Raw genomic sequence first — 113,975 nt, forward strand, 5'->3', positions numbered from 1 at the left:
ATAGTCTGAGTTGGGTTTGACACGAGATTTAAAAATTATTGATATTATATTGATAGTGGATAAAAAGTACGGGTACAAGATTTTTTTGCCTTTGTGAGTGTATTAGTGTAAAAAGTAGTGGCAATTGTGTAATCATAATGAAAAAGCAATGGTAGTTTTACAGTGATATGATTTTTTATAGAAATGAGACTATTGTTTTGGAATGAATAAAAATGGTAAACATGACAATTGTATTAAGACGGAAGAAGTATATTTTAACATTTTATGTCTATTTCAAAACACATGCACAATTATAAATGTAGACACATTCGAGATGACATATGATTGCAATGGTAAAATAAACAATGACCATGAATTCAACTATATTAATATATGCACATGAAAGAATCATACAGTAATAAAATACATTTATATTTGAATCAATCTAGAATGCAACTTTAAGTTGTTCTTATAATATGTTGATCTCTTAACATATAAGTCATTACACAAACAATTTGGAGTTTGTTTATTTACATTGAAATCAACAATATTTATCATATACTACATCCGTTCAGCTATTAGGGTTTCATTTATTTTTTACGTGTTGATATTTAAATATTAATTATTATATCAAAACGTAGTACAAATTAAGAAAAAATTGCAAAAATACCTTCATTAGTGTCTTATAATACTAATAGAAGGACATTTGTAAAATATATATATATATATAAATATAAGGATATTTTTAATGTTAAGTACAATAACGCAAAAGATAAATGTGACTTAAAAACAGACGGAAGGAGTATCATTTTCAATAAAAGTATATAATTTTTTTCAATATATTAAATCAAGATACCATTTAAAAAAATATTCAAATCAACATTATTTTTTAAATCAATTTTAAACTACAACTAACAAATATTTATAATATATTTATATTGAATGAAATGCAAATATATAGTTTGATTTTGGCCGATCAAGTCAGCACATTCTATATCTATATAATATAAATAAAAGTTCAAAGCTTTGTTTAAAAAACAATTTTAAATATTTAGTATTAATTAATTTTTTTATTAAATATATATTTTTAAACAAAATTTTCATATAAATTTTTAATTTTTCGCAAAACTTCAAAAATCTCTATTCAATAGAAATTATGATTTTTCTTTGATAAAAGGTAATAATTCTTCAAAGATAATTATACAAATATGTATAAAGAAACACATTAAAATCCAAAATAAATGTTCATTTTCTTTTTTTAATTCTGGTTTGTTCACATAATTTCTCATTCTTTTTTTTCTTTTTTTTTTTTTTTTATAGAAATATGATTATGTATATTAATCTTATTTCAAATTTATTATTTAATTATTTTAATTTAAATTTTTAATTATTTGCTAATTACAATTTTATCTAATTTATCGTATATAAAGTAATATAAGCATATATTTCGGTTTTAAAAAAATGATAATATGTGGAGTCGTGTATAGCACGAAATGGATTAATGAATGAATAGTCAATAAAAACCAACGTTTACTTATTACAGCGACAAAAACAGGGTGCCTAATATTTGTACTAGTACGGGAAAATATATTCGTATGTAACTACAGAATCTTGAGTGTGACAATCAAATTATGAAATTAAAAGTATGCGAATGGAAAATGACATAAATATATAATTTAATTATTACAAGCAATAATGCAGGAATTAGGTAAATAAAAATATATATTGGAAATTTCATTAGTGTTGAAATAGGCCCAAATTCAAATATGGACATTATAGTAACTCAATTAATTTTTCAGATACGTTACACTTTCAACGGTAACCACTGACCAAATACATTTATTGAGAAATTATAGAAAATCAACCCACCATTATATAAATTTATTTGGAGAATCTTATTCTTCTATATATGTTGAGAAATAATATTGTAGTTAATTACTTGCTTAAATATTTATGCTAAGATTAAGCTAAACGGCGTCGTTTTGAGGTCTCATCGAAATCAAGATCAAGATTTGTCCGGAGGCCAAAACCACCACCGAGTCCACCGTCGGAGGTTCTGATTTTCCGATCGATTTCTCTCTTAGTCGCTATAATCCATGGGGAAAGGCGGCGGATGCGTTCCTAGCAAGCAGAAATCGCGGAAGTCGGCCACGTTAGATGCGGCGGAGGATGAGTCTGCCGTTCCAGAAGCATCGCAATCCGCCGTCGCCGCGGCGGCAAATGAGGCGGTGGGAACTGCAATTGCCTCCGAACCTGTCCGGAATATCAAGCTTCTGATAGTGTTCTACTCGATGTACGGCCACGTCGAAGGACTCGCGAAGCGGATGAAGCGTGGGGCTGACTGCGTCGACGGCGTTGACGCCGTAATCTACCGTGTTCCGGAGACGCTTGACGACGACGTGCTGACGAAAATGCGCGCGCCGCCGAAGGATGACTCCATCCCCGTTCTGGAATCGGTGGAGGAACTGGCCGGCGCGGACGGTTTTCTGTTCGGTTTCCCGACGAGGTACGGATGTATGGCTGCGCAGATGAAGGCGTTTTTTGATTCGACCGGACAGCTGTGGAGAGGCCAGAACCTCGCCGGTAAACCTGCCGGTTTTTTCGTCAGCACCGGAACTCAAGGCGGCGGCCAGGAGACTACTGCGTAAGCTCCTTCTTTCCCCTAATTATGCTACCTTCCATTGCTATATTTTTAATTGATTGAGCTGCTTGTTAATTGGATTGAATTTTTTTTTATCAATAATTGTATCATTGCTATGAATTTCTTTGAACTTAGGAGATTGCCATGTACCAGTTGACAGATGCAGCTTTGATCTCTGTATTATATGGTTTTGATTATGGTTTCATCATCTATCTGTGATACATTTCGAATAGCTGAAATTCCAATGCCTTTGTCTGCCATTGTCGTGCCATTTGTTATGTGTTTCGATCTTTATTTGTAGTTGTGCTCGTCTTTGGCGCGTCAAGTTTGTATCATTCTGAGAAATCGCTGTTCTAGTGACTATTTCTGCGTTGTTTTGTTAAATGTGTCTGTGATCATTGCAAATCTAACTTCAAAGAACACTGTGGATTGAGGCATTGTATTGCAAGTTGCTTCGATTTCCTATTTTCACTTCTTTTTCTCCCTACCCTTTTGATAAATGTGTCGATTGACTATCTTCGCGGGCTAAGATATTGCTTTGCGCCACAAAGAATACGTCGAATTGGGTGTCTAGACATCATTTGTTTGTGACATAAAGAAGTTATGCTATCATTTGAATCACTTTGTATCACATTAGATTGGACTTAAATTCTGTCGTACTTTTGAAACAATTGCATATGATATATTTTGAAATTTTCGAATGTATTCCAGGTGGACGGCGATCACTCAATTGGCGCATCACGGGATGCTGTTTGTTCCCATCGGGTACACCTTTGGAGCCGGCATGTTTAAAATGGATGCTGCCCGAGGGGGCACTCCTTATGGCGCCGGAGTCTTTGCCGGCGATGGCACCAGGGAGCCGAGCGAAACTGAGCTGGCGCTGGCAGAGCATCAGGGCAAGTACATGGCGGCCATTGTCAAGCGGCTTGCCCTCGGTTAAGATGGCCGGCCGCCACCGGAGATGGCATCTCCGGCGGAATTAAGTAATTTCCTGAACAGAAGCATCCTTGATTGATTGTTTGAACATTTGTATGCATTGTTTTCTTCCTTTTGTGTTCTCTTCTGAATGGCATCAAATTCCATGGTTGTTATTGTTGTTGAAATTGAACATTGGGTATAACTATTGTTGTTGATATTCAACATTGAAAATTATTGTTTAAGTTTTTAAGGCTGAATTTGTTGGATTTGTTTATATATTAAAAGATATATAGATTATATTTAAAAAATGACTTGTTTGAAGAGAAAGTATAATTAAGTTTTGATTATCCAAGAGTGTTTTTGTTTTCGAAATAAAATAATACGGACTATATTTTTATTATAAATTGTGTTTTTACTTAAATTTAAATTTAAATATAATATTTTATAAGATAAAAAGATTTTTTTTTTTTTTTTTTTAATTTTTTTTAATAAAGTGAACGGGATATTATAGAAATCGAAGTAAGATTTTAGATATATATAATCATTATATTTTATATTTAAAAATAAAATTTAAGAATAATATTTTAAAAAATGATAAAAACAAACACATTTTTTATATTTTATTTTATTTGTTACTCTAAATAAAAAAATATATTGAATGTTATCTTTAAAACAAAAAAGAGATTAAATAATACTAAAAATATATTGAATGTTATCTTTCAAATATTTTTGACATCTTGAATGAAAAACAAATGTTTTATGGTATATATATATATATATATATATTTTTAAAAAAATGATAAATTCAATAATAAAATAAAATAAACTGAAAAAAAGTCATAAAGCCATGATATTTTTTAATTTTAATTGTAAGTTGAATAAGAAATTCAACACTGAGTTTGTTCAATTTGATTTTTATGAAGTTTATATGTAATAATTATTTTATTTTTAAAATATTGAAGTAAAAACAAAAGCTAAAAACAATCACCTTCCTTCTTTATAGATAAAATACCTTATTTATTTATTTCTTTCTATTTCTGTTTATTGTTTACCAAAAACATGAAACCAACACGCATCTCAAACCTTTTGGACTCCTTTCAACTAAAAGCGCACTTCCAACATATCCGGGCGGATATAGCGTGTTTTTAAATACGAAGAAGTCGCAATTCAAAGTCAAGCAAGCGTAGATTAAATAGGCTGAGAAGTCGAGAGAGGAGCAAAGACGCTTGCGAAGATGGCGGAAGAAACATTGGCTGCTCTGAGGTCTCTGATGGCCTCTCACTCCCCACCACTGGATGCTCTGGTAGTTCCTTCCGAGGATTATCACCAGGTATATATGTTCGTCTCTCGCTGTGCACTTTTTTGAGTGACTTTAATTTTGTTGACTAGTGGACTTATGTGCAAATCAATTCACGATTCGCGTCTCCGAGTGCATTGGAGCGTCTGGATCTTAATTGCTTTGATACCGATGTTGGAATTGTCCGTTTTTGTACTATTTTTTTAATGTTTGAATGGACGTCTGTGCAGTAATGGATTTTAATCCCAATTTTGGTGTGTAAGTGATTTCTCTATTACTGGTGTGGCAGAGCGAGTATGTATCTGCGAGGGACAAACGGCGGGAGTTTGTATCTGGATTCAGCGGCAGTGCTGGTTTGTTTCTTTCCGTTATATTGCTTTCACGTGCTTGTTCGATTAAGATGGAGTTAGAATATTTATATCTGCTGTCCTATAGGAGAATGTTAATCGTTTCCGTTTGTACTCTAACCAGTTTGACATGAATGTGGTCCGTGATTGAAACTGGCTGTGGATGCCATCCCTGCTAACACATTTAATGTTGGATATTATATTTGGCTTGCCGAGTTAAATCATTAGAGGTTGGATATTGCAGGTTTGGCACTTATTACTTCGAATGAGGCGTTGCTTTGGACAGACGGGCGCTACTTTTTGCAGGCAGAACAGCAGCTTAGTAGCCAGTGGAAGCTCATGCGTATGGGAGAAGATCCAACAGTTGATATCTGGATGGCTGACGTGAGCTTTCTTCTTTATGTTACTATGTACAATAGTAATTCTAAGTATTCAATTAATTGATGCAGTGTGAGATATGTGATCATATATTTTATGTGCATTGGTAAATTATGATGTTCAATGTTAGAAGTTTGAAACTGGATCTTCCCACACGGCCACACCATAACCCCAACATACCAGAAGTGCTTCTTGTTATGGCATCTTCTAGAGCTTAATAATTTATTAGACAACCTCAAGATCAACCAAAAACAATGCACACTAGATTTTTCTGTGAAGCTCATACTCTGGAGGATCAATGCTCCAGGTATTATATGACGACAGTCATAACTGAAGTTTTTATGACCTAATGGAATCCAAATTAAGCTTTTCCCATGTTTTTCCCTACAATTAATTTATACCCTTATTTAATGCTATGGCGATTCAGAATGTAATCTCATCTGCTATTTCTTCTAAGGACTTTCTTAACATCTCTCTTCAATCCATTTTTCTGAACAGGTGACATTATTTGTTTATGGATAAAATGTTTCAACAACTTTACTGCGCTTATTATTTTAAAGTTTGGACTATGCTTCTTTCGCACAATAACTCTGTCTCGGTATGCTGTACTAGAATCTGTCGAGTGAGGCTGCAATCGGAGTTGATCCTTGGTGCATTTCAGTTGACACTGCGAATAAATGGGAGCAGGCTTTTGCTAAAAAACAACAAAAGTTGATACAAACGACTACAAACTTGGTAGATGAAGTTTGGACCAGTAGACCACCACCTGAAACAAATCCGGTTATTGTTCATCCGCTTGAATTTGCTGGTCGCTCTGTTGAAGATAAACTGAAAGATCTAAGGGAAAAGCTTAATCAAGAAAAAGCTCGTGCAATCATAGTTACTACCTTAGATGAGGCAAACACGTCATTTCATTTCATGTTAATAGTCAATATAGTTTGATTTTATGGTATTCACATATTTTTATTCATTTTAAATTTACAATTTCAGGTTGCATGGCTATATAACGTTCGTGGGTCAGATGTTTCTTATAACCCTGTTGTTCATGCATATGCTATAGTTACCTCAGATTCGGCTTTCTTTTACGTGGATAAGAAAAAGATGTCCTCCGAGGTCTGTGATCATTGTAATTACATTTTTACCTTAAAACTGTTGATTACTTCACCATAAAATTCCTGGATATATAGGCAAGCACCTACATGGAGAAAAATGGAATTGAAGTGCGAGACTACAGTGCAGTAAACTCGGATGCGGCATTACTGGCAACTGACCAGCTTGCTTCTACCTATTCGAAAACAGACAGCATTAGTACTGGTCCTGTTGGCGATAATCCTAGACAAGAAGATAGCACCAACAACCTCGTATGGATTGATCCTGCAACATGCTGCTTTGCTTTGTATACGAAACTGAATCTGGATAAAGTTCTGCAGCAGTCATCACCTTTGGCCCTAGCCAAAGCCTTAAAGGTACATGCTATTAGATATACCAGGGATGCCATTAATGGCTATCAGAACCACCTTGTAACTTTTGTGGCTATCACCAAATATAAAGAACTTATATCATTAATGGCATCTATGGTGTGTGTTATTGTATTGATATATTGTGTTCAATTATTTTAAATTGGCCCTCTATTATGCGTTGAACGGTTAGGTTGCCTTTTAGCTTTTCTGTGATCATTTTTATTTAATTTTATTGGTAACATTTTTTAGTGTTATATTAATTGGTAGTGAAGGTGTATTGGAACTAATGCGAAGGATGGTTCAGTCCGTTGTTCCTTAATGGGATAAGGCTGAGCATCTTGTGATGGTACGATGTTGGCACTTTATGTGAGTTAGGCTTGTGTGTATTTTTATTTTTATTTTTTTCTGGTTTAATGATAAATTGTAGAAACTTAATTAAAAACATAAATTAAAGTACTATGGCATTGATATGATGTTTATTGATCATTCCAAATTTTCTCCTGAGGTCTATAGTGTGACTGATGAAGTTGAATTGCTCGTGTTTACTTTAGGACCTTGCATCTATTCTGACTTGTTTACTCTTGAAGCTGGCAATTTTCTGATTTATTCACATGCTTCATTCGGTGAATACTTAAAGTGAGATGTCTACTTGGAGTTGATTTGCAAATATAGTGACCTCAATTTTTTCAGGATTATTTTTCTATTTCGTTCAATCACAATTCATTCAACTTGTATTACTTGAATTGGACTCCGTCCGATTAACTTTTTTAGTCAGACTGATGAATGCATGTTTAGAATGATTTGAGAATATCATTGAAGCCATGAAGTGTGGATTATAAACATCAAAATCTTCAACAAGTTTTATGATAAATGTTGACTAAACAGCCTGCAGTTTGTTTAAAAAAGGAGATGAATAATTCTATCTGATTATTAAAATTATTCCTTCGAATCGATTTAGTTTTCGACTTTACTAGTATAATTTCAGATCTTTTGAGCTACCTTTGGGTTTGTTTATTTGTGATTTTTTTGGTTTTGTGGGTTTTTATATTTTATTTTTTCATTTCTATGCAATAGTTATTGAATTTGATGTTTTTGGGGGGGAATTTGATAGGCTAAATAGTAAAAAATTAGTATAGAAATCACAAGTGAACAAACCTTTTGTTTCTTCATTCTAAACTATTTAGTAAGTGGCATTTCAGTATGGAACTGAAGTTATATCTAATTGTGCATGAAACTGTAGCAAAAATATTTCATGTTCCTCATGACGTTTTAAAGTTCATGTTTCTCGGGATTGTTGCGTGAACTAAAACATTTTCCTGTGATGTTTCTATGTTGGTTGTCCATGATGCTATCTTTAACTTTGTTATCGCCCATATCTCAGAATCCTATTGAGATGGAGGGGCTGAAGAATGCACACATTCGGGATGGAGCAGCTGTGGTTCAATATCTTGTTTGGCTGGACAAGCAGGTATAAGAATTATATTCTGTGTATTGCCTAGATGAGGATCTACCTCCCATGACTATGCCAAATGTTTCTTAGTGTGATTAGTCCTATTTTATATGCTTTTCTGATGTACTTGCATCCTAAATTGAAGTTTGAATGCAGATTATTTGCTCCATTATTGGATCCATTCTTCTACTAAAATTTAGCAGAAAACTTGTTGTGCCATTTAATCATATAAACTGTTCCATTGAAATTCGGAAGGGAAATTAGTAAGCCGTATCAGGATCAAAAGTAATATTCTATTCATGTTTCAGAAGATAATAATAATTACAACAATATTGACACATAAATAATGTAGTTCATTGTTTCCTCCTAGTCTTGTTCTGCAGTCTATGAATATACAGCCACCCCGTGGCCCATTACGTTCTTACGTGCTCGTTTTCAAATGTGCTCTGTCAAAGTGACCACTGTCAAGTATTGCTAATTTTCATCTTTTGTATTGCCTCCAAAATGAATTATTCTTTTTTGTTTTTCCTTCCCCAGATGCAAGAAATATATGGGGCTCCGGGTTACTTTGTGGATGGGGAGGTCAACAAGAAGGACCAACTGTGAGTTTGTTTGGTCAAATTATATTGAATGATCACCACCATCAATTTCCACTGGATATAGGTTTTACCTTGTCAAACATGGTGTTGGAATTGTTTTTCCTTGGTTATGAATCTGTTTCATGAAATGTTATGTTAATGCAGAATGATAAATAGTTTATATTTTGAGCACCCACTAATTTCTCAGATTTCTATTTGTGTTTGGCTAAGCATTACCCAGCTAAAACACGGTTTACAAGCATTTACTTGGATGTCCTTGTTCAGAAGCATATTAGTATATTACTCTTAATGTTTTCTTTGTTTTTCTCTTTTCTTTGTAAAAAAATTCAGAAGATCGACAAAACTTACTGAATTGTCTGTAAGCGATAAGCTTGAGGAGTTCCGTGCATCTAAAGAGGTATTTAGTGTATTCACTCATAATAGTCCCAAAGAACTATATGGATTTGTTTATATTTTGCTATTTACATAACGAAATGTTAATAGTGCTCTTGTTTGACAGGTAACATTACATTAGTTTTTAAGTTTGTATAAGTTCTCAGTAAAACTATCCTTTCTTCACTTCCCTCTAGCATTTTTACTGGTTTTAGTTTTGTAGGAAATGAATCAGGGATCTTGGGGATGTAATGCATATTTTGTTTTTATTGTAGTGTAGCATGAGGCCTGCTATTTTTTAAAGCTGTCCTCCAAACAAGTTATTTCGATTGTTAACTTCATTCATATTTGTTTAACAGCATTTTAGGGGGTTGAGTTTTCCTACCATCTCTTCAGTTGGTCCAAATGGTGCCATAATCCATTATTCTCCAGAGCCTGAAACATGTGCTGAACTTGATCCAAATAGTATGTACCTATTTGATTCAGGAGCCCAGGTTTGTTGACTATCCTTTTTTTTTTCTTTTCCTTTTTCGTTACTAATCCTCCATTATTTATTATTATTTTTCACTCTCGCTTGGTTTCCATGACTAATCTCATCATTATCTCTGAAGTATCTCGATGGAACGACTGACATTACCCGGACTGTACATTTCGGAAAGCCTTCTTCACACGAGAAAGAAAGTTATACTGCGGTATGGTTCTCTTTCGTTCTTCACGTATGTATGATCTTTTGGTCAGGGAAAGGATATGGTACAAATCTAGATTCATAAGGTAAGATGGAAGGGGCGCACGTTTAGCTTATTCTAGTACATTAAATTATTGTGTTGATTGTTTGGAATGAAACTGTAGAGTAAAACAAGTAAATGATTAGGTGCATCTTGCATTAATAATGAACTTGCTATCATTTTTCGTTTTCTGTAAATTTAGAATTAGGAATATGATATCATATTAGCGTGCTTTTAATTTTTAGTTGTTGTAGGTGCTCAAGGGACACATTGGCTTGGGAAATGCTCGATTTCCAAATGGAACTACTGGTACTTAATTAGATAATTATGAATGTTGAGGGTTTCATTACACTTTGGAGTGTTTGGCTAGGTTCCTTAGTTCAGTTTAATTTTTAATTATTCAGTTGAGAATATAAAGCGAATTCCTTGTAACTGTTACATCCCGTGTTCAGGTCATGTTCTTGATATTCTTGCACGATTACCTCTGTGGAAGGATGGTCTTGACTATAGGCATGGTACAGGCCATGGCATAGGGTCTTATCTAAACGTTCATGAAGGTGAGTCAAGATCATTGTAAGCATTTGCTTATTTGCTTATGCACCATGAGATTTCATGCAGCATTATAAGATTCTACCTGATGTCCTTGATTTCTATGCATTCTAATATCAAACCAATTAGCAAATGCTGTAGAATTCTCATTCAACATTAGCTATCTGTTTAGTTATATCAACACCATTTTGGTATAGAAAGCAAGTTCTTTCTTCTTTACATTCTGAGGATATGTGATTTTGATGGACAAATAGAAAAAAGCTTATGCTTTTATGAATTGTCTCTGTTGAGCTACTAGCAATATCCTTACATTAGATGTTTATAGGTCAAGAATTTGTCCATTCATTTACTGATTTACCACCTAAAGGTCATGCTTCCCTTTTGCCTTATCCACCTTTCAATCTTGTCAAAGCTGCAATCCAGCAGGAAATCTTGTCAGCATTCTAGTTCAATTTTTGGTATTAGAAAGAACTCATGTTTAGATGCAAAGTTGTTTCCTGCACATTTGATTGCAACATGATTATTTTGGGTGTTTCTTCCCTCCTAATATACTAATTTTTATTGATTTGATAGGGCCTCATCAAATCAGTTTCAGGCCAGCAGCTCGGAATGTTCCGTTACAACCATCAATGACTGTTACAGATGGTATTATTTATAAAAGTTTCATCTACTTATGAATACGTGCACTGCTGAATTATTTGCCTTCACTAGTTAATGGGGGCTATTAGAGTTGACAAGTCAGATAGCATGCAATTTGTGCGCTTGATATTTTTAAGGTTTATTGCCAATGATCTAATGGAATCCTTAAAATCACTGGAAATAAGCACCACTATCACAATTATAATTATTAAACTTGTGAAATATTCGGTTTCTTTCGAATTTTGAAAAATGATTGAGCTATTTAATACTTTATATGTGTATATATTTGAAATGTTTTTCTTCTACTCTGGTGATTTAAGCTACAACTCCATTTTGCAGAACCTGGATACTATGAGGATGGAAATTTTGGTATAAGATTGGAGAATGTGCTTATTGTAAAAGAAGCTGACACAAGGTTCAATTTTGGTGACCGGGGCTACTTATCCTTTGAGCATATAACATGGGTAAACTTCACCTCCATATTAACATGCATTTAATTTTTTGTCCCTTGTATCGTAACATGTTGATTTCTATTTAAATTTGTCAAAGTGAACAACTGAGTACTTTCACTAAACCATTACCATGATTAGTAGTACTTTTGTTGGGCTTCTGGCATATGTTTGTCAGTATACTAGATAAGTCATGAACATGGAAACATTGTTTTCTAGGTTTACTTAAGACCATGTTAGTAATTCTTGATTTTTTTCCTATTTGTTGGCGACATTAAATCTCCCCTACCATCCGCTATAAACTTTTTGGTTGAAGCTCTTTTTACCTTAGGATATTGGTTCATCTTCGATGTTCGGGGCATCAAAAATAGAAATTATATGTATTGCGCTTTTCTTGGAATGATTGGACCATCCCGGAGAATGTGGTCCTGTTGGTAATGATGCGTCTTTAGCATATGATGTATATTGCCTTAAATGTACATGGTTATATAAAGTTCATTACAGTTGGAATCTCCCTCCTTGTCTCTGCAATGGCAAATATATTCATATTAGAAAAAGAGAGGGATAGTGAAAGACTAATTTTGCTTTTCTGTTTGAGGATGACTACATTGTCTGTGGTCCATCCCACTAGTTGATATGTATGTATGTTGTCTCTAGCCGGCATATAAAATCCAAGCTAATGAATTTATGCTTTCCCAATTCAGGCACCATATCAGAGAAAATTGATAGATGTGAGCCTCCTAGTGCCCGAGGAGATCGACTGGTTGAACAACTACCACTCCAAATGCAGGGAAATTCTCGGTTCTTATCTGAACTCTTCAGAGAAGGAATGGCTGAAGAAGGCTACCGAACCCATTGGCACTTGAGTCAACCTTTACTATGGTCCCTGCACATCTATATTTCTAGCTTCAACATGGTACCCCCCTTGCTGCCCTTTCCCCATATTTATCTCAACATTTAAACCTCTAATAATCCAAAAATCTGTCTGATTCACTTTAACATTACACACTCTTATGAATAATTCTACAAATAAGTATAAATTATATATTTATTATCCCTCACTCGTACACGCCCTATTGGGCATGTGCGCAGTGATGCTTGTGACAATATTGCTTATGTTAATGCAGAACTCAACTATTTATTGATTCATCTTTTCTGCTTCCTTCTAAACAATTTTCTAGTGAATAATAGGGCTTTTAGGATCCATTTTTGCTGCATGGAATAAATAACTGGACAGCTTGTTTTTCATAATTTAGAGTGGCCCTATTGCTGTCTGAGCAAAAAAATAGTTTCATAGCAACTAGACTTGTTATCTTAACAGTAACTATAAATAGGTGTAGTTGGTGCAGCACTCAGGAGTTCTGATAAGTGAGAACTACTTGTCAAAGTGCCTACACATGTTTTTTTCCCTGACCACATGACACCATAGTTATACCTAAGTTGGGCCAGGTGCACGTGGAGCAATAGCTTCTAGTGATTAAAGTATTTGTAAAAAAAGACTCAGCCATTGATAGGATGGATTGGAGTCGCTATAAATTGGTTGTCACATGATTAATGGCAAGCGTGGGAAGGCTTTGGCAGTTTGGTACCAACCCCACCACCATATATTAGTTTAGCTGTCATCACTGGGTACCTTATCCAACATGCCACATGGGGAGGCCTGAGGGGGTCCCCCTTTACCAGCACCCTACCTTTGACTGCAGTGAGTTTTGGTATTGGATGGCACACACTAGGCCAAGAATTGGTGAGTGAGAAGTTGTCTAACCAATCTATGTTGAAGATGGGTTTACAGAAGATGAGATTTATTTAGCTTGAAAAAAGAACAGTGATATGAACTAGATGGATGGATGTTTTGTACACAACAACAACATTGCAGAAATTAGACATTTTCTCCACATTTTTAAGCCTGACGGTTACCGGAACAGGGATGCTGAAGACTTCGGGTAACAAAGGATTTGTTTCTGCGATCCATCGGAACTAAGTTGAAGTGTAAAGCTAATGGACATTGCAAAAACTAAGCACCGGGTTTTCCAGTTCCCAGTGTGAGCTCCAAATCTTCCATTCCAACTTCATGGATTCTTTCACCCTCCCATGCGTTAACTGCACCGTTCTCGAACTCAAACTCAGGCCCCCGGGGCCTCTTCGCTGCTGTTGCTTCCAATCCAAAGTTTGCACAATTGCCATTGCTTGTATTCTGGATAGAATCCTTCATTGCCATAGGTTTTACCAAATTGTAAGTAGGTGAAGCTGGCACGGTCTGGAAACTGACCCAACCAGCAGAGTTCACAGTAGGTACATCAAATTCATCACATTCTGGTATCGGCACTGGCATAAATCTTCGACGGCGAGTAGGACTAGCTGGAGCAGAGGCGGCGAAAATAGGGTGTAGGTAGGAGTTCAATGACCTCTCTGGAATAGGTTCCCATTGAGGTTTCGGCTTTGAATTTCTAGTCGGAGAGGACAGAGGGGGAGTTACTGGAGCACTATTGGATATGCGCAAGCGAGGCAACGAAGAAGGGATTGAAGTCAAGTTATGAAGGAAAGGAAGGATGTAGGATGTCGGATTCCCATCCCCGCGAGATGGACTTGGAAATGAGGAAGATGTGGGGCTGGCATGATATGAAGGCGCAGGACTGGGGAAAGCCGACGAATTCGGGCTCGGCTGTATCGACGAACACACACTCATGTTTCTCGATCCAGCCGGAGGAACCTCAACAGGAGGTGGCTTACATCCCTGTTTGGATACAATTCGCATTAGAAGTACTCAAGCAGGAATAGATTGAATCAAAAACACAAGAAGCAGGGACACTAAATCAGTTACTAAATTAGGGAAACCGAAGAGAAATTGAAGACCTAAATCAAATTGGGGATTTCAGCAGATGCTCAACATAGATCAGATCCAACAACACAGATCGATACATATATATACGAATACACGAGCACAAATCACCTACTATGAATCAATTGAAAAACAGCTCTTAGCAGCAACTAATCGAGAGGAATAAACCTACCTTACGATAAGTGGTACCGTCGGCTTCAACAATCCAACCAGCTTCTGCACATAGCGCCTTCAAAACCTCGTTGTTGTCGCAGTGTTTGGGGAGTTTGTAGTTTCCCTGAGCTCGAAGACCCGCGTAAATCTTAGCAGCGATGGCTCTCCTTCTCCTCTCCCGCCGCTTGTTGTTCTCCCTCTCCTTCCACGTCGGAAGTCGTCCCGTCGTCGAACCACCTCCCACAGTTGTCATTGCAAGATAACCACTTCACTCCTCAAGGCTCAGATCTCCTGGAGTTAAATAGCTGGACTGATAAATTGCAGCAACGTCGTTGGAAATGCTGCACAAAAGAAGAAGGAGAAGCGACAGTGGCGACCACTCCAATTGCCAATAGCCTCCCACGCTTTCTGTATATATATTATTTACTTATTAATATTTTTTTCAATTAAAAAATAACATATTTATAAAATTAATTAAAAAAAATAGATTAAGACGATTCATACATTCATCATTCATGCATTTATACATTTATTTATTTATTTATTTATGCGCACATGTGGTGTCGGATTGTGGTCCAATATGCATCATGCATTTGAGCTCTCCATACATATATATTTTTATATATATTATTTAAGGGATCAATTATTTAATCAGACATTTTTTTTAAATATTTTATTGAGGGAATTATTAGTTGATGCGTCATATTTAATCCAAGTCAATTAATAATAAATTGCAAGGATGCAATTTGTTTATATAATTAATAATCCGGTATTTAATACTTGTTCATTTAATAATATTTTAATAGTAATTTTTGTTATAATCGTTAATTAAATAAGCATTATTAATAATGATAATTTGATCAACCGATCTTATTTTAGACAAGAAACACATTGTTATTATTAATTAGAACTAGACGTTAGCGTGTTAGATGGACCAGGCATGATTTTACATCTATGCCTTTTCTTTTTTTCTGGATTTCCGTATTTGCCCTCCCTGTTTTTCCTTATGCATTTCTTGTGAGTAGTTATGTGAAATTTCAAATATACCCTCAATAATTCCATTTCACAATAAAATATTTCACACTATCAATGTCACATCTTTTACTATTATATATACTATTTTCTTTTTTATTTATTTGCTTTTTCACAAAATTTAAAAAAATAATATTTGTATAATATTTACCAAATAATTTTTTATCCAATATATTTTTAATATTTGAACCAAAGTATTAAATAAACAAACCCTTTTGTTCGATTGTATTCTCAATCTACTATTTCTACTATTAGTTTACAATACTTTTTTTTCATTTTTAAAAATATTTATTATATATATTTTTTTTAACAAAATAAAAAATACAACATACAATCACACAATGTCTATAATATAAATTATATACATATTCACGTTCAAAAATTTAAACACATCAAATATATTGGATTTGTTTGGTTGTACTTTGAAATTAATTTGAAGGAATTATATACATATTCACATTCAAAAATTTAAACACATCAAATATATTGGGTTTGTTTGGTTGTACTTTGAAATTGATTTAAAGGATATTAATTTAAATTTTTGTTTTAATAGTATCTTGATGTGATATTTTGTAAAATAAAATTGTATATTTTTATTAAAAATAAATCGAATGAATAATGTTAATTTTAATTTAAAATAGTAAAAAAAAAATCCATTATTTTCTATAATACTATCATAATTTTCATATATAAGGATAAAAACATCTAAAAACACATGCAGAATCAAAACTAAGAAATGTAATGGACAGGTTAAATATAATTTTGTCTTAAAACCATTCAAATATAAATACCATTATAAAATTTTAACTTAAATAAAGATTGTATTTACCTAAATAATTTTATATTATAAGTATAATTTTAAATCCTTCCCTTCGTCCCAATACAATAGTTCTGTTTATCGTTTTTGTTCGTCTAAAACAATAGTCTCATTTTCATAAATAATTATATCGCTATAAAACTATATTTACTTTTTCATTATTATTATACAATTGTCACTACTTTTTATACTAATATACTCACAAGGACAAAAAAGTCTTTTATCCATACTTTTTACCTACTATTAATGTAATATCAATATTCCTCAAATTCCGTGCCAAACACAACTCAAACTATAATTTTGAGACGGAAAAAGTATATAATACAATATATATATTTTATTTTTTAACAAAAAGTTGAAATACAAAAAATTTTCTATATTACTAATACAATTTAATATACATCACATAAAAAGTACCTCAAACTAAAATATTACTGTTAATTTAAATTTAAAATGAGAAATAAACAAACTTCAAAATAAAAATGAATATTATTGTTTTAAAGAAACATTATTATGATTTATATGTAATAAAATATACACTGCACGTGCGCTGCTACCTTCGTCAATAAATAAGCTGCGCCATTTATAGTTCAATTATTATTTTGTTTGCTTGGTTTTGGTGTGTGTTGATTATTCTGGGGGAAAAAATATATATATATATATTTAAATAATACTAATAAATACTTAATATTGTGGAATTGTTTGTTTTTATTTGAATGTGAAGTTTTGATTTAAGTATTAGTTTAAATCTTATTTTTCCTGTTTTCTAAAATTGTGCACATTTATTTTTTTTTTGTCTCTTAAAAATATTATTATTTTTTTATTTAGTAAAAAAATACACTATTTTTATTAGAAGAAGTATAAAATAAAAAAATATTAATTAAGATTCCATATATTAAATTTTATGTCTTAAATTTTTGAAGTACAAATTTGAGAGAACGATAAAATATTTTAAAATAATATTGTATTAGTAACATTAATACTTTTTTCTTTTTAATTTTGTATTCATTTTCTTTGCAAATTACAAATAAAACGGTCATAAAATTTAAGAGATGAAAGAGATTATTAATATAAATTTGAAAACCAAACTAAATACAATTACATTTAAAAGTTATTAATGAAAATAGCGTTTGTTTGTGGATTTGATTTTGAATGTGATTTTTTTAATAATAAAAGTTTAAATTAAATAGTTATTTAATATAATATTAATATAGGTTGATTTAATATTTTTAATATAAAATTAATTTTTAGTATAATATAAAAAAATAATTATTTAATTTAATATATTTAGAGAAAAATATAAAATAAATAATATAAATCTTATAAAGTTTTTTCAAAAGAATATAATTTAAATAATAATTAATTTATCCTTTTTTTTACCTCACAATTTATTATTATTATTTTTTTTTATCAATTACTTAATAAAATATCTATAATACTTTATTTTACTTTTTATCTGTATATTTTCATATTGAAATATCATTATTTTTTTAATATTTCTACCAAATATAATTTATATATTTTCTCCATTTCATAACAAACTATCCATTTATTAATTTTAGTATGTCTCGTAACAAAGTATCAATTTTATTTTTTTTAATATAGACTATTTTAGTTATTTTTACTTTATTCTTACTTACATTCCAATATAATATTAATATTTCTAAAACTCCGTGTACAAAATAATCGAATACGTAGTTAAGGGAGGAAGTGGGCATAATTTAGTTAGTTTGATGTAATAAAATAAATAAACATACCCAAATAAGTGGATCCCATTAATATTTATTAATAATTTAATACGAAGCGTTGACTGTTGACATCAGCCACGTGTGCATTTTCACACGTGTTTCCTACTTGACATTTTGTATTGAGATGTTTTTCCCTTCGATTTTTAAAACCAAAAGAAAAGGGTTTGCTTTTTGGGTTTCTATGAATGTTATTGCTATTGATCTTTATTATTCAATACAAATATATTTTTTATTTTAATAATATATTATATTAAATAATTATTTAAATTGAAATTGAAATACTAAGCATAAAAGTTTCCGAAAAAATAAACGCAAGCTCTAATGAATTCCAATATATTTTAGACTAACAATAATTACCTACTACACATTGAAAAACCTATAAAAATTCTCACCCAAACATGTTTATGGGCATTCTTTTACAATTTGATCTTATTTTTTAAATAATAATTTAAATGTAATATTTTATTAGGATTTTTGTTATAAAATGACAAATTTATCCTTAATCTTGTGTATCTAAAATGAAAGAGTAAATAAAGTAGGGATAAAAGAGTAAATTTTGTGTATAAAATTAAAAAAAGGATATAATTATTGGACATTCCAAATAGGAAAGTAAGACGTTAGTTTGTGGACGGAGAGAGTATTATTATATGTTTACCATAAATCATAACAATTGTATAATAAAAAAACATAAAATCAAATTAAAAAAACAATACACCATTCACATGCTTCAACAATAAAATTAGTAGGAATTATTGTTTTAAATTTGTAAATTATATATATATTATAATGGGAGAAGCCGCCGCCACTATTCCGCCACTATTCGATGAATATGTTCCGGATAAATATCCAACCGAATATAATAGCCTGTAAACTAGACTCGACAAGACAAGTCACACTTGAACCTATAACTTCACGGGCACGAGTCCACCACTTATGTGATGATCATTGCAATTGCAATCTTAATTAGTCCAATCGATCAATGATACTTGGCAGCGATTTTTGTAAGAGATTCGGAAAGCTGTTGGGGTGTGGACAACATGGCCATGTGGTCGGCCTCGTCAATTTCGACGACTTCATCGACTCCTCCATTGGCCTCGATCATCCAACGCTGGAACCACGCCACAATGACGATATCCTTTTCGCACAAAATGTACACTTTCTTCACTGCTCCATACCTTTCTTTTGAGAATGGCTCTTTTTGGGACACATCTTCCACGAACAACGACCCCGGCCTTATCAGAATTGTTCCCAATGCCACATCCTATGGACATACGTCTTAATTTTATTGATCATCACGGTAATTATTGAGATATTTTAAATATTCAATTTTATATTTAATAGATTTAAATTTTTAAATTTGTATCTATCGAGTGTGTTTTATATTGTCTTACCGTTATTTTCACTCATTCGAATTATATCACAAATTCAAAATTCTCTAGAGAAAAATTGTACCTCCGGAGAACATAAACTGTAGAGTTGGTCGGAGATGAATTTAGGACCAAAAGTCATCGAAGTTAAGGGACAATCCGGCGTGCCGAAAGTTGAGAATTTTGTGTCCTCCCAGTTCTCTGCTAGCGGAGTTTTCTCTACCAACTGTATATATTAGATATATGGTCTGTTTCTTTAGTTAAATTTTCTCAAGTTTAACTATTTGGACAAAAAAAATATATATTTTTTCTTTTCTTACAAAATATTTTATCAAACATTATTTTAATATCAAACACAAACCAATTTTTCTCAAACTCAAACTAAAAGAAACACACTCACATATTTTTGTAATAAAATGATTTTATTTTATTTTTTAATTTTAAATCGAAATTAAAATTTATTAAAAATTCCACCTGTTCGATGACGTAGGAAGGCTTATGTTCACAATCAGGCAAGAAAGCCGTCACGAAAACCGCCACGGAGATCCTGTCGGGGTACCTCTCCATCGCCGCCGCCAGGTTCATCCCGCCGAGGCTGTGCCCGACCAGGACCACCTTCTCCGGCGGCGGAATAGCCGCCAGAATCTCCAGCAACGGCTGGTTGTAGTCGTCGAAGGAGCAAAGGTCATGCAGACACCTCAGGTCGGTGCCGGCGGCCGCCAGGTCAAAGGCGGTGACGCGGTGGCCCGCCGCCTCCAGCAGCGGCTTCAGCTTGTACCAAGACCACGCGCCGTGGCCGGCGCCGTGGACCAGAACAATGTGCGGCGGCGGCGGCTGCTTTCCCGGCTCCATCGCGATTTAAAGCTTCTGGTCTGACTGCCTTTCCAGCTTAATTAATTGTTTATATAGAAAAGAAGGGTGTGTGTGGATGATGCTGAAGATCCTCCCAGAAAAGAAGATAATAAATGATGGGTCGAATATTTTTTAGCCAAAAAAATTAATTACATATTAAAAATTGAAATTAGTGGTCCAATATTTGGAGGTTTGTTCCTTTATAATATTATTACAATCCCCTCGAATTCTATATTCCAAAAATAAATTCTATCCTTTTGTCTAAAAAATAAATTTTATCCCCCTGTTCCTCTGTATATATATTATGTGGTGGGATAGGGACATAGAGTGTGTTAATGAGACAAAAAAAAAAAATATAAAAAAATTAATTTGAATTATAACATATAAATTAAAAATAAAGTACTTATTCTTATAGGCTGTGATTGTTTGAAGGATTTGAGGAAATTTATATTATTCATACAAATTTTTTTTTAAAAAAATATCATATCAAATATTTATTTTTTATTTTTTATATTATATTAAAAATTAATTTTACATTCAAAATATTATATCAATATTTATTTATATCACATCATACAACTATTCAAATTCAATCGCTTTACTATTCAAATATCAATTCAAAATAATCAACTATCATTCTATATCAAAATTACAATTAAAACTTAAGTTTTTTTTTTTAAAAAAAAATACGGTGATTATATATATATATATAAGTTTTATTTTATTTTATTTAGATAATTATGATTACACAGAAGAACGGATATTTGAAAATGAACCAAACAAGTGCAAAAGTGTGTTTAACTCAAAGCCAACTGCTGCTTTCTCTTTTCCCCCACAAAACATTTTATGAGAGTAAAATAATTGTATTATACCATATCTCTTTCATTATTCAAATATATGTCTTTTTTATAAAAATAAAAAATAAAAATTTTTCATCAATAAAATATTTTTATTTTCTTGTCAGAAAATTATATTATTTTTCGTATTTTTTTTTTCTATAAAAAATAAAAAATACAATGAAATAATTACTATCAATTTATAATAATATCATACCTTAAATATTTGAACATACATTGGAATAAAGAATGAAATTTTATTTTGTAAATCAAATAAAAAATTACATATTAACATATGAATTATATATATATATTTGTCCATATCTAATATATCAATTTGTTTTGTAGTATAAAAAAATAATAGTAGTATTTTATTAATTATTTGAAGTATATAAGAATATTTTAATATTCTTTTGGTATTCTGTAAATTAATTATATATAATAATATATTTATAATTTATATAAATATTATATATATTTTAATATTAATTTTTAATTATTACTATAATTATAATAGAAATTAATGTTAGAGACCGAGAAAAATCATAAAAATAACATATTAGATAGAGGTGGTAGAGTATATATCTACATATAATACACTATAAGGGTGTGTTTGTTTGGGGGTTTGAATTTTGGATTGGGATTTAAATAGTAAAATTTTTGAATTTGAATAGGTGTATGATGTGATATAAATAGGTGTTGATGTGATATTTTGAATATAAAATTAATTTTTAGTATAATATAAAAAATAAAAAATAGGTGTTTAATTTGATGTTTTTGAGGGGAAAAAATAGAATGAATAGTAGAAATCCAAACAAATCCCTCAAACAAACACACCCTAAATAACAATTCCTAAATTAAATAAATTTTCACGGAGTAATATATACAATATATTTTGTGTGGATATGTATATAAGAATATTCAATTATGTCCAAAAAAAAATTTGTGTAACACACTTATTATTAGATAAAAATTTAAATTAACATTCACATCAAAATTTTAATTATTTCAAAAAATTTCTACAACTTTCTTGTTTTTGATTTTTTTTAAAAAAATTACCATTCAAAATTATACTTCATCCGTCCTGCACAGATGACCCTATTTCCTTTTTGGTACGTCCACAAAAGATGACCCATTTATGATAAATTTATTCATTTTAAAAATATAAAACAATTTAATTAAATTAGACCCACTTAAAACCCTTTTATTTATATCTTTCTTGAATTAACAAATATTTTTATCTATATTTAAAATTCTTTAATTTTTTATAAAACTAATTTATAATAATAATAAATAAATATATATTTTTATTAATTTGTTTTATATAAAATTTTATTGTCTACAAAATGATATGTATATTACATATATTTTATTGAGATATAATTTTAAAAATATTTAAAATACAAAGAACACTACAAATCATTACATTTATATCAATCTTAAACAAATCATATTTTCAATAAAAATTTAAATGAAACTCAAATCAATCTTAAAAAAATTACAAGAGTGTGTTTGTTTTTTAAAATAATTTAAAAGATAATTTTTTTTTAATATGTAAAGTATGATAAATTATATATAAAATATAAAAAATAATAAATAAATATGATATATTAATATATTTTTTTAAAATGATTATATAATTTTGGTTAAAAAAACACACCACAGTCCAATTCTTCGCAAACTTCATATAAATAAAGCAATGGATTCAATGGTATAAATAATTTAAATTTTAGTTTAAATAATATTTTCTAAATTCCTTAAGAATTTATAATATATTGTCCAAATCATTATATTTATATCATATAATTATTTTATTTTATTTTTTATTTATATTATATTTCAATATAATAATAATATTTTTAAAATTTTATTCAAAAATCAAATTTATAAATAAATATAATAAAGAGATATGAGACATGAGACGGAGAAAACTTATTTTGATATAATTTTTGTAAAAAAGAAATAATAGTATGTACTATATTTCTTTAAAGTTGAATTAATAATATTCCATTTTAATTTAAAATCAATTCGGCCCTTGTTTTGAACCCATCAAATTTATTACCCTAACCTCTCTACCCCTTGAAATGGAAACAAGAACAAGGGCTTGCGATTCCGATTCCAATTCAGATTTGAATTATACAGTATATTATATTGTCGTCGTGTCCTTTTTACGACAAAAACCAAACAAATGCTCGCAATCGCAAAGCAACGATTCGCCAGAGAGGAGGAATGGTTTTATTACACGTTTATAAAAGAGCACGCCTCCATTTTTCTGGGTCGGAGGTTGTCCTCGCCGGGTTGGTCAATGCTCAATCCAATTAAATCCATCCCCAACTCCTAGGTCGTAGATCCGCCAATCCTACCATCCATCGTGTCGATTTATGGGACTCGGCCTCCGCCCGCAAAGATTCCGTGCGCCTGCTGCTTCTGCTTCCGACAATCTCTTCGAAACAACTTTCGCAACCATGAGGTCTGTTTCTTTCTTTTCTTTCTGGGGTTTTGGCAGTCGAGTTAATTTGTGATCGGATTTGTAGTGTTGACTTCTTTAGTCTTGTGATGTTCTTCCCCTTCTTTGCTTGAATATCTTGATTCGTTTTTGTGGGCTTTGTAGTTAGAGAATCTTGTTTAGGGATTTAGGATTTCTTTTTTGGATGTTGAGGGATTGTTTGTTAACAGAATATATTCATTACGACTAATCTTTGTTCTTTTCTGGTTATGTATTTATTCATATTATGAATGCCCTGTTTTACAGTGATCGAACCACGTTAAATTCTCGATGTGTTTCAGGACAAGAACGATTTTCGGGATCTCATTGTCCTTGATCATCATCAACATGGCGGCGATTATGGAGCGCGCCGACGAGAATCTCCTCCCGGCCGTCTACAAAGAAGTCAGCGAGGCATTCGGCGCGTGGCCGTCCGACCTCGGCTACCTAACGTTTATCCGAAATTTCGTGCAGGGGCTGGCGTCGCCGCTCGCCGGAGTATTAGCCATAAATTATGACCGGCCGCAGGTTCTTGCCGTCGGGATCCTCTGCTGGGCACTTTCGACTGCGGCCGTTGGAGCCAGCAAGTATTTCTTCCAAGTCGCGTTTTGGAGAGCGATAAACGGCTTCGGATTGGCCATCGTGATCCCGGCGCTTCAATCGTTCATCGCTGATAGCTACATGGACGGCGTGCGCGGGACTGGGTTCGGATTTCTGAATCTCGTCGGCACCGTCGGAGGCATCGGCGGCGGCGCCATTGCTACTGTCATGGCCGGCTATGATTTCGGCGGCCTCCCGGGATGGCGATGCGCCTTTGTGATGATGGGAGCTTTGAGTTGCCTTATCGGGTATTTGGTTTTCAGATTCGTCGTGGACCCGAAGAGGATTAGTGATACTGGCAAGATATCCGATAGGTATAATTTCTTCGAACATCCTCGTTTTTCGACGTTGTATGATCGCTACAACGGCTTCGTTTTTTCTTTTTTTTGTTTTAGGGAGAATTTGATCGATAACAAAACGACGGTGAAATCGGCGAACACGATATGGCTGGAATCTTGGATCGCGATGAAGACCGTAATGAAAGTCCCGACCTTTCAGTTCATCGTTTTGCAGGGGCTCGTCGGGTCTGTCCCGTGGACTGCCATCGTTTTCATCACGCTGCGCTACGACATCTCGAGATTGAGCTCACCCTCTTTGATTAAATTCACAGGATTCGATCATAACAGCGCTGCGACACTAGTTGGCCTCTTCGCCGCAGGCTGCGCTCTGGGCTCGTTCCTCGGAGGGATAATCGCCGACGCGCTGTCCCGGAAGTACCCCAACGCCGGGCGGGTCATGTGTGCGCAATTCAGCTCATTCATGGGCATCCCGTTCTCACTCTTCCTCGTCCGCGTCATCCCGCAGGAGGTCGGCAACTACTACACGTACGCGGCAACACTCTTCTTGATGGGTCTAACCATCAGCTGGTGCGCGACGGCGACGAACGGGCCGATGTTCGCGGAGGTGGTGCCCCCGAAACACCGAACGATGATCTATGCATTCGATCGCGCGTTCGAGGTGTCGTTCTCTTCGTTTGCTGCGCCGGTTGTCGGCATTCTGGCAGAGAGGATCTACGGGTACGACCCGAAGTCGGTGGATCCGGTGCTGGGGTCGGTGACGGCGGCGCAAGCGCTGTCGAAAGGGCTGTTGTCGATGATGGTGGTGCCGTTTGGGCTGTGCTCCATGTTCTACACTCCTCTGTATTGGACGTTCAAACATGACCGAGAGAATGCCCGAGTAACCAGTATTAAGGAAACTGAAATGTTGTAGCTAGTTGTATTTTTTTAGTGTTTTTTTTTTTTTTTAAGAAAACATCCCTTTTAACTTTTGAGGATTTTGATATGGATTTTTGTCTTTATGAAAATTTCAATATAGATTGTTGGTTTTGGTTGATAATGTTTAGTGATGATAACAAACATATGTGATTTCATTTGATTTAAGCTCAATTTTCAGAGGAGGTCAAATTGTAGGTGATCTATTATCTCTTGATTTGGTTTCTAAATGAAAGTGTGCACTATTTCTGGATCAACTTAATATCCCGCAAAATCGGCGGATAAGTCGTACTAAGCAAATCATGTCTGGATTTCTGACTCAACTTAATATCCAAGATTAGGTGGACTGATAAGTCATACTAACCAAATCATATCTGGTAGTGTGTAATGAGAAATATGTTTTAGTTTTTCGTCCTTGCCCCTGGATTTGTTGGAATTTCGAAATGACCCCAACATTTTAACAATTTGCACACATTGGCGACTTTTTGGGAAGTCTTGGCAGAGCTGCTGAAGTGACGGTGCTGCGTAGTCTTAAACCCTCGGAGAGCTTGACAATGGCGGAAGCTAGATTCTTCGCGGTTTTCCTCTTGACGTTGAGTTTGATCTCGGTTCGGCCGTTCTCGGTTGTTTCATTCTCCCAGGACCATCCGACAGATCGTCAAATTCTCGTTTTGCTCGACGATTTATCCCTCAAATCTTCGCATTCTCTTTTCTTTAATGCGCTCCGATCCCGTGGCTTCAGCCTTGATTTCAAGCTCGCTAACGATCCATCGGTGTCCGTCAAGCGCTACGGCCAGTACTTGTACGATGGCCTCATTCTCTTCGCACCTTCTACGGACCGTAAGTTTATGATTTTCTTGAGTTTGTCTGTGTGTAGCTGGGGCGAATTGCGGCGACTGTAGGTTTGAATTACTGTTTGGCTTTGTTTGAGGTTTGATGGCTGTACGATTTGTGTAGGATTTGGAGGGTCATTGGATTTGGAGGGGGTTTTGGATTTTGTTGACTCCGGGCATGATTTGATTTTGGCTGCTGATTCTAATGCATCCGATTTGATTCGAAATATTGCTTCTGAATCTGGTGTAGATTTTGACGAGGTTTGGAGCATTGTTCCTCTTTGTTATAATTACTTTCTAGTTTTCTGCGATGAAATGCTTTATCTGTGGAGTTTATCATGTTGAAACTCGTATGTACCGTATTAAAAATTTAAAATAGCCTAAGCCAACTGCTCAACTGATTTTTTGCCCCAATACGTGCATCAAATGCCAATCTATTCACTATTTTGATGATGTAGTTGAAAGTGATCTAGTTTTACAAAATGTGAATCAGTTGAAAACCTTTTATGTTCTGTCTAGTTGTCCCTTGACAGTGTTTAGTTGTACAGGACCCCTCTGCCGTGGTCATTGATCACACTGGTTATGCTGTCTCAAAAGTTGAGGGTGATCATACATTAATTGCTTCTGATTCTTATATTGAATCTGATGTTATCTTGGGAAGTAGAAAGATTGAGGTAAGTTTCTCGAAATTTGTACTAGGCATTTTCTTTTTGTGCATACATGAATGAAACTTTTTGTGTGTGATCATGTGTGCCCAAAATCCGTCTCCTATCTTTAATTAAAGTGCCTTACAGTTCTCCATCTTTAGTAACATACAGTGAGTTTTAGCTTCTTAACTTCTTGTATCTTCTAATGCATATCTGATTCTTTGGTTAGTGGTGCCATTAACAATCACATAATGATTCTCTTAAATTTTTTGTAACAGGCTCCTGTTCTGTTCAAAGGGATAGGGCACTCGCTGAATCCCAAAAATAGCTTGGTAATATATGGAAAAAAAAAAAAAGCGTTATTTTCTACTTCTGTTATTTCTTATGCAGGATTGGGTGGTGACAATTTCTCTCTTTGGGAGAGGCTTCCTCTTATAGCCTTATCCGTTTCACTGTTTATTGATATGTAGGTTTTGAAGGTTCTCTCTGCGTCTCCTTCAGCTTATTCTGCTAACCCAACCTCAAAGTTACTGAACCCCCCGCCACTTACTGGAACGACTATCTCCTTAGTGTCGGTTCTCCAGGTTTGTTGTTATTTCTGTTTCATGTTCATGTGTAACCTCATTAGCTTAGCTGTGACAGTATTAGTATTTTCAGCACACCTACTATTGTCAATGGGTTTTTAGATATTTTCATGTGTAATCCCTTTAATGCTTAAGTGTTCTGGTACAATAATTACACCCTGTCATCTGTTTCCAGGTGATTTATTGAGGGGGAAAAAATATATTGAATATGGAAAGCTATTTTATTTATACATTCTCTAAACTGAAAATCACAAGCCGTGGTGTCTCATTTGTTTGTTAAGTTAAATGATACCTTCTGCCTGCCATCTACGCATACAGGTTGTTCAATGCAATAATTACTTCTCTATTGCAACTTTGTTTGATGTCTTTATATCTGATCGTATATTTATACTTTTCATCATTTATCTGGATGGTTCTTCTTCATATGGCTACACACATGCAAGTAACTTAAAAAATCTAATGGCATGTTTTCTCCATGCTTTGTGACTATCTTACGTAATGCATTTTGGCGCTGTCGGGGATTTGCCATAGGAAACTATAGGAAGAAGTTCGAGAGATATGAAACTATTTTTTGATTTTGTGTTTGTTTGACTTGTTTCTTGGTTCATTCTCAGATATTACTTTATGTTATAATTTAGATGTGGCTTTTTATTTATTTTTTAAAAATCAATCTAGAATTATATGTACTGCATTTTTCTGTATTCCTCTTGATTATTTATCTTTTCTTCAATTGAATTACAGGCTAGAAATAATGCAAGAGTTATGATCACAGGATCATTGGCCATGTTCAGCAACAAGTAAGTAGTATCTCCTTAAATTTTGGTGATACTTTCTCTGGCTTATATTTAAGAAATTACTGTCAAATGAGATTTTCCCATATCATAGGAACTACTTTTTTGCTTCACCAGGTTGTTCAAATCAGGAGTTCAGAGGAGTGGAAGCTCAGATAAGTGAGTGGATCTCTCGTAAAATTTCCTTCATTAATTGGCTGTGTGCTACATTATGATATGACTTCTTGTGTAGGGATGGGATTTTATGATATTATCAGTTCCAAAGAGTTATTATCTTTAGCGAATTCAAGATTTTGGGAACATTCTGTAAATTTTGAGCCGTTTACTGCTAAAAACTTCACTCTAAACACATTCTGATCATTTGAAAAGGTGTGGTGAAAATAGCTTGTGCCTGAAGCCGAGTTCTTGTTATATGTACTACGATACGTTTGATCCGAGATTTATCTTTTTTTTTTTTTTTATTCTGAGTAGCTACTAACTGATAAGATTAAGTGGACAGGTATGAAAATTCTGGTAACGAACAATTTGTCACAGAGCTCTCCAAATGGGTTTTCCACGAGCGTGGTCATTTGAAGGTGATTGATTCCCAGCATAGTATTATTTCCTTAATATTTTGGTTTACTTTATATTTCTATTCTTACGTTTCTTGACTTAACAGCAGTTTATCTAAATATTTAGGCCATGAACCTTAAGCACAACAAAATCGGTGAAACAGAAGAACCTGCGGGTTACAGGATCAATGATGACCTGGTAATGATCATTTTCAGTAGCAGTGATGAAGGATAAAAAAACAAATGCCCTGCATTCCTCCTACCCACTTAGCTTACAATATTAGCCGAAATAGAGCAATGTTTTTCATCAAATATATACTATCCTGTAGGAGTTCTCTGTGGAACTTTTTGAGTGGTCTGGTTCCAGTTGGGTACCATATGTTGCAAATGATGTTCAAGTCCAGTTCTTCATGATGAGCCCCTATGTCTTAAAGAATTTGTCAACAAACAAGAAGGTATGGTCATTTCTTGATTACCCAATTTATTATTTTTAAGCACACTTGAGGAACTTAAGAGATTCACTTTTCCATTGTTTTTTTATCCGGCAGGGGCTATACCACACTTCCTTCAAGGTTCCAGATATTTATGGAGTTTTTCAGTTCAAGGTTGAATATAAGAGACTTGGATATACTACCTTATCTCTATCGAAGCAGGTGAAACTTCACATGTGTTTGCATTCGGATGTTGCTATACTTCTTCCTCAGCGATTTCTTATGTTTCTAAGCAATATTTTAGCTAAATCTACAATCCCTTTACAACGATATTGCAGATTCCTGTGCGACCTTTCAAACACAATGAATACGAGAGATTTATCACCACAGCTTACCCCTATTACGGAGCTTCATTTGCTACGGTAAATCCTCTATGTCCTCTTTGTTTCAGCAGTGTTAAACCAAGTATTTAGATTACATGTCCACCATGGCAAAGCTAATCACAATAATTTGGAATGGCAGATGGCTGGATTCTTCATCTTCAGCTTTGTCTTCCTCTACCACAAGTAAACACATACTGTCCTTTTAGTATTTACTTTCTTTCATCTTGTATACTCAAGAGGATGTTATCTTTATCTACACCGGCATGATCACTGCTTAAGTTCAGTTCTGAGTACGATCAATTGTAGCAGCAACCCTTTTTGGATATAGGAAGTAGAGAGAGATACACTAGATTCAAGTTTGGGACAAAATTTGTTTATCTTTGACCCTGGTGAGAATATTTGACGTTGAATGAAGAGGACAATGCATATACTTCTTGCTTCCCTGATTTGCCCGGGTTGTTTATTTTCTGTATTTAGCTTATGTTCATTTTAAAATTATCTTAAGTTTTTCATGTCCAATTAAACTTATATAATTCTCTTGGATGGAAGAATATATTCTTCCAATTCAATATATTCTTTTTATCATTATCCTCCAGTCCAATTTAATATATTCATTTTCTTTATAAATTTTTTATATAAATTTTATTAATTAATAAAATATTATTATTTTTAATTTAAAATAAATAGATATTATGAATCGGGTACTTTTTATAATGTGTATTGTTTGCCAATATACTCAATATATTTAATCAAAAAATTAATATATTACTCTTTTTATAATGCATATAACTCTTTTTATTTATTTATATATATAATCTTGATCTTTTCAATTAAAAAAAAAAAAATTAATGTATTACAAAAAATAATGACAATCTTTCAACGGTAAGGAAAGTGTATTTAAATTTCAACAAAAAATTCAAACCTCAAACACGGTAGTAAGAAAAAATAACTCTAAAAATACATATAAATGGCATAAACGAAAAAACAATAATCCTTGACTTATAGTCATTGACCTCACTCCTGAGTGTGAACTCCCCCAACTACCAAGACCACGTGTCTTAGGACAATTCACAAAATATAGTCCATCGAACCAAAGGAACCACTAGCGTTGCAGAAGGAATTCCCGTCAATGGCACCTTCATCAACTGCTGCCTTCCTCAGAGCCGGCCTCTCTGCTTTTTCTCCGGCCAAGAAACCGCCGACGGTCGCGGCCGGAAAGCTTCTTTCTTCGGGAATGTTCGACACCACTCTCCTCCCACAAACCTTTCAGCTTTTCAACAAAAAATCCTTCTCCTCGAGATCTGGTGAGCTCTCCCTACACTCACACCAATTAACGAGTCGTTGGTAGTCTCCTTGCGGTTTGCGCCATTAATCGGACATAAATTTGTGGAATTTCAGATAAAGTTCAAGAATTGCATTTGTACGAGATCAACGAGCGGGATCGCGGCAGCCCTGCTTACCTCCGGCTGAGCCAGAAGACTGTGAATTCCATCGGCGATCTCGTGCCTTTCACCAACAAGGTCTGCTGATATTGATAGCGACACAATTATTTCTTGAGGAATGAATGAATTAACGATTGATTGGTCCACCGCCGCAGGTTTACACCGGAGATCTGCAGAAGCGCGCCGGGATAACCGCCGGAATATGCATTCTGATAAAAAACGAACCGGAGAAGAAGGGCGACCGGTACGAGGCCATCTACAGTTTCCACTTGGGAGACTACGGACACATAGCGGTTCAGGGGCCGTACACCACGTACGAGGACACGCACCTCGCCGTCACCGGCGGCTCTGGCGTTTTCGAAGGAGTGTACGGACAAGTCCTCCTCCGCCAGATCATCTTCCCATTCAAGCTCTTCTACACATTCTACTTGAAGGGCATTCCCGACCTTCCCTCCGAGCTGCTCGGCGAGCCGGTGGCTCCCACTCCCGCGGCGGAGCCGGCGCCGGCGCCGGCGGCGAAGGCTTGCCGACCCGGCTCAACCCTTCCGAATTACTCCGATTAGGGTTCTGGAATTTGTAATACAGACTGAGCTTGACGCGAATTCAACTGATCCTATAAGTGGTGAAATTGCAGAATCGATTTAATCGAACAGTGTCGAGCACTGAGCTACATTTATTGCACCAATGTTGTCTTTTCTAGGATGAGTTTCTGTATGTGTGTCTGTCTGTCTGTCCAATGGCTTCGAAGCCCAGCCCAAAGGGATCGACCCAAACAGAAATCCCTAATTCCAAATTGGGAATCCCTAATGCGCCAAAGATCCGATGCTAAATATGGGAAATGTGATGAAGATTTCCCGTATCGCATTCGCATGTCTTTCGATCCTTTGGATTCTGAAACCTCCCAGATTAGGTAAAAAATCATCCTTCTTTTATCACCAAAAATCTCGAAAGCAACTCAAGCAGGCATACCCTTGAAGTTTATCTGTACCAGCTACAATATACTATATTGCTCCGGCACCATAGCTGCCTGTTGCAGCTGTAAACACTTCCTGCCATGGCTTCCAGAACTGCCGTCATAGCTTGGTCTGCTTTTTCACACACTCACTGTTCTTATCTGTTTCTGCAGTGTTCTTATCACTTTTTTGCTTCAGGGGTTCGGGGGAAGACGGACAGTTAGGAAGAGGGAACACCGATGAGAAAGAATGGGCTTGCAAAGTACCGACACTTAGCTCGCAAAACGTCTGTTCTGTTGTCGGTGGCAGCCGGAATTCACTTGCCATTTCTGAAGACGGCAAGGTTTAGTTAAAGCTCTTGTTTATGTATCTGTAGGCCTTTTTAAAAACTTTATATGTGTTTTCTGTGGCCAATCTTTCTTGCCATTCAGTAATTGTTGTCATAGCTATGAGAATTTTGATCTGTTGTTTTGGGAGGAGCTTATGTTGTTTTCGATTATGTTGTGTTGTGGAACTTAGTTGTTCACTTGGGGGTGGAATCAAAGAGCGACCCTTGGGCATCCGCCAGAAACCAAACCTGAGAATGTACCTAGTCAAGTGAAGGCTCTAGCCAATGTCAAGATTGTTCAGGTAGTTGGATTTTTTTGAATTCGAAGTGGAGTTTTCGACAGGAATACGACAAAAACAAGTATTTTGGTGACATACTTATTGATTTGTTTTTGATGTTAGGCTGCTATTGGTGGTTGGCATTGTTTGGCTGTTGACGATCAAGGCCGCGCGTATGCATGGGGTACGTGGCATTTTTTAACACGATTCATCAATTTCAAAGTAGAGGAAATTGATTGGAGAGTAATCTGCTGATTAAACTACTTTTCCGTAATCAGATTACTTCACGATTAGTTTTGATCTTGAACTTAATTATCCTAGTTCTGTTGAATTTAGTTCAAATATTTTGGCTCTATTTTGTTTTGTTTTGTTTTAAAAGTTTCATTAATGTGTAAACTCACTGTTCCTTATGAGAACATACATTTTTTCCATGCAAAACATCAATCCAACAACTATTTTATCCAAAAAATTAAAATACAAACAGAAAACAAATACAAAGTAAACAAATCCTTTATGTTGCTGATGGATAGAGTTGTGTGTTGGAGCAGGTGGTAATGAATATGGGCAGTGCGGAGAAGAGCCCGGGCGCAAAGATGATAGTGGCAGACTTGTCAGAAGGGATATTATTATTCCAAAGAGATGTGTGCCTAAACTTTCAGTTCGTCAGGTGATACAACTTACATAATTTCAGTTTCCTTAAATGATAAGGAGCTGTACATATCTTTAAGCTTTGTTCTGTTGGATTGGGTGGTTTCTTTACAGATTTGATCATTCAAAATCTGATATTCGATTTGCTGGTCAATCATACTAATGTTTAGTTTGAGCTTAGCTGCGATCACGGATGGTGCTCAATAGTTGATAAGAACCATTTTAACTCTTGGGATGCTTAACCGTCTTGATTTCCATGTTTTTCAGGCCTTAAGTAGTAGTTACATAAATTGGTTATATCAGTTTGATGATTTACATTATAGCCTGCCGGTTTCATCTTGTCTTGATATACATTGTTATGACCTGATAGCAAATGTTTTATGAAGCCTTTTTTTTTTTTTTTTTTTCTCACGAACAACAGGTAGCTGCTGGTGGCACACACTCCGTTGTTCTGACTCAAGAAGGACATGTATGGACATGGGGTCAGCCGTGGCCTCCTGGAGACATGTATGTTGTGTGGACTGAAGTCTGGCATTTGTTTGCGCTTCTATATTCTCCTTCCAGTATGTCATTTCCTTTGACTTCATAAATATTCATTTATCTCATTTGCAGAAAACAGATTTCAACTCCAGTTCGAGTTCAAGGTCTTGATTGTGTACGGGTGATTGCTGTCGGAGCTTTTCACAACTTGGCTCTTCTGAATGATGGAACTGTAATGGCGTGGGGCAATAATGAGTATGGACAGCTTGGTACTGGTGATACCCAGCCTAGATCACAGCCCATAGCAGTCCATGGACTTTCTGATCTTAATTTGGTTGGTTTTCCTCTCCTTGCTTCATTCGGAGCAACACCATCTGTCTGCTTCCAGTTTCAATTCTATCTGTTGGTCATTACTTTGCTATAGTTTTGGTAGTACATGCCTTGTCCAATTTATTGCAGCATCTATAGCATCTCGTGGAGCTACATACTACATATAAAGATACATTGTTTATAACCTGAAACTCAATAGAAGTAATTAAGAGATCCTGTAAACATGGTGGTTTTTATTTATTATTTCCAATACAGCTTAGTTAGTGGAAACCATCGGGATAAATACAAAAACAAAGGGAACATGTGGTTTTTTTCAACATTGGAAATAAGATTTTGCCTTATTTGCAGGTTGATATTGCCACAGGAGGATGGCATTCTACTGCATTGACTGATGATGGAGAGGTAGCAATTTTTTTCTCCATCTCTTATGTGTGTTCCTTGGATAATTTCTTCTGTGTGCTCGTACTAATAATAGTTGCCTTGAGACATGGTCCATGGAACACAATGGCGATTATGCTTCTATTGTGTAACCTATCAGACTGTTTATAAATGTTTATGTCAACTCCATCTTTCTTGATAACTTTCTTTTAGCCAAAACTGTCCATTCTTGTTAGAGAAGCTTTAAAATCTCTTACTAGTTGAATTTGGCTTTCCAAAATTTTCAAGTTATGGAGAATGGCTTTTCTCTTAACATATCTGTTACTGTCAACGAATTAATAGTCCCATTTCAACATAAGCTATTCTTTTCCATAGTATGTCCAATTGTAGGCCCTTTCACTTAAGTTTGGTACTATTCATTTTATTATATATTTATATTTTCCAAGTTATCTTTCATGGGATGCGGGTATGCATTGAGCTTATCTTCACTTGTAGGTGTATGGGTGGGGCAGAGGTGAGCATGGGAGACTGGGTTTTGGAGATGACAAGAGTAGCAAAATGGTTCCTCAAAGAGTTCAACTTCTAGCTGGAGAGAACATTGTTCAGGTCATCATTTTTATCATCTTCACAGAATTGAATTATCCATACATAGCCTTCTTTTATCTTATATGGTGTATTGTGATGAAAGTGGTAAGTTATATTATAGAAGATACATTCGATTATTCTCCTATTAGCTCAAGATCCTTTTGCCAAATCCAGAAAGAAAAAAAAAAAAAAAAATCAAAATTGTAGCTTTGTTATTTATCTTTAGTACGTGTGTATATATATATATATATATATATTAAAGTGTTGGTGTGATGACCAGGCCAACAAGCAAGAAACCTACTTTACTTCTTGGAACCTGTCTGTTTCCCCAATACATTGAAGCCTAACTGTCCCATCTTCCTCTCTTCTAATCAAATTTGAACACGATAGGTGTCGCTTTCTCTATCTTTTTCATTTCAACATATGCCTCCATGACCTCCATCTCTGACCCACTCTGGGGACATATAAATAGCCTAGTCCTAAATCCTGGTTTCTACCTTCTGTCCATGAGGTAAATGAACCCGTGAAGCATGGAATTGAATCGATTGACTGAGAAAACTAGTTGAATTGAATTAATTCAAGGTAGGTAGATATTCTGATCTTTACATTGTTTTCCCCTTTCCTCTAGGTAGTCATCCCAAGCCTTCTTTAGTTGCTCTCCTTTTGCATCAGCATACCAATTTTGCTTCTGGATTATGTTCTGTGCAGTATTGGAATCAAGATTGTAACCTTATATTCTATGCTTTCCTGTCGGTTTAGATATCCAATCATAATAGTTCTATTTTCATTGTTGAAAGGAACTTCACCGTTGCTTCTGAATTTAATCTGTGCATCACTCTCACTGTTATCCAGAATGTTCTCTTGGTTTATAGTTTAATTTTTTTATTTTTCCTCTATACAAATGTCTCACAAAAGGCAACAAGGACCAGTGTTGCTTTCTTTTGTTCTGTTGATGGTGGTGTGAGCTACAATTTTCAATAATATTATATGATTCCGTTACAATAGAAGCAAGTATAATCCCAGAGAAGGAGCGTCTACAACTTCAATGTCATGGGGTTTCATAACCTCATATATTGTCATGTCACATCGTGAAATTGGATTATGATTGTTTCGTTAATCATTATAAACTTCTGTGATAACATTTCTATCTGCTTCATTGAAAGGCATTGATGGTTTCTTATTCAGGTTTCCTGTGGCGGCACCCACTCGGTTGCGTTAACAAAGGATGGGCGCATGTTCTCTGTGAGTGCTTTGATGCTCTTCCGGTGGATCTTAAAAACAAACATGCTTTACGAACAAATTATTTATGCTTGTCTGGCCCCAATATAAATTGAAAAAATATTGGCAACTTGACAATCTATCTAAAGTTCTTGAGTCTGTCCATTGGGATTTTTTCGAACAAGCATCTGAGAATTTTCTTTTTTTGATATTTTATCAACCATTTACCCTGTGTCCCTAGCTTTGATTTTCCTTTCTAAAGCGGAAAGAAAACCATTCCAAACCCAAAATTTGCTTCTTCTGATTAATGCATTAAAAAGAGATATTCCTCCAGTTTGATGGGGATTAAACTACTGTTCGATAAATATTGAGCCATTTAAATTTGTTAAGTAATGAGCTTATCTGGTTTCTATCAAGCCCAAAGCTTAGACTCCTCAAATCATTAGCTACCCTCGTTTCTCAATTTATGTTTCTATTCTTGCATCCTAAGTTTTTTCATGGCTGTCTAAACATTTACATAAAACTGACATTTTCCTGGTGTTGGCAGTTTGGCCGAGGAGATCATGGACGTCTAGGATATGGAAAAAAGGTGACAACAGGCCATCCAGCGGAAGTGCCAATAAACATCCCACCTCCCAAGGATCTCAGTGGTGACAGTGATGAAGGCCGTTGGTGCGCTATACTCGTCGCTTGTGGGGGTCGCCATACGCTGGCTGTTGTGGAATGGCGCGATAATGAATCTTTATAGACACCTACCAAATTAAGAAACAAATGCACCTTGAAAGCCAAAGGTATCTGGCTATTCTCGCGTATATTATTATGTTGTTGAGTAGGCATTGGGTTGTATGCGCGTTTTGCGCTGTTAGTTACTGTGCTTGTAACATGATGAGTTGAATTCTATGAGTGATGATAATGAAAAAGATCAGATCAAAATTCGGCACTGAGGATTATAATTCATACTTAAATTCGTAGATCTCATTCTTACAAAGAAATCATATAGTTTCTAGCTATGGGGTATCTGAAGCTTACATACATGAGTTTCGAGTGTTTCTTGCACTCTTGATTATGGTGAAGAGCTTTTAGTCTATATTGGAGCAATTTGGTGTTGCTATGGAGTGCTTGTTGGAGTTGGAGTCGAACATTATATGTTTTTAGCATTTGTTTATACTGTCTGAACATAGGATTCTCCTGTGGTATTAGTGTATGCCGGGCCATATCTGGCGCTGAACATGCCGGCATGAAGCAGCAGCAGGTAGAGTAGCTGGCTAAGCCCCGATATGGCGATAAATGCTTCCAGCGTTTGCTGTCATATACATATATATATATTTATATTGTTTTGATCCATGCTATATATATATATATGTATGTGTGTGACTCACCAAGCGTTTGCCTCTGTGACCTCCCATTGTAATCTGCTTGCAGACAAGCCTGTTATATGTGTAAGATGAGTATGAGAATGGAAGAAAGGTAGATATATATATATATATATGTGTGTGTGTGTTTGTATGTACCCGAAGGCTAAGGCAGTGATGGCCCAAGAAATGATGGCGGAAGTGGAAGCAGGGGGGAGGGAGGCATTGTTCCAGAGATGGAGATGGAGGAAGCCGAGGAGGATGGAGGATGCGCCGATCACTCCTGCGATGAGGGCGTACACCAGAAGGAATATCGTCGAAGGGTTGCCACCCAGATCTGCGATGATCATCGAGGTCACTACTACTACTACTACTTGTGAATGTATGTGTGTATGTATAATGTATGTATATATTGATGGTAGAAGTAATGAAATGATGTAAATATGGAATAGGGAACGGACGGGGATGATCCTGGTGGCCATCGATGTACTTGTCGAGGGACCATGAAGCCAAGCCGACTGTTACGACATACACCACTGAGTTCACTGCTAGTAGAGGTACCATCAGCCTTCTTCCTTCCCTTCCCTCCATTTTTAACTTCTTCTACTGTTGCTTTCTTTCTCTCTCTCTACATGTTTGTTTGTTTGTTTGTTTGTGTGTTTATATGGAATGGAATGGAGGTTGGGGTGGGGTGGGGCGGGATTGGTAGTAATCACATTGATCATAATCTTATGATAATCATGGTTGTAATTGTTGGGGTCTGTCAATTTCATCAACTAACCAACACTAGAGAAGAAAGAAGAAGAAAGAAGAATGAAAAATTTAAAAAGAAATAAATAAAAAAGAAAAGGGGTTACGTGGAAGACACATTAATTGAACGGCAACGGATGTTGGTTGGGTTGTTGATGCATGCTCCCACCCCACCCTACCCCATCTCATCTCTTTTCTTTACTTTTCTTTTCTTTTCTCTCACCCCTCTTATCTTTACCATATATACCTGCTTTTTTAGTATCTATTACATCTCTCTCTCTCTAGAATAATGAGAATGATGAGAAGAGGGTTTGTTGGCTGGTTGGTGTCGTCTATCAAAAAATAACTATAGTTCCCATTATACATGTATTTTTGGAAATCTTGTCATTATTTATTAGTTTTATTTTTTTTTTCTTTTATATAAATATCAAATTAATTTATATGTTTTTCTTCTACAAAATATAAACTCATATATATATATATATATTTTACTATTTTTATTTTATTTTATTTTATTTATTTGAATGGAGCCCAAACTTGTTTAATTAAAGCTCTGAATTACCAATCACTGCTCTCCCTGGATATAATTTAGCAATTCTATTCTTAATATATTCCCAAAATGAGTTCGTTACAAAATTTGAAGATGATGGTCATTGTAGAATATGAAGAAGATGAGGAAGAGATGCATGTCTGCCATTTGGCATTCATTCAATCATTCTGACAACAAAATTATTAGTATCACATCACCACCACTACACTACTTGCTTTAATTTGATCTATTATTAGTATTTATTTTATTTTTCAGAGGGATGACATAATCTAATTTTAACAATTTTATTATTAAAAATAATTTAAATTTATTATACATTTTTAAACAATATTCAAAATTTATTACTCCCTCCGTCAGTATAATAACAATAATTATAAATTAAAATAATTAATTATTCTATTTAAAATTTAAAAATTTAAAATGAAAATGAAGTAAAAAAAAAAATAATAATAATAATAGAATAAGTAGAACAGACACGATCTTTTCTGGGCTTAAAAAATATTTGACATGCATATTGGGCCCATGGGCTGTCATTCAACATAAGCCCGGGGAAAATAATTAAATTTGACTGGAATTGTTTATTCCTTTTTAATCTAATGGATTAACTCATTATGCCATTTAAAATCATTTTGGTTTAATTTATTACTATTATCATTATTACTTTTGCCTTCTTCGATTTTATTATATACTGTTAGTTCTTTCTCAAAGTTTATAATAATTTTAGCTTTATTAAAAATAATAATGAAAATCAAATCTTAAGAAAATGATGCATTAGGTCTAAAGTGTTGGTTTGGTTCCCAAGAAAGATCCATAAGGACAGAGATATGACATTTGAAAGATTTTGATCCCACCATCATTTGTCTCATCATTTAAAATATCATTCATCTTACAATGCTCACAACTATAAAAATATGCCCCAGAAAGTGATTTGAAATTCTTGATTGATTGATGGCAATTTCAATTATTTATTTATTTATTATTATTATTATTATTTTTTGCATGGATTGTACGTATTTGAAAATTACTATTCTTGTTTTTGTGATATTTATTTAATTAAAATGAATTTCTATTAGTTTCTATAGTACATTAAAATATATATTAGGGTTTTGTTTCGACGTTTTATCGCTTGGTGCGGTGCAATGGTAAATAATGTGAATTAAAATAGATTTTAAATATCTAAAAATAAATAAACTCTTAAGAGTCAACAATGGATTGAACTATAATACTATGTTTTTTTTTTTAATATATATATATATATATATATTCAACTTTGACATTATTTATTATATCTTTCTCTAAAATATATCATATCAAATATTTATATTTTTACTAAAAACATTAACTATCAATAACTTGTTCTACGCGCAAAAAACACTACCTATTTATATCTGAATAAACTACTCATTTATAAAACTGATCCAAAGGTTATTCACAAGATACAATAACCTTTTCAATGAATCTAGAATTAATCATAGATTGCACATTGTGGGGTAGAGAAAAACAATAAGGGATTAATGAAATAATTAATACACATGTAATATAAATACTCGAGACATGGGAGAATCTTTCTATAGTGACAAGCTAGCAAGATTTTACCTTTTTTTTTTTTTTTTACCAAAAATATAAAAAAAAATAAATAGCAATTATTCTTTATAACAAGCATTGATATGGCAAAGAAAGTTTGGTGAGGAGGTAAGATTGGTGTTTCTTGGTTTATTGTGCCTATGCCTGTGAAGCAATCCCTTTAATGATAGGCATCCTCCATGGCTACTGCTGCCATCACACCTGCACACCCTCTGCTTTCTCATCACTTTCTTTCTCTCACCTCCTCCATTCATCTCTCTCTCTCCCTCCTGTTTCTCCCCTGTGACTTCTTCTTTCCTCTCCACCTGTTGTAGGCAACACCAAGCATTTCAATGTCAGCATCATCAGTTTGAAAACCCTCTTTGGGGGAGGGGAGGGGAGAATAGAGGGAATTAATTTGAAAAGATTTCTGGGCAATTAATGTGCAGACACTGGTCCAGGGAGGCATGCTAATTCATCCAGGACCATTTATTTTATCACACCTCACCACACCACAACTGGTTACACTGAGACCAAGAAATGGAAATATTGTACTGGATGGATATGTATCTTGATGACCCCACATTTGATCATAATTGGTATTAACAGCATTGTAAAATGGGATGAATTAAGGAAACATATATAATCTTTTTTACCTCTGTGGTTTCTGATCTGAATTTCCCACTGGAAGCAGATGAATCCCCACCCTCAGCCTTGGTGTGCTTTATTGATCTTTCTTCAATTGATGGAGTTTGAGCTGGACTTGGACTGCTCCCAGAACTTAGATCAGCTGGTGTGCTTTGAGTTCCCACATCCCTTGTTGAGCTCTTCCTTTTCTCTAGATTATGGACATGATGAATTAGGGATTGATTGATTCATTCATTCATAGGGCTTTGGTTTTTGAATCTGAGCAAATGAAGCAAAACTAATGAGGAAGATTGAAGTTGAGCTTGTTGAGACAACCTTGGATTGTGACAATGGCGGATTCGTTGTCCTGTTCAATGATTGGAGACTTGGCCTGAAGCTGTGGCTGCAATTGAGAAGGATAGATGAGTGGTGCAGACATGGTGATTCTGCTTGTTATGCTCCGGAATGATCTTCCGCTGAGAGTTTTCGTCGAGAGGCACTCCAGAGGGACTTCTCCTGATAGAGGATTGCATATGTATTTCTCTGCATCATTCCACTTTGGATTGAGAGTTACGCCGCCCCTGTCCGGAGAAATGTACTCCCATGTGTAAACAGTTTTTGCCTGTAATGCTGCAGTGATATTGAACTTAGAAATGATGATAAAAATGGCAAGAACCTGATTCGTTGGACAAGAAAGTTAGTTTGAGCTCAAAAATGTCACCTTTAAGAGCAGTGGTGAATGAATATGTTGAAGGGTCAATTTCCTCTGCACATATTGCAACATCAAATGAGAGATTATTAGGACAAATTACATACATGTGTTTGGTTTTGATCTTCGAGGGTGGGAGGGTGGATTACCTCTAACAGTGTAGCCAGGGGAGGAAGCAGTGCTGGAAATGCTTAAATTTGATCTGAAAGATCTTTCATCCTCTCTGAAACTCCTCAGATTCGACGCCGAGAACCTCCTCGAGCTTGTGTTTTCGCGGCTGATTCGAGCCTTGAGAGCCCATTCTTTCAAGTCGAATTCGGTCTCATCATGGCGACGTGAACCAACACAAGATTTCTCCATAGTGTTGGTCAAGAATACAATGCACTTTATATATGTATATATGTATATTACCACACCTTGAAGCTGCTTAAACTTTGAATCAGCCTTAGGCTATATCTTTATAGCAGTGAAAAAACACTTGATGAATCCCACTGGCTGCAGAATCAGCAAATTAAAAATGAGAAAGAAAGAAAGAAAGGAAGCCTGAGAGCTGCTTTTCAATGGAACTTTTAAACCAGGCCAAACAATTCAAACGTAATACATACTGTATATTCTTTCCTCATTAACTTTTTCTGCTAACATATTTTTAGGTGATGGGCCATAGTCCTCTTGGCATATACTGGTGAGGGAATCACAATTCACAGGGAAAATCTAAGCCTAAATACACTCTTTCTAGATTGCACGAAAATGGCGCCACTATTTGAAAAGAAAACCAGAGGATTTGGTGGAGTGATGATGCTTAAACAATGGGCCTTTCTGAGGAGACTTAAGTGTATCTGTAAGAAAATGGTCCTAGTTTCTCTTACAAAGTTTGTCATAATTACCTGTGGGGCATCAGAATTTTGTTGTTTTGAGTTCCCTTTCTGGTTTGGAAAAGATATTGGTGGCCATGGAGGATGAGCCCTGTGCCCTGCAAGTATTTGGTACACAAAAATGGTCCAAGAAGGATGAATAGTTTTATTGGATATACTACTTCAGATCATCTCATGTGTTTAACAGTATCTGTGTGAGAATTTTGGTTAAATTACAGAATGAGAAGTGAAAATTGTGTGTACTTTCTTCTATGGAGCTCAACACACTAAACCCTAGGATGAATTTCAGCACTCCCTTAATTATCCCTGAATGGCATATCAAAAGTGGTCCATGCAAAATTGCAATGATTTCATGTCAAGACATTATCCTGTGAAGGTTAAAAAGAAAAAGATAATTTAAAAAAAAAAAAAACCCATGAAAGGAAATGGGAGGGGGTTTGGAATACAGTTGGTGGTGACATAAGTACATCAGTGTGAGGTTATTTTCAAGCTTGGATTTTGACAGGTAAATAGAGTGGGGGAGAAACTAGCAGGCTAAGAGGGGGGGGCGGGGGGGGGGGGGGGGTGTGTGAAGAATGTCTACATGTATGTATCTATGTAAACATGCCTGCATGTGCATGTCATGCATGGTGGGGGTAGGGAGTGTCATGGTCACCATCATGACAGCCACCACCACCACCACTATCACCACCACCACCACCATCCATCCATCCTTTCAATTCAAAATAATCTTTGTATCTTTCAATTGTGTGTGTGCTAAGTAGGTTTCAAGGTGGCCCAGTTTATTTGGTGTCTCTTGGCTTCATTTAAATTTGCCATTCTCACTGCTATATCCACTTTTTCATTCTTGTCTTACTTTCCACCTTCTAATAATAATAATATCATTTCTCTGAACATGTGAGATTCAAAATTCGTTCAGGACTGACATATTATATACACATATATGTATGTATATATATATAGATATATTTCTTTAATGTGTGGATCTTGATATCTGTTAATTAAAATCCTGAACAAAATACAAACACGTGATGGAGTTTAGCCACAAAAGTGAAAACCAGTGATAAGATTTTGTTTGGCTCTGCAGATATGGCTCCTGTACTTTCAACCCTTGTGTAACTAATAAGTTCACCTTTGTGGGTTGATCCCATTTATGGTCCCAAGAATGAATTATATTGATGACACCAAGAATGTCGCTGAAATCAAGAAGGGTTCTTTAAATTGTTTCTAATCCAAACCATTATGACCTACCATGTACCTTAAACAGTGCAGGACAATCTGCCCAGCATTCCTACATCCCCACCTACATGCTTTGTACCTGTAGCAAAACTGTAGGAAAACATGCTCAGGTTGATCATGTAGAGAGATTCATTTAATGCCAAATATCCATCAACAAGACACTAACAACAACCCAACATTCTGCAGTTTTGCCATGAGTTAAATGGGAGGGAAAATGAAAAGTAGCTTTAGTGAATTGTGACCATTAGTTTCAATGAAATCAGAGACCAAACCAATTCATTGCAGGAGACAGAAATTAAAAAACAAGCTGTCCTAGAATCCATAAATGATTCACAGAGAGTCAGTAGCACTACAAACAGTGTTCCATTCCCAAGATTCTTATTGAAATGAATCAGCAGCAAGACTTCATCCATTTGGATGTGTCTTGATAATCAAACATTATTCATTTCTTCCTATTCAAAACAATGGCCTTCAGACAAAGAGAACTTGGTTGAAAGAAACTCAAATATTCATACAAGCTTCATTTATACAAAGAAGGAATTACTTTTATCAAGCTAATATTACACCACAGCTAGATTCAGCAGATACATCATGTGGAACAAGTGGCTGACCCTACATTTGAGAGGATATGGTTTCACCACAAACAGCCATGTGATCTCTAAGGCCTAACCTTCATAATTTTGCATACAACTTCTGGAGGAGAAGGAAAGAAGATCGGGCATTATTATAGGAAGTCAATGGTTCATCACTGATGTAGAAATTCTTATCACTCAAGACACAAAGAACCCACTCCATCTTTCAAGAGCACATTTGCCAATTGTCATCACTTGAGTTGTCTCACAATTTGTTTTATTATAGAAAGTTTTTCCACACAGAAATCATGGCATTACCAAAACCATAAACAACAAAAAATGGCTTCAATATAGACTATGGTGAAGTGTTTTCCATGGAGAATATAAATACATGCACAGATTGATTCCAGTTTAGAAATTTGGGCACAATGAAATCCAAACATCTCTCGATTGATTCTACAGAGGAATTATAAGAACAGAAGAGATTTCTGCTAACTGAGAAGAGACCATTCAATTCTACTACCAATGAAATATAAAACGATTAAGAAACTGCAAACATCTCCACAAAGCAAATGACAGAAGAACAATAGAACAAGAAAAAGGGTTATGCTTTTGCGTGATACAAAAAGGGCCAATGCTATCAAAAGCTACATCAGCTTCAAGCAGATGAAGTGATTAAGTCATTTCAAGAACGAAGATTCATCTATGTAGTTCATTTTTAGGCTTCCAGCGATTGCAACAAACCCCCTTTTCCGATCAAAAAAAAAAAAAAACCCCACTTTCATGCTGTGTAGACGCCAAAACTGCCGAATGCCGACTGAGAAGTAGCCGGAGAGGAGGTAGCAGCCGGCGAGGAAGTTCGCAGCAGAAACTATGGCGAATGGATGGGGACGCTGACTTGTCAATGCCCTTTTTCGTCATTTCATATAATGAATAAACCCTTTCCATTTTCTTGATTATAAAGAATTTTTTTTTTCTTTTAGCTCTTTAACTACTCGCAAGATTGCGAATCACAGTGGTGAAAGACGCCGGTGAGGAGGAGGAGGAATCGAGTTTTGCAAGAGAGGTAGGAAGATGGGATACCTAGACGAAGCTAGAGAAAATCACGTCAAGAAGAAAGTTGAAGAAGGTAATAATTTGTTCATTAATTGTAAATTCTTGAAAAACCCTTTTAAGCAAGTTCGATAGGAGGGGTTGCATTGCACCCATTGCTGATACGCAGGAATTTGTTTTGGTTAAAGTGTTCGCTCTGATGGTTTCAAAAATCTGTCCAAAAAAAAAAAAAAAAAAGAAAGAAATGATGCTATTTCAAATTTTCGAACGTATGGCTATTTCAAAGGAAGAAATTTGTTTTGGTTAAAGTGTTACAAATTGTTTGTGTTCTGATTGGCACCATAAATTTGCGAATGTTCAGTATATTCAAGGTTCATCTCCACATTTTCCCATCTGCAGCTCCGAAGCTTTTACAATTGGCATTGGTCTCCTTATGAATTGATGCTTAATTTGCTTGTTTGTTTGCAGCCCTGAAAGCATTTCTTTCTGCTTTCATTACAATTTAACCCTTTTGTTTTGTGTTCTTCATTTTTTGTCATATTGTCTTTCCTATGTTTTGCATCCAGATTGCCGAAATTAAGCCCCAACCTTAGATTTTGGTAGCATGTCTAATTCTATGTTTCTTGACTGTATGGATATATTGACATGTATATTCTGGTAATTGGTTGTGGCAATATATTTGAAGTACTATGGAATTTTCATTTGGCAGTGTAGATTATTATGAGTTGCATTTGAAGATTCACGACTATGCTTTCAGTATATTCACCCAACTGAAGAATAACCTATTGGATCACCTATAACAAATGTAGTGTATATGTTGATGCCTAGATTGTCTAAGATCACCCTTGACCGTGTTTTATGGATAATCCACTGTGCATTTGAGATCTGGAAATATCTTGCATTAGCTTCTTACATAATTGGTTGAATTTGTATTTTAGTTCCTACAACCTCCTTTGTTTTATTTGATCAGCGTGGCATTTCCATAATGTTCATAACCCGAATGTATGAGCTGCATTTTTTATTTTTTATTTTTTTTTTACAAGTTTTGAAGTTGGTTTTTTTCCATATACCGGTATTAATTCAGAAAAACATCAGCTTTGCGCAGTAAAATGAAGCAGAATGCCCTAAAAGAATGTGATCACCTCACGGCTAAATATGCTGAATGTGCTGCCGGAAGAACCTTGTCTGTTGTATGGAAATGTCGTCAACAGGCTAAAGAGTTGAATGGGTGCCTTCATCAATAGTAAGTTTTATCATACTTTGTTGGCTTCCTTTTTGTAGATCTATTTAAATATTTTGGGGTTCGACTAATCCAGTATCATTGTTGCTTCAAATTCCTTAAGATTTTACATTACTAATAACTGCAGTATTGGAAATGGAATAAGCAACATTTGAGATATTTGAATTTTTGTTAGCCATGTAGGCTTCTAGCTGCCATGGAGAGTAATTTAGAATATATTGTGCAATGCGTCGCGACCTACCTCTGCAATTCTCGTCTGTCAAGTTCTTATGCAGCGATATTTTGTGTTTTTTCGTCCTAATATATATCTGCTGGCTTGATTTTGTTCTTTTGAAGCACAAACAACACGGTCTTGGAACAAATGAAAAAAGAGTATATGCTTCAACAGGAATAAAATGAGCCTCTCAGCCTCAGAATTGATCGGATTTATACCAGCCTTGGAATGTAGTTTTCTATTTTCTTGAAGAAAAATTACGTTTCGATTTAATGAGGCATAAGTTGCAAATTCTTGTGAATCTGTGATCCATTATCCATCATTTTGCTAATCTGGTAATGAGTGCATAAAAGCATGAAGAGCAAGGATTGTACTTTTGTAATTTTTTGGCCTTTGTTTAGAGAGTTGAAAAACAACTTTTGAAAAGAGGATTAACAAGAAGTCACCTTTAGCGCACTGATATTCTAAGGACAATTTGTTGCACATCATCTAGAATAGATATATGCTTGTGTCATTTGTATTGAATTATTTTTTCAAATTAAAGATCATCTCAAGTTCATAATGAGTGGATGAGTCGAATACAAGACTTGTATTCTTTACTTCTCTATCGAAAATTTAGTAATATTTTGGGAATGAAAACAAATTGTTTGATATGATATTTTTCTAAAATTATGTAGTTAAAATTTTAAAAATAGTTGTGTAAACATAACATTATTTTTAATATTTCATTTCTTAAATACTCTATTTGATGTGATGTTTTTATAGGAAAAATTTTAAATGAACAATTATTTTGAACAAAATTGTGATACCCTATTCACTGATCTATGATATCCATTGCATAAATTTTGAAAGATATGATTAATATTTAAAATAAAACCCACTTTAATTTCTATTGAAATTATCTACAAGTATTTTTATAATTAGGGTGTGTTTGTTTGAAGGATTTGATTTAGATTCAACTATTTATCCAATTTTTTTCTCCTTTTTCTCCAAAAAAAAAAAAAACATCAAATTAAACACCTAATTTTTATTTTTTATATTATACTAAAAATCAATTTTACATTTAAAACATCACATCAAACACCTATTTATATCACATCATACAATTATTTAAATTCAAAATTTTTACTATTCAAATCTCAATTCAAAATCCAAACTCCCAAACAAACACACCCTTACTATAAATATACAAAATATTTAGTATATAGTATTTTATTTATTGTATTAAATCCCTTGTTTAAATTAAATATGTAAAAAAATTTCTATTTTAGTTCAAAATTGATACTTAATTGCAAATGTATATTTATTTAAATAAAATAAATAAACAAAATATATTAACACTGGTGTTTTATCATAAACTCATGGTTCAATTACTTCAATTTTATACAAATAAAAAAATAAAATATTTTAAATTGTACTATGTCCGGATAAAGATGTGTTGTTGGATGCAAAATGAGAGTATCACATAAAAATTAGAATTCTCAAGGAAATAAACAATTAATTATATATTCGCAGACAAAAATTTCCCTTAATTGCAAACAGAGGTATTGCACATACATATGCCACAAATAGAGACGTGAGACACTTAACCTGATACCATGTTGGATGAGAGGGAGGGGGCTGACAGTCTCTCCCATATCGAGTGCATAATGACACCTAAAGTCCGCCTTCATCATATTTGCTAATTGAAAAGAAAGATATAAATAAAGAGATTTAATTAAATTGATTTATATTTACTTTACGTTACCTTTTTATGGATAAAAAGAATAAATTAGTATTTTATATATTATTGTAATAAATTAATATAATGTCTATTTTATTCTTAAATACTACTCTCTCCTTCCGTTATATATTTACCGACCACTAATATAATACTCCATCCATCCGTCTCAATAGTGTTGTTTATCATTTTTATTTATTATTACACAATTGCCACTACTTTTTACACACAATTATTCCTACTTTTTACTAACTATCAATCCGTATCCAATACAATAAGATTATACTTTTCGCCGGGAATATTATAAAATAAAAATTATTTTAGAATTAAGAGTACGTATATAATCAAATATTAATATTGATATTTTATCTTCGATTTACTCAATTTACTTTAAAATTAAGCTCCGGAACGAAACGACGTCGTCGGTAAGAGCCAGCCAGCCTTGCGCCAGAGGCTAGATCCCTTTATTAACTACTAGAACAAAACGCCACCGCCATCGCCCAGACCAGACTCGTACGTTACCGTTGGAGATGGCGAGGGACTGGGTAAGAGAGAGCCAGCAGTTGTCAAGATTCGGGGTGCTGGTGGCGCAGCTCGAATCAATTGTGGCATCCGCCGCGCACAAGACACCTGACCCAATTATGTGTTTCGATCTTCTATCTGATCTCATTTCAGCAGTCGAAGAGGAGCCCAAGGTATTGAGTTGAATCTCTGTGTTCAGTTTGTGTACGCTGAATGTCCAGTTAGGGAGGGCTTGCTTTCTGTTTTTTGGGAAATCTTGGTGATTGATCGCGGTTGATCGTGCTTCTCTGCTGAACTTCAATCGCCTATTTGATATCAGTCGTTACTCGACTCGCTGTATTCGATTCAGTTCCAATTTCAGTTCACTTCGTTGAATGTAACCGTCTTGTTGGAACTTTAGTTGTTTAGACGAGGGAAAAAGGAAATGTGTTCTATTGGAAGGATTTTTACTTTTTTTCTTTTCGTTTCAGTTAGCGCTCAAACTGAAGTTTCGTTTTATTATCTCCCTCTCTCCGCTGTTCTCCGGAGCACTGACTAGACTTATGCCTTGGAGCCTTCGAGTGTGTGCGTGCGTGTTTTCTTTTTATTTTGGTCGCCATCTTGGGAAGGATATTGTAACAATCTGTATTTTAATGTTAATTTCTTTTACAAATTTCATTGATTGAAAAAAAAATTTATAATCACTTTATAATTATTAGTTTCTTTCTTGCTGGTCTGCTGGACATGCAAGAAGTTTTGATGACATATTTCCAAAATTTCAGGAATCTATACTACAGACGCAGAGGAGAGGGGAGGATGCACTTTACTCTTTGCTGGTTCTGGGAGCTCGTAGGCCTGTGCGGCATTTGGCCTCAGTAGCAATGGCAAAAATTATATTGAAGGGTGATGGGATTTCCATATATTCCAGAACAAGCACTCTTCAAGGTTTTCTTTCAGATGGCAAGAGGAGTGAGGCTCAGAAAGCGGCTGGTATGTAATTCTTTAATTTATTTCAGGAAATACCTCTTATAGTCAAGAAAGTTGTGCTGCTCTTTACTGCTCTTAATTTTACCTGTGGGAGCTAATTTGGTCTTGTTAGAGTAACCACCGTTGTACTTTTCCAATTGGGTGTGTATTAGCCACTTCCTATGATAGCTCATAGTCTAATTGAAGATGGCTTCTATGTCTTCATAATTCTATGATCCTTTTGGTAGCAATATTATTCCCCTAAGCAGAAGCACTTTATCCTCACATGCTTGCCGAAGAATGACTATATGTCTTCTATATTTTCTTCAGAACGTGGAATAATTGCAATTATATTTGTTCATTATTGATATCAATTTAAAATCTACAATTGGGACTACAGATTCTAGGAAAATTATTTACTTTTCATGTTTTTATTTGAATGTGGCTAAGCATGAAGCAAATTATAGCTTGTTTTGCAGATTTTCATTTTTGTTCTTGTGATGGTCTTGTAGGTGTTGCGCAATGCTTGGGAGAGTTATATCACCATTTTGGGAGACGAATTCTTTCTGGATTTCTTGAAACAGTAAATATTGCTACGAAACTACTAAAATTTACAGAGGTATTAAAATATTTTTATTTCATTTGGCTATTATATTCTCTTGAAGCCATCTTAGCACATGTTTATGTCCCCAACAACAAATTACAGTTTTTTTAACCTCGATTGTGTTGGATCTTGTGCAGAAACAATTTTATCTGTCAACCATCTTTTTAACTTTGATGTCACAAGGCTCCGTAGAACCTCCACTACCCAATAATATCATATGAATGTCTGAATTAGAATAGTGCACAGAATAATTGATATATTTTCTCACCTAATGACCGGTTGGATTAGGATTTTGTGAGGCGAGAGGCTCTGCACATGCTTTATAAAGCTTTGGAGGGTTCTGAAGGGAATGCTGCACCAACAGCCTATTCGGAAGCCTTCCGTGTAATTATGCGGGTTGGAGTCTGGGACAAATCTTCGTCTGTCAAAATAGCTGCTGCAAGATGCCTGAAAGCGTTTGCAAATATTGGTGGACCAAGCTTGGGGACTGGAGAGCTTGAGAATTGCTTGTTTCATTGCGTCAAGGTTTGTTATTTTAAAACTTTCGGATTGTTTTTACCTTTCTATGTCTCGCTAAAATGTCATTTTAATAGGAACTAGTTTCTTTTTTAATGCTTGCGTTGTAGGCCCTGGAGGATCCCGTCAAATCTGTGAGGGACGCTTTTTCTGAAGCCCTTGGGGTCTTGCTGGGTCTTGGAATGAATCTTGATCTGGTATTAACTTTTCGTTGAAGTAGCTGATTTTTATTTTATGTCAAGCCTGACACTTTCTCATCTTGTATTAGGTGCAACCTAGGGGAAAAGTTAATGCTACTCCTAAAAAGCTTGAAGGCGGTTTGCAAAAACACTTGGTTAACCCATTTACAAAAGGTATATTTCAGCAAAAGGTTGATTTAATGAACTACTCACCTAGGGTTGTCTCATTGCAGTACATGTGTGAAGGTTCAGTTGATTATTATATTGACCCCTTGAAAAAGTTCTCATAAAATTTGGGTATGTTTTTTTGGTTGAGTGGTGTTTATGATCCCTGAGGCAGTATGTGCATTAGGAGTTCTACTGTTTGGTCAGGCAATAATGTAATGGCATCATACGTAAAAAGATGAGCAAACTTTTTAGAAGACAGTGGAAAATAAATCAAGAGTAAAAAAACATAATTAGAGAAGAGGGAGAGAAGTTATCCTTTTTTCATGTTGATGTGTTGCCTAGAAGTGGATCGATCCAATCATGGTTCAATTGAGGGACCTACTTCTAACATGTGGTTTACTTACAGCTATCGGACCTCGTTTTAAAGAAATGAGAGTCGGCATCTCCTTGTCATGGGTCTGCTTTTTACAGGTACTCTATAAATTTTGCTTAATTAATAATTTTCTTTTTGAAAAGATATAATTTTTAAACAATGAGAGTGGCTTTTCAGAGTTAGGTCCCACATTTGGGTTACTGGTATGATCGATGATTCTTTTCCATCTTTATATATGATTTGTTAAGCATACTTTTTCTTGTGCATTGTTTGCTGTTAGTTGGTTACTCCATTTAGTATATTTCTCCTTATCTGATGGACACTGGCTGTACGGCTAGGAATGAATTTTACAAAAAGTCACTATCCCTACTCCTTTAATTCAACAATGTTCAATGCTTTGTGGATTTAAAATGCTGAAGCTTCTCAGTTCTGGTCAAGGCATTTTAATGGAGTCTTATGCACAGATTTATAAAGGTGCACTGTGTTTTTCCAAGTATTGTGCATTTGTGATGAATGAGGGTATGTTTCTTTAACCAAATTTTCCCAGATTTTACTATTTGGATTATGTTTTTCCGAAAAAAATACATTTTTTTCTCCCACAAAACATCTCATCAAACATTATTTTAATCAATCCCAAACCCAAACTAATTTTTCCCAAACTTAACCAAAAGAAACATACCCTGAGAAAATATAAAACATGAAGGTTATCTACTTCTATGTTGGAATCTATATATATAAATATATGCAAACATGATCATTGGGTAAGGTCCAAGATCTTAAAACCATAGAAGTAGGAATCTATTCCTATTAAATGAAACCAAAAAATGATGATGTCATACTTTTTGGATTTTGTATGAGAATGCTTCATCATTAACCTTGTCATTAAAGCATCCAAATCTTTTGAATTTTGTTTTTAGGTGATAACAAATGTATTATTTGAGGTGTATTTTGTGGAAAATAGGAGTTTAACTGTCCAATTCGACAAAATTTGATTATCTCATATATATGCAGACAGTGTGTTTAAAGTATCTTCACCCAGATAGTGAGCTGCAAAACTACACACTTCAGGTTATGGAAATGCTTCGTTCAGATGCATCGATTGATGCTCAAGCACTGGTAATTCTAACACTCACATGTTTTAGTGTATTTATTTGTGGAAGTAGCTCTTTGCTGTTGATTGTAGTTTGTATTCATTTCTTACTCAGCAGGAATAAGGGGATGACTTTGTATGTGTAAGTGTAATGGGAATAATATATGATCATTTGCTGTATACAACTATTTTTTAAAGAAACATGGGTGTGGTTGCTACTTGCTACCAATTTGTTAAAAAATTGCCCCATATAATTGTATTTTCCACTAGCGTTGCATTAAATTGTGTTTCTTGTTTAGGTATGAACAGTTATCTTCTCTTCATTTGGGCCTCCCTGTCATCATAGTACACAGGATAAAAATGTGAAACTTGGTTATAATCGTTGCTTGTCTCTTGAGATTCTATTTCATACTTTAGACGTTTAACAATGTTTGATCGGTTATAGCTATCTCTCATTCCTCTTACAAGTAAAAAAAAAAAAAACCTCTCTCCCCCGCCCAACCCCCCCCCCCCCCCCCCCCCCCCAAAAAAAAAAAACATAGTGAATAAAAGAAAAGTGAAACAATTAACAACTTGTCTTCAGAAGAGTTTGTATGGTTTAGTGGCAGAGCTGCAGTGTAGGTTCTGTGTTTTTCATAATATAATGCACTCCAAAGGTCATCACACTCGAAGCGCCATAGTTTGCTACTTAAGTGACTTCCAGTGTTGCTTGTCAACTTTTGCAATCAAGCTTCTGACGTCTCTCTTATTTTTCTGGAAGGCTTGTGTGCTCTATATCATGCGAGTAGGCATAACTGATCAAATGAGCGAGCCAACTCAAAGAAGCTTTTCAGTTTTCCTTGCCAACCAGGTTATCCATGCAGTCCAATTTAATTTATAATTTTATGAGGCATGCTTTGTAATAAATGAGTTAAAATCTTTTGCAGCTTGTATCTTCCGATTCGACCCCTTCCATGCGGGTTTCTGCTCTGCGAACTTTAGCATATGTATTGAAAACACTTGGAGAGGTGAAGCTCTTCTCATTGTTTACATAGTTTCATGATCATTGGTTTATCTATTTAAGTTGCGTGCATTTCTATTATGGCTAATTAGTCTAAATAAGTTGGTTACATGACATATTTGTGAAGGTTGAACAGTAATGTATTATTATTATTGTTTTTTGGGAGAATGATATTTTATTTATTTGGGAATATGGAGTACATAAGGGGGACTAAAGGGAAAATTCTGGAGTGATTAGTCAAAAGCTTATCACAACCAAACTGAAAGATTGGTATACCCTGAAGCATTATGCTTTGCAAAGTAATCTTCTATCTCGTTTCTGCAAAGAGGAATGCGCTCAAAAGGATGATGGGACACTTTGAGATATGGTAGTTCCATCATCTCTAATTTCAACTTCCACTGGGGAGCTGTCCCTGGTAATGCTGAGGTTCTTAGTACTGATGGCATGCCCTTGGTGGGGCCCCTCACCTTAGGTACTGGAAATAGCTGTAGTTATTTTCAGATGGGTTATTGAGCATGATGCCATTCTTCTGATTGTTGATAATAAATAAATAATGAGACCTAAAAAGCTCAATTTAGCAGCATTGACAACTGGTATTCAGCGTGTAAATGTTAGAAACAGGTTCTAGGCTTGGAAATGTAGGCCGTTATGTTTGGTACTATGCTAACATGTTCTACTGCAGGTTCCACCTGAATTCAAGGAAGTTCTTGATGACACAGTTGTTGCTGCTCTTTCACATCAATCGCCATTGGTAAGCCTGATATTAATGCTCTGACATTGGGACTACTTGTTTTTTGTGGCTATTGTACTTACTGGCAAACAGTGCAAAAGTGCTAGGTTTAGGCTGTATTTTGGCAGAAATATTTTGATCCTCTGTAATATTTCGACTTATGGTACTAGTTGCATGCATCCTCTTAAATGGTAAGTTGGCCACATTCTTGGTTGTGGATGCAGGGCTATATCCGTAATAATAAGTATTTGGATTCATGTGGTTACTTTTTTTTTTCTTTCTTATTTTCTCTTGTGAGATGAAGTGACAAAGCTTGATGGGATCTGTAAATGCTGATTACTTATGGCTTTTCACCATTACAATCTCAAGCTATTTTTTGAGTTGCTCAAGCTACGGTAGCTTTTAAACAACTAAAAGCTCTTGAACCCATTTCCTTATGGCTAAATAATATAATCTTCACTGCTTGGTCATGCTGAAGCCATTGCCTTCTTGGTGTTAGATGCAACTTTAATTTATATGTACAAATTAATGTTTTTTTAAACAATTTGGTTGGAGAAGTTGGAATAGTGTAAGTAGGTCTGCACTGTTGGTGCCGGAGGTGTGATGGGGTTTTAGCTTAATCCTTGTGGAAGTGGAGTTGCAAGTGAAGGCATGTTGATAACTTCTAAGATGGTTTCCATTAAAAGTCATCTTAGCTACTGATTGTAATCTCTTTGATGTATTTAGTTCTTCCAATTCACTATTGATTAGGTAAGAGTTGAAGCTGCTTTGACTCTTCGTGCGCTGGCGGAGGTTGATCCTTCCTGTGTTGGTGGTTTAATTTCTTATGCAGTGACAATGCTTAATGCAGCAAGAGAAATAGTTTTGTATGAGAAGGTAAATATCATTTTGGAGGATTCTTCATCTTCTATTTAAATAACTACAAGTTTTTGTTATGGTGGTTATTGGTTGTGCATTATATTAATGTAATGCTTCTTCTACCGGTGTCAGTTTAAGTGATTGTGCCGACAAAGAGTTATATCTATTAAGAAGGGAATGGATGATATGATCCATATAGAGAAGCATAGAAACTGTTTGAGAAGTGGACATCACAATTAAAAACATGAGTTATCAAGTTGATTCAAGCTAGTGAGATCACTGAGCCAGAACATGACCTTCAATTTTCTTTGGTATCTATAATACATTCTCTCACACACATATAAGCATTGTCTCTTTGCTTTCCCCTTATCTTTTGCATTTGATTGGCCGGAATTGCTCCATACACTTGTGGAAGTGATAAGCACACCTAATTATTTGTATAGATATGCTAAAAATGTGTAAAACCATCTAAGCAGTGACAATATTTGTAACATGCAAGGATTCCAATGTATCTCGGCTAATCTATGGAAAAAAGTTATCTTAAGGATTAAATATGTACTATGACTGGGCTTCTAATTTTCATGGTTAGCTGCTTTTTTCACACCCTTGGTTAGGTCATCTTCACCCTTGGATATGTTAGATTTCTATTAGAGATCCGGGGAAATACTGGAAACTAGACACGCACCTTTTATTTATCCAGATATGTTAAAAAATGTGTAAAAGCATTTGAGCAGTAATAGTAATCTGTGACCCACAAGGCTTCAAATGTATCTCAAGTCTAAACTAATCTACAGAAAATGTTTTTTCCTATGAAAATTAAATGCCTGTGCTATAACTACTATCCTTTTTTCAGTTGTGATCACGCATGCACTTTCTTATTTTCATAGTGAATTGCTTTCTTCACGTCCCATGGGCAGGCAGGTCAATATTCGTAGTTTTGATTATATAATTATTTTGTTCTTTCTTATCATAACATGTTTTTTTTTTAAATCTTATTATTATTATTGTTATTATTATTATTTTATGAAACCATTTTTGATCATATACATATCCAGGGGTCTAACTTTAAAAGGGAACTTGATTCTTTACATGGGCAAGCATCGGCTTTGGCATCACTAGTGTCTATTTCTCAGAAATTACCTCTTGGATATCCAACGAGGTAAAGTTCTTGGCCCTTCCTTTTAACACCCCCATTCTCCTGAACATAGTTGCAGGACTTGCAAAGTTCATGTTCCCTTCCTCTTGCTGTTCTAAATTTTTAACTATCGAGTTGCTATGATGCTTCATCAATTCACCACTCTGAATTTTGACGAGTGTTCAATGCAGACTGCCCAAGACCGTGCTTGAAGTCTGTAAAAACTTGCTGAACAAACCTAGCCGGAACCATGCAGCAGCTGCTGTAGAAAAAGAAGCGGGATGGAACCTTCTTTCTTCGCTGCTGAATTCCATTCCGAAAGATGTATGTTATTGTCCTTGTTATATTGGTTTATTTCTAAACTTGATTTCCACGGATCTAGTTTTGAATCTTTTGATTATTTTAGGAGCTTCAAGACCAAGTTTTTGATATTCTGGCATTGTGGGCTTCCACATTTAGTGGGGATCCAAAACAACAGATCAATCTTGCACAAGATCTTGCCTCAGAAATATGGTTGGTTGAATTACACTAAGGTTTATCATTGTCTTGTGCTTTTTGTTATTGCAGTTTTTTAGATTTGGTCTATTACATATAGCAAAGTTACATTTTCTAATTTAGGTGTGGAGAGCTTTCATTCTATAAATGGATATTGGTGATAAACCTTTTTTTTTTTTTTTTCAATAAAAGAAATGTCTAGGCAGTAGTGTCAAGAGTTGTAATAGTCTGAGCCATTTAGCCTATTATGGTTATGTATGCTTTAGTGATTTTGAATGACTTAGGAATTTTCTCAACAAGTTAATTAGGCTTTCGCTTTTGTTGAATTTTATTTTTTTGGGTGCATGGATCATTGTGGAGTGTGGCTTGAGCTTCTGTTTGCTGACAAATAAAAGAACTTCTACCCATGTTCTGCCTTCAAATTATTATGAGACTCTTCACATTTGCTAACCCTCCATCTAGAGTGTTGACTCAAAAAGCTCTCTTTACTTTATATAGTTGAAGGGTCCCAATGTAAATCCAGTCTGAGCACATATTGAATATGAAGCTATTGATCTCTGCCCAGCACCCAAGCTTTGCCATGGTTTGGTGTCTGAATTGAATCCTGAAATGGCTCATCTTCTGTTCTGATGGTCGAGATTTAGAAGAATGCAATCTTTATTGTTGAATATATGGATACTGTCTTCAATCTTGTGTACTCTCAATGGTAGAAGTTTGAATTCTTGAAGGACATATAATATCTTCCCTTTTCACTAATAAGCTATACACTGGCGTTGAAAGTTCTGCACGGATACTGATAGTCAGTATCTATAACTGTACAAGTGAACTGCATGGGCGTCAATTAGATGAGCATACTGAAATACCTTCTTATGGACTTGTGATTACTATTATACTTTGAAGTGTCAGTGAGTTGCTTTGCCTGCTGATTACCCCTCTCTTTTTTTTTTTTTTTTCTTCTTTTTTTCTTGGATTCTCAAACCTCTATTATGGCGTTACTTGAATTCATGCTATTGTTTTCCTCTGTAGCGTGTGGTCAGCAGCCATTGATGCACTTACTTCATATGTGAAATGTTTTGTTTCTTCCGACTCTGAGAATAGAGGAATCTTGCTACATCCAGTTCTTTACTACCTAAGTGGGTATGTTTGTCTTTTAATATTTATTCTCAACAGAAGCTATTATGTTAAATTATTTGTTCCAGCCGGGTGGTTGTTTTGATTCATATATTAATTCAAGTTTCAATATGTTTGAATTAGGGCATTGTCATATGTATCACAGTTAGCTGGAAAAGAACAACCTGGAATAAAATCTTCGATGAATTTATTTATTATCCGACTGCTGTTAGCCTATCAAACAGTGTCAGAGCCTTCTTTATACAAAAGTGATCATGCGCAAATAATTCAGATATGCACCACCCCTTTCAGGTAATATTTTTTCTATGAAGCGCCTTTCCTTGCACATTTATTAATATCTTTCTCTCCAAAAATAAATAAATAAATAAATAAATAACAACCTAAGACTTGAACCAAGGTATTAACACACTTGTTTGCTTCTTAAAATGACTTTAGTTCATTATCTGTTGGTTTTTCATATCTGGGATTCAACACAGGGAACCTACTTCATGTGATGAAAGCTCTTGCCTGAGGATGTTGTTAGACAAGAGAGATGCCTGGTTAGGTCCATGGACTCCTGGAAGGTAAAATTGGAGATGTTTATTGTGGTCTCATGTTTCATTAACTGTTAAAGCGGCCATTGGATCTGGCTCTTTGTCCTCTGTTGACTCTCATTTCCCCTGCAGAATACTCTTCATCTCCTGTGAAGAAAATGGTCTTTAGTCTTTACTATAATAATTGGCCAACCCCAAATACATTCCCCCACCCCTACTCCGTGTCTGAAATAAATTTGGTAAAGAGAAATCTGGTTTGACATTGAATGATATCCCACCCTGTGCTGTTGAAACTCTACACATCTTTTCTCTCCCATTGAGCTCTAGAATGTGAACCCTAAACCCAAAAAACCATCACAGTGGTCATTATATATATTTATATATTTAACTCATTCTCAAGAACTTAGTTCTAAATAATCTTTTTAACTCTTCTGAATTTGGTTAATTAGAGATTGGTTTGAGGATGAACTTCGTTCCTTCCAAGGGGGTAAAGATGGTGTCTTGACCTGTGCTTGGGAGGACGAACCTCCTAGTTTTCCTCAGGTAGAAAGAATCATCACTCTTTTATGACTTTTATGTTTCTGTTTGTTGGCTAACTTATTGTAACTTCTTCGCATTTTTCAATATGTGTTTACTATTGAAGCCTGAGACTATAAACAAGATGCTGGTGAATCAAATGCTTCTATGCTTTGGAACTATTTTTGCTTCTCAGGTAGGCAATATTATAATTAATCTATTGCGTGAATTTTGTTTTGTGTACTCCTGTAGATACATATATTATTATATGATTCTCCATGTTCTCTCAGGATAGTAGTGCTATGCTTTCTTATCTTGGAATGATTGATCATTGCCTGAAAGCTGGGAAAAACAAAGCTTGGCATGCTAGCAGCGTTACCAATATATGCGTGGGTTTATTGGCTGGACTGAAGGTTATTTTGTGATCTTGTGTTCATACATGCATCCAGTTTTAGGTAGGTCTCTTATCATTCTGCCCGCCACTCTGTTTTCATCCCAGGCCTTGCTTGCTCAACGGGCTGGGCCCCTTGGAATGGAAGTACTAAGTGCTGCTCAGACCATTTTCCAGGTTTTCATACTGCTTTCTAGTTTCAATTACATTCTTCAGATATATGATTATCTATTCCTTTCTTCCTGGATAATAACCTTTATATAATTGCAGAATATTTTGGCTGAAGGTGACATCTGTGCATCGCAACGTCGCGCATGTTCAGAAGGGCTTGGTTTATTAGCTAGACTAGGGAATGACATGTTTACTGCCAGATTGGTTAGTTGAATTCTTTTTCTTTTTCTTTTTCTTTTTTGGGAGAGAAAGATTTATATTATAAGAATCCATAATAGGGGTACAATAGGATGATAGAGAGAAACATATAGCCAAACGCTAAGTCTGGCATAGTGCTAAGAGACAAAAAGTTAGAGTCAAACAATAAGATCCGTCCCTATAGATCTGCCAGACCATTTCTACTTCTCAGCATGTGAAGGAAAACCATATCTGGGTGTCTAGAGATTAGTTGATTTCGAAATGGAGTTTCCAAGGGCCTGGGGCCTCAGCGTAATCTATCCAAGGGCATTTGTTGAATGACTTTCAAGCATGATTTTTGGATCACCATATTTTTTCTCTCTTTTCCTTTTACTATGGAGTTGGGTCCCTATTCCCTAATTTGGGTAATGAATTATAATTTGTTATGCACAGCCACACCTGGGATCTGTGTAAATTCATTTACAAACATCTCTTTCTGCTGATTTTATGTTCTGCATATACATATTTTTGGAAAAGTATTTTGGATAATTAGCTCATAAATCATGAGGTTTAGTGAGAATGAAATGATTCTTTGGTTTTTGTAACTGCCGTGACATCCTTTGGTTTGAAACAACTACTTCATACTTTTCTTTAATCACCGTATGTTTTTGATCATTGGTACTCCATTAGTAGTCATTTTATTTATTTATTTTTTCGGTAGATTTTTTTTACATGATCTTCATGTATTCTTTATGGGGCATCTATATTATTATTTTGACTGATTCATATTGTTAACAGACAAAACAATGCCTTGGTGATGCAGCTGGCAACATAGATTTCAACTATGCTGGATCAATTGCTCTTGCCCTTGGCTGCATTCATCGCAGGTAATAATAAAACTTGTGGCTGAAAAGCTACTTCAGCGGGCAAAAGTTTATTACTCTCTCAACATCTCACTTCACTCTATAACTTGGAGATACACACATAGATGAGAACAGAGAGTAATACTTGGTTTTCAGTAAGTTCCTTGCACCAAAAGGTACTACCAACTGATACGATGTCTATAATTGCTAAATGGTAGGCTGATAGGCGCTATCAATTCATACCTGTATACCTTGTTTTCTTCTGTTGTGAATGCATGTTGTGCATTTTGTAACCCTGGAGATGACTGTTACGCAGTGCTATAATGCTATTTGACCTTGGTTTCATTATTTACTTCCTAACAACACATGGAAATGGTTTGTATGCCAGAATGATAGAAAATACTGTTGTATAGTGCTCAACTAATAAAGTCTTAATAATCAAAATCATAATCAGACAATTTACCTTGGAAAATCATAATTGATTATTGAGCATTTACTACTTCATGTTGAATTCTACAACAGTTTATTTTCAATGCATGAGGATATGTGTAGGCACCTTTATTCTGTTCTAAGAGTTAATTGTTTGCAGTGCAGGAGGAATGGCTCTGTCAAGTTTAGTACCTACTACTGTTAGTGTTGTCTCATCACTTGCTAAAAGCTCAATATCAAGTTTACAAATTTGGTCCTTGCATGGACTTCTTTTGACCATTGAAGCAGCAGGTTTGTCTTACACGTCCCAGGTTCAGGTATGCATGCACTTGCAGCACTTGGCTTTTGAGTATAGTTCACTTGTATATATTTTTAATTTTATACCAATGATTAATTTTACTGACTGATAGAAACAAGATGAATGGATAGGAACAATCAAACGATATCAACCGTTTGCCTAAGGAATGATAAAACTGAATCAACTGTTTGTCCAAAAGCCTTCAAGCTACTATGTTTCCAAGATCAAGTATGAAGTCTCAAACCCTAGCTACTATTGATTAAATACTACTACTAAACCGTACTTACTAGAAATAAATAAGCCCATCCATTAAACGAGGGACAAAGCTAACCCAAAATATAACCCAAGACATAACAAACGATAAATCCACCTAAGACTAGCAAACATACTAATGGACATCTAAACCCACAAATGGTAGGCCTAGACCTGTCCCTGTCGTTGATATACAAGCAACGGCCAGGACTCATCTTCCTTTTTAATTTTAACCTCATGCTCTCCTTGATCCTTCTCTTTATTACGGACACTTCATACTTGCTAATTCAAGAGCCCAAAAGTAGTCGAAAATTGCGGAAGTGTTTCCAATGATTTATGTTGCAATAATTGGATTGCCTCCCTTACAAGCTCATACTATCAGAGAGATACATCGTATTTATATTTATTTATTTTTTAGTTGCTCCAACACACCATCACATGCACATTGTGGTCATCTTATATGTTTTGCATGTGGAATAATACTCCACGAATGTATGGTAGTGGAGGTTTGACAATGGACCTTTTTCGTTGTTACAACATTAGCATATCTCTAATAATAACTAGCTACCTACCTCATCTAGGGGGTCTAATCATTTCTATGTTATTTGTGGTTTTTAGTAGCTCCAACAATGCCAGTGTTTTTCATTTTAATGTTGTCATGCATATTTAGATTATTTGGAATAGAACATAAATATCTTCTGTAGAGAAGCTTTAAATGTAGTGAAAGTTGGGGATTTCATGTGGATATGCAGCCAGCATATAGAATACGAATATATATATATCTATATATATAATTCATTTATTTGAAGAACGGATTTGCAGCATTACTTGGTAATTGGTTTGTAGATAGATATATTGATAAGATGTGAGGTCTCAATTTCATATATTTCTGCTAAAGATACTTGTGATTGTTGTGAAAAAAATTCATTGGAGAGTGGGATGGAGAAAAAAAACTAGGAGAAAGTGTGTATGCGTTTTTTCTCCCTATATGAAATTGTAAACCCTGGTTATCTCTAGGATATTCAACAATATTGAAAGGTTTTGTAATTGATAGGTTTTTTTGGAATTTTTAAAGTAAATGTAATCTCTTAATCAGAATAATGAGTTATTTTTTTGTACGTTGCGCAGAGGTCAGTGTGTTTGTACTGTGTACTGTGTCAGCTGAAAAATGTTCACTTAACTATTATGAATCAGAATGAGTATTCAGCCATCTCTAGGATGTTGCACCAATTTTGAAATGTTTATTGCATCTGATTTTCATCTTGATTGTTTTTCAGGCAACTCTGGGCCTTGTGATGGAGATTATCATTTCAGAGGAAAGTGGTTGGGTTGATCTGCAGCAGGCAGTGGGACGTCTTATTAACGCCATTGTTGCTGTCATTGGTCCTGAACTTGCCCCTGGGAGCAATTTTTTCTCACGCTGCAAGGTTTGTATTGATTTTTTCATGCATCTTGAAACTTTGTGTATTGTCTGCTTACATGTCTCTCTTACAGTTTCCATTTCATATAGTTCCAGGTATCGACAGTCACAAATCTCTCCTCTATTTATGTCAAAATTAGAGATAGGTAGCACTACCTCAATAATGTGTTTTAGAATTAAAAGAGTTATATATTATAGCAATAAGATAAGAGACATAGGTAGCAAACCAAGATGCCCTGAGATAATAAGCCAGCCATTGCGGAGAAACGAGGCACATGATAAAAAATACTGAAAGGCTTGTTGAGCCGAATAATGTTGACTAGGGCTTACCTCTTCTCCAAAGTTTACTACTTCAGCGGTTATAGGATGGCCGTATTTGGACTGTCTTCAGTGTTCAGGCTGGAATATCCTTATTGCAAACATGGTTAAACAAACATGTCTTTCGTGATCTTACGTGTAGAAAAGTCTACATATGATTGATGTTGTAATTAATGAAGACATGTCGGACGTGTGTTGCTCTGTAAATCTTATTTTTTCACTAGTTGTGTTATTTTCATTTTTAATGCAACTGAATATAATCTGTGATTATATTGGTAGGTGTTATTCATTTGGCATTCTTGTTTGTTTCTAAGATTTTTGGACACTACTTAATTGATTTCTTTGTTCTTAGTCTGCCATTGCAGAAGTCAGCTCTAGCCAGGAAACAGCAACACTTCTTGAGTATGTAGAACTGATATATTTTCACTTTTATTTTCCTATTTGTAAGGACATCATAACCCAACATGTACACCTGGTAACTGGGTTGTTATTGTTGCCCTTGTGATTTGCGTTCATTTTTATCTGCTGCATTGAATATATTTTTCTTTTTGTGGTGTTACCTTTTCTTTATCATCTTGATAGGAGTGTGCGCTTTACACAACAGCTTGTGCTGTTTGCACCACAGGCAGTTTCTGTGCATTCTCATGTTCTAACTCTTCTCCCGACTCTATCCTCAAGACAGGTATGCTTTTAAATCTTTTTAGGGAATAGCTTTCAGATAAACCTTTTATTGTTTCACTAACAGATTCATTTATATTGTGTCAGCCAGCACTGAGACATCTAGCCCTGTCTACTTTGCGACACCTTATAGAAAAGGATCCAGTAAGTGGTTAGCCCATTTTCCGATACAATATCTAGACCGCTAGTCTGCCACAGAAGTTGGGAAGTTCTCAATCTTCTTCATTGTGTTTGAATATACTATGTGCATTGTCAGAAGATTAAATAATAATAATAATAATAATAATTAGTGATAAATGTAGGCCATACATGGGAAGCATATCTAAATATAAATTGCAGCTCATATGTCTTCAAAGATGAAATAAGTGTAGCATACTTTTTTAATCTAGCTGCAAAACAAGAGCTCGCGCGCCGAAACGCGAGAGATCTTGCGGAGAAAGAAATAAGGACTGTTTGTCCTACTGCGATATTTTGATTTTATGGAAAATCTTATAGTAATGTATATGCAATCAATTACAACATGTGAATTTGAATATATTACAGGATTCAATTATCGATGAGCAAATAGAAGAAACTTTCTTCCACATGTTGGATGAGGAAACTGATAGAGAGTGAGTTTTTCCCTATCTCTGCTATACATTTTCATATCTGGCAATTTTGGATGGAACAAAACTATTGTGGTTTTTCTCTTATTTGTCTAATCACGTTTTTGTATAAAATTATTTATAGTTCTATTGAAAATGTATGCAGGTTTAGTTAATTTAACTCATTTGTTCTTTCCATATTTGCATATGAATGATATTACTTGATGAAATCCTCACAATTCCTAGTAATTTACATGAGTGCAACTCTGCTCATTCTCTTGTTTTTTTGATGTTATAAGATCTTTGTTTTAATTTGGATGGATAATTCAGCGCTGTTTTGATAACTATGAGTTGTCATTCATGCGAGTGATTGAACTTGGGCATCTGTTGATGTATTAACAGTGAGAGTTGCCTTGCCGGAGGCATCTGTAGAAACTGATGTGATAATTATTACTTAAGTTAGGGACATTGCAAAAGCAAAGAAATAAAACTAATGATCAAACTTGATCCAAAATCAAGTCCCATGTCTGGACTTGTTGAAGCCTTCTTCTTTTTACCTGAATGCGGCCCCATGCCAGGTGATTAAATGACGAAGGTAGTGCAAAATACTGCAAGATAGGTGAAATTTCGGATTACTTGTTCATTTTCATTTGATGTCTCTTGAAAGGTGAATAAACACTGCCTTATGATATTATATTCGTTAATGTCAAGGCTTATTTTTCTTTAAGGGGTATTGAATTTCAGTTTTGCTGAAAGATACCTTTAAAAATTTATGATCTTGCTTCTGTTTGACATGTGGTGCTTTGCATTTGCCATGACCTAACTTTTTTTCTTCCTCAGCATTGGCAATCTGGCACAATCAACGATTATGAGATTACTTTATGCATCATGCCCGTCACGTCCGTCGCGTTGGTTGTCAATATGCCACAACATGGTAAATTTTTTGGGTTAGATTAATTTATGGAGATGCAGTGCCTCAATCATGTCATTAAATTTTTTGCCTTTGCTTTCAGTAACTTTCACTGAATTTGAATAAATGATGTTAAATACTTCTCTAGAACACATGTAAGATAAACTCATAATAGTAATCAATCTCTGTACGCATTCTCAACATTTGATCACTCAGTTATTATCCATTCTTAAGTGAAATTCGTAAGTGCCCCAGCGCATATTTCATTACTTAAACATATCCACATGCTGAAAACATATCTTTACTTCTATTATCTCGCACATATGTAGACTCCATATGTAAACATATACATGTCAAAAGTAAAAATTACTTCTATCATCCCATACATCATCATGATTCCACCAAGTATTGATGTTAAATTTGCACTCAACACAGTTTCCATTTGTCACACATACAAAAGATAAGAAGTGGGTGCACAGAGAATTTGTATCGGATAGATTGCATTATCTGAAACTGTTGTGTATTATGACACTTATTTTTTATGAAATCCATGTAGATTCTTTCGACATCATCAAAAGGAAACAAGGCAAATAATTCTTCAGTTGGTCTGGATGGTGAAAAAAGATTGAATTTTGGGGAAGATGATGAAAACATGGTTTCGAGCTCCACTTCAAACTTTTCAAGAGATAAGCACCTCCGATATCGCACAAGAGTCTTTGCTTCTGAGTACGTTACTGCACTCTGTCTGCCATGCAGTCAATGCATTTCATCTTATTTGTGTTTTCTTTGAGTTGCTGTACCAGTGGTCAGTGATCTTTCTTCCGATAAGTGATTTAATTCTTATCCTCTGTGCATGAATGTGATCTCTTCCCTGACATCTTGTTCAAATTATGGTGTACTTTAAAATTGTAAATAAATTATATGTTCAGTAGAGCTTTCCGCTCTTTGTTGATTGAACAACAGTAATTATAACCGTCCTTTTAATTATCAGTGTGAATAAAATAATGTGGTTTTCTGTCCTCTGAAGTCTGTGCAAAGAATGTAAGTTACTATAAGCTTAATTTTCCTTTTCCACAATAAAAAATAAAACGATTCTGCATTGCTCAGTTCTAATGCATATGATAGAATCTAGTCCAATCATCTGGCAATAGAACCAAAAATAATAGCATTAAGGATTTTAATGTGGCATAGTTCTAGCTATTGGGCACACTCTTGATTCAGTTTTACATATTGAGCATGGCCGACTCTACAAAATAGTGGTTTAATGTGACTCAATGACTTCCTTTGGATGGATTCTTGGTTTTACACCTACCAGGAAATTGAACTTTAACAACAAACTACATCTTTCTATTGAAAAGCTCCCCTACATCACTTTGCAATACTACAGCTTGTTGCAACTTGGCATGGATATATGCCATTGGAAGCATCATAATTTTGGAAAATAATAAATTCCGAAGTTGTTTGGCTTTCACTTTATTCTTAACCAAACCATGTTCTCCATAACTAAAAATATTTCTACTCCAATTTCTAGTTGTAGACAGATTGTCATATAGTACTCAATGATGATTGTGGTTGGTGTTCAAATTAGGTGCTTGAACCATCTTCCTGAGGCTGTTGGAGAAAATCCTGCTCATTTTGACCTCTCTCTGGCAAGAAGACAACCTTCTAAGGGGCCATTATCTGGAGACTGGTTGGTGCTTCAATTGCAAGAGCTCATTTCTCTTGCTTATCAGGTGCTGAATATGAACCTGTCTTGATTTTAGTCATATTAGTTTAACAGATATTGATTTTCATTGTTGATATTTCTGCTGAATGTCTCGTAGATAAGTACCATTCAGTTTGAGAAAATGCGACCAATTGGTGTCTCACTTCTATGTACAATTATGGACAAGGTATTTTCGCAACACTTCAGCACTTTTGTGACTTTCATGTTTTTCCATGACTTTAGATCCAATAATGATATTGTTGCAATTATCTGTTTGATATGCCATTGACTGATTGATGAATTTCTTAAATTGTATGTGTGATTCATGTTCTTAGTTTGACTGTCCAGATTTATGATAAAATTAGGAAATAATCTGAACAAGGTGGAATATTCTTGCACGGTTGTGCACATTATAGATATAGGGCTTGTTTACTATGCTGGATAGGATTATATAATATTTGTTTGTTAATTAATAAACATTTATGGGTAAATTATATAACACCCTTTTGTGTTATAGTAAAAATGTACAAAACACTCTATGTTTTATTTATTTCGTGAAACCCCCTTGTGTTAATATAAAGTTTGCATGAAACACCCTTATTGTTCAAAACTGATGTTTGGTTCTAAATAAATATCTAAATTATGCAAGTTTTATACAAATAAAAATGTAAAATATTTTAAATAATTTTTTTGAATAGAATAAATAAATAAATAATTGATCAATCATTTAATTTATAATTTTTGTAAAAATTAGATAAAAATTTATCTCTAAAAAATGAAAGGATTAATCAATTATTTATTTATTTATTTTATTAAAAAAATTATTTAAGATATTTTACTTTTTTTATTATATAAAAACTTGCATAATCTATGTTTTTATTTAGAACAAAACATCAGTTTGACAAGGAGACTGTTTCGTGCATATTTTACATTAACACAAGTGGGTTTCACGCAATAAATAAAACACAAGGTGTTTTGTGCATTTTTAAAAAATACAAGGGGTGTTATATAATTACCCAACATTTATTATAGAATCATATCCTATAAAAGCATAGTAACACCCCCGTAGTGCTTTCTATGAACTCTTAACTATGGAGTAATTTGCTATATTGAGGTCCGTCTGGATGGGCTTCTACAAAATGTTTTTGGCTTTTATGTTTTTATAAAAAATATTTATTCTTGTTTGTAATACTTTTGATCAAAAGCATAGGTTTTCGGCTTTTTTAAAAGTGCTTTTTTCAGAAGCAACTTAGGGATGCTTCCCACAAAAAAAAAAAAAAAAAGAAGAAGTTTTTAAATTCAAATTACTATTTTCTTCTTAATAATAATAGTACAGTATAAAAAAAAAATTAATTTATATATTATGTTTAAATTAAGATTTAATATATAATTATATTTTTATTGTTAATTTATATGTTATACTTAAAATTTAAATCTATATTTGAGCTATTAAATTTAAAAAATATAGATTTTTAATTATATTAGACAAATTAAAATTATTAAATTATATTTTATAAAACTTTAAAATAAATTATGGAGTAACAATTGATTTATAGTTAAATTGTAATTCTGTTTTTAATTTATATATTATACTTAAATGAGAAGTTCAAATATAAGTTACAAATTTAAAATATACTTCATCCGTCACAGCTAATTTGTCCACTTTAGCTGGGGGCACGGGATTTTAAGGATTATATAATTAGTAAGTAAATGTATTAGTAAAAATTATTATAATATAATAAAAATAATTATAAATTAAGACTAAGATAACTAAATAGTTTAATACCAGTAAAAATATTATGAATTTTAAAAATATGATTAAAATGTTTAATTATATTTCCAAAAAAGTAAAACGACATTATGTGAGACGGATCAAAATAGAAGTGGACAAATTATGTGGAAATGAGAGTATTTTTAATTATACTAGATAATTAAAATTTTTTAATATAATTAATAAAATTACAAAAAAATAGAAAAATAGAAAAATTTAATAGAAAAATACATATACATTAATTACATTTTGAGTAATCATGATAGTTTAAAAGTACTTTCAACTTTATTGCTTTCAAATATATATGTTTTTTTTTCAAAAAGCTGCATTTATAAAAGTTTATCTAAGTATAAAATCAAATTCCTTTTGCTTTTAACTTCTAGTTATTTTTTAAACCATGCCAAATGGGCCCTGAGTACCTTTTGAGATTGTATTGTCTGGATGAGTTCTTGGAGATGGTTAATACTGTTGCTTCTCAAAATAGTTGAAAGTTATGCACAAATGTTCCATTGAAAACTGTGTTCCATCAATTGTTAAATGTTCCATCGGAAACTGTGTCTCATTCATGTTCTTGTTTTCTTAGTTTGCAGCAATTTCGGATCCTGAGCTTCCTGATCACCTTCTTCTGGAACAGTATCAGGTTTTGTGCCATATACTCTCTATTCCTGCTGGGCTACCCCCCCCTTTTTTTTGGCATTATTTATTGATTTCTTAATGGGCTCTCCAGGTAGTCTATTAAGTTCACATTGTTGTTTGCATGTTTTTCTGGAACTTATTTGGTTGTTTGAATAACCAGGCACAATTGATGTCTGCTGTTCGAAGTGCATTGGACTCACTATCAGGCCCAATTTTACTGGAAGCAGGTCTGCAGCTAGCCACTAAGGTATAATGCAGGTTTAAGTTAGTGATTGTTTATTTGTTGTGTTGGCAAATTGAGATGGTTTGACATAGACTGGAATTTCAGATGCTGACAAGTGGGATAATTAGTCGTGATCAAGCTGCAGTGAAGAGAATATTTTCATTGATTTCACGTCCACTGGATGATTTCAATGACCTCTATTATCCATCCTATGCTGAATGGGTCTCATGCAAGGTTATTTATTTATTTTTGTATGTAGCTCCATCACAGATACAGATAAGTTAATATTGGTTTTTTACTCAACATTAATTGGTTTTTCTAATGAAAGTAAGTGATAAAGCCTGGGAGTCATTATCATGCTTGTTTGATCTTCTGTTTCTCTTTCTGTGGTTTCAGATCAAAGTGCGGCTTCTCACAGTCCACGCATCTCTCAAATGTTACATGTTTGCATTCATAAAGGAGCAGGGTGATAATATTCCAGATGAGTATCTAGCTCTTCTGCCCTTGTTCGCAAATAGTTCAAGCATTCTTGGGGTGTATTGGCTTTCCTTTTTAAAGGACTATTGCTATATTCACTTCCACGTGCATCCGGAAAATGTGAGTTTGGATATTTTTATTTTTCTTTATAATTTTCCTTTTTAAAGGTCTGTTTTTAAATTCTCCAAATATTTGGCGAATTGGATTCTCAGCATGAAGATTCTAACCTTTACTAAACTTACCCTGCTTCCTTCACTCAGTGGAAACCGTTTCTCGATGGAATTCAATCATCTGCTGTGTCAGTTCAGTTGCAACCATGCCTTGAAGAAGCTTGGCCTGTGATTCTTCAAGCACTGGCCTTGGATGCAGTTCCTGCAAATTCTTATAGGAGTGAATATTCTACAACAGAAAGATCAAACAACATCCCATCTTCCGGATACAGCATGGTGGAACTGAAATTAGACGATTTTCAGTTTCTCTGGGGCTTTCTGCTTCTAGTCCTGTTTCAGAAAGAAGTTCCTAACCAAAGAGCGCATATGGTTTCTGCCCATTGGATAAAATCCAAGTTTGGCAATGATATCTCAGAGGATGATTCTATTTCTATATCTTCAAAGTTGAATAATATATTCATTCCTGTGTTTCAATGTCTGTCTACTGAAAGATTCTTCAATTCTGGATTCCTCACTTTGGATTCTTGCAAAGAGTTACTACAGGTACTTATGCATTTATAGTTATTATTTACATCAACTGTATTTTTTTATTAGTGAGAGCTTCTCTTGCTTCACATCCACAAATGGTACCTTTGAGTAATTTTCAATGCCACCTGAATGTAAATTTTATAATGTGAACATCCAGACTATTTTAACAATCTATTATAGCTTTTAGATATTTATTGTCTTCATGTCTTTAAGCTTACAAACAGGTTAAGGGGAGTATGCATGGTTCTAGTGTGTTGGGTGCATCTACTTGTATGAATTGATATTTTTCTATGTATGACATTCTGATTAATCTGAGTGCACAGTGATCAGACATTGACTTTGTGAAACTTACCTTTTTGTAATCTAGTACAGAAATTGAGATTTTCATTCATGCAAAATTAGAATTTTTAATATATCTTCAGTATATTGCCCCTCTCTTAAATTTACCTTAATTCTGTAGGTAAAAATGTGAATAAAAAAAAAGTAATAAAAATAAGGAACATTGATGTTAGCAATTTCAATATCAATATTGGCATCTTGGAGGTTCTTATCAAGTTCTGGATATATCTTCTTGTTATTGGGTTGCTACATGGTTTAATCACTGTGTTTGTGTGTTTGTTCTTGTTTTAATTCATCAAATTTTGTGCAGGTTTAAGTTGTGGAATTTTGCTAAATATCATCTAGAATTATGAAAGGTTTAAATTTTGATTGTGTTTCATTTACTATTGTAATTGTGTTTTATAAAGAGAAATGTTTCTATTTTAATTATTTTATTTAATGAAAATTCAATCCTTTAGTATAATACAAATATTCTTGCTTAGTATCAGCAAGTGAAATGTGTGATAACCCTGTGGCAATGTGACTGAAGTTTGCCTTGTAGCAGCTTCTACCTCTTTGCCCCAGATCAACAGAACAGTTAGATGAAATCCCTGGTGCAGAACATTGTTAAATACATAGATATTCCTGATGTGTTAGGTTACTAGATAGTGATAACCCTGTGGCAATGTGACTGAAGTTTGCCTTGTAGCAGCTGCTACCTGTTTGCCCCCAACAGATCAAGAGAACAGTTTAATGAAGTCCCTGGTGCAAAATATTGTTAAATACATAGATATTCCTGATGTGTTAGGTCACTAGATAGTGATAGATGTTTAATGCAGTGCTTTCTTTCTTATGTATCCACTTGGTAATTATATTTTCATGTATGAATAACCTGATATTTATCATTGTTAACAACTACAAGGGTAAAAAATAGTCTTATATAATTCACTTAAGACATCACTCATGCATTGTTTTAGTTTTGCTGAGTTTCTTCACTGAAGACATTAATACTCATGGGTTGTTTTGTATTATAGAAGAACCTATTAGTTGCATCTCTGTGAAATCTCCATAAACTGCCATCTTGACTGGTTGCAATACCATATCAACTATATCACTCTTTTGATATGGCCATGGATGCAGGTTTTTTCGTATTTGATTTTTGGGGATGATTCTTGGGATTCTCTTGCTGTCTATTTTCTGTCACAGGTAATTATCTTCCTTTTGCCAAAAAATGAATCTCAACTAGCTTGCATATAAAACTGTGAAAATATTTGAACAGTTAGTTCAATTGATTACTTGATTGTGTAAAGCAGTCTCAATTCTGGAATAGATGGACTAATCCTTGAGTTTAATAGGCAGACATAAATGCCTAAACAGTTCTTGCATTTCATTCTAAAGATTTTCTAGCGGTCTTATGGTTTTATCTGTGATTTCTTGGCTGGCATTTGCAGGTTGTTCAGAATTGTCCTAAAGACTTCCTCCTTGTGGAGAATTTTGCATATGTGACTGGAGAACTATGCTTGACATCACTTTTCATAGTCTTGTTAAGGTAGGTATTTGTATCTGTTATTGTTTTCCTAGTTCAGGAAGAACTAATGGCTGAAATCAACTCATGTTACCTTATTTGCAGTGGCAATTTGAACTCTCAATACCCTTCCAAATGGGAAAAAACTCTTTCTGTTGCTCTTATTGCTTCTTCAACACTATTGGAACGGCTAGAAGCGCAGGTATATAATTCCATTCCTAATGATGATTGGTGGATGAGTAGAACTTTATTTAGCCTATGAGTGATTTCAGTTGCACAAGCTTGAGAAGAACCAATTTTCTAAAGTGACCTTTGTGCTTAAAATTCTGCCTCTAATTTGTGAGCCAATTTATTGTTGATGCTGATGCAGCTGGATTTGTTCCTACCGTTTCTCTTGCTTGGTTACAAGTTCATTGGAGAAGCATCAAATGAGATTACCCTCTCAAGAATTAGTGATTTTGTCCAGTCTATTGCTTCCTCGTTAAAGAGACTTGGTAAGTAGAGAATAATATTAGTTTCATGAGAAGGCTTAAAGTCCTTGTTTTTCAACTTGTTTAAGCAGTTTTTATGTGGTTAATTTGTTGACTTTGTTAGGCTTCAGTCTAGTCATGAAGCTTGTCCTGGTTTTATTAGTGCTCTAAAATTTTCTCTGTGCCTAATTTGTGCTAAATGCTCTTAAACCTTTCTTCTTAATGATTACAAAATCCACTTCATAATTCTAGGATTTTATGCAAGCCTCAACTAAGTTGCATGAAATCTGGTTACATATAGTGAATGACGGCCTAGAGACATTCATATTAGTCTTGCTGTTAGCAATTTGTAAAGATTATCAGTATGCGACATTTAGTAATATTAACTCGAATGAGAAGGAATTTAATTAAAGATGCAATAACATATTAATGTAAGTCTTTTTGTTCAAATGAATTTACAATGAGCACAATACCTGTAATTGAACCCTCTTCAATATCAATTTGTTTCAACTGAATGCAACTTAGTCAACATAACAAAGTAGAAGGTTGTTCATTTGTATGAATGGGTGAAGAGGAATCTAGTTGTGATTGTGATTCTTAATGACACTTGGGAAAGGCATAGTAATGATGATGATGATGATGATGATGATAGTTTCATTTACATGTACTTTGCAAGCGGAACACATGTTGCTGATGTAAATAGTTTAAAGCACTCAGTTGATGAGTAAAACTGTAGATGCTGTTGGGTTCCTGAAATGTTATATTGAATAAAGAAGCATGCAACTCGTGCTGATGGTTTCCTTATTACAGGAAACTCTGAGTTTGTGGCTGATGGCACTGCGCAATTGGTATCAGTAACAAGATCCAGTCTCCATGCAACAGCTACTCTGACTAGTGACTGTGTTCGAGAAATTCATCTGCTGGAAAATAAGCGAACCGACATGCACAAGATGCTTCTCCTGAAGTTGGCCTGCTCTGTTGAGCAACTCTTCTCATATACAGCTTTAGCTTTTGATTTTACAATGCCTTATGAATGCAAAGAGCACAATCCTATCCTATCCAGACTGCTTCATCTTGGCATTCAGAGTATCCGCAACATTCTCAGTGATTCTAACATGCAGGTTACTAGATTGTAGATATTTCATGTTTAAGTGTTCACTTGAAATTAATAGCAAGAAGTTGTGTGCAGATTCAAGCTGTTGGCTTGCAAGTTATTAAAGTCAAGCTACAAAAAGGGCTTGCTGCAGAGTGTAATGATTTCTTAATATTTTTTGTTGGGGAGCTCATTGAAGATTTGTTCATCATACTGGAGAAAATATTAGAGGTAATACTAAAAATATTAGAAAAACAAACAGACTCACTGAGATTACATTTGGAAATGCCTCACATTCTGATGTTGATTTCAGAACCCAATTACTCGTGAAGCAGTTGCTGTTGCTGGTGAATGTCTTAAGATCTTGATGCTTCTGCAAACTTTTTTGAAAGGCAGTGAATACCAGAAGTGTTCAATACATCTGTTTTTGGAAGCCATTCTCATGATTTTATCAACATCTGACGGTTTTCTTTCTCAAGTAATGTCTACACACTATAGCCTTTGACTTACATTATGTGTATTTAAATGCACTGCTAATCACCGACACTTATTGCAGGAAGCTAATGATTTGCGAAACATATCCATAAATTTTGTTTCACAACTTGCTCAAATTCCTAGTGCTGCGGCTCACTTCAGGGATATTCTATTAGCAATGCCTGCTGCGCAAAGACAGAAGCTTCAGGTTAGCTTTTTGCCCCTAGCAGTTGAGATTTGACAATCTTTTAAATATACCAGAGATGCATGTTCTGCCATCACCAAGTGGTTTATCAGATAAGATCTCACTCCTGGGATTTTTTACTCGAATTTTGGGTGTGTTACAGTGGGGGATGCAAGTGTTGCTTCAGAAAAAAGTCAAAAAATGAAAAAAGTTCAACTTCTTGCTTCAAGGTTGATAGAAGCAGTAGAACCTTATCTTTCAAATAATCATTGCGATAGTAAAATGACCTCTTTTTTGTGAAGTTGCTGCCATCCTTTACAGTATACTACTGTTTTTGTTATTGTTGGCTTTATGTGATAACAACAGTGCCCAATTGTGTTAAGCATCAACTTGAAGACTTTCTCCTCTCGTTTTTATGCCATTGATGGTAGTAAACATTTTGGTGGTGTTTATGGGTTCTGTGTAGGAAAGTCATTTTAGAAACTGTGAAATAAGTTGTGACTCCTTATTCCACTATATGTTTTCAGGACATTATCCGTGCTTCTGTGATTCAAGATAAGAATCCAAAGCCCATTTCCGCTGGGCCGCCCTTGGTGATAAAGTTACCATCACAGTCAGCACAAAACGAGGAGAAGAAATCCCCCCCATTGGAATCTCCCAAGGCATCTAATGACAGCGGTATAGATGAGGAAGAGGACGAGGACGAGGAAGATGATTGGGATACTTTCCAGTCTTTTCCAGCCTCAGGAAACGAAACAGCTCCAGCTCCAGCTCTAGATCCAGAGGCACCTGCCTCCATGTCGGATACTAATACTAGAGACAGTGGTTTCCATGCATCTGTTTTGCCCTCTCCGAGCAAAGAGGAAAATCTCTATACAGAAGAACTGAAACTTGGTGAAGCTGCAAGGGAGGTTCAAGTTACAGATGGCAGCAATCAGATGGAAGAATCTCCGAATCTGGAAGATGACGAGTTGAATGCTTCTGCCAGCTCTATTAAGGCACAAATGGAACTCAGCAATGAAGATGATCAACCTTCATCAGATATTCCACACACACAAAGCACGGATTTATTCCTGCAAGACATCGGACCTTCCCATGAAAATGTACAAGATTTTCCTGATCCCAAATCTCCCGAATTTCCTGCAGAGCTTGCTGAGCCATCTAGCAAAGAGGGCACAGTCATACCCGGCCCTGGAAACACCGAAGCAGATCATGAACAAGTAAGGCCCACTGCATCAACAGTTGATTCTGATTCTGAAGTGAACACCGGGCAATGCGGATGATAACTTGGAGCATCACAGTAAGATACCTTCACCCTCCAGCTCCTCCAGTGCTGAAGGTGTAGAAAAACTGCCCAATAATTAGTTTGTTTACTTGTCTACCGACGGAGATGCAGATGCAGTTCTGTATTGCAACACGTGGCTGCGGCCGTTGCTATAAAGGTCAGTCTGCGTATTAATCTTCATATGGTGATAGTTAGATGAGTGGCTTTTGTGTTTGGTGTGCATTTGTTTGGCTTAGATGAGTGCCTTCTTGAGTACCAAATCATTTTCAGGTGATTTTTTACTACAGCCATTTCACGATGGCATTTTCCTTGGAATCAATCCCCCTCGTATTATTGTCTTCGATTAATTTTGGAAAACAACTTATTAATACGTTAAAATGTTGCATTTGTGAGTGTGAAATTTTTTATTTTTTTTCGTTGTTGAATATATTACTAGTCGTTATATTACGAATTCATTATTAAAAAAATTTGCTCATTCAAATCATTGTTGCAATATGAGGTTCGTAATTTTATTTATTTATTTTTAAATAACCCATATTTTGTGTTTACTAATAAAAACCATGGAGGATTCAGAATACATTTAAATTAATATGTGCTATCCATTACATTAATAAAATTTGGCCACTCTCAAATATATTTTGCAAAAAAAGTAATCTACTTATCCACAGAAACTCTTAAGTTTGTAATGTAATGTAAAAATAAGAGTGTAATTTTTAAGTATTTACAATTTTTTTGTATGTTTACTAATTTAAAAACTTTGAAGTAAATAAGTCTGCAGCTGAACCTAATACTCTTCAATTACACATAAAAAATATGAATATTTTGAATGAATTAAAAATGAGATTAAATAAAAATCAAACAATTGATAAAAATATTCAAGTAGAAATTATAAAAGAAAAAAAGAACGTTTAAGGCAAGTTTTGATAAGAATAATATCGGTTGTAAAATATTTTTTTAAACATAATTTAATTTTTCGAGGATCAGAGTGAAAAATTTTATCAAAATGATAATGGTAATATTTTGGGTATAATTGAAATGATTACAGAATTTGATATAATAATATAATATTATATTAGACTATTCATTATTATTATCTCAGTCACAAAATTCAAAATAAATTAATTTTTTTATTGGCGGTTTACAATTTTTTAATGAATTAAAAAGTGCACTTAGCTTCAAGTCTTGATATTAATAACACAAGAGGTCAAATGTTATGATAATGGTTCCAGTATGAAAGGTAAATATGGTAGAGTTCAAAAAAATTACTTAATATAAATCCTAAATATTATACAATGCTACGTGCTTGTCATAGTTTAATAAATAAATAAATTAATATCCAATCCGGATCTGAACCGGTACCTATTGGCTATTTTCTACTACTGGAAAAATATCGTTTAATAAATAAATAAATTAATATATATGTATGGATTACTCAGCTGTCCGAAAACCTCAGGGCAAATTACGATGGATCGCCGGAGCCGGAAGACCAACGCCGGCCCCAGCAAGCCCGGGTCAGAAACGGATCCACCCACCAACATCTGGTCATTTGTCGCCGCAAGGAGTACAAAATCTTGGTTTGTCTGCATCAGCCTCTTCGCCGTTTTGATTCGCCTTGCCGTTGCGCTTCACCCCTACTCCGGCGCCGGCACGCCTCCGATGTTCGGGGACTACGAGGCTCAGCGCCACTGGATGGAGATTACGGTCAATCTTCCAGTCAAGGACTGGTATCGGAACACCACAGTCAATGATCTCGCCTATTGGGGCCTCGATTACCCCCCTTTAACTGCGTACCAGAGTTATTTCCATGGAATTCTGTTGAGATTATTCGATCCTCCCTCCGTTTCGCTCGTCACTTCTCGTGGTTACGAGTCCTACATTGGGTATGCACACTGTCTTGTTCGTTCCTCTGAGATTTTTGGATTTCTCAGTTTTGGGTTTTCGATTTGAACTTCTTTTGACTCAATTTATCTCTTCGACTGGCATAACGTGAACCAGAATTTTCCCAATTGCTTCTCAGTCCTTTACCATGAACATTTTTCTTTTTTGGTGTGTGTGTAGGAAGCTGTTGATGAGGTGGACGGTTTTGATGTCTGATGTGATGATATTCTTTCCTGCTGTGCTTTATTTTGCAACTGTGTATTACTCCGGGAAACTTGCCAAGGACAAAACCTACATGGCATGGCACGTGGTGATGATTTTGTTGAATCCATGTCTCATTTTGATAGATCACGGCCATTTTCAGGTATTCTTTGAAATCTACACTAAATTTTTGCAATTTGTGTCGCTCATTGTTAGTGCCTTCTTTGTTTCATTTACATCTTTAATTTCCTTCCATTTTGTTTGATGCCTTTATTGTTTTGTTTCAGTACAATTGTATCAGTTTGGGCCTAACAGTTGCAGCTGTTGCGGCTATTTTATCTAATAAAGACCTTGTTGGCTCCTTTTTGTTCTGCCTTGCTCTCAACCACAAACAGGTGCTTTCAATTGATGATTTCATGTTCCTCTTGAAATTTCTTCCATTTCGAGTGTTTGTATGGTTGAAGATAATCATTCTTTAACCGGAAATCTAAGTTGAAATTTGCTTTGCTATTAATGCCGCATTTGTCAATGACTCAATAGTTAGAGCTTATAGTATGAAACTTAAAACCAAGACATTGTATGTGCTAGTCTTCTTGTAAGATGTTTTAGAAAGTTAAAACACAGTTAACTTGGCCGAAAACAGATTCATGTTAAGCTTAGTTCATAACTTTCATAATTTGGCTTGACATTCAATTAGGTATAATTAGTGTGGTTCTTTAAACTAATTGGGATCCTAGTTGATCTATGATCTCTATTTGGATATTTGATACCAAAAAATGTACACACCTATGCCAATGTAAACTGGACTTGGCCTTATTACAATAGTGAACCACTGAGCTATAAAAACATTCACCAGCCCAAAATAGGCTGCTCCTGGTACTAGCACTACTGGATTTTAGCTCCATATCCGGCACGATAGGAAGTGAAATGATGTGATAAAATAAAGCAAGTTTAATGATGGAAGATGATAATGTTATACCCTAGAAATAGAGAGGTCAGACCCAAAATTTCTTATGCATCGCTATGTACTTTTCCTATGTTTTATTTATTTATTTACTTTCATTTGCAGATGAGTGCATATTATGCACCTGCCTTTTTTAGCTTTCTTTTGGGCAAGTGCCTCAGGCGACATAATCCACTGTTTGAGATTTTGAAACTTGGTTTTGTGGTGATGGGGACCTTTGCTCTTGTTTGGTGGCCGTATCTTTATTCCATTGATGCATTTTTGGAGGTAATAGCTATTTTATAACTCTTGTTCCTCTTCCTATATTTGATTTTTAATACATGTACTCAAGTGATATATATATTTTTTTATATGTATATATATATATATTTTTATGTATGTAGTCAAATTAGCTTCGGCATATATAATGTGCAGCATGCCCACATAGATAATACTGAAGTAATATTTATCTTAATTGAGGATAGGGGGCTTCACGTTATCCTTTACGCCTTACATATTACGATGTTCATCATATTACACCCTTAGAACATCTACACAAGTTTTAGTGTACAGATTTTTCAAGAACTTCCATTATAAAAAAAATTGTTTTGAAAGTTGGCCTCACAATATTTCTTATTGTTGTTAAATTAATGTGAATGTTTTAGCTGCAACATTAACTTATTGATTCCCTATAACTCACACTGTTGAATCCTCCATAGGGAAGTAGAATGATACTATTTCTTCCGTCCCAATACTATTTCTATGTTTACTTTGGGCATGATTTTTAGGTAGTATAATTTTCAATGTTTTTCTTATTGTTTTACCCATACTTTTTATTTGGAATGATTTTTTTAATTGTATTTAGAAAGTTAAAAGAGGAAAAATTTGGTATAGATAAAGGAAAGTTCCAAAAATTTTGGGACATCCTAAATTAGAAATAATAACAAAAGATTTGAGACGGGGTACTACTATTTTTTAATTGGAGTGTTATAATGGACTGTTGATTTAGCAATTTCTTCAAAAAAAACTGAAAGTGTCAATACCCGATGTCGTCATAGATAACTGTGACCGTAATGGGAACTGTTTCTTCCCCTGCCCTGTTCTCCCCCAACCTCAAATGAAGTAGGGAATGCTGTTATCTGAAGAACTTCAGATGTGAATTTTGCCACCTGTAGTTTTCCCCTGTTCCTATTGTCTGGATTAATGGATCCATGACTGCAGGGAGACATCATATGGCCCTCTTATGTCTATATCTTTGAATCTTAGTACAGATAATGTCACATAAAATTTCGTATTCGTGTCAGAAGAATTGTTAACACTTGCCTTGGACAATTGTATACATGCATTGATGATTGATATTTCAAAGAAATGCTTGGAGCAGGTTCTTTCTCGCTTAGCTCCCTTTGAGAGAGGCTTATATGAGGATTATGTAGCAAATTTATGGTGTGCCACTTCAATCATCATTAAGTGGAAGCAATTGTTCTCCACGGACACATTGAGGCTTTTTTGTCTCGCCGCTACTGCTTTGAGTTCTCTTCCTTCTATGATTCAGCTCGTGTGGTCTCCAACAAAGCTTGGTTTTTTACATGGATTGGCAAATTGCTCTTCCGCATTCTATCTATTCTCCTACCAAGGTACACCCCAGAAGCATTTTATGTTTTGGATACCTCATTTTCACGTTTAGTGTTTCGATCCCTTGTAATTGATGGCTAAACTGAAAACTGTTCCAGTACACGAGAAATCCATCCTGCTTCCACTCCTGCCTGCGAGTTTCTTGGCCATGGAAGAACCCTTTATTTTCCAGTGGTTGATATTTCATGGTTTGCTCTCGATGTTCCCTCTCCTAAAGCGTGACAAACTGGTAATACCATATACTGCTCTATATCTCCTATTCATCCTTCTCTACCGTGCTCCCGGTGGAAGAAATGATACAAAAGAGACAGATTCCATTTCCTCGATTTTAAAGTCAGTCTCTTTCGCCATTTCGATTTTGCTTCACATGATCTACATGGCTATTACCCCTCCTGATAAGTACCCTTTCTTATTTGAAGCTATAATTATGATGTTCTGTTTCGCTCAGTTTTTGTTGGTTTTTATATATCTTAACACTAAGCAGTGGCAATTTTCTGAGAATCCCATCCAACCTGACACCAAGAAGAAAAAACTGTAATTTTAGGATTAACATTTACTTAGAAAAAAACATAGTTTGAACTCTCCATAATTTGAATGGATTGGAATATTTTTCTTGAGGCCCTTTGAGGATCTCTATCTGTATGCCTTTACTTTATTAACAATCCCAGTTTCCATGGTACGGGTTTTGGCATGCTTCGAATAACCTTTGTTAACTAACTGATAAATGCGTCTTGTGGTGATCCTACGTAATAACATACGTATTTGCTTTAGCCCAATAAATTCGTGCTTGTTTGGTTACGTCTGCGCACATGGACTTGTTTGTTGTTTCATTTTCAACAAGTGGATCATTTACTCATTTTAGTACAGTAGCGCCGAAGATGAGAAGCTACCGATATGCTCTGGGACCCTGCTCCCCGGGCAAACATGCCAGTTTGACTACACCTGTCTATAAACGTGTGTATGTATATATATATATATATATATGGTTATGCATGACCAGACCAGACCGGTGCTGGCAAAGCATGCTGCAGGTTTTTTCGAAGTGTCGTAGCGTAGGCAAAGTTGTTCATTAACTGTTTTTTTTCTTTATGTGTGGAGCATAGCCAGCTTGATTTCAGAGAAACCTGTAGGGCATGCTTCATTCATTGAGTAACTTGATGATATTTGGTGTGGTCATATTTATTTTATTTTATTTTGTATATTTGCTGTCAAGTTTAGTTTGAGGTCATTTTCCCAATTAATTTGATCATGTGTCTCAGCTTTTGTCCATTTCTGTGCTATCTTCTTTGCTAAATCAATACACTTGCTGCTTTCTTGTTATTGCTTTGCCCAATTCATTCTAGCAATTTCTTAATTGTGTGAATTAATTGCATTGATTGAAATTGAACAGATGACAGGCATAAATAGGATGGTAAAGTTTTCTTAGATGTAGTTTATGTGTGCACACTATTATATATTAGGACATGGAATTGATGTATGGATGGATGGATCCTATGACAATTGTCCCTATGTGTTTAATTTCCATCTTTGTCAACTTATTTATTACACCTACAATGATGAAATTAAATAAAATAAAATTGATTGAAATGTATGGGAAAATCAAATCAAAAATTGGGGGGTCCCTTTAGGGTAGGTAGAGCATGCCCATTGCCCCCCCTATTGCTTGATTCTATCTTTGAGCCCCCAACAGTGCCACTGCAAAATATGATTCATGCAACAACAATTAGGAATTATAAGAGGGAAAGAACAAAAATAAAAAATAAAAAATATAATGGAAGTATTGGAAAGTTAACAAGACAACTTTTCAAGATTGTTGATTGAGAAAGTGGTAAATGAAATAGTTCCCATATTTAGGGAGGCAGCCACTCTATGGCCTAAAAGGGAGATCCCATGTAAATAAACGATCCAGATTCAGTGTTACTGTTATTATTTTATTTTATTTTTAATGAAATTAAGTTTATATTTTATACAGAATTTGGAAATAAATATGGTTAAGATATATATGAAAAATGGTCCAATTCAAATACTTGACCAATAATAATAAATGAATTGAGAAGAACAATAATAATAATTGTAGTAGAAAAGAAACGTAGAAGAGTGGAAGTAATATGAATACGATATATATATATATATATAATATGAATACGATATATATATATATATAATATGAATACGATATATATATATGTGTGTGTGTGCATGTAATAGTGAGGTCTGTCTGAGTCAGAGTAGTTGGAAGTTGGATTACAAAGCTTGACACGCCTCCTCGTCCTCATCCTCACCTTCTTCTTCTTCTTTAATTTACATTAATATATATATATATATATATGATGATATTCATATGGATGGATGAGTTATAAATGCAAATCGTATGTACGAGTTGACATTTTGCCACGTTGACCAACTACTAAAAGTCCTCGCTTACCCTTTTCTTTTTTTTTTTTTTTTTTTTCACCCTTTAAAATATCACAAAAAACCCTCTTCTATTTCACACTTTGATTGCCCATGCATGCATGCATGCATATATATATATATATATATATATGTTATTTAGCCATAATTAGCATAGTATTTATATTTTGTTAACATATAATTCATATTGTTGGTTTATGCTTCATGTATTGCTACAATATATTTTGTACATGCTCCAATATATATATATATATATGAATAATTTTGTTGTACATATTTGAAAAAGTTAGTGTGTATTTACACACACATATCTACATACATATGTTGTATGTATTATGTATGTATGTATGGATAACAGTAGATTAAGGGGTGGTGTGCCTGAAATTGAAAGGTAATGAGATATAAAGAAAGATGATGAAGGCAACCTATAACTACTTTGGTGGAGCATAGCAGCTTTCATTAATTAGAGGACCAACTGCCAATTAAATTCCATCTTAAATAAATAATAATTCAAATTATTAAACAATATAATCTGTAAATCACAACCCTAATTAGTCCCTTTTATTTAACTTTCCACACTCATCATTTTCATACATCAATTCAATATATCATTAATTCTCTTAAAGTCTATATGTAACCATGCATTCAAGTCATCTTTTTTATTTGTGCATGCATGAAAAACTCATGTTTCTATTATAAGATATATATTCTGATACAAATTAAATTGAAAAAGAGGATCCTGGATTAATAACATTCAAATTTATCCATGCATGTCCAATAGTGTATTACATATTCTATTAATTGAAATGTTTGTATTTAGGAAAAATAAATATGAAAACCCATTGTTGCTATGTCTTATTATCTCATATAAATTAAAATCTACCAAATATATATATATAGGTATATAAAGAATGAAAAGTAGCACTTACACATATATAGCTACACTACGTACTAATTATTAGCTATTGATTTAATTCATCTTTATTATGAATCCATTTGGTTTTCAAGTATTTAACCATGGTGATTAATTAACTAGGGTTGTTATATAATATGAATGTACCTTAAGATTCATACATTATAAATGTAACGAATTATTGGTTTTACTAGCACATATCTAACCCTAATTATAACACAATTTTTGGTTCAAGAACGTGAGGGAGGAACTAATTATTATAATTATAATTCTAATCGAAAGAAAAACCTAATATTAATTATTTGCAGGATTATTATTATTTTATATAACAAAAAAATGTGTATACTAATTAAGGAATTCAATGAACATGAGCCGTTATAATTAGTGTTTGAAAAGTTACGCTTCAATTCTATCAGTTTTCTTCAAAGTGGCACAAGATTTATTTAATGTCGAATTATTGGTGTTAAAAAATACTAATAATCTAGCTTCATAAATTTATTGACAAATCATATATTACAAAAATGGGATTAAAGTGGCTTGGAATTAAAGAATCATGCATATTTTGTGAGGGAAGAAAAAAAAAAAACATTTGAGAACCAAGATTAGATGGCTATTAATTAAATTTGATAATGTAATTTAATTCAAACCACATGCAATGCCTATGAGATATAATATATATATATATATATATATAGGTTTATGATGTTGATCCTACAAAGTAAATATGGGGTCATTAGCTTGTGGTTATGCATCAATTGATTGATGTTGAATTATTCGTTTGATTGATATATTAAATTAATTCTTTTGTAAAATTAGTTAGATTATCTTGTCCATTATTAGTTACAATAATTTATGGCTCATTTAAGTCCTCTCAACATTAAGATAGTGACAAAGACAACAAGAGAAAGTACTATAATATGCATGTGTTATTAAAAAAACTGTATAGTTATCATCAAGAAATTTATAACAAAATAACTTTTACCCAAGGAAAAAAATAAATATATATATATATATATGTTTATGTAAGGTTTGGAGTGTGTCACATGTATACATAAAACTTCCATGACAAACATTCATATTATTTGTATTTCAAAGGCTAAACATCCTAATATTATCCTAAAGAGAAATTTTTATTTTTTATCCTTTCGTTTGATTTTTTTCTTATGTTTATGGTAAATTTGTTTTATGATTCAATAAATCGATTTTAGCATGATGCTACATATACATATATTTAACATGACAAGCTTAATTCTTTGAAAAGTTAATTTCGAGAATATATTTCTAATATGCTTGCTGTTACATTTCACGATCGAGGAAATTGTTAAAAGTACTTCTTGACGATATATAATTTCCATGCTATGATTCCCATATTCGAACTTCATATTTTTATTCAAGTAGTGATATTTAATTGTTGGTTCTCGAAATTACTTATTGCAAAGAAATTTTAGGGTTAGGGCCTTAGGATTTTTTAGGTTTTAGAGACCATAAGATTATTCTATATATGTACATGTATTAATATTGAATATTCTTTTGGAATAATTTTTGGCATTTTGTAGATTAATGGTTCCTTTTATTTTGGAAAAAAAAAATGCGGTTCAATATAATGATTGCGATATATGATCTTGTGAAGGAAATTACGTATGGACTAGTGCGCGAAACCAATAGGGTTTAGTGAAAATACTACACTAGAAAATGAGATTGAAATTTTACCCGAGATTTAGTATTCTGATTTTTTTAGTTTTTTATGGATATGAAGGAATAAACCGAGGTATACATGCTTGTTTTGTGTTTAAACCTGTCGGACATAATTAAAAAAAAAAAAAAAGAGTTGACAATTTTACGGATTGGATACTTGTACTAGTGTCGGCATCACTGGGTGGTCATGTGATTAATTAGCTTCTTTGTCCCTACGAAAATATGGAAATTTAATAACAAAATATTATATGAAAAAGAGATTGAACATTGACAAATAAAAAATATCTAATGGATATTTGAATCTTCTTGTGTTTCTTCACAATAAGTGATCAGTTATGTTTTCCTCGTCTCTATTATAACAAAACCCTTCGTCATCTCAAATATTTGTTCGATAATCATATATCGAATTTGCTTTACTAATTCTGAGAGTGTTTTGCGATCATATTATATTGTTAATTTGTATCGGATAATTTCTGTTAATTAAATCTTAATACTAATTTGTTAAAAGATTTATCAAATACGAATTTGCATGCATATGTTTTTTTTTTTTTTCATCTCTCTCTAATTTAATTTCATTGAAGCAATCCATATCACTGTTGATCTAAAAGTTGAAATTGATAAAATTCTACACTGTTCTATTTGATTGGACAATATATATATATATATTGTCAACTTTCGTATTGAATAAATTTGATGGCTGGTCTCAACTAAAATTTGTACACCCAAACAAGTAACAATAATTAAATTCAAACAAACACATAATTTTTATTTATACAGTAATTAGTTAATTAATTGGATGTTAGGTTTAGGTGTAAGTTTCATGGTAGAAAATTATGCTTGATCGAAGTAATGAACTCCAACTGAATGATCTGGACATAAGCAAAAATAATGGCATGATTTTTTTGCATGATACAAAAATATCAATAAAAATAAATCAAACATAAGAGTTGCTACAATATTTGATCCTCTGTGAATCTGTCTATGTACCCAATAAATAATTTAATTTTAATTATATATTGGTTAGGAAATTAAAATCGTACACTCTATGTGAGCTAACGTAACAGTGATTCAGGTTTTTAAATAATATGACAAAGTTCAATAAAAATATATTATTTGGAAGAATCTATAAATAAATAAATATATATATATATATATATGTTCTGAGATGCCAGATTTGGGGCTGATAATTATTTAATTTGGCTTCCTGAAATCGATTAAGGTGCAAAAATAGGAAGTGGTATACACATAAATAAATAAATAATATATAGTTTCCAGAAGAAGTAGATACAACATTTCACACACATATACATATACATATATATACTCTAAGAGAGAGAGAGAGAGAGAGAGAGAGAGAGAGAGGGATGAGGTAGGGCCAACATTTCAATTTATTAGCCACTACTTAACCAACAACCACCCCCCAACCGGGGAATTAATATTAATATTAATTATAATAACGATGATGATGATAATATTATTATTCTTAATAAAATTAATAATTTATTTGATTTTTCTTCACCAGCCAGCCAAGCCAGTCAGTATGACCATGCAATCCAGAACCTTTGACTATTTTTACTGTTGACTCAACTTACTGATCATCAATTGACTTCTTTGTCAACTTGTACGTTATTTTTATTACTCTTTGGAATATTTTATTTTATTTTTGCTGTGAAACAAAGTTGTATGAGATGTGGATCATCGATGATTGAGAAATAATAAATTATAGTAACTAACTAAATAACTAACTGGTAACCAAAAACTCTTACATAGGTAGTTTTTTTTGGACTTACCTTTGTGGACGTCAATGGTTAGTTGTACGTTAATTTCTATTTTTTGAATAATTAATAATGATGATTTAAGTTCTTCTCGTAATCAATCATTTCCGTTTGTCGTCTTCCTCTTTTATAAAAAATAATAATAATATTTTTATTTTTTATTTTTCTTTGTGTTAATGGAGCGGCAATGGCTAACCTGCAGCTCATTTATATATATATTTGTTCCTACAACTGCCACTGCCACTGCTGACCAGGAATTATGATGTAGTAACTAGTTCTGATGAAACGTTGTATGTATGCATGTATGTATGTATGTGTGTGTACACGTACCCATCGATCTTTATTTGATCGTTCATCTGCTGCATATCAAAATTGTACACTACTCACTGCATGTAGTTTCGAGATTTTTAATTATAAAGAAGTGGATGGTCGCGAATTGGATAAACGAGGCAATGGAAAGTACTGGAAGGGAGGTTAGGCAGTGTGGCTGGAAAGAACGTATTATTATGATTATTATTATGATTATTATTATTATTATTATATATACATACGTGGACACATATAATATAAACAAATATATATATATATACAGTATTACTTTGATTTACTATTATCTATAATTTAATTTAATGTATGGTATGGTATTATAACGTAGGCTGCAACAGCTAAGAGAGCGTTGTGTGACGTGAAGTGTTCATTAAATCTTCCTACCTACCACCTCCACCTCCACCCCCCCACCCATCCTTCCTCTTCCCCCGCCCTTTATATGCCCTGCCTATCTTCCTCCACTCCCCGCCTCCTATTCTTCATTTTATTAATTCATTAATTAATATTACAATCCCCTCCCTCTCTCTCTTTCTCTCTCACAGATACACCGATACACACACTTTAATTTTCTCTCTCTCTCTCTCTCTCTCACAGCTCCATACATCGAAGAAAGAAAATGCCGGCGGCGGCGGCGGCGGCGCACAGCTTCTCCTCCTCCGTGAGGCTCAAGTACGTGAAACTAGGGTACCAGTACCTGGTGAACCACATCCTCACCTTCATCCTCGTCCCCGTCATCCTCGCCGCCGCCCTCGAACTCCTCCGCCTCGGCCCACACGACCTCCTCGCCATCTGGCGCTCCCTCCAGCTCGACCTCCTCCACATCCTCTGCTCCGCCTTCCTCCTCCTCTCCATCGCCACCGTCTACTTCATGTCCAAGCCCCGCTCCATCTACCTCCTCGACTACTCCTGCTACAAACCCCCCGTCACCTGCCGCGTCCCCTTCTCCACCTTCATGGAACATTCCAGACTCATCCTCAAAGACAACCCTAAGTCCGTCGACTTCCAAATGCGCATCCTCGAACGCTCCGGCCTCGGCGAGGAGACCTGCCTCCCGCCGGCGATTCATTACATCCCTCCGACGCCGACCATGGAAGCCGCCAGGGGCGAGGCCCAGATCGTCATCTTCTCCGCCATTGATGCTCTCATGGAGAAGACCGGAATCCGGCCCAAGGACATCGACATTCTTATCGTTAATTGCAGCCTGTTTTCTCCGACGCCGTCGCTGTCGGCGATGGTGGTGAACCAGTACAAGCTGCGGAGCAACATCAAGAGCTACAATCTCTCCGGCATGGGCTGCAGCGCCGGCCTGATCTCCATTGATTTAGCTCGCGATTTGCTCCAAGTTCACCCCAATTCCTACGCCCTCGTCGTCAGCACCGAAATCATCACCCCCAATTACTACCAGGGATCGGAGCGGGCAATGCTCCTCCCCAATTGCCTCTTCCGGATGGGCGGCGCCGCCATCCTCCTCTCCAACAAAAGCCGGGAGAGCCGCCGCGCCAAGTACAAGCTCGTCCACGTCGTCCGGACCCACAAAGGCGCCGACGACAAAGCCTACCGCTGCGTCTACGAGCAGGAGGACCCTCAGGGGAAGGTCGGAATCAATCTGTCGAAAGACCTGATGGTGATCGCCGGCGAGGCTCTGAAATCGAACATCACCACCATCGGCCCGCTGGTCCTGCCGGCGTCGGAGCAGCTCCTCTTCCTCTTCACCCTAATCGGCCGGAAAATCTTCAACCCCAAATGGAAACCCTACATTCCCGATTTCAAGCAAGCCTTCGAGCACTTCTGCATCCACGCCGGCGGCCGCGCCGTCATCGATGAGCTCCAGAAAAACCTCCAGCTCTCGTCGGAGCACGTCGAAGCTTCCCGGATGACTCTCCATCGCTTCGGCAATACGTCGTCGTCTTCCCTCTGGTACGAGCTGAGCTACATCGAATCTAAAGGGCGGATGCGGCGGGGCGACCGCGTCTGGCAGATCGCCTTCGGCAGCGGATTCAAGTGCAACAGCGCCGTCTGGAAGTGCAACCGCACCATTAAAACTCCGGTCGACGGCCCATGGAAGGACTGCATCGACAGGTATCCCGTCCACATTCCAGAAATCGTCAAGCTCTGATCATCCGCCATTAAAGAGGGCAACAACCAAGGTCGATTAATTCCATACATACAATTAAAGATTTACAATATACATATATATTATTTATATATATATATATATATCGTCATATATATCTATATCATATTGGAAAGTGAATCAATTACTGTATGTGCTATTCTCTCCAGAAATTGTTGATGATCCATGTTTAATTTTCTCTCATTATCATTAATTAGGGTTTTAGATTGATTTTCCCCACTTTAATTTTCAAATTTCAAACGACATTTGACATTAAATCGACGGATCCCTGAATAGTGTTCTTACACACATATATGAAAAAGGGCACACATAGATGGATAGTAAATTAAAGTTGCATTTAATACAAGAAAGATTCAATCAACCTCAGGCTAGCTGTAAACAGACTGCTTCTTCACACAGAATTTAAGAGTGACAGACACTTGATGCTGGATATATATATAATTGTGGTTCCTATAAATGTCAATTTTTATTTAAATAATTATAATTATTGATGAAAATTGAAAAAGGTAAGATGAGGTAAGGTAAGTTAGGTTAAGAGATAAATTGAAGTCACATGAATTATATGCACCCTTTCCATGTCCTATTCATACACTCCACAGAAAGGTCATGGATAAGTTTACTTTTTTATTGACTTGTTCTATGTATATATATATAATGTGTTTAAGTTAAAATTCCGCCGTAGGATCTAGATTGGACGGCCCCGATTAAATGAAATTAAATCGATTATTTTGTTGAATTTGGACACATGTAAGATAATTAAATGCTGTCACCAACTTTGAGTAATACAATTATGCAAAAAGGTATATATATGTACAGCTGCAAGGACTATGCATTTAATTTATCAAAACTACTACTGCTGCTATATATAAAATTCAAATTGCAGTAAATGTATGTCATTAATGTTTAACCCAGCTGGCTAATCACACCTTTAAATACATTTTTTATACATATATTTAAATTTTATTAACCTTTCTACCTCTATATATCAATATGCATGCATGATTAATTATTTAATTAGGAAGAGATGGAGATTATTTTGGTTCTTATTAAATAGAATTAGTACAATACTATTAGAATTCAGCATTTTGTGTAGATATTACAATTCATAATATTATTCAAATAAATTATATAAGATAATATTAACATTTAGAACAAAAATTACTTCTGATAAATCAGTTCAATTCATCTGCATGGAATGAATTATATATTATTCATAATTAGTGAATTATTAAATAAGATTTTAATCAATCTCGAATTTTAATAAGTTAACAGAGTGATTAGATTTAATAAAATAATATTATATACTTTAATTATGCAAAATGAACGCGTAATTTCACGATCACGAGTCTATCACATACCACCGTATTTTTGTTTTATTTGTTTTGGAAATGGTACTGATTGTAAATGTTATATATATATATATATATAAATATGTAGTTAGTATTATAATTTTATGAAGTTACATAATGCGAAGCGACATAATAATAATAATAATAATAATAATAATAATAATAATAATAATAATCATTTATGCATCGGAAAATTGGGCCTGCAAATTTTGAACATGGGCCCAAATACGAATCAGGGTCAACCACTCTTTAATCATTGCTATTCTTTCCCAAAATTGTGTTCTTAAGACACTATTTACCTACGTATCTTTGATTTGATATTGTTCAATATTTATTTTTATCTAAAAAGTCACGTGGAAATAAAACTAGCAAAATAGAGTTGATATAAATATTACATTCGTTCCAATATGTTTTCTACGTCTATTTTTAAATGATTTTCTAGACGATATAATTTTAATTGTTTTATACCTTTTTGCTCTTTATTTAAAAAATAAATAATAATGTTATAAATTGGATTTGAAGTGGTAAAAGAAGAAAACTCAAGTAAAACAAAGAAAAGTTACAAATATTTTAAAATATTCTAAATTTAAAATAATATCAAATATATTCTGATCGAAATCGTATCGTGTGAAATCAATTATAGGATGTGAATGTGAATAATTATAATGTTGATTGGGCAAGTAATTATAAAAATATATTTATTGTCCTGAAATCAATTATAAGATGTGTCGGTGGTGTGAGATTGTCTAATGTGTTGGTAATTCACATTCACATACTATATTTATATAATATTAATATAAGTAATGTATTGTTTATGTGTGTCTTATATATTGTTTATATTCTATTTAATTCTTTATTATTTTCCAATCTATCCATCACAAATTCTAAAACAGTCTCAAAACATATCTAAATGTACATGTAATCATATATATAGTACTACTCTATTTATAAGAAATAATTAAATAAATGGTTAATCTATACGTATCAAGGCTTAGTATTTACTCCCTCCGTCCCATGTAATACGAGTGTATTACCGTAGACACGGAAATTTAGATAAAGTATAATTAGTAAATAATTAAGAAGTATATTAGTAAAAATAATTATTATTTAGTAAAAATAATTATAGATTAAAATTAAGATAAGTAAATAGTTTAATTAAAATTAAAAAAATTATAAAATTTAAAATGCGATTAAAATGCATAATTATATTTTCAAAAATAAAAATGAAAAGTAATGTGGGACGAACGAAAATAGAAAATAGAGACAAATTATGTGGAACGGACAAATCAGCATTAATTTTGTAACGTGCTTATTGATTATTAAAGCATGTGAGAATGTGGGAAAGTCAAAAGAGTCAAAAGTCAAAAGTCAAAAGTACGTTGGTAAGGATATTTGTATGAGAAGAAAATCGCGTTTAATCAAAAGTGCGACTTCTTTTGTTTTCATCAAAAAGCGTGAAGCAATTATCGTCTAAGATTTTGAATAATGATGAAATAATGCTTTTTTGACATTTGGACACCCTTAATCCCCATTGCTTTTTTCCTCTCCATCACCTAAATACATTTCCATTTAATCCCATTTTATTTATGTGGCTACGGTTTTAGTAAAATACATCTGTTACGAAAATTCTCAAAAAATCAGGATGAAATAAAAAAGACAAAAAGAACACAAGAATTTGGTAACTCAATTCGATCACGATGATCTACGTCTGGGGCGCTGTCAAACCAGGAATTTTACTACGCATACACGTGTTAAAGTGAGAATACATAGATATTTATAAACTAAGCCTTTGACAATAATATCCAAATTATATCTCTAAAATCTAAAAAATATAATATCCAAATCATATCCCTAAATTTTATGATATAATCAGATTTCATATCCCAACAACATCAAATAAACTAACGGGACGTGACAATAAAACATATATTATATATTATTATTATTATTATTATTATTATTATTATTATTATTATTAATGTCAGTACATTACATATCTTAATTCTTTCATATTTATGTATAGTATCCACTGTACATAAGTCGCAATATATTGCATAATTATAGATCCACTGATTTTGAAAAAATCAATATTTGCACCATATTTTGTCTATATACATAATTAAAATATTTTTTCAGAAGATATTTCATTTTGAAACTAGTATAAGGTAAATAAAGTTAACTTTGAATTTTCACTGATGTGACACCTAAAATAAACTATACTTTGTTGAAACAAATTTGACTTATAATTGTTATTATTATTAAATCTCACATAAATTGAATCCTCAAACATGAACGTTTGATGTTTTATTTTGACAATGACCACACTATTATATTTTTAAAGTATAATAACAGTTGCAACTACCCATAATGTATTGTTTATATTATAGAAAATTAATTCATTTTTGTTTGTAATACTAACCTGCATGTATTTATGGTCGGATCAGCACATAATCTACAGTCATATATATATATAAGGATGTCAAATGTGGTAGGTTAGACCCGGATCCACCCAGGACCCGATCTTAATGGAGCGAATTCTGGTTTAAAAAAATTTAGTTTGGGACGGATTGTAGGTTTTAAATTTTAGATCCGACCGGGTTCGCGAGGTTACGGGTTTTATTAAAAACTCGCCATTTCCCGGACCCGGACCCGGACTCGAACCCGGATATTTTAACAATTATTATAATTTGTTTATATTTTTATATAATATAAATTATATTATTTATTTATTTGAAAGACTTTAAACATAAAATAAAAGTTTAATTTTAAATCAAATTTGTCTTCGCATTTGTTTCTCCGACAATTTTTTTTTTATAATTGGAACTATTGATGACAACTGTCAATAGGGACTATTGTTAATATTTGATTATTTTAATTTTTAGAATTATAATTTTTGTGTATTTTGACGCATATTTTTTTTAGTATTAAATTATTTTAAAAAAATTATATTTTATTCTTTTCTTAAATTTAAAAAAAAAAAAAAAAACAAGTTTGTCGAGTTGGTCCTGAATCCGGAGGGTTCGGAGCGAAACGGATCCTGGAGCCGGATTGAAGCGGGGTGAAGCGGGTCTTGAATTTTAATATTTTCCAGCGAGGTGGGTCGTCTCGAGGCCTGCAAAACCCGTCCCGAACCCGCCCCATTAACATCGGTTGTCATATATCAGATTTTGCAACGAAAAATATACAATAATACGTGATCATTTCAAATGTGGCCTTTACGAATAAGTTTGTGGGAGTTAATTCATCTTTATTTGTAATACTAATAAAAAAATTTATATATTTTATTTTCAATTTTATTTTGTAATTTTTTATAACTTAAAATGAAATTAGGCCTATATAAAATAATATGATGAGAGATGAACGCAAAATTATTAATTACGACCAATAAAAATTATAATTGAAGATTATAATGGCATACAACTGCTCTTCTTTTAGAAATGGGTTGTGTTTTTCTTTTTAATAATGTATAGGTTAATTTATTATACCTCCCGTCCACGAAATATATATATATATATATATGTGCACGTGCACATAAAATGGCGCGGCCGTGCTGATTTTTCAGATAACACTTATCAAAACTCTATAGAGCATCGAGCAATAGTTCAGATGAGACAAGTTATGTGTAATAAGAACATATATTGTATTTAAAATATTTATTTTTTGAATTTTTAACCGATTCTTTTTAGATACTTGTTCGATATTTTCTAAACTCTTGCATCAATGTTATTTAAAAAATTATTACGATGCCATGTGCTATATTGAAGTACATAGTCTGCTCTATAGGAGCGTTTCATGTGTTCTTCATTCTTGTATTATATTTATATTATATTGTCATAAATGATGTACTATTTAAATTTTTAGGATGTATTCTTTTCAAAAAAATTGTCACATTTCTGCTGTTCATCAATTTTTTTTTTCTTTAAAACCATCGATCAAACATTTATTTTTTATTTTTTGAAATTATATTAAAAATTAATTTTATGTTTAATACATCACATAAACACCTACCTATTTATATCACGTGATACAATTATATTTCAACTCAAAATTCAAACCTCCAAACATGTTAGAATTTTTATCGATACTATTTGGAAAATATATACAGATTTATTCGAATCAAAAAATTAACACCGTAACCAAACCGCATAAAAATTATTAGCATAATAATAAAGTTTTATACTGTATTGATTACGAAATACACAGAAATTTTAATAAAATAATTTACTGAATATTAATTATTTCTTTTGAGTACGTGGTTTTAAGTACTTCTTGCTATATTTAAAAAACAGAAATGAATAATACCATTACCAAATTACATTTCTACTGGATAAAAGTTTGAACATAGAATGAAGGTAAGTCAAAGGATTTTGCTTCCTCTAAAGAATTTGATCTTATCCCATGGCAATAATAATATTCAATCATCTCGGCTAATTTATCCACCTTATAAATTGGAGTGTGGAGTTTTAAATATTATGTAATTGGTAAGTAATAAGAATTATATTATTAAAATTAATTATAAATGAAGATTAAAATGACTAAATAGTTTAATTAAAATAAAAAATATATAAATTATGAATTTTAAATTGTGATTAAAGTATATAATTATATTTATTTTTTTTTAAAAAAGACAATTTATGTGGAACAGACGGATATAGAATAAAGAAATTAAGTGGAACGGAGAAAGTAATACTTTGCTTGTATTTTTTTCTTTTTGTTATGTTATTTTACCGAATAGAATATTCTAAATAAAAACAATTAAATATTTAGAGTTTGTTTCTTTAGCGTCCAAAACCTAGTTTTGACTCTGTGTTTTTTGAAAAAATAAATACATTTTTTTTAGTTAAAATGAAAGCTATCGTATAGCCTTTGTTCTCTCAACATATTTCTCAATTCCGATTTTTCAAAAATAATACTTCATTTGTTTTTATTTTTTATTTTTGTCTATCTTACATTTTATGTCATTTTTTTTTTCGAAAAGTACTGCACACTTTAATCATATTCAAAAATATCAAATTTCAATTTTTAAAATTTTTAATTATACTTATTAGTTATCTTAATTTTAATTTTTAATTATTTTTATCATATTATAATTATTTTTACTAATACATTATTAATTATTTACTAATCATACAATTCCTAAATTTTCATGTCTACGGATATTATATCAAGGATGGAGGGAATAATAAACAATACAAAAAAATATTTTACAAAAGTCAAAATGTCAAAATAAACTTCAAAATACACTCTAGAATAATCAAATATTTAAATTTAAAATAATATATTTATTACTTTTGACAAAAAAATCAAATATTCGTAATAAAAAATCAAAAAAGTCAAATATTAAACTTAAAATAATATATTATATATTTTTAATACAATTTTTTATACTACACACCAAAAATCAATCTACAGGTACACAGGGTTTTAGACTTTGCTCTTCCTATTTTTTCTTCTCATGTTTTCCAAAAATATGAATACACTATACACATTTATTATTTTTATATTCTCTACACATTCCTTATATTTCACATAAAAAAAAAAAAATTACTTTTTCAACATTTCACAAAACAAACACACTCATTATAAATATCAATAATGTTTGACGCTATTCAATAACAATATACTTTGTCTCGGTTCAACGAGGCCCTTTGGGATTTTATAGTAGAATAAAAAATAATAGTATTTTATTAGTTAGTGAGAGTGTGTAAGAGATTTTGACATTTTTGTTCTTTGATTTGATTTTATGTAAAAAGTAATTATATGGATGATGATATATTTGTAATTTAGGTAAACGTTAAGGGTATTTTGATATTGATGTATGATTACTTTTATTAAAATATGAAATTGATAATTTTGAATGAAACGAACGAAAATGGTTAAAATGGATACTTTTGAATGGAACTGACGAAAATGATAAAAATTGTTATTTGAATTTGAACTGTTGGAATAATTAATAACATATTTTTATATTATTCAAAAATAAAAATAATGATATTTAACAATATATCACACTAGGCCAATATATTCTTCAAATTATACTTCCTCCATAGAATGTCAAATTATCTTATAGACTTACACTAGTAAATAAAAAAAAATTATTATTTTTTAATTCATTAAAAAAAAAAAAAAAAACAAATGATCTCTTTGAAAATGAGATGCAGGGAGTATGATGTAATGTTAATTATTTTTTTAAAAAAATAGTAATTATTAAGTAACTAAAATTACGCAGTGACCGTGTAGACGCCAAAATTTCCCATTGAAATAAAAAACATGAATAAGCAATAAATTGATAGGTATTAAATTAATGAAATTTAAACTGCCCATATTTAAAATTTCAATAATAATTAATACTATCAGTCTCATTTAATTTTTTGTATATTTGATATTTGAATATTAATTATTATATTAAAATATATTATAAATTAAAAAAATTGTAATAATATTTTAATTAGCGACATCTGTACAATAAAAATTATATAAATATAAAAATATTTTTAATGTTAAATACAATGACAACTAAAAATAAATGTGACCGTTAGAGCCGGACGGAGTATATCCTAAATGTTGATTCCAAAATTTGCTTAACTCAAAAAATTCCCAATCAAAATAAAAATCACGAACAAGAAATAAATTGATAGTTATTAATGAATGAAATTAAAATTGCACATATTTAAATTTTCAATAATGTAATTCCTATATCCTAAATGTTGATACCAAAATTTGATTAACTCAATAATTAAAATAGAAAAGGAATTATTTCAGTTACCCATCTTGAAATTCACCGAACGTAATCGTCTTCCGATGTGCACGCACGTATCCGTATGCTTCTAGAAGCCCAGGTTAAAGTGTACGTTACAGTCGTCGCCTTTCACTCCCCGCTATAAATACAACGACGCTTCACACGTTGTCTCTCGTAACACAGAAATAGCCGTCCAGACATCCTCGGATCGGATCGGAGAAATTAAGATTACTACTTACAGTAAGTAAGAAACATGGATTGGATAACAATGGTGTCGACGTTGCTGGCATTGTTCTCTTACTTTATCCTCAAAATCGCATACCAAACCCTATCGTTCTACTGGTTAACTCCCAGACGCATCCAGAAAACAATGGCGAAACAAGGAGTGTGTGGCCCTCAACCGCGCTTCCTCACCGGAAACTTACCGGAAATGGCCGCCCTCCTCAGTAAAGCCGCCGGCGGCGGCGGTGAAATCAGCCACGACATCGTCCCCCGCGTCCTCCCCCATTATCTTCTATGGTCCAAAATATTCGGTACTAATGATTATAATGAGAATATTTGGTAATTTGGTGATGTTAATTGATTTTTGATTTGAAATTTGGTGTGGCGGGGACAGGGAAGAGGTTCATATTTTGGAATGGTGTGGAGCCGAGGATGTGCCTGACGGAGCCGGAGATGATCAAGGAGCTGCTGACGAAGCACACGATGGTGACGGGGAAGTCGTGGCAGCAGCAGCAGGGCAGCCGGCATTTCGTCGGGCAGGGGTTGCTGATGGCCAACGGGCAGGATTGGTATCACCAGCGCCACATTGTTCAGCCGGCATTGATGGGGGAGAAGCTTAAGGTATTAAACAATAATTGAATAAATTAAATGAATTGGCCTGGCCTACCTGGATTTGTGTTTGGATTGCAGAGCTTCTACGGGTTCATGGTGGAGTCGACGAAGACGATTCTAGAAGCTCTGGAGAAGTCTCTGGAAACAGGGGAAACAGAGGTGGAGATCGGCGAGTACATGACACGGCTAACCGCCGACATCATTTCCAGGACGGAATTCGACACCAATTTTGAAAAGGGGAAGAGAATATTCGAGATGCTCACAAATCTTCAGAGCCTCGTCGCTCGAGCAAGCCGCCATTTGTGGTTCCCTGGAAGCAGGTCTGTTCTTCCGTCTCTACTCTCTACTCAAATTCCTCAATCGTTTCTGTAAATTCAATTCATTTATCGTTTCTCCTCTCTTTCGTGCAGATTTCTGCCGAGCAAGTACAACAGGGAGATTAAATCGATGAAGAAGGAGGTGGAGAGGCAGCTGATGGAGATCATCCAGAGCCGGAAGGACCGCGTGGAGGTCGGCCGGAGCAGTTCGTACGGAAACGATATGCTGGGAATGCTGCTGGAGGAAATGCAGAAGAAGAGATCCGACGGATTCAGCCTCAATCTGCAGATCATAATGGACGAGTGCAAGACCTTCTTCTTCGCCGGCCACGACACCACTGCGCGGCTCCTCACCTGGACCTTGATGCTGCTCGCCACCAATCCTCACTGGCAGGAAAAGGTTCGCGCCGAGGTCCAGGACCTCTGCCATGGCGGACCGCCTTCCCTCGACCACTTGTCCAAGCTCTCTCTGGTAAGTTATCAATTTCTAATTATTCAAATTATTTTTAAAATTTCAATCATTTCCATTCTACACACTCACTTTATTAGGTAGATATTTATATTAGGATATTTTTATTATATATATATATATATATATAATTCCTTTGACTAATTACTAATAGAGTGGAATAATTCATTTTTCATAAAAAGAAATGAAAAGCTTACCAAATTATAATCCTACTTAAACTATTACTCTTTCTGTCTTGTATTGAAAAATATAAGCTCTGTTTTACATAATATATTTTTATTACATTAATACACTTTTTCTCTCAAATTGAATATTAACTTTTTATTTTTTCTTTCAAACTTTTAAATTTCAAAAAATCCATATCTAAACAAACATTATATATTCACTATTTTTCTATTTTTAAATTAAAATTAATTTTTTTTTTTTTTTTTTTATGTTTGCTGAAACAGTTAAACATGGTGATCAACGAGTCGCTCCGGTTGTATCCGCCGGCGACGCTGCTGCCGCGGATGGCGTTCGAGGACATAAAGCTCGGCGATCTGCACATTCCGAAAGGCCTATCGCTGTGGATTCCGGTGATTGCGCTCCACCACAGCAAGGAGATTTGGGGAGACGACGCCAACGAATTCAATCCCCAGCGGTTCGCCTCCAGGTCCGCCGGCGCCGGCCGTCACTTCCTCCCCTTCGCCGCCGGTCCACGGAACTGCGTCGGCCAATTATTCGCACAGATGGAAGCTAAGATCATATTAGCCATGCTGCTTTCCAAGTTCAGCTTCGCCATTTCGCAAACTTACCGTCATGCCCCTGAGCTCGTCCTCATCCTCAGGCCCAAGTACGGCGTTCAACTTCACGTCACGAAAATCCAGTCCCAAACCTAATTAACGCCAATGCAGAGGGGTAATATGGACTTTTCGTGGCGGTTGTTTTCAGCAGCTCCCGCGGACGGAGGTCCAGCTATGGTTGTTTGAGGCCGTGGACCCGGAGTCCAAAGACCTGCCAAGAATTATTTGTAGAAAACTGCCTTTTTGAATAATAATAACAAAATACATTTTTTTTTTCTTTTTCTTTTTTTGATCGGAATAATAATAATAATAATAATAGTATTATTATATTAAGCAACGAGGTTGAGACTGCTTCTGCTTTAAAGAAATGTCATGTGACACTGTCAATTAGGACTAATACTATTTAACAAAATATACAAACATAAATAAAATACAATGACAATGATAATGATAATAGTAATAGTAATATAATTGTGATGATAGAGATATGGAGTGATGTGACAAAGCACACACACATGTATTAGTGCACAATAAAAATGAGAGACCACTTTAAAATAGTTTATAGGATTTGCCTTTTTTGTACCTGTTTCTTGAAAAGAATGGTAATTATGTCCTAACAACAAGAATGATTGATATTTGATGGGATAATGAAACTCTATTACTAATTCATTTAATTTAATTTAATTTTTAAAATTACACACTGTATGCCACAAACTACTGATGGGCTTTGTAGTTAAAAAGGCTTTCTTCTTTATCTTTTGAGATATCTCTCTCTATATATAATAATGTGATATGATATGATCCGATATGGTTTGTAATTATTGTTTTGTTCTCATCTATATTCAATAATTAATATATATATATATATATATGAATAAGATATATGTACCACTAAGTAATATCTATCTAAGTACAGAGAGGCAATTGTTGGTGGATCAAAAAAAATTAATTGTAGCATAAAAATCAGGTTATAGTTTACTATTTATCTTATATGTATATATATATATATATTCATTTTTATAATGGTTAGCTTTAATTATACATGACTATTCAAATATTGATTCACCTATAAAAGAAGAATCCTCAACAACCATGAATGTGTCATTTAAAAAATATATATCACTTTTGAAGTTATTTATAAATATATCATATGCTTCTAGCTAGGGCAGCCACATAAAGTTTACATTTTTTTTTGTTCAGAAATATTTTATTTTGAAAATAATAGTGACAAAAAAAAAAAAAAAAAATGCATAAAATATTTGGATCTTGATCAATAATGAATTATTACAAGTATTAATATTTTTAAAAGGGCAATTGCAGCACTGAGAAATTAAAAAAAGTTATCACTAATTGAGTGATCAACCTTAGAAAGGAGAATGTGACAGAGTGGAAGACACAAACACTCATAACCACTAAACCAGAAATGCACAATGATAAAAATAAAATAAAATAACCTCATTGTTTTTATAATTATAATTTAATTTTTTTTTTCCATCTTTTATTTATTTTTATAATTATTTTAATTACAATAATGAAATATTGGTTGCATATATTTGACCTGCCATTTTGTTCCATACACTGTATGTACGTGATGAGTCAAACAAGCTGTAACAGCAATACCTACTTAATAATTATAAATCTAATGAAGGTTGAGATAGAATATTTTTTTTATTTATTTTAGATATATATATATATATATATATTTCTTTTGGGTTTTTGCAAGGATCAGCTAAATTGTCGTCTTCTTGAAGAACTTTGAAGTAAGTATTAACTAATTTTGGGTCAAAATTAGGCATCTTTGATTGTGTTAGAATGTGGCAATGTTTCATTCTAGAGTTTGAAGAAGAACATGATAATATGCTACAAATTATTGATGACCAAGTTGCAATGTCAATTTGCTAATTACCCCAAATCGATGATATGTAGACTTCATTATTAATTCAAATTACCTAAGAAAAATAAAAATATCGATCACCTTATAGTCGGATTATCATTTCTTCTCATGTTGAAGATTAATTTAAAAATAAATACTTAATTAAAACTTATCTTTCAATAGTGAGGTTCATTATCTATAGGTATTGTTTAGATATAGTTCTTGAAATTTTTGAATTTTTTTAAAAAAATAAAAATAAAAATCGAGTATTTTGTTTGATATTTATGAATATAAATAGATATATATATATATTTGATTTATTTATTTTTTTAAAATGATATTGTAGATGAAAATTGTGTGTATGTAAATGTTTGGTTAGTGTTTGTTTTATAAATTACAAAACTTACTTGTTAAGTATTAATAAGTTTGTTACTATATAAGTTCATATAAATTATATGGTTAGGGAGATGTCTTGATCAAATTGCTTTGATACTAATTATTAAACCTATATATTTGTATGGAGTCATCGATACCGACAAAATTATGCAAATGCAAAAATTTTAACACGAAAATATTTCATCAATAATGAAAATTTTATTAACAAAGAAAAAGAATTGAATTTCAACATTTAATTGGTTAATGGGCAATAGAAATTCATCATTATTTATATTTTATTTCAAAAATATATCACTATTTTTTCTTTAATAAACAACTATCAATCTATTTTGCTAAATGGTTTCTTCTTAACATAGTTATTCAAATGTATGTCACCTCACTCATACATCTTTTAAAATTTCCATTTTAATAAAACATAAAATGTGGTCAAGTTTCTTGTCATTCGAATAATTAATTCATACCAAACTATGGCAACTTACATAATAATTAAATTAATAAATAGTTTAATAAATAATGTTTTAGCATTAAAATTAAATATATAGTTATTGCAAGTGTTGTAATAGTGTAGTGCGTAGCTTTAGATGCACACCACAATCATATCATATCATATCAACTTACTTAAAACAAATAATAATAATAAACATTGACATTAAAATATCACTCTTAAAAAATAAAATAAAAAAAAAAAAAAAAAAAAGACAATTAAAATATTCCTCAACTTAGAAGTGCTTCATTCTTTGGGAAACAATAATATATTGTACTATTATTATTTTTAAAAGCAATTTTGAACGATTAAATATTTGTTGGGAAATAATAATTGTTAGCACCAATAAACTCTCGAATACTTATTCAAAGGGTCAACTCCCAAAGCGTAGTTATATTACAATTATAACGGTAATTTGTCAACGAAATAAATGAAGAGACCAAAACAATAAATGTCAAGTTATTTGGTAACCCGGTTCGATTATAACCAACTTACATCCGGGGATTCCAATTCATGAGAGGTTCATTAATCAGTGTATTAAAGAACAAAACATCCAAAACTCCTTCAACCCAAACTACAAGCAGATTACCTAGAAAATTCCCTCAATAGGCATACGCTGTCACAAACGCATACCGACAACTAACACATAGCTGGGCAGCTCAGATTCTAAATGTTTCCCTGATCGGAACTCCGATTTCCCTTCGACCGACGAACTCTCCGGCGAGATAGTAGTGTGTATCACTCACTCAATGCATGGAGATGGGAATGGTTGAGGTTGAAATGATTGTTACAATATTTCTCTCACTACGCACTCTCTCAAAACCACTAACTCACCTTCTCACCAATCTCGAGTTGTGTAAGGCAAGCACAACAAGCATGTTGCAGACATGCAATTAATTCCTTTGGTACAGAAAAGGAATGGTGTGTATCCATACACTTCTGACCACAATATGACAAACTCAAAGTGTTCATTTTGTCGTGAGAAACCATAATTTCTAAAAAAATACAATAAAAGATAATTTAAAAAAACTGCACAGCTGAGTCAAATGTTGTTGTTTTTTGTATCTAGCGACAACAGCAGTAAAAAATTTGTCAATATGTCAAAAACAGATGATGGAGTTTTTTAACTTAACAATATTAATGATTTTATTTTCTATTATGAAATCAAATATAATATTCATGCAATTTCTCGAGGAAAAAAAATGATGGGTTTGTTTGATTTTGATTTGAAATTAAGTGTTAATTTAAATTTTTATATGATATTTTGTGAAATAAAATAGTTCTCCTTTTATTCCACTTAATTTATCCACTTTTTTTTGTTTTCATTCGTCTTACATAATTTGTCATTTTTATTTTGAAAATATAATTATATACTTTAATCACATTTTAATTTTATAATTTATAAAAAAAAAATTAAATTAACTATTTTGCCATCTTAATCGTAATTTATAATTATTTTTATTAAATCATAATTTTTTTTACTAATACATTTTTTTAATTACTTACAAATTATACAATATCTAAAATTTGGTGTTCCGACTAAAATAGACAAATTAGCTGGGACGATCGGAATATATAAATATATATATATATAGTACCAGATTATATATTTATTTTTGCCTATAATTTGTACTATATGTATATTTAAATAAGTGGTTGACCGGTGGATGCTTTGTAGTGTTTACGGCTGACTGAGAGTAAGCTTTTTACGTGAAGTATTAATAATTAAATAATTAAATAATGGTAGGTGGGTGGGTGATCAAGTTTAATTAGGGTTTCCAATCAATAAATAAAAATGATTATTGGAGATGAAGATTAGGACCCTTTTGGCTAATCTATTGTCCACATTTAAATTAAAACAAAATTATCCCAAATTAAGGCAATCATTAGCCTTTTTTTTTAATTTAAAATAATTCTAATTATTTTTGTTTAGTTGTAATTTTACTTTTTCGTAAATGCAGTTTGTAAAATGTATATGTATATATATTATTGTAGAAAATTAGTATTAAAACTAGGTGAAAACACAACTAGCCCACTCTTTTATATCATTTATATTTTTTCAATCATCATTTTTATTTTTATTTCTATTTTTGAATATGCGATAATTTTAAGAATATTTTATTATGCCACATATTACTAATCCCCAAGTTAAAAAATATAATCCTATCTTTGATTTCTATATAGGTAAACCATGGTAAAAAAAATTTAGGTGAGACTTTAAAAATATTTAATTATAGTTAGTAATATTTTGTTCTTCAGACCAAAGACAGGATTCCTTGGGATGCATAATGATATGGTGAAGTAATTTGTTTACAAGGGTGTGTTTGTTTGGGGGATTGGATTGGATTTACATTATTCATCCAATTTTTTTTCCCAAAAACATCAAATTAAACACCTATTTTTTATTTTTTATATTATACTAAAAATTAATTTTACATTCAAAACATTACATCAACACCTATTTATATCACATCATACAACTATTCAAATTTAAAATTTTTACTGTTCAAATCCCAACTCAAAATTCAAAGCCCCAAACAAACACACCCTAAGTAACTTGTAGAGGGGAAGAAATTAATATTATTCGAAAAAAATGATATAATTAGTTAATTATTTATTAGATTTTAATCATGTAATTTTATTAAACAATATTGGATTATCTGAAATCGAAAGTCAAAATTAACAAATGCAAGTGGTTTGAGTTTTTTAAGTCCTCCATAAAAACTTTTATTCATAACAAAAATATATTGCTCCCTCCATCCCGGTATAAAGTTGTCGTTTACGTTTTGCACGTAGATTTTTTAATATTATTATTATAATGGATTATAGAAAAAAAGACGAAAATACCCCTATTAGTTTTGTGTTATATAAAAATAATAGCATTTGTGTAATATAATGTAAATTGAAATGGTATTTATTATGTTAAATAGGTAGTACAATTACTAAATTAGAAAATGGTAACTTTATTTTGGGACGGACGAAAATGGAAAATGACAATATTTCCATAGGACGGGAGGAGTATTTTCTTTTATTAACATTACATTGAATAATTATTTTACCTAGCAAACATAACATGAAGAAATAAATAAAATATAACGTAAAATATTGGCAAGATCTTATATTAATCAATAATATATGGTGCAATATTCAATTATATACTTATATGATCTTTGCACATGCTTTAAGGGATGAAATACTAGCAAGAGGGAGTTCAACTTGGATCATAGTTTAATATATTATGTATGTCAACATATTTAAATAGATCATCGATTTTATTGGACATCATCTTTGATTTCACTCAAACTTGCTAGGATCATAAGAGTGAAATAGATTTTGCCATAAGAAATTTTACACATATGGTGAAAATTGCATAATAATTGTAGTAAGAATCTTAATATTGGTGTTGATGCAATTGTCGAAAAGGAAATTTGGGCAATTAAGAGATGATTGATTGAAAAGTTACCAAGAACTATACGAGGTTCATTTTGTGCTTGTTCATTACAAAATAGAACCACAAATTTTCTTTTATTTTATTTTATTTTTATGATGTGAGAATCTGCAATTCCTACTACTCGAGTGTATTTTGGGTAAAATTTCGAATCAAATTTCCAATATAGAATGCTAGCATATTTTTTATATATTGTTATTTTGGGGCTCACATATATATGCCTATATATATGCACTATCTTTTTAGGTTAAAATATAATTTCTATTTTGTTCAGATATTCAAACATGGTATCAAAGCCTATTTTTCTTCTGGAATAGACATCCGCCAACGCCGGCGCGTGACAGCCACAGTCTGATTTTCTGCACGATTCTTTTGCGCGTTCTATACTATTCTTAATTTTCTCGCTTCATAATATGGCTCTTAATATGGATCACGTAGACGCTTCCGGGATATTGTTATTCTTTCTAGTGATAATTATGATTTGTGGATTGAATCCATGAAGAGTTTCTTGATTGGTAAAAGATTATAACGCTATGTTACTAACGACTTTTCTGCATCGGTTGCTCATGTTGTCACTTCTACGGCGCCCCTCAACAATAAGGATCTCACGGACTATCGGAATGCCTTGGATGAGTAGGATAGTAAGAACCACATTATTCTTACTTGGATTCAGAATACCTCTTCCAAGTCCATTCAGATTCAACTTCGCTGTATGGACACTGTCAAAAAAACTTGGGATTATTTAGAGCATCGACATCGGGCCACTTGAGGCATGCATTATTATCAGCTTCAAGGGTCATTAAATGCACTGACACATGAGTCGTGCCAAGATATGAATGAGTTCTTCTCTACTATACAGTCTATATGGGATCGCATTGATGAGGCCGACATACAGATTGAGCATTTTCGGTTGATTCAGCTCTTGATGAAGCTTGGTCCAGAATATGAGTCTGTGCGTGCTTACTTGCTTCATCGTCATCCCTTGCCTTCCTTGGAGACAGCGATGAAGAAGATTTTGTTTGAGGACACCCGCCTTAAGATGCTCAAGACTCCTACTTTTGATTCGGCCTTGGCAGTTCCCTCTTTTACTTTTCATCGCAGAGATAATCGCAAGGATGCCCGACCACCGCAGTCTGATAAATGTCGCAGTTACCCGAATGCTGATCATCTTTATATCTATTGCCCTAAGGTTGAGTGTCACTACTGTCATCAGAAAGGCCACATCTGTCTGCATTGTCCTAAGAATCCTAAGGCCGGTCAGTCCTCTTCCGGCTCTTCCTCTGCCATTGTTGCTGCCATTAGCGTATCACAATCGCCTCAGCCGCCTCCCACTCTTAAAGACCTACGCACATGCTCACTCACTCAGGTTTTATCAATTCATCCTTCATTAGCCTCAACATCAGGTAACAACACATGGTATATTGATTCTTCCTGTTGTAACCACATGACACATGACCCTTGCCTTTTACATTCCTCCGAACATGTCACCTCATCCCTTCCTATACTTACCGTTGATGGGACCTCCATGTGCATTACCCATACTGGCCATATATCGTCCCCCCACCTCGATGATGTTTATGTCATTCCCAAATTAGCCCTAAACCTTGCGTCTGTCGGTCAATTGGTTGAGTAGGATTTTACTGTAATTTTTTCTTCTTTTGAGTCTAAATTTTCCATTCCCTTTGAGTCAGAGTCCCCGTTCTTTGTTCTGGAGTCTTATCCTCCTCCTGCAGGTCCCGAACCCCTGTTTGTTTCTGTTATGGATTTCTCTCCTCCTCTTGCAGGTCCCGAACCCCCGTCCGTTTCTGTTCTAGATTCCTCTTCTCCTCCTGCAGGTCCCGAACCCCCCTATGTTCCTGCTGGTCTGCCTGATGTTGATCTTCCCTACCAGCTGACCCTCCTGCGCCTCCTGAGCCTGTGCCCGACCCTCCGGAAATTTAAGTTCCTAGCGCCACTGATCGGCGACCCACCCGTGTAAGTCGTCCTCCCTCTCATCTACCTGATTATCATTGTTTTTCTGCCATTTTTTATCACCATGAACCCAGGACCTTTCGTGAAGTGAACTGTGATCCCTTGTGGCGCGACGCTATGTCTGAGGAATTGCATGCTATTGAGAAGACCGGCACGTGGGATATCGTCGATCTCCCTCCTAGCAAGAAACCTATTAGCTGCAAGTGGGTGTACAAAATCAAACCTCACTCCGATGATTCTGTTGAGCGCTACAAGGCGAGCCAGAGGTTTTTCACAGGAGTATGATATTGATTATGATGAGACATTTGCACCAGTTGCTCGTTTGACATCTATATGTTGTCTCCTTATTGTTGCCGTTGTTCGACATTGAAAATTATTACAGTTGGATGTGAAGAATGTGTTTCTTCATGGAGATATGTCTGAGGAAGTCTACATGACCCCTCCACTTGGCTCAGGTTTTTCAGGGAAGGTATGTCAGCTGCGTCGTGCCCTTTATGGACTGAAGCAGACGCCCCTAGCTTGGTTTGCCAAGTTTAGTGTTGCGCTAATTCAGTATGGCTTTTCTGCATCTCCCTATGACTCTGCTCTCTTTATTTGTCGTTCTCCTTCCGGGATCATTATTCTCTTGTTGTATGTGGATGACATGGTTATTACCAGTGACGATACTTCTGGTATATCCGATCTATAGACCTACCTTCATCAACACTTTGACATGAAGAGTCTTGTTTAGCTCCGCTATTTTCTCGGACTTGAGATTTCTAACGCTCCAGATGACATATAGCTATCTCAGGCGAAATATGCATCTGATCTCATATCTCGTTCAGGTCTGACTGATAACTAGATTGCATCTACCCCTCTCGAGAGGAACTGCCGATTTGCTCCTTTCAGCGGCACTCCACTAGAGGATCTCTCCCGCTATCGGCAGTTTGTGGGATCCCTGATATACTTGACGGTCACTCGCCCTGACATAGCTCATGCGGTTCATGTTGTTGCTCAGTTCATGACTAATCCCCGAACAGTTCACTATGCTGCTGTGTTGCGCATCCTTCATTATGTCAAAGGAACACTCCTACACGGTCTTCATTTTTCTGCTGCTCTCCATTGGTTCTTGCAGGTTTCTCTGATGCTGATTGGGCAGGTGATCCAACTGATCGTCGCTCTATCACAAGTTATTGTTTTTTTCTTGAGAATTCCCTTGTTTCTTGGCGCAGCAAGAAACAAACTCTCGTTTCTCGCTCTAGTGCAGAGTTTGAGTATCGTGCTCTTGCGGATTCGACTTCAGAGCTCCTTTGGCTTCGTCGGCTTCTTTCTGATCTCGGGGTTCCTTAGCCTTCTTCCACTTTCCTCCATTGTGACAGCACGAGCGCAATTCAGATCTCCCATAATGATGTCTTTCACGAACGCACCTGAGATTGATTGACACTTTGTTCGTCAGCATGTTCGTGCAGGCACCGTTCATCTATCTTCTATCTCTTCCGAGGATCAGACTGCGGATATCTTCATCAAGTCTCTCTTCCCAGGCCGATTCTCTACATTGTTGAGCAAACTCAAGTTAGTTTCTATTTTACCACTTTGATTTTGAGGGAGAGTGTTAGCATATTTTTTATATATTATTATTTTGGGCCCACATATATATGCCTACATATATGCATTCTCTTTTTAGTTAAAATATAATTTTTATTTTCTGCAAATATTCAAACAAAGAACATATATATTTCATGGTAAACAAAGAACAAAATTTTCTGCATTGATGAAAATCATTGTATAAATAGTGGAAGGAATGAAGTTTGATAGCCAATATGTTCTTTATAGTGTGCCTAGTAAAATTATCTTAATTATACAATCTTACACTTTAGACCATCGCCTTCATAACACCATTTCTTACCAAACCTAAAAAAAAACATCAATAAATTTCAAAAGAACACACCTTTTAAATAAAATTTTAAAGCGAATTCAAATAAAGATGAATATTTACACACACACAGACAAAAAAAACCTATCATAAACATCAAGGTGGGTAATGAATCATGCATATATACAGGCATATATATATATATATATATATCATCGATGAAACACCAAAATGTATGGCTCACAATTAAATAACAACTGTAACCACCCATTTGCAATCAAATTACAAATCATGTATATGCATATAATAATTGACTAATGATTAATTAGTCGTCAGAATTAATCGCAAGTCCCATCATCCAAATAAATTAAATTAATTAAAGTAAATTAAATTAAATTAAATTAAATCGCATGCAGCAGCAGCAGCAATCGTCCTTATCAGCAATTGAACTCAAAAGTCATTTCATAAAAGTATGAAAATCACCACCACCATACCACCAAAAAATTAAATTTGATTCAGTTTAATTCAATGCCCATAATGTATTTGTTGATGATTATGATGATGGAATTTAGCAACAAACAGCATATTAATATTAGGCATGCATTTGGAACAGAAACCCCACAAACACACACCAAAAAAAACAGTTGCTACATTGTTTAAATAGCACATAAAAACATTAAAATAATAATAATAATAATAAAAAAAAAAAATGTGTGTTGTTTGTTTTATAAATATATATCAAATGCTGATAATGTGTGTTATGTGAAGTACTAGTCTACTATTATATGATGTAATCAAGGATAGAATTTATATTATTCATATGCTATTAATTACTTAGCTTAATATTGTAACATGCTAAAAGTGCTAAGGTTTATTTGTCTAATATTTTTTTTTCGATACAATTCCTAATATATATTAATTTTTTTACAAAAAAAAAAATCAACACTTAATATAAAATATTATTTTTATATTACTAACATAATTTTCTATATTTTAGATTAAAAAAAAATTCAAATCAATACGCTAAACAAACAAACCGTAAGTAACAACAGACTGACCACTAGGGGAAGATATATCGATCAATATATGTATGTAGCAGGACAGGACATCATTAGATTATATATATATATGAGCAAGAATATTATAGTATATAATTATTAAATTAATTAATTAAACAGTCCCGCCACCATATCATATCATATATTTATATATGATAGAAAATGGTGGTCGTCGAGTCAAGTCAACAGAAATGGATCATGGATATATATTGTGGGTATTATTAGCTAGATCTGACTTTGTTTACGCAATATATTTTTATTTATTTGGTACTGATCATTTTTCAAAAAAAAATATCATTATTAAATTTTTATTTTTTTTACAAAATATTAAATCAAATATTAAATTTTTATTTTTTTTAAAAAGAAATTTCAAAAACCTTTGTTTAAACAAAACCTGAGTCTGTCTTATAAGTTTAGGTAGTGGATATATATATATATATATATAGATGATATGATATGATATTGAATGGAATGGTGATAACTGCCGCTGCCACTGCCCTTATTTTCCGGACACTACACTCACTCATCGGCATCGATCCATCGATCAGGTCAAACTTTAAATAAATAAATAAAAATAATATGAATTATATGGGTGTGTTGCTTTTTACCATAAAACCCCATTTTCTCCATTTGAATTCTGTCTTTTCTAAAATATTTCATCATTGTTTATTTTAATATCAAATTTAAATTAAAAATTTTAAAATTAAATTCATTATATTCTCTCTCAGTGCCTTTGGATCTTGAATATCATCTGTATGTATGTACGTACGTTGAGCAACAACAACTCCTACTTTTACTATTTCCTTAGTCAACACCTATATGTCTGAGTCTGACCAAAGGGATCACTGATCATATATACGTTGTTGGCAAGAAACATGGGCTAGTTGCCACAGCACTCCACTACTACCCATGCACTTCATATCATATTCATCATTTTAGTATCCTATCTTATCTTGTCATGTCATGTCATACCATAAGTTAACCTCCCTCCATTTTGTCCCATATATACATACATACAATTGACGTGTTGTGTTGTTAACTAAACTGCTTAGATAATCTGAATTATTTAAATATATATTGCTTTGCTTGTAGCATTTTTGCCTTATTTTGTCTTTAATAATAACAATAATAATACTAATGGTAATCAGCTCTGCAAAATTGGTTGAAAGATTATGAATAGCCTTCTTCACTTACGACTTTAATGGCCCAATGAATTGGGTGCTTATAATGCACTAACGGGCCGGGCCAGAGAAGCAGCTGGCTCTAATAACCCTGATTTTGACT

The 113,975-nt window shown here is 33.8% G+C and overlaps 15 protein-coding genes across 22 annotated transcripts; 11 read left to right on the forward strand and 4 right to left on the reverse strand.

The window, feature by feature from the left end:
- The first annotated feature begins 1,890 nt into the window (after positions 1-1,890).
- LOC127248400 (probable NAD(P)H dehydrogenase (quinone) FQR1-like 1) lies at positions 1,891-3,795 on the forward strand. The gene is made up of 2 exons (XM_051270714.1): positions 1,891-2,623; positions 3,332-3,795. The coding sequence occupies exons 1-2, from the start codon at positions 2,076-2,078 to the stop codon at positions 3,558-3,560; spliced, it is 777 nt and encodes a 258-aa protein (XP_051126671.1). The 5' UTR covers positions 1,891-2,075; the 3' UTR covers positions 3,561-3,795.
- A 910-nt stretch (positions 3,796-4,705) lies between these two features.
- LOC127248677 (aminopeptidase P1) lies at positions 4,706-12,952 on the forward strand. Its single transcript, XM_051271141.1, has 16 exons — positions 4,706-4,868; positions 5,125-5,188; positions 5,427-5,566; positions 6,173-6,457; positions 6,551-6,673; positions 6,748-7,026; positions 8,402-8,488; positions 9,008-9,072; positions 9,400-9,466; positions 9,801-9,935; positions 10,053-10,133; positions 10,421-10,475; positions 10,619-10,723; positions 11,289-11,360; positions 11,694-11,818; positions 12,508-12,952. Exons 1-16 carry the CDS (start codon positions 4,773-4,775, stop codon positions 12,667-12,669), a joined length of 1,941 nt encoding a protein of 646 aa, XP_051127098.1. The 5' UTR covers positions 4,706-4,772; the 3' UTR covers positions 12,670-12,952.
- A 636-nt stretch (positions 12,953-13,588) lies between these two features.
- Positions 13,589-15,200, reverse strand: LOC127248904 (BES1/BZR1 homolog protein 2-like). Its single transcript, XM_051271461.1, has 2 exons — positions 14,815-15,200; positions 13,589-14,537 (listed from the first exon to the last, which is right to left on the reverse strand). Exons 1-2 carry the CDS (start codon positions 15,046-15,048, stop codon positions 13,818-13,820), a joined length of 954 nt encoding a protein of 317 aa, XP_051127418.1. The 5' UTR covers positions 15,049-15,200; the 3' UTR covers positions 13,589-13,817.
- A 3,862-nt stretch (positions 15,201-19,062) lies between these two features.
- Positions 19,063-20,672, reverse strand: LOC127248404 (salicylic acid-binding protein 2-like). Its single transcript, XM_051270717.1, has 3 exons — positions 20,234-20,672; positions 19,845-19,985; positions 19,063-19,653 (listed from the first exon to the last, which is right to left on the reverse strand). The coding sequence occupies exons 1-3, from the start codon at positions 20,609-20,611 to the stop codon at positions 19,369-19,371; spliced, it is 804 nt and encodes a 267-aa protein (XP_051126674.1). The 5' UTR covers positions 20,612-20,672; the 3' UTR covers positions 19,063-19,368.
- A 2,855-nt stretch (positions 20,673-23,527) lies between these two features.
- On the forward strand, positions 23,528-25,867 carry LOC127248956 (uncharacterized). The gene is made up of 3 exons (XM_051271559.1): positions 23,528-23,917; positions 24,235-24,846; positions 24,928-25,867. Exons 1-3 carry the CDS (start codon positions 23,829-23,831, stop codon positions 25,739-25,741), a joined length of 1,515 nt encoding a protein of 504 aa, XP_051127516.1. The 5' UTR covers positions 23,528-23,828; the 3' UTR covers positions 25,742-25,867.
- A 353-nt stretch (positions 25,868-26,220) lies between these two features.
- On the forward strand, positions 26,221-30,409 carry LOC127248883 (dolichyl-diphosphooligosaccharide--protein glycosyltransferase 48 kDa subunit-like). Its single transcript, XM_051271433.1, has 13 exons — positions 26,221-26,583; positions 26,701-26,837; positions 27,125-27,250; positions 27,502-27,555; positions 27,694-27,807; positions 28,549-28,604; positions 28,716-28,757; positions 29,098-29,173; positions 29,277-29,348; positions 29,479-29,604; positions 29,698-29,802; positions 29,919-30,002; positions 30,103-30,409. The coding sequence occupies exons 1-13, from the start codon at positions 26,298-26,300 to the stop codon at positions 30,148-30,150; spliced, it is 1,326 nt and encodes a 441-aa protein (XP_051127390.1). The 5' UTR covers positions 26,221-26,297; the 3' UTR covers positions 30,151-30,409.
- Positions 30,410-30,979: 570 nt separating this feature from the next.
- On the forward strand, positions 30,980-32,055 carry LOC127248592 (allene oxide cyclase, chloroplastic-like). Its single transcript, XM_051271018.1, has 3 exons — positions 30,980-31,267; positions 31,362-31,483; positions 31,561-32,055. The coding sequence occupies exons 1-3, from the start codon at positions 31,093-31,095 to the stop codon at positions 31,966-31,968; spliced, it is 705 nt and encodes a 234-aa protein (XP_051126975.1). The 5' UTR covers positions 30,980-31,092; the 3' UTR covers positions 31,969-32,055.
- LOC127248591 (ultraviolet-B receptor UVR8-like) lies at positions 31,987-37,417 on the forward strand. 2 transcript variants are annotated; one of them, XM_051271016.1, is made up of 11 exons: positions 31,987-32,315; positions 32,557-32,701; positions 32,878-32,988; positions 33,088-33,148; positions 33,513-33,631; positions 34,034-34,119; positions 34,225-34,426; positions 34,771-34,824; positions 35,296-35,406; positions 36,571-36,627; positions 37,151-37,417. In XM_051271016.1, the coding sequence occupies exons 1-11, from the start codon at positions 32,107-32,109 to the stop codon at positions 37,349-37,351; spliced, it is 1,356 nt and encodes a 451-aa protein (XP_051126973.1). In that variant the 5' UTR covers positions 31,987-32,106; the 3' UTR covers positions 37,352-37,417. The 2 variants fall into 2 exon arrangements, with proteins under 2 accessions (XP_051126973.1, XP_051126974.1); XM_051271017.1 differs by having other exon boundaries at positions 32,039-32,488.
- A 111-nt stretch (positions 37,418-37,528) lies between these two features.
- Positions 37,529-38,660, reverse strand: LOC127248593 (membrane protein PM19L-like). The gene is made up of 4 exons (XM_051271019.1): positions 38,417-38,660; positions 38,115-38,292; positions 37,983-38,031; positions 37,529-37,906 (listed from the first exon to the last, which is right to left on the reverse strand). The coding sequence occupies exons 1-4, from the start codon at positions 38,544-38,546 to the stop codon at positions 37,766-37,768; spliced, it is 498 nt and encodes a 165-aa protein (XP_051126976.1). The 5' UTR covers positions 38,547-38,660; the 3' UTR covers positions 37,529-37,765.
- A 2,086-nt stretch (positions 38,661-40,746) lies between these two features.
- On the reverse strand, positions 40,747-45,026 carry LOC127248793 (uncharacterized). Of its 3 annotated transcripts, none has more exons than XM_051271320.1 (7): positions 44,285-45,026; positions 43,039-43,124; positions 42,304-42,649; positions 42,167-42,211; positions 41,782-42,075; positions 41,475-41,656; positions 40,747-41,144 (listed from the first exon to the last, which is right to left on the reverse strand). In XM_051271320.1, exons 3-7 carry the CDS (start codon positions 42,512-42,514, stop codon positions 40,899-40,901), a joined length of 978 nt encoding a protein of 325 aa, XP_051127277.1. In that variant the 5' UTR covers positions 42,515-42,649; positions 43,039-43,124; positions 44,285-45,026; the 3' UTR covers positions 40,747-40,898. The 3 variants fall into 3 exon arrangements, with proteins under 3 accessions (XP_051127277.1, XP_051127278.1, XP_051127279.1); XM_051271321.1 differs by having other exon boundaries at positions 44,278-45,026; XM_051271322.1 differs by lacking the exons at positions 43,039-43,124; positions 44,285-45,026 and adding an exon at positions 42,760-42,950.
- A 576-nt stretch (positions 45,027-45,602) lies between these two features.
- On the forward strand, positions 45,603-47,703 carry LOC127248794 (uncharacterized). 2 transcript variants are annotated; one of them, XM_051271325.1, is made up of 4 exons: positions 45,603-45,737; positions 45,821-45,966; positions 46,986-47,133; positions 47,467-47,703. In XM_051271325.1, the coding sequence occupies exons 2-4, from the start codon at positions 45,912-45,914 to the stop codon at positions 47,522-47,524; spliced, it is 261 nt and encodes an 86-aa protein (XP_051127282.1). In that variant the 5' UTR covers positions 45,603-45,737; positions 45,821-45,911; the 3' UTR covers positions 47,525-47,703. The 2 variants fall into 2 exon arrangements, with proteins under 2 accessions (XP_051127282.1, XP_051127280.1); XM_051271323.1 differs by lacking the exon at positions 45,603-45,737 and having other exon boundaries at positions 45,742-45,966.
- A 1,780-nt stretch (positions 47,704-49,483) lies between these two features.
- On the forward strand, positions 49,484-77,625 carry LOC127248461 (protein SWEETIE). Of its 3 annotated transcripts, XM_051270802.1 has the most exons (48): positions 49,485-49,759; positions 50,348-50,555; positions 51,044-51,150; positions 51,424-51,660; positions 51,762-51,848; positions 51,920-52,004; positions 52,405-52,469; positions 53,383-53,487; positions 54,222-54,311; positions 54,388-54,468; positions 55,144-55,212; positions 55,942-56,067; positions 57,105-57,208; positions 57,376-57,508; positions 57,591-57,697; positions 58,706-58,816; positions 58,934-59,101; positions 59,287-59,373; positions 59,793-59,886; positions 59,987-60,055; positions 60,150-60,272; positions 60,359-60,427; positions 60,521-60,625; positions 61,397-61,485; positions 62,051-62,207; positions 63,718-63,867; positions 64,531-64,580; positions 64,761-64,860; positions 64,944-65,000; positions 65,400-65,467; positions 66,281-66,374; positions 66,907-67,076; positions 67,939-68,083; positions 68,174-68,242; positions 70,410-70,466; positions 70,623-70,709; positions 70,791-70,919; positions 71,082-71,282; positions 71,423-71,875; positions 73,319-73,384; positions 73,630-73,727; positions 73,809-73,905; positions 74,074-74,197; positions 74,984-75,294; positions 75,363-75,497; positions 75,580-75,744; positions 75,823-75,948; positions 76,452-77,625. In XM_051270802.1, the coding sequence occupies exons 1-48, from the start codon at positions 49,595-49,597 to the stop codon at positions 77,205-77,207; spliced, it is 6,549 nt and encodes a 2,182-aa protein (XP_051126759.1). In that variant the 5' UTR covers positions 49,485-49,594; the 3' UTR covers positions 77,208-77,625. The 3 variants fall into 3 exon arrangements, with proteins under 3 accessions (XP_051126760.1, XP_051126759.1, XP_051126761.1); XM_051270803.1 differs by lacking the exon at positions 64,531-64,580 and having other exon boundaries at positions 49,484-49,759; positions 64,948-65,000; XM_051270804.1 differs by lacking the exons at positions 49,485-49,759; positions 50,348-50,555; positions 51,044-51,150; positions 51,424-51,660 and having other exon boundaries at positions 51,794-51,848; positions 53,387-53,487.
- A 1,004-nt stretch (positions 77,626-78,629) lies between these two features.
- On the forward strand, positions 78,630-82,542 carry LOC127248902 (probable dolichyl pyrophosphate Man9GlcNAc2 alpha-1,3-glucosyltransferase). 2 transcript variants are annotated; one of them, XM_051271457.1, is made up of 6 exons: positions 78,630-79,089; positions 79,268-79,451; positions 79,576-79,683; positions 80,358-80,519; positions 81,598-81,865; positions 81,962-82,542. In XM_051271457.1, the coding sequence occupies exons 1-6, from the start codon at positions 78,674-78,676 to the stop codon at positions 82,399-82,401; spliced, it is 1,578 nt and encodes a 525-aa protein (XP_051127414.1). In that variant the 5' UTR covers positions 78,630-78,673; the 3' UTR covers positions 82,402-82,542. The 2 variants fall into 2 exon arrangements, with proteins under 2 accessions (XP_051127414.1, XP_051127415.1); XM_051271458.1 differs by having other exon boundaries at positions 81,613-81,865.
- A 6,922-nt stretch (positions 82,543-89,464) lies between these two features.
- Positions 89,465-91,302, forward strand: LOC127248653 (3-ketoacyl-CoA synthase 6). Its single transcript, XM_051271109.1, has one exon. The coding sequence runs from the start codon at positions 89,602-89,604 to the stop codon at positions 91,099-91,101; it is 1,500 nt and encodes a 499-aa protein (XP_051127066.1). The 5' UTR covers positions 89,465-89,601; the 3' UTR covers positions 91,102-91,302.
- Positions 91,303-99,277: 7,975 nt separating this feature from the next.
- Positions 99,278-101,894, forward strand: LOC127248769 (cytokinin hydroxylase). The gene is made up of 5 exons (XM_051271286.1): positions 99,278-99,740; positions 99,824-100,050; positions 100,120-100,361; positions 100,452-100,830; positions 101,277-101,894. The coding sequence occupies exons 1-5, from the start codon at positions 99,461-99,463 to the stop codon at positions 101,703-101,705; spliced, it is 1,557 nt and encodes a 518-aa protein (XP_051127243.1). The 5' UTR covers positions 99,278-99,460; the 3' UTR covers positions 101,706-101,894.
- The last annotated feature ends 12,081 nt before the right edge of the window (positions 101,895-113,975 follow it).

This window comes from Andrographis paniculata, unplaced genomic scaffold (assembly GCF_009805555.1).
Source record: "Andrographis paniculata isolate CXL003 unplaced genomic scaffold, ASM980555v1 Contig34END, whole genome shotgun sequence".
Lineage (NCBI taxonomy): Eukaryota > Viridiplantae > Streptophyta > Magnoliopsida > Lamiales > Acanthaceae > Andrographis > Andrographis paniculata.

Coding starts and splice junctions, on each gene's coding strand:
- LOC127248400 (XM_051270714.1), top strand. CDS start 2,076: ATGGGGAAAGGCGGCGGATGCGTTCCTAGCAAGCAGAAATCGCGGAAG. Junction 2,624..3,331: donor GGCGGCCAGGAGACTACTGC/GTAAGCTCCTTC, acceptor AATGTATTCCAG/GTGGACGGCGATCACTCAAT.
- LOC127248677 (XM_051271141.1), top strand. CDS start 4,773: ATGGCGGAAGAAACATTGGCTGCTCTGAGGTCTCTGATGGCCTCTCAC. Junction 4,869..5,124: donor CTTCCGAGGATTATCACCAG/GTATATATGTTC, acceptor CTGGTGTGGCAG/AGCGAGTATGTATCTGCGAG. Junction 9,073..9,399: donor GTCAACAAGAAGGACCAACT/GTGAGTTTGTTT, acceptor AAAAAAATTCAG/AAGATCGACAAAACTTACTG.
- LOC127248904 (XM_051271461.1), bottom strand. CDS start 15,048: ATGACAACTGTGGGAGGTGGTTCGACGACGGGACGACTTCCGACGTGG. Junction 14,538..14,814: donor ACGGTACCACTTATCGTAAG/GTAGGTTTATTC, acceptor GTATCCAAACAG/GGATGTAAGCCACCTCCTGT.
- LOC127248404 (XM_051270717.1), bottom strand. CDS start 20,611: ATGGAGCCGGGAAAGCAGCCGCCGCCGCCGCACATTGTTCTGGTCCAC. Junction 19,986..20,233: donor CTTCCTACGTCATCGAACAG/GTGGAATTTTTA, acceptor TAATATATACAG/TTGGTAGAGAAAACTCCGCT. Junction 19,654..19,844: donor ACAGTTTATGTTCTCCGGAG/GTACAATTTTTC, acceptor GTATGTCCATAG/GATGTGGCATTGGGAACAAT.
- LOC127248956 (XM_051271559.1), top strand. CDS start 23,829: ATGGGACTCGGCCTCCGCCCGCAAAGATTCCGTGCGCCTGCTGCTTCT. Junction 23,918..24,234: donor ACAACTTTCGCAACCATGAG/GTCTGTTTCTTT, acceptor GATGTGTTTCAG/GACAAGAACGATTTTCGGGA. Junction 24,847..24,927: donor ACTGGCAAGATATCCGATAG/GTATAATTTCTT, acceptor TTTTTGTTTTAG/GGAGAATTTGATCGATAACA.
- LOC127248883 (XM_051271433.1), top strand. CDS start 26,298: ATGGCGGAAGCTAGATTCTTCGCGGTTTTCCTCTTGACGTTGAGTTTG. Junction 28,605..28,715: donor TTGGCCATGTTCAGCAACAA/GTAAGTAGTATC, acceptor TTGCTTCACCAG/GTTGTTCAAATCAGGAGTTC. Junction 29,349..29,478: donor ACAGGATCAATGATGACCTG/GTAATGATCATT, acceptor ACTATCCTGTAG/GAGTTCTCTGTGGAACTTTT.
- LOC127248592 (XM_051271018.1), top strand. CDS start 31,093: ATGGCACCTTCATCAACTGCTGCCTTCCTCAGAGCCGGCCTCTCTGCT. Junction 31,268..31,361: donor ATCCTTCTCCTCGAGATCTG/GTGAGCTCTCCC, acceptor GTGGAATTTCAG/ATAAAGTTCAAGAATTGCAT. Junction 31,484..31,560: donor TCGTGCCTTTCACCAACAAG/GTCTGCTGATAT, acceptor CCACCGCCGCAG/GTTTACACCGGAGATCTGCA.
- LOC127248591 (XM_051271016.1), top strand. CDS start 32,107: ATGAGTTTCTGTATGTGTGTCTGTCTGTCTGTCCAATGGCTTCGAAGC. Junction 33,632..34,033: donor CTAAACTTTCAGTTCGTCAG/GTGATACAACTT, acceptor CACGAACAACAG/GTAGCTGCTGGTGGCACACA. Junction 34,120..34,224: donor CCGTGGCCTCCTGGAGACAT/GTATGTTGTGTG, acceptor TCTCATTTGCAG/AAAACAGATTTCAACTCCAG.
- LOC127248593 (XM_051271019.1), bottom strand. CDS start 38,546: ATGGAGGGAAGGGAAGGAAGAAGGCTGATGGTACCTCTACTAGCAGTG. Junction 38,293..38,416: donor TGGCCACCAGGATCATCCCC/GTCCGTTCCCTA, acceptor TGATCATCGCAG/ATCTGGGTGGCAACCCTTCG. Junction 38,032..38,114: donor ATCACTGCCTTAGCCTTCGG/GTACATACAAAC, acceptor CACATATAACAG/GCTTGTCTGCAAGCAGATTA.
- LOC127248793 (XM_051271320.1), bottom strand. CDS start 42,514: ATGGAGAAATCTTGTGTTGGTTCACGTCGCCATGATGAGACCGAATTC. Junction 42,212..42,303: donor CCCTGGCTACACTGTTAGAG/GTAATCCACCCT, acceptor CAATATGTGCAG/AGGAAATTGACCCTTCAACA. Junction 41,145..41,474: donor TCAGATCAGAAACCACAGAG/GTAAAAAAGATT, acceptor TGCCTACAACAG/GTGGAGAGGAAAGAAGAAGT.
- LOC127248794 (XM_051271325.1), top strand. CDS start 45,912: ATGGGATACCTAGACGAAGCTAGAGAAAATCACGTCAAGAAGAAAGTT. Junction 45,967..46,985: donor CAAGAAGAAAGTTGAAGAAG/GTAATAATTTGT, acceptor GAAAAACATCAG/CTTTGCGCAGTAAAATGAAG. Junction 47,134..47,466: donor AATGGGTGCCTTCATCAATA/GTAAGTTTTATC, acceptor GTTCTTTTGAAG/CACAAACAACACGGTCTTGG.
- LOC127248461 (XM_051270802.1), top strand. CDS start 49,595: ATGGCGAGGGACTGGGTAAGAGAGAGCCAGCAGTTGTCAAGATTCGGG. Junction 50,556..51,043: donor TGAGGCTCAGAAAGCGGCTG/GTATGTAATTCT, acceptor ATGGTCTTGTAG/GTGTTGCGCAATGCTTGGGA. Junction 68,243..70,409: donor TATGTACAATTATGGACAAG/GTATTTTCGCAA, acceptor TTGTTTTCTTAG/TTTGCAGCAATTTCGGATCC.
- LOC127248902 (XM_051271457.1), top strand. CDS start 78,674: ATGGATCGCCGGAGCCGGAAGACCAACGCCGGCCCCAGCAAGCCCGGG. Junction 80,520..81,597: donor CCATTGATGCATTTTTGGAG/GTAATAGCTATT, acceptor GATATTTCAAAG/AAATGCTTGGAGCAGGTTCT. Junction 81,866..81,961: donor CTATCTATTCTCCTACCAAG/GTACACCCCAGA, acceptor AAACTGTTCCAG/TACACGAGAAATCCATCCTG.
- LOC127248653 (XM_051271109.1), top strand. CDS start 89,602: ATGCCGGCGGCGGCGGCGGCGGCGCACAGCTTCTCCTCCTCCGTGAGG.
- LOC127248769 (XM_051271286.1), top strand. CDS start 99,461: ATGGATTGGATAACAATGGTGTCGACGTTGCTGGCATTGTTCTCTTAC. Junction 100,051..100,119: donor TGATGGGGGAGAAGCTTAAG/GTATTAAACAAT, acceptor TTTGGATTGCAG/AGCTTCTACGGGTTCATGGT. Junction 100,831..101,276: donor ACTTGTCCAAGCTCTCTCTG/GTAAGTTATCAA, acceptor TTGCTGAAACAG/TTAAACATGGTGATCAACGA.